Genomic DNA, 116,839 nt, shown 5'->3' with positions numbered 1-116,839 from the left:
GAAGAAGAAGAAGAAGAAGAAGAAGAAGAGATGCGAGGCAGAGGAAGTGAGGGTTTTGTGCGCAGAGGAAAGAGAGAGAAAGAGATAAACAGAAAATGAAAAACTCTAAATGGTACGAGGGGAAAAGAAAAGAAAGGTACACAGGACAGTTTGTCTCTGCCTGCCACAACATTAGATAATCAGATTGACCTTTATCTTTTGTTAATGTCTTATATGAATATATAATATAATATAAAATAATGAGCACTATGAAATAAAAGGAAGTGCCATTAAAGTATACTATTAGATTCCCATGTTCAAAACGATGTTCTGTATATTGTTGGATAATGAAAATAACCTTCATGCTCAACTGCTTCTAACTTAAAGCTTCTAACTAAACTTACACTTATGAAAGCTACAGATAGCCATCATTGACATCTCAAGATTCAAGGCTTTTATTGTCATTCGTACATAGCTATAGTGTAGTTATGTCGATGAAAATCTTAGGTCACAGACTCCTCCAACAGGTGCAACACAATAAAACAGATAAAATAGTGCAAGTAAACAATCAAATAGAATAGAAGTAATGCCATAAGAGTCTATATGCAAGTGATACATCATTTGTAAGTTGCAAACTGGTGAATGTATGAATGTTCTTAGTTCAGGTTGTATACATACATACCTACATACCTGGGTTTTTTAGTCATCACCTATCAAAGCTGACAGTTTTAGAAGTTCCTCATACCAGTCCTTGAACTGGGGGGACAATGGTGTCTTGTACCATATGCACCTTTTGTGATGTTTTTAATAACCGTGTTGACTGAAACAAAGTAGTTACAAACCTGTGAATGTAGAAACATCACTTAAAATATAAGATGAAAGTCAAAGGAAAATCCCAGACGTTGAAACCTGCTGTAATAGATAATCAAGGTCAAAGGTCAGCTTGTTTTAAACGTGTTTGGTCAGCTTTGAGTTTAAGTTGCTTTAAAATTCTGAGATAATTGAGGTTTCTACATTCTTATTTGAAAATGCAGAACTGTTGTAATTGAAATAAAAAACGTTATGTACCGTACGGTCATTGTGCATTTCCCACAAGAGTTAAGCTACAAAAATATTGTTCAAAAATGTAAATAATTCCATCACCAATCTTTTTAGAAACATTACCAATCTTGTCTCTAAAAACGTTCACACCACGACTGTAGCTGCTCTCTTAAACTCTTGCCCTTGGAGAGGACACAACACCAATTTTCGATGTGTAACCGAAAATCGAACATTTCAGGAAGTCATTGTGTCAGCCATTTCCTGCAGCTTCTGCAGATTACAGGGCCCTGAGTGTGTCATCGTGGCTCACGCGCCACATTATCCTGTCGTCACCCTCCAAACATCCACCCAGGTGTTCCTGCACGACCGCTGTCACCTTTTATTGTCTCTCTGACTGATAGGAGGGCGGTGCGGCTCTCTTGTTTGGGGGTGTCATTATGGCTGTGGGTTTGGCAGCCGATGGCATTGATGTCATTGTCTGTCCTCCAGTGATGAACAGAGTGAGAGGAAGAGACACAGAGAAAGGGAGGGTGATAAAAGAGACTCACTGTCTGCCAGTAGGGGAGAGCTGAAGAACAAAAGGATGTTTGAGATGAAGGAACAACAGAATTCCAGTTATGTATCGGAGCATGTGTGTGTGTGTGTGTGTGTGTGTTGTGTGGTGTTGTGTTGTGTGTGTGTGTGTGTGTGGTGTGGTGTGTGTGTGTGTGTGTGTGTGTGTGTGTGTGTTGTGTGTGTGTGTGTGTGTGTGTGTGTGTGTGTGTGTGTGTGGTGTGTGATGTGGGTGTGTGTGCTGTGTGTGTGTGTGTGTGTGGTGGTGTGTGTGTGTGTGTGTGTGTGGTGTGTGGTGTGTGTGTGAGTGTGTTGCTCCAGAGTCAATACAACTCCATATTGAATTACTTGGGCATCTTCAGGTGAGGATCTTAACAAAAGCTTTGCCAGGAGCCGATTTCTTTGCATGTATATTTTTTCTATTTTTAACTCTCTAACAAGTCGATGTGTTGCTGAAGGCTGTCAGTTAGAAGTCGTTGCTGAGGTAAGGATCCTTCTTTCTCAGTTACAGTCAATTTAATTCCTTTGAGAATACGACATTAAATGAAGGACTAGAGCCAATAGGGACTCCCAGATGATGGAAACACACCAGACACTGTGGTTCATGGCAGTGACCTTAACCCCATACCAACAGGGTAGCTTCTCTTTTCTTATTTGGAGAAAGAAAGCAAGTACTAATAAGTCATTAAGAAAACAAAACGAACAAAGTCACAACATTGAGTAAATGAGACCTGATCTTTACTACATTATAGCTTCTTTACAAGGTGTAGTGAAAGCATTATTCCATGTTAATGCTTATCACTGTGCATAATGTGTACAGTTAAATTGTGGAGCCATTTAATGTCAGTGTGTTTTAAACCTTTCATCTCTACTGCCTTTGTCTCAATGTCAGGAAAGGTGGAGGACCAGCGGCAGGTCAGGGTGAGACAGTGGTGGTTCACAGTCATTCATCCTTGCCAGTGTCCTGCCCTTGAGTGCTGAGTCTGCCTGTGATGCAAGTGCGGTGGTAAGAGGTATTGAAATGGGTTGTGTGCCCGCACCTCTTCACAAGATCCAGGTCCAGTCTAAACTGGCTACTGGTTTCTTTCCAGTCGCTGTGCTCCCCAAGGTTCCTGTCGACGGAGTGGATTTCATAATGGGTAATGATATAGCCGTGGGTAAAGTATCCTACTGCTGGGGTTGTAGACGTTTCAATCCCTGGTACTGCAGGTGGTGACCTAGCTCAGACTCATCCGGAGGTGTTTGCAGGTTGTGTTTTGACCAGAGCTCAAGGTCCCAAGAGATTGTGTTTATTTTGTCTTGATCCTGGTCATCTAGTGGCAGAGTGTGTAGCTTGGAATCAGCAGGTGGCAGCTTCCAAGCAGTCTACGGAAAAGCCAAAAGATCAGCACCCGGACTACAATATCGTCATCAAGTACAAGAGGGGAGCGGATAATGTGGTGGCCGATGTACTGTCCTGTGGGTGAGGTCTATCTGGTTATATATATATATTCTTCTTTTTTTCTCCCTTCATTCATACCCAATAATGTGTGTGTTTAATTAATTGTGGCCAAACACTTTTTTATGGAGGGGGGTGTTATGTGCCGTAGTGGGTGCTTGTGTGTGTGTGTGTGTGCGCGTGTGTGTGTGTGTGTGTGTGTGTGTGTGTGTGTGGTGTGGTGTGGTGTGTGTGTGTGTGTGTGTGTGTGTGGTGTGTGTGTGTGTGTGTGTGTGTGTGTTGTGTGTGTGTGTGGTGTGTGTGTGTGTGTGTGTGTGTGTGTGTGTGTGTGTGTGTGTGTGTGTGTTGTGTGTGTGCGTGCGTGCGTGTGTGTCTCTCTCTCTCTCCCTGATTGTCTCCAAGTGCAGCCTCTTCCCCAGGTGCTCCCATTCCCCAATCAGGGCCTCCATAAAGGACCTGAGGAAGGCTGCAGTGGCTCTCTTCTTCTCCTCTGGCTGCATGTGTGCACGAGTACGCTTGCTTGGTAGCACATGTCTTCCGAGTCACTTGCTTCAGAAGCGAGGCAAGAATACTTCCTGGCATTCGGAAAACGAAGAGTGGAACAGGCGAGCAAGTGTGCAGGTGTGCGTCATATGAGAGGCCCCCGCCTTACATTTTCGGGGAAATTGGTCCGTGCGCAAAGCATTGTGGGGATTTTACGACCGCGGAGTCTACACATGTGCAGCCTCGAAATGTCTCCAAACGAAGTACGCCGGGCTCGGTAGAGTTCCAAGTATGCTGGACATTGGAACAGTACTTCGGCGGCACTCGATGACGTAGTATGCTTGAAATAGTGGCTCTGGAGCAGCTTTACTCGACATTGAGAAACACCCTCTGTCTCTGTGTGAGACCTGTGTTTTGTTAATTATTAGGAGATGTGCTCCAGTGTATATTTGTGTTCTAGTTTATCTTAGTTTACTTTGCAAGTTGGCTGGTGAGCTCTTTTTCTTTTGTCCATTAAAAGACCATCTTGTGGCTTCACAGATCAGTTTACTCTCATTTTTCTCTCGCCAGGTCATTTTATATTTTGTTACTTCCCTTTGGTTCCCCTAGCCCAGAGGGAACGTAACAATATGAGACAGCATTTTTTTAGCTGTATCAGTTGTCTGGTGAATCCAAATCAAGGCTGACAATTGCATGTTGACCGGTGTCAGACAAGGTTGCTGCAGATGTAACATTGTTAAATTTGAATGTCTCCGCTATGTAGAACTAAGATAATAACACACTGGATGATAAATGTTGCAAAAAAATGCTGTCTTTCCAGTTGATCAGCATTCAAAAACGGTGTCTTGATGTTCTGATAGACTAGAAGTAAGACCTCAAACAGACCACAGAGCTTGTTATTGTTTAAAATATACTGTCAATGTTGATAAAGGTTTGGATAAAAGTCAGTTTAACCATAAAGCTGAGAATTACTTATGGAAAACCAAATTATAAATATATGAGCATGATGGATCCGTACCGAGAATTCTCTTTCGCAATTCCCCCTGCACACAACATGTATTTCATTCTGCCTGCATGGAAGAGAAGGAGTAGCTTTAATATTCCCCCTGGACTTACTGCTCGTAAAACAACGCCAACTTTCCCTTAATTTGTTTCCTCAAATCCTGGCTACAACTCTGTGTGTGTGTGTGTGTGTGTGTGTGTGTGTGTGTGTGTGTGTGTGTGTGTGTGGTGTGTGTGTGTGTGTGTGTGTGTGTGTGTGTGTGTGTGTGTGTGTGTGTGTGTGTGTGTGTGTGTGTGTGTGGTGTGTGTGTGTGTGTTACATTACATTACATTACATTTAGCTGACGCTTTTATCCAAAGCGACTTACAATAAGTACATTCGACCAGGAAGACACAACCTTGAAGAAAACAGAATCATATAAGTGACTATGAGGTTTCATAGAGCCAAAACATTTCAAGTGCTTCTCAACTGGCTTTAGATAAGCCAGTCCTTTATTAGTATAGAAGTGCTTTGTTAATAATTCTATCGCTCGAAGTGGAGTCGAAAGAGATGAGTTTTCAGTCTGCGCCGGAAGATGTGCAAGCTATCTGCTGTCCTGATGTCAATGGGGAGCTCATTCCACCATTTTGGAGCCAGGATAGCAAACCCACGTGTTTTTGCTGATGGGAACTTGGGTCCCCCCTCGCAGCGAGGGCGCAGCGAGTCGTTTGGCTGATGCAGAGCGTAGTGCACGCGCTGGGGTGTACGGTTTAACCATGTTCTGGATGTACGAAGGGCCAGATCCATTCGCAGCATGGTATGCAAGTACCAGTGTCTTGAAGTGGATTCTAGCAGTTACCGGAAGCCAGTGAAGGGAGCGGAGGAGCGGCGTGGTGTGGGAAAATTTAGGAAGGTTGAAGACCAGACGAGCCGCTGCATTCTGGATGAGCTGCAGAGGTCGGATGGCACATGCAGGTAGACCAGCCAGGAGGGAGTTGCAGTAGTCTAGGCGTGAGATGACGAGAGCCTGGACCAGAACCTGAGTCGCTTTCTGGGTCAGCTGGGGACGTATCCTCCTGATGTTGTAAAGCGTGTATTTGCAGCAACGGGTTGTAGCAGCTATGTTTGCAGTGAAGGACAGGTTGTTATCTAGGGTCACACCCAGATTCCTTGCAGTCTGAACACCTTAGGATTCCTGCCAACAAGCCCAGGTGTGTGTCCTCTGCCCCAGTTCCCAGAAAGCGTGCGTATATTTCAGGACTATGATGTCAGTGAGTGTTAATATCTTATTTTGTGTTGCTTACATTTGCTGTGGCCATGGTAAAAGCAATTGTCTTCTTTTTTAAATTCCAGTAATCAAAAGAAAAATCGTTTTTGGACAACATGGAAAGGTTGGAGGAGTTTCTTCATTAGGAAGCTGGCATTATTGTCCCCTTAAACACATTTGTTTATCACCTCTTTAAGATAACGTTTGGAACAGTTTTTGGACAATCCTAATTGCGATCCAAAACTGCAGGTACATACTTAAATTACAAACCAAATAAAAATCCTGAATAAAAATACATTGCTTTATCCTTGGGATATAGGGGGAATAATAAGAATACTTGCTCTTGTTTTACATATCTGAGGATATTCAAAATATACTTAGCGTAGTTCTGCTTAAAACAGCTCTTTAGTCTCATTTAAAATTATTTAATAAATAGTTTAAATTAGGCTATGTTTACATGAAAGATGTTCATAAACCTGAAGAACATGATTCTTGAGCCAAAGGGCATTTCAACATAAATCAGACACAGAAACAAAGTCAAGTTTCTGCTAAACAACACAGTCATTCTTGTGCAAATTCTGCAAAAAAGAATCTGACTCTTCTTTATTTTGCCAACATTTTTTTCTGCTTTAAATTCCTGTTGAGTCACCCGAGCATCTGTTCCTCCATCTGATTCATGTTTTAATAATGAAGGTGGGAGAGCAGCTCCTCAGTGAGCCAGAGACCCGATGGAGGAATGCGTCAGTCGAATCTGACAGATGTCTCCTCTCGACTAACAGAAAGCTGTCAGATCTGCAGTACAGTGTAGAGAGGAGACATTTCCATTGTGTCTTAAAGTTAACATTAGAGTTCCTGCTGTGTCAAACAGAAGTGATTTAGAGCTGCTTCTATATTTTTCTTAATTTCTATAAAAAATATACCATTTTGCTGTAGTCAACACCTTAGATTTTGAATGCTGGTAGAAAATGGTTGTTTTTGTTGTATCCGGATAAGGTAAATCAGCCAACACTAACTTCTTCACAACCTCTTTCAAGCTCCTATCGGCCACCCAGGAGGGGCTCTCACGGCCTCAGTCCCACCACAGGGGGCTGACAGGTAAGAAACACACACACACACATAAACAGTGTCACACTTATTCATGCTCTTTCTCACACGAACGGTCAAAAGTATCTCTGTTTTCACACACACTCCTGTGTAGATCCGAACCCTCTGTGCCGACCCCCGCCTCGCCCTGAGAAATGTGCCATATCGATGCTGAGAAGCAGGTCAAGCATTCTGTAAGTGCAGTAAAGTGAGATAATTGCAACAGAGACTGCTCTCGGCTTACTATTAAAACACCCCCAACCCCCCAAAATCACCCTGTCTCAACCCCCCATTCTTTAGACGTCATCTCACACAACATGCAAAACAACCTTCTCCTCCAAAGGCAGCGGCCTCTGGTGTAAAAGGCCGAGTGGCGGTGATGGTGAGCTGATCATTTGGAGAATGGACAGGTCGTGAAACGTTGATCGACAGAGCGATTAGTGAAGCCGGCTAACGAGCTGCCTGATTGGTCGGATCTCTCCCTCTTCGCCTTGATGTGGATCTGTGTGATGTTCGATGGGCCTTAGGTCACAGAGCGGGTTTTTAAAACGCACAGGCTCTTAAAGGGAAACTCCCAACCACTGTGCCTCGCCCTCTAAAATATGCCTTTGAGGGGATGAAGAGTTGAGAGTTCAAGGAAGTGTGACCAAGTGAATGTGTGAATGAGTGATCAAGCTCATGTGAATGTATTTTTAGGTATGGTTAAATATCAGAGAGGAAGGGGCGCAGGAGAGAGGGTGACCGAAGGCACAAAGGGTTCACAGACCTATTAATAATAGGTGTGATGTATGATGCTTGGTTTGTTATGGAATTAACTCCACAGACTTTGATGTAAGAACCAGTATAAACAGAAACCTATGTTCACTGTCAAACAAACCAATACAACAGTCCTGATCTAAACACAACCTGTGTAACATTTCAATTTCATGCAAGGTACACAGGTTTTTAGAGACACAACTCTTTGAAAGTCTCAGTGTAGTCAGAAATCTCCCCAATCTTCTAGAGCAGCTTAAATGCTTTAATATCTATGTATCTCTGGAGTTATGAACATCATTCTTCAAACGTCCATACCAATTTTGAGACAATGGATGACCTTCTACTTAACCTAACCAAGTAGTTTTGTTGCATTAAGACGGCCAACTAATCGGTGATGTTTTTGTTTAGTTTCAATTGACATTCTTAACTCCAAGTTTGACAACGTGCGACGGTAACCCAGAATAAATATGTTCCCCTGCAGTCTGATTAAGATGACAGTTGTATGGGGACATAAATATGAATGAGACAGGATTTCCTTCAGAGATCTGTGATTTGTATTCCAATGAATATGTTCGTGTTTGTCAGTGGGAAGCTTGTGAAGGGACGTGTCATTCTTGCACAATTAACAACACCTTGGTAAGTGTTGCTAATTGCTGGCATCACATATGAAAGTAGCATATGTCTCTTTGTAAATATATGTTCAGTAAAGGCTTTTTTATGATTTCTGTAATAAGGGTTACAAGCATTCTATGGAGTCACTTCGATGATCACACATCCTCATTTCACGTAAATGAAAGAATGTAAACACAAGGTACTTAATTGAAAGGAACGATACAGCCTTCTTATGTATGATATGGACTACCATAGCAATGGGCACCATGCAGTATTATTGCAGGACTATTCTACTGAAATGCATTAAAGTGTCACATTTTGGTTGTCACTCAATGTATATTTGTAGAGCCTATAGTGAAGAATATATAGAAATCATTGGCATGTCTAAAAGAGAAGTAAGGGCATTAGGACAGGCTATAGAGAGACCGGGACACAAAAAGGCTGCTGCTTGAAAACAGCCTCGAGCCATAAAAATCGCTCAAGGCTGTAAATTGTAAATCTGCACCCGATGGATATAATGGGTCCATTTTGAGGGTATTGTAAACAAATATGAAACATCCCCCAACCCCAATATCAAGAGCATTGTGCGTCATGTGTAGTAATGTGGTTGGTTCACATAAAAAAAGAGCAGTCCTGTGTGTTTGTGTCAGCTGACCTGGATCTAATTATAACCACTACGCTCAGGCAGATATTCGCCAATCAAAAACACAAAGTTGACATAACAAAAAAGAAATAAATGTGCTTAAAAATGTGTATAAAATTAACTGAATTGATCTGCCTTACAGTCAGATGTAAGACTGATGAAGAAGTAAGAATTATTTATCTTTGTTTGATGGCAGCTCTTTCTTTGAGCAGACAAAGAGAGGAAGGTACAAAGCTAATGTCATTTGCCATCGCCCTTGCTCTTGCTCTCTTCATGATGCAACCAAATGGCCTTGGAGGGAGGGGGGCTACCACTTAAAGCCAATTCTTGAGTCTCCTAGACCTTACATGTCTCTTGACCTTTTTTGTTTTCCTTCTGACGTCACGAAGAGAGAAGATGTTTTTAGCACACCATGCTCACAAAGCTAGTGGGTCAGTGGGGCTTCTTCCATGAGTCAAAGGAAAACGTTCCTCAAACGGACAAATATGTTTCCTTATATATATGTTAGAGGTTTGCTGAAGTAACATCAATGTTAAGGAACTCCTTGGACTTGTTAATATATGTTTGTATTTGACTCTTGAAGTACAGGTGTCAATGTGTTAAATTCAATGTTACACTATAACACTACTTTAGGATCAGTAAGAGGGAAACAAAGGAATAGGAAGAAGGTTGTTATTTAATTTAAGATATTTGTGGTACACACACACAGACGGTTTCCTATAGACTCATCCCGTCACAATAAATGACCATGAACACTTAGTTTGATGACCAATGACGCTTCATTGTCAGAAAATCTGTGAGGTTGCCAAAGTGACATCAATATTAATGGAATATTTTGAAATGGACTTGTTAATGTACCTTGTGTGGTTCATCTGAGAGATCCTAGAAGATATTTGATTGTGAAGCACAGCTGTCATCCACTAAATAAATCATACCCAATACTACTTTGTGACCAGAAGGAGGGAACAAAGGAATAGGAGGGAGGTTGAAAATACATGATGCCTAAAGAGAAGACCAGTGATGCTACCTTTAAAGAAAACCTATGTGGGGGTTTGCTGAAATAACATCAATATTAATAAATGGACTATTAATGTACCTTGTGTTGTTCATCTGAAGGGGTGACCAATCGTGCTTCCTTTGAAGAAAAGCTATATGTTAGAGGTTTGCTGAAGTAACATCAATATTAATGAACTCCTTTCAAATGGACTTGCTAATATCTAGTTATTCTGAAGGTTCCCAGAAGATCCACAGTTCTGAATCACAGCTGTCAATCTGATTAATTCAATATTGCCCTTTACTATACATTGTGAACAGATGGAGGGAAACAAAGGAAACATACAGAGGTTGTTTTCCAATAAGACCTTTGAGGTACACACAAATACACGTCTTCCTATAGACATCCTCCCCTGCCATAAGAGATGACCCACAATAAGTGATTCAGGAAATAACTGGATAATAACAATGAACGGGGCGGATGGTTGCCTGTGAGACATCAGGAGGCAGCTAACGGGATAATGCAGATTCATTAAGAGCATTATTAATGAGAAAGTGCCTGATAAGGGTTTCCGGGGGTGCAGGAGGGTTATTGTTTCTACGGAAACACGAGGGAAATCCACCCGAGGATGCGAAGTGACCCACATTTGGGGAGAAGGAAAGATGGGGAGCGACCCCCATGTCCCCTAACCGGCACCCCACATTCCCCCCCTGGGCGGCCTGCTGATTGGTTTCATTACACATAGTAAACACGTCTACTTACCCTACCCCCCCACCCTGGTGTGTACACACACACACACACACACACACACACACACACACACAACACACACACACACACACCACACTCACACACACACACACAGCCCTGGTAAAGACCGATGGCCAGATTCCTTCCAGTGCCCAGATTCATAATAACTCCACACTCCTTCCATCTGCTGGAATTCAGACAGCAGGAAGGAGAAAATATTATTTTGTTTAACATGGAGTAAATAAAACCTGTTCACAGACGAAGAGAAGGGAATATTTAGTAATATTTCATACATTTAAAACACTTTTACCAATTGTTTTTAATGTTAAAACAATATTTGTGCATGTTGCAAAATGCCCGCCACTTGGGAAATTATTATTATTAACATTATTGTTATTTTAAAATGTAATGTATTTATTTTCTTTTTTCGATTGCAAAGCCCTTCCCAAAATACCTTACGCAAAATATAATTTTTTTCCAGAGTAACAGTGTCTTGGTGATTCTCCTGTTAGAATTTTGTCAAATAAATAAAGTAACTCAGAGTGTACGTTCGTTTTCTTTATTTGTTTATATGCTTTGTGTTATATATGCGAGTTATTGGTAACATCAGTCTGTATCTGTGTTGTTTAAACTTGTGCATTTTATTAACAAAAAAGTGGGTATGTCAGATACATGTATGTTAAACATCCTTGGGCCAATGTGTTAACTGATCTGGGATGTTTTCCTGCCTCCCATTAGCAGACAGGTGTATTTTAAACCTGCAGGCGTTCTGACACCTCACACCAAGGTGGTCTACTTTCTCTCCAGATCAACAACAGGAGCCGTATTTACTGGGACAGCGATGCAGAGGTGGGAGTCGAACTGTTGAAAACACATGTATTCAACTTGTTCTTCAGGGCTGTATCCTGCCAGCCTCATATGGAGAGACCCCTGTGATTGCGTTGCACTTTAATTCCCCCCTCCAGGGATTTGGATGAACGCTCTCTGAAGGTTAAAGTCCTGGCCGTGTTGCATACTACACAATTTACCTTTAGCATCTGATGTCTGTGGCTCTCTGCTCTCTATCGGCTGTCACTTTCCTGTTACTGCTGCTTCATTTGGTGGATGGCCATTGTCCTCCGGCGGTGTGACGCTGGATGGAGGAGAGGAGCGACATGTTGCCGTTAGCTCTGCTGAGGAGCCATGCAATTGGTTCAAAAGCAAACAAAAGAATATATCACACAAAGCAACATAACATAAAATACACCTTTCCTCTCCATGAACATTTTGCACAACAGCTATTTTACACATCTGTAATTGATACTATCATATGCGTATATATGTTTCTGCTTTTGTAATATATATAAATATATGTTATATACTGTGAGTCTATATTTCTGTTGCTGTAGTATGTTGGTCTTGTATAGAACAGTCTAACTTATCTAGACCATTTTATTCTGAGAATGATTTGTGACATGTCCTTTATCGATATGTATATACAGTATATACTTGCTTTTTATTGTTTTTATCTATCTATCTATCTATCTATCTATCTATGTATCCATCTATCTATCTATCTATCTATCTATCCATCTATCTATCTATCTATCTATCCATCTATCTATCTATCCATCTATCTATCTATCTATGTATCCATCTATCTATCTATGTATCTATCTATCTATCTATCCATCTATCTATCTATCTATCTATCTATCCATCTATCTATCTATCTATCTATCTATCTATCTATGTATCCATCTATCTATCTATCTATGTATCCATCTATCTATCTATCTATCTATCTATCTATGTATCCATCTATCTATCTATCTATCTATCTATCTATCTATCTATCTATCCATCTATCTATCTATCTATCTATGTATCCATCTATCTATCTATCTATCTATCTATCTATCCATCTATCTATCCATCTATCTATCTATCTATCTATCTATCTATCTATGTATCCATGTATCCATCTATCTATCTATCCATCTGTCTTTCTGTCTATCTATCTATCTAATCAGATGAGAACTTATTAAAAGTAGAAACACAACATGGTTAAAACGATGTAAGCTTGCACTGTTTATTTACAATTAATCCACATTGGTACAAAAAGAGCTTTCACTTCATGTAAAATAAGCATCTTCCAAAATGTCCATTCACCATCACCTGTAACTCAGAGATCCAAAGACAAAGGGATGAAGTGGAGATCTTCAGTTGGGTGAAATGTGATGCTAGCGAGGCTTACTTACCATTTTCAGGAAAAAGAAAGTGAATATTTGCACATTTGAAGATCTCTAGGCTATAATTTTCCCATCTGGCCTTTGTGAACCCATCACCCCACATATGACCTGTGTGACGTAGGCCTATGCTTTAGTCTTTAGTGCCTCCTAGTGGCCACCGAAAAGAGTACATCATTTGCACTTAGGCCATTGACTTTATTCTTTATTACAGCTGCCAAGGCTGAGATGACATCAATACTTTTCTTCAATCAAAATAGCTGTTTAGCAGATTATGTTTTAGCCTTTTATTTTAAGACAATTTGCTGGTATACTGGTTATTGCCAGCCGAGCTAACTTATAGCTCTTATACAATAGCCTACGTGGTTAAAGACAGTCGATCAAAAAGGGGTCAAAAAATAATGTCACACGAGATTTAAAAGTAACACTGCACATTGATGAAGATTTATATTTGAGCAAAAAACATGTATGGCATTTCAATAGATTAATTAATGTGAATTGTAAAGTGTATTGTATTCAATGTTTATATTTGTGAGTTTGATAGGCTGGACAAGCATAATGTACACTGATGTTTTTTGATTAAAACAAATTATTCTCCATTATTCAAGGTGGGACATTGAACGCACCTGAACCACGTGGGCAGGTGACAACGACGAGCGCACTGAACCACGTGGGCAGGTGACAACGACGACCGCACCTTTCTGGTTTTCAGACGAAAGAAAACCCCTCCACACTTTAAATACAAAATGATGGAAAGAGGCGATAACCCCAGCGCTGAGATGTGCACGCTATGTGGAGAAGCCTTTACTCTGCCCGGTAGGAAGTTTACAGTCCTTTTCTCTTAGTTTAGAGCTCGCATAAATCGTGTTTTACGATAACGTAAGCTAGTTGAAATACCTAAATTCGTCTGCTAGCTAGGAAGCTAGTACTAGCTAGCTAGCAAGACCAGCTAGCTAATAGTTTTTTGGAAATGTTGAAAAGTTTGATAATTTAGCACTATTACGCATATGTGACATTAGCTAAAAAAATGGCATGGCCGAATTGGACAGTTTTGGTGTGATTTATGAGGAATATTAAGGGTGTTGAATCAATTTCCGACATTTTAAGGATACAAAATGGCAGCTTTGAGTCCCTTAAAACGTTAAAACCAACTTCAATCGACTTTAAAATCGAATAAAAAAGTACAAATAAGGCCACTTTCTGGTTAAAACTGACTTCTTTAATCCTACAAATGTCAGAAATTGATTACGCATCCTCAATATACATTTATAAAAACACACCAAAGTTGTCCGAATCGGCCACGCCATTTTGTAGCTCGTGTCTGCATAATACATGCTAATTAATGCAACTAATGCCAATTGTGCAAATTGCAGGTGCTCGAAAGTCTCATAACGAGTATATTTATGTCTTTGAAGCGTGTTAAATGTAACGTATCATATAAAATCTGTCGATTGAAGATTTTGTCCCTTCTGCAAAGCGTGCTCATATGGTGTACAAAAGAGCCTCAACACATGGCCGAAACTCAATAGCTTACATGGTTAGCAATAGCAACGCAACGGACACATTTTTTGTAGGAAACAACCTAAGTATCCAGTGCGACTCGAAACCTGACCTTTGAACTCCGTGTAAAATATTCCCCATTATTATTTGCAAGCAGAAAAAGTTGCTAATACGTTTTTGGTTTAATGTCAGGAATATTCAAAATTGCTTTGCAAAATGACGGGGCTAGGGGCCAATTCAATAAACACACATTAGTAATATCACCTTTTATAAAAATGCATTGCATTTTGCATAAATAGTTTACACTGTAGTTGCATTATTCCTGTTTATCTTTGTGTGTTTTCCTCTTTCAGAGGACGAAGTTGAAGGCAACCTCCCTCGTGTGCTTTTATGTTCCCACATCTACTGCACATCCTGCCTGCTGTCCATTCAAGGTGACGATGTCATCAAATGTCCCGACTGTAAGGTAAAGTGACTCAACCAAATCATCTCATAATTGAACTAAAGTCAGAAAAATCTTTATTTTCTATTTTTGCCTGCATCCTTAAAATGTAGCTATTGTAACTCTACCAAATTGATAGTAAATAATTTGTTTTGTGAGTCTAGCACTTAATCAGAATTCCTTTTATTCATCCCTAAAATGGAAAATGTACATGGTTACCGCAAAGTATAGATAGATAGATAGATCGGTACTTTATTGATCCAACTTTTTTTTCATTTTGTTTTTTTTCATTGCAGTAGCATACAAAACAAGGCAATGTACATAAGAGTAATTAAGACAGAAGAAATAAACAGTCCAAAAATATTTCTGAAATAGAAACAAAATAGCATTTTCTTTTTTTTAAAAACACAATATATGTGGAAAATATACATGTGGAAATACAGATATAGATGTAGGCAGGTAAAAAGAACACTATTATTTATATATATATATATATATATATATATATATATATATATATATATAATAAAATATTACAACTTACAGAAGCACACATTCAGGTGGATAATTATAGCAGCAGTAATTATATCATAAAATAAGTGTAGCATTGTAGAATGAGGTTTGGTATATATTAAAGAAAATTGACAAGCCGAAGAAGCAAATAAATGTCACATATTCCCTCTATAAATAATCATGGCCCGTTGGTTACTTTTGTTCACAATGTAAGTAAGGGTGTAACGTAGGGCTGTGCGATTATGGCAAAAATCATAATCACGATTATTTGGTCAATAATTGATATCACGATTATTTTGACGATTATTCATTGACCATTTATTGAACTTTAAAACAAATAATATTTTACCAATAAACAAGATCAATAAATGTGTTGGAGCGCACTTCCAAAACCATACTAAACATATATTATTAATATGATAAATAAAAATAAATTAGACCCAAATAAATGAAATCAAATATGTTGCAGTGCACTGTCACAACCTACTGAAAACTCCTTAACATATAGCCAACATTTTGGTAAAACATATTCAACATATTCCACTCAGTTAAACGTTGAAGGCTGGCCAACCGTCATGGTCCAGAAGTAACAGGAAATAAATGTTGAACTACAATTTAAGACCAAATAAAATGTTTAGGCCACCATGGCAAATGCTGGTAGGGCTGCTCATGTCATCTCTTAAGATTGTTCGCAAGAAACAACAGCCTGTTTACATGGTCTGGTTTCAGAGATGAGCGCAGGCAGGTGACAATATTGCCACCTGTACTGAAGACCCTCTCTGAAGAGGAACTTGTGGCAGTGCTGCCACATATGACACAGGAAAAAAAGAAAAGACTCTGAAGAACCCTTTCTTTGCCATTATATAAAAATAGTGTTGCTACAAAAGTATAAATTAGGCTTACTAATAAGACAACTCAGATCTGAAGCTACACAGTAATCTGCTGCAGCAACAGTGCAATAAAAAAGACAACATTAATAGAATCAAACCCATTTTTTGTTGCATTTTATAAAAGAAATGCCTTTAAAATAGGATGCAAGCAACACTAGTTTCTGAACTGATAGACTATAATCAATTTAAACAGAACAGATCTTAATGTTTGCATTTTTATACCATTTTGTACAATAATTATAATGAATAAATTCAAACAAACTAAAACTTACAGCAGATTAATAACGGTATCTAAATTGAGTTTTTATTATATCAAAAACCTGTTGAAATGCTGCGGTTATTTTTACTGTCCCACAAAAGCGCGTCGCAGCCTCCAGGAAAGCTTCTTTCATAACTTCGCCGTCTTCGAAAGACTTCATGTGTTTCGCAAGAACGTGACTGACACGATAAGATGCTCTGGTAGCAGCCTTGCTCTTGTTGTTGGGGCCTGGTGAAAATGGACTGCTGTGCATTTAGCTGTCCTTTCAGGCCCCTCCCCTTTTGGAGCGTAGGGCAGAATTAGGAGGGAATTCCGTCTCGTAGCGTTTGTGCACTGTTTTGAAATGCCGCTCCTAAATTACCCTTCTTCGATAAAGCCACGCTCGCATTGCAGATGAGACAGATGGACTTTGAATTGGAATAGATACAAAAATAATGATCCTCCCACTCGGAGTGAAAATTATATATCTTGGGCTTTTTTGCTTCTGCCATAATTGCGGTCTTGTGTGTGTGCGGACTGTCACTCCTGTTGACCATCCATGCTGTTGACACGGACAACGTCAGCGAACTAGTGCACTGCTCACCAGTCACGCCCGGACACATGGGGTGAGGCCGGCCAATCACAAAGCTTTGATGCGTTCAAGTGCATTATTCTGGCACGGGAACATTATGTTACAGGACATTAACGATAAAACAGAATATTGTTGTTCTATTTTTAGACACATCTCGCGATCGACTGGGAATCTCCCCGCGACCCTTCTTTTTAACTAGTTGCTGCTCTTGTTCTGACATCTTCGCTTGCGCTGAACACTCACAACACATGTCACTCCCACGTGGCCGAGTGGGCTTTTAGGGAGGGGCGAAGCGCACCCAGCAAAATAATCGTATTTTGTCAATTATGCTGTTTTCCTAATCGTCGCAAGCCATAATCGTAATCGCGATTAAAATACGATTAATTGCACAGCCCTAGTGTAACGGTATACGTATTCGTACCGAATATTCAGTATGGGCCCTTCGGTTCGGTACACTTGTTAAAAAAAACATGAAAATACAATGACAAGCAAGTCTTAATGTCAAGCTGGCTGCTTAGGTGAGTGCTAGTACAGTACAGTTCAAGTACAGATTATTTCAGTTGGTCTAAATGCTGCACCTTAATGTTTATTTTATTATATTTTGTATTTATTTGAGTGAATATTCACAGTTTACTAATAATTTAAAAACCCAAAATAAATATTTTATGTTTTGTGAGTACTAGTACAGTAAAGTTCAAATACAGATTATTTCAGTTCGTCTAAATGCTGCACCTTAATGTTTATTTTATTATATTTTGTATTTATTTGAGTGAATACATTATTCACAGTTTAATAATTAAAAAAAAAAAAAAAATTCATTTTTTCTGCTTTACCGAAAACGTACCGAACCTTGACCTAAAAACCGAGGTACGTACCGAACCGAAATGTTTGTGTAAAACAGGAGGTGCAACGTGTATTACTGTACAACTCCAGGCTGTGGTACTGTCATAAGGATACTGAAGCATCAGTTCAAGGATGCAAAGCTGGTATGAGATGTCAATAAATACATAAAGTTCACTTTCTGCAGGTGGACTCCACCCTTCCTGAAGGTGGGGTGTTTGGCCTGCAGGGAGATAGCGGAATCATTGGCCTCATCTACACCTCTAAACTTAATCGGAAAAGGTAAAATGCTGTTATACATTTTCAAATTACCTGTAGTATTATAGTTTTTTAAAGATATTAGCTCCTAACCTAACTGTTTTGTTGTCTTATTCTCCTGAACAGCAGCAGATCAAGTTATCGCAAAAAGGACGAATCATCACCATTGAAGGACATTAACACCAATACCGAGGATGTTGAGCAGGTAGATTGATGTGAACCTTTACAGTCTATGGTGTGAACCCAGGAGTTTCTAGGTGGAAATGAAATAAAAAAATATAAAATAACTCCCTGTTTGTGTGCTTTATTTCAGTTAACTGATATTGAGAAGATTAGAACGGCGGTGGATGTGGCGTTGGTCCAGGCTGCAGAAAATCATGCTCTTCTTGACAAAATCAATGAGGTAAACTTCACACACAATGTAGGGCTTGATTTTAGACATTGTTATTGACATTTTGAATCGAATAAGTAATTAACAAAAACTATATTCTTTGACTGTTTCATCTCTGCAGACTCTTAAGACTGGTCTGACAGATCAGGTGAAGAGGGACAGAGCTCGGCTGGAGTCTGAGATCACGCAAGCTGCAGACAAGGCTTCACAAGCTATTCAGAAGTGGTATGGATGTTATCTGTTTTCTTCAGGAAACAATTCATATGAAATCTGTAAACATACACTTTTTTGTCTCTTCAGATTGTTTACTTTATCTTGTTAATCTTACATATCAGATTTGTTCTAAGGATAACAGAAGCATGTGATTTCTCTGTCAACAGGAAGGATGAGCAGATGAGTGAGCTGACGAAATTAAACGCTCGATTCTCCACCGGTAGAGCAGAATTGTGCCGCGTCCAGAAGAAGATGAAGGCCTGGAGATTGCCATGCAAATGGCCAGAGAAGTACGCCGTGTCCCCTTTCTGGAGCAGTACTGCACCCTGGATAAGGTATGAACATGTCAATTAAGCATACAATGTAAGGGCAGATGCCAACGACTACTGTAAATGCACGTTAAGTCTAATGCAGCCTTTACGTTCCCCTTCCCACAATTTCCCCATTAAAGAAATGCATTTAAGCAAATTGATTTGAAAATACAGCTTTTTAATAAGCCGCTTGTTGTGTTTGACAGGTTCTGGAGACATTGCAGGCCCCAGTGGATGAGCAGTCCTTCAATGTTAAATGCATTACTCTGGGCTCTGGATTGAGGTTGGTCATTTTATGCCTGATGTTTGTTTGTTTTATGTTGGACCTAGGGGTGGGCGATATTGAAAAATATAATATCACGATGTTTTTCAAGCAGTATCACGATAGACGATATTTATCACGATATTTTTTCATGTCGGTTATTATGGTTATTTTTCAAGTTACTTAACAGTACAACCACCTACAAGGTAACACAAACTAAAATAAAAAGGAGTAACAGACCAAAATACCATTTCAAGCTGGTTTTAATTCTGCAATGAATCCCTGAATGAACAATTCAACAGGAATTTTGATATGGCTTCCTCAGTGTTCAAGTAGGTACGCCTACACCCTACACAACAAACGTTAACACTGGTTTATTCACCAAGCAAAGTGCACTCTCTTGCTGAATAAAATAAAATATTCAAGGCAGTTTCTCAGTATACAAATTCATCTTCCTATTATACACACATGCATTTCCAAACATTTGGACTACCTATGTTGCAAATGTATTATCTTTTCAATTTACACACGGCATCTATTGCACGTCTGTCCGTCCTGGGAGAGGGATCCCTCCTCTGTTGCTCTCCCTGAGGTTTCTCCCATGTTCCCCTTTAAACTGTGGGTTTTCTCCGGAAGTGTTTCCTTGTACGATGTGAGGGTCTAAGGACAGAGGGTCTAAGGACAGAGGGTCTAAGGACAGAGGGTGTCGTATTGTCATACTGATATTCTGTACAAACTGTGAAGTCCACTGAGACAAATGTAACATTTGTGATATTGGGCTATATAAATAAACATTGATTGATTGACTTTCTGTTTTAGGTAGCACTAGCAGTGACCTTTTCATCAATAAACATGAAAAGGAGAGTAAAACATAACTAAGTAAAACATCAATGAGGAAAAGTCAGTGCCAAACAATTAAAATGTAAACTTTAGACTTGAAGTGCAATCAAAGACTTTAACATAACTGAACATCTGTTTCAAAAGGGAAAAACAATATAAATACCTTATTGATATAATAAAATATAAGCCAACAGAATCAACCAAGACAATAAATGAAGTGCAATACTGTCTGAATCCTGACTAGACAGCTTGGTTTTTACTAACCGGTATCAGTATGTAGTTACTTCGGCATCATTTTGAAACGTGTATTACAATTAAATCACGGTAAAATAGGTTAATTTTGTCATAGTTGGTTTCCACCACCGTATTTACATAGATATAAGCCCCGCCCCCTCTCCAGCGCGTCCTGTTTGAATGACAGGAGTAAACACAGCTGACAGCCGTGGTGAAACTCCAGCGGTTAGGGTGAGAATATTCGCATTTCGTCAGCGTAACGCAGTTCAGAAACAACTGTTCTGACGCTTTTAAAGCAACTTCGAGATTTTAACAGTATCAGGGGTACGCAGGCCATGGTGGCCGTACGACGTACAATTATTTTCGGGGCTTCACAGCCGGTGTGAAAATCCTACCCCTGGTGCACTATCACGATAAATATGATATCTCTGAAAAGGCATATCGTCATATCGCCCACCCCTAGTTGGACCTGATGTGTTATTTCACCATTGCAACAGTATGTACATCAGGGCTATTCAATTGGCGGCCCGCGGGCCAAATCCGGCCCCGTGGTGATATTTACTGGCCCTTTGAGTATAATGTTAAAAAGTAATCTACTTTTATTTTTGCCTTTTTTATTCTAGAGAGGGTGTTACATTGAGAGATAGAGGGGAAGACATTGCCTGAAAACTTCGGCGGGCTTGGGTTTTCGAACCCACGTACTAGCTACTGTAGTGACAAACTGTCATTTATTGCATCTCTGTGTGAATGATTAGATAATTTCACCTAAATTAAATGATGTTGATTGTTAAATTAGCTTCACATGTAGGCCTCCCGAGTTCTGAACTTGCCATTTAGATCTATAAAGGCCTTGGGGCTATGTTGTTTGATTTAATTAAACACAATATAAGCACTCCACTATGCTGTTGTAGTATTTACTGCATCTGAAGCTCTTAATATGATTGCTCATATTTCAAGCCATCTTTTTCCCGGCCCCTTGCTTTGGATCATTTTCATCAACCGGCCCCCGTTCCAAACTAATTGAATAGCCCTGATGTACATGATACAAATAATGCAATAACAATTACAATGTACTGTATAAAACAGTTGTTGTCCTGCTGTATTAGCAAGGTAAAAGGGTAACAACATAGTGTTAAATATCAAAATAAAAGATACATTTGAAATATGGATGTACTTGAAACAGTTTCTGCCCTGCTATTTTCTTATATAAATGAAGCCAAACAAAAATAAGAGACAGGCTTTGACCTATAATGTTTTTATTTATTTATATGTATGTTTGTTTTGTAGCAGTGTTTTCCAGATCGATGGTCTGAAACCGAGTCTGGCTTTGTCTCTGGCGATTGAAGTCGGCGACCCAAAGCTGTGAGTCCCTAAATATCTCGAATGTGTTATTTATTTAAGACTCAGTTAGGGTTCAAAGTCTCTCAAATGCTCTACTTTTTCTAAGAACAGGAAATGTAAACCTCAACAAAGAGCATCATTACACAGCATTTGTTTTTGCCAGTCTGTTGACCATGAGGAGAGTTTCTCTCTTCTATTCAACTTCAGATGTCACCATACATTGTTGTTAAATACATGCTTCTACTGTAGGTTACTGTTGTTGAACTTATTGTTGTAGTTTTTCTATCTTAAAGGGCCCATATTGTTACAAAAACATGAACTCCAGCAAGAAAAGTTTACATTGCTTGTGTTCAATGTGGAGCCCTCTGTGTGGGGGATGCTCTTGGTTCTGTACAATGATGAACAGGAACAAACTACACCAAGCAATACTTAAAATCTTACATCTGCTGCCTGTAGTTTTTGTCAAGTCAATGTGTGTTATGTAGGCCTGTCGCGATAATCAATAAATTGACTTATCGTACGATAAATAAAAATGGACTCGATAACTTTTCTGAGCTCGATAAATTGCCGTTTACATGCGTGTTTGTTTACATAAGGATGTGACCAGCATTTTAGCCCGGCGCGCTGTGAGGGGCGGGGCTCACACACAGCCCATGACACAGCCAGGTCAGGACACTCCGCGTGCAGCAGTGTAGCAGCCAAATTAATAATATAGAGACAAGCAGGAGACAACGTGTGACTTACTCGAGGGAAATTTGAAGTTAAATGAAAGTGGTTGCAAAACCTAACACCAAATCTCCGGTGTGGGAATATTTCAACGAGGCGAACCTACGGACTTGAATGAGCCGGGCGGTGTGTCGCATTTTGTTTTAAAAAGGTAGCGACAAAAGCTAGCAATTAGGGGTGCAACAACTAATCGACTTAATCGATTACCAAATTGCCAACTAATTCAGTCGTCGATTCGTTGGTGACGTCATCACGTGTGTTTTACGCGCCGTTAAGCTCCAACGTTATTGGTCTTTTTATCGGTAATGGAGACATTTAAAAAATATATGTCATGTATTATTGCTACAAAAGCATTATATCGCAGTCTTAGTGTCGCCAACTAGTTTCTAAAATGCAAAAAGACAAACAAATGCCTCTATGATGTATTTTAGATCTTTCCAATCCAGACGCGACCTCTCTCCCCCGTCTGTGTCCGCGGGGGCGGGGCAGTTTACACACACGCGGCTGCTACATGCAGCAACACACTGCGGAGATGGCGGAAAGAACGCGCTCCGAGGTGTGGTTCAACTTTACCCGTCTCGATGCTCGTTGCCAAAAGTGCAGTAAGAGTTTAGCATGTGAGGGCGGTAACACGAGCAGTTTGTCTAAACATTTAGCAAAAGTGCTCCACATTCAGACGGAGGAATGCACCGGGTTCGACTGTCTTTCTAGCAGCTCTGTAGCCCCATCCACGAGTAACGTTTCCACGTCAGGTGTTATGTATGCTAGCAGCAACACACGGAGTTAACTCAATTATACAAACCTGGGTTAATGATTAGAGGAAACTGAGTTACTCTTTATTTGGTTAAAGTTTCAGCTATTATGTTTACAGTTCTGTCATCACATTATTTAATACGATTTGTTAAAACACTGTTGATTCTTTTGATGTGAAATATTATTTATTTAATTTAAATAAAAAGCAATGTTAGTTTTGTTCAAAATGTGTTTAGTTAATTTAATAATATATGTATTTTTGAATCAAGTATTAATCTTGATTGTCTTCATTGCTAGTTTCCACATGCCTAAAACAACCTCAAGCTAAATCTAAAAGTTGATGGCTAAATAAGAGCGTTTGAGAAATTGTGCCAGGCATACAGTAATAGTCCGAATAGTCGATTAATCGTTTCATTAATCGATAGATTAATCGATTATCAAATTAGTCATTTGTTGCAGCCCTACTAGCAATACGACCAACCTTAAACTGCACCTGAAACACAACCACCCCATTCCGTTTTCCCAGCTGGGAGCAAACACGGCAGCTGGAGATGGAGAGCCCCCACCTTCCCTACAGTTTGCGATCAAAGATGCATTTGCCCGACAATGCAAACATGTTGGTGTTCCTAGCTCGAAATCTTTGAAATACAGATTTGAATATGGCCTGTTGAGGCATCTGGGTCTTTGTATGGACAGTGGACTGTACACTTGACTGCTATTTTAAGGAAGGTGTTTTTGCTTGAGACAACGTGTGCTCATATTTATGTATTTATTTATTTATATATATATGAGAGAGAGAGAGCTCTGTTTTCCAGCCTGAGTCTATTTAATTGATTGATTTTGTTTGTGTTTGATTTTAATTAATTTGTTATAATTAAATGTATTTGTTTTATTTATTATATATAATTTATATATTTGAATATTATTTCACATTTAATTTGCAATGTTGAATGTTCAATAAAAAGTTCTGTTTGAAAGGATGTACTTGAATTATTATTATATATCTTTTAGGTTGTCTGAGCCGCCGCCCAAACACCACGAGCCGAGCAGCTTCAACAGGAAGTCCTCACTGCAGCGTGCAGAGGGCAGGGACAGAAACTATAACTTTCCCTCTGGCAACGACCTGCCCACTCATCCAAAACAAAACCAGGAGAGCCCGAAATCTCGCAGTCCGTTATCCCGAGGCTCCTCTCCGATTCCCCTTGGCAGTTCCAACCGTCCTCGCCAGAACGACACGTCACACTCTAGAGATCCAGACGTAATCATCGAGGAGCTGTACAAGGAACAACAACATGGTGTGTTTTTGATTTAATCAATGTCACATCAAATCAAAACATGAAGTTGACTGTATTTGAGGCAGAGGAGAAACCTTAATATGTTTGCCAATGCTTTCTATTTTGCTACAGGTCCCCGAGCCACCGGCTCTGAGCTGGCTAGTGACGCAGGGAGAAGGAAAAAGATAAATCAGTCTTTTGGCAATCAGGCAGATTGTAGGGATAGTCAAGTGTTGTATATTTATTTTAATGTTGTATGTCTGTAACCCAATGACCTGGATTTTAAATGTCTTTTCTCTACCTACCCTCTTGATTCCTCTTCCCCCGTTCCTTCCTTCCTCTCTGGTTCTCCTCTCTCCTAGTCCTCCAGATGGTGATTGTAACCCACATTGTGAATCCAAGTCACTTCTACGTCCGCTACGAGGCGGAGAACAGCGAAAGTGAGAACCTCTCAGAGAAGATAAACATCTTCTGCAGCAGAGACAGTTGCCACTTTACTTCCAGTGACAAAGTGGAGAATGGTGTGTGTTTTGTGTCCTTAACACGGCAGGCAATAACATCGTTTTTCATGCACTGGTCAATTTTGAGATTTTGTGGTATTTTGATTCCATAACATGTTTTCTTTCAGGCTTTTGGAAGGAAAACGTACAAAGTACACATTTAGGTGTTTATTTTACTATAGTTTGTCTATTTGCGTCAGTAGATTTCTCCTAAATTCACCAAAAGTTAGCATTCTAACGTAACATAAAGTACCGCGACCACTGTTTGCACCATGTAAACAGAGATATCGTTCGTTAAGGTCCGTCTCTCCTGCACAATCTCATCTGATCCAAATATGGTCATTTCCTTTATCAGCAACCAATCGTGAAAGCACAAAGGGGTCTTAAACCAAGAAATGAAATCTCATTGGCTGGTGTTAACGTGATTCGTTCAGATGCGTCACGTGGTGTGCTAAAACACAGAGAAGATTAAAACAATTGTCACTTGCACAAAGCAAGGTTATACAAAAAACAAATGACCATGAAATACCTTCACGGAGTGCGTCGATGCGCAAGCTGTCATCCAAAGAACAGAGGGTTTAGCTAGCGCCTCACAGCAATCTTTAAAGGTCGTTTTCTCAAAATGAGTTTTTTCTCCTACTCTGAGTCCGAAATGTCCACTTCAGTAGCACGTACTAGGGATCGACCGATATGGCTTTTTCAAGGCCGATACCGATTATTAGTAATCAAGGAGACCGATAACCGATATTTGGAACCGATATACATTTGCAGTAAAATCAGAAAATATTGGTGTCAAAATGTAGAATAACAAAACTCCAACACAACTTCTTTGAAATGCATTTAAGCATATATTATGTTTAATGAACTTTTAAACATCTTACAACTGGTTTCCTCTCTGTGCCCTTTTCTTTAGTGCAGCCATCTGCAATGAGTTAGAGAGAGACAAGAAGTGGGGCTGCAGGCTTAACTAACAATGCTTAATTTATTATATCAAAACAATGCCTGTCTATCTAGCATAACATCCCAATAAGCTTCTAGCAACTGCAAAACACTAGTGCTAGCTAATGTTTTGCAAAATATTAAAAGTGAGGCTATTACAGTAGACCTAACGTTAGTCTAGTAGCCTCACTTCTAATATTTTGCTAAACATTTGCTAGATACATGTTGGCTAGCTAATGAGCTTCACATATCAACCTGAAAAACTGCGAGGCTCCACTCGCAGCCCCCCCCGCACCACAGTTACTCCGCTGCGAGACGCTGCACGCACCCCCAACTCTGACTAACTTCCCGCGTCCCTGTGTAACTGGGAAACTGATAGAATTGGATCATAAGATCGTGGTGTTTTTGCAACTTCAGCTTAGGGGATTGGGATGTTTTATTGAGCTTCGTTTTAACACTCAGTGCTGCTGCTTGCCTCTGTCTGCGTCTGCGTTCCTCGCACCTGCCTGTAATCTGAGAAGGTCCCGCCTCTGGCTGGCTCCCGCCCGGAAAATCTTCAGTGTTGATTGACACTTCAGTAATAGCCTATCAGATAGCGCTGTGGGCGGGACATTGCTCGTGTATAGAGAGTGGTGACTGCAGCCAGAGAAACGGCCGCATCAGAGCCAAAGTGTTATCGGCAATTTGATAAAATAAAAAAAGGCTGATACCGATAATCGGTCAAATGCGGAATATCGGCCCCGATAATCGGCCAGGCCAAACCATACACCAAACCTTCCAGTTATATTCCTATCAATATTCTGAAGGCTTTTACTGAAGGGTTTGTTCATATATCATCCATAGCCTGAATTATATAACATTTTATACCTAAAAACTAGGGATGCTCCGATCGCCAATTTTGGGGCCGGAATCAGTATCGGCCGATCCGAGTGGGCGGGGCCTAAATGGAAGATTTAAAACTCAGTTAATGGGGCTCATTCACTGGAGCTTCCACAAACAACAATCAACTTAATTATTACATTCAAATTATGTAAATTATTTAAGTTTACATTCACTTTGGATAATAACACGGGAGAAATGAGCGGAAGCACTCCCTCTCTCTCTCCTGACAGCCTGTCAGTATCTCATGCAGCTCACTGATCCAGTAATGAGTGACCCGACAGTGAAGAATAAATATATTTACAACTAGTTTAGCTTGTTCCAGAGGTAGATCAAATAGCTAAGTGCATAAGGTCTAACTCTTAGTGTGTGTGTGTTGCTCCGCTCACCGGTCCGTCACAGCGGGTGGAGCTGCAGGATTTCTGCTTCACTCACGTTGCATGCCGCTATTTTACTGTCCTTTTTGGACACCTTAAAATACTGCCATTTTGGCGAGCTTGTTTTTTTTTTTTCAGAGAAAAGTGTCATGTATTTTAAGTCATGCGATCGGCTCTCGCGATCGGCATGTTTAGAGAGCACCGATCGATCGGTAGAGAGTGAGTATCGGCCGATCTCAATCGGTGACCGATCGATCGGAGCATCCCTACTAAAAACATGGCGAAAATTGATATTTTAGGGCTGTTGACTGTATTTTCTGATTTATGGAGTGATAAAAAGAGATATTCAAAGTCCCTTCTGTAAAAGCCTTGGATTCTAATGTGACTACAAAATGAAACAAGAATTTTGAACCTGGCTTTATCCAATGTTCAGAATTGTGTTCCTGAAATGTGTTAAAATATGCGCATATTTAATGAGATAATGGCTCATTTGCATATTTAAACATGCTATTTCAGAAAACTTGTAATACAAAAAACAATTGTCTTAATGTAAGTAATTAACTGGAGACATTTCTAGCTGATATCTTTAAATTAAAAAAAGTACCTTATTCACCTGTAGTGCCTCGCCTTAAAAAAGATTATGTAAAATAAATATCAAGTTATAATTTCAAGTTTAAGCATTTTCCATGTACCAATGAAGGTGTAAGGTTACAGGCAGTATCTTCACTTAATTATAGTTGAGTAACTCAAACAAAAAGTATACTAGGTACACCCCTTTATGATGATACATTAATAATTGTAACTGTGAGCACTTGATATATTAATATATGACATAATAATAGATATGAGACCCTCGTAATTATCTAGAGCAGTGTTTCTCAAACTTTTTCATACCAAGGACCACTTAACCAATAAAAAAACACTCGCGGACCACCTAACTCCACAAATATCCAAAAACACATCGTTTTTCTAGAACAGATTACAAATCGCCTGAAACTGGTACAAAGAACAACATGTGTGATGAAGGTGTTGCGCTGGGCTATATGATGCAATTGAAAGTTAAACTTAAGCTCGCTCCATTGCGGAAATAGTCGCGCGAGAGTGTGGAAAACTTTAATTAATTTCAAATGTTACCAATATACTCACGGACCACTGGCACTGATGTAGAGAATACATCACACCCCCCCCTCATCCTCTCACAGTGGAGTAAAACTGACAGTGCTTGTGATTCAGCTTTTTGTCTCTCCGCTCCTCTCCAGGCTCCTTGATCTTTGTGAAGTCGAAGGAGGGTCTGTGGTGTCGGGCCTGTGTGGTTTCAGTCCTGCAGATCGGACGTGTTGATGCAGGGAAAGATTGTCCAGTCACTCAACTGGCCAGTGTCCGAGTCTTCTTCCTCGACTCTGGCCTCAACATACGCCTCCCCATACAGAGGTACTACACACACTCATGGTGGACATAAGGCACCTGTGTTTCCTCAGGCAGCGACAGAAGTCATTATATAGTGTAAAAATGTATCTGTTTTGGCTTACACAAAAGTTGTGTTTCTCGTTAAATCATAGTCTAAATTCCATTTACTGCCGCAATCAAGTTTGACCACAACCTCTCTGAAGCACTAGACAGAAAAACTAAGGCCCAATCCCAAACCGCCCCCTACACCCTACCCCTACGCACTACCTCTCCGTTCGCGCGGAGGGTCCGCCATATTAAGTGCTGTTCCAAAACCAACGAGTGTGGAGCGGTGTGGAGGGGGAGTGGGCTATCAAGTATCAAGTCTGCAGCGGTGCTGACTGGAGACCGGTCTCTACCTGACCGGTCTCAACGCTGTGTGTGTCCGTCAGGTAGTTCCAGCAAACATCCACTGATAAACTGCGATGTTAACAACCTCATGATAACCTCATATGTTTTAACTTAGGATCGTACATGTTTTAGTCTAGAAAAAGGTAAATGTGTGCATTTTATTATAAAGTTGTGTATATTTACAGACTGTTGCAAAAACTAAGAAGCTTATAAACATCAGGTTTAAAACTAAAAGAGCTTTACAAAAAAAGTAACACAATTAAAGATGTTTGGAGTTTTATTTGAGTTATTAATTTACACTTTTTGTCTAAGAGATGCTGATTTGAAACCGTTGTTACATTCAGTTACGGCTTTTCCTGTTTCTGCCGGAGAGAGGGGAGGCCGGCCCAAAGCTTGCTGCTGTATTTATACCCTTAATGGAGGGAACTTCATTCAGCTGCGAGTGTGGCTACAGACGGAGGGGTAGGGTCGAGGGGGTGATTTGGGATTGGGCCTAAATGTAGCTTGGCACTCCCTATTTTTCCAGCCCGAATTTTTTTTGTGCCTGGTGGAGTAAGCTCTCAACTCTATTGATTTCACTCGAACCAAACACTAATTATTGCTCCTGGTGTTTCACATGATGATACCCCTGGAAATAATTACTGCACTTTATTCCTTATTCCTAAGTATGTATGCTGCGTGTATTTGTTGTCTTATGTTGTGATGTTTTTTGTTTTGATGGCACCTTTTTGAAAGGGAGAAGCATTTATTTCTCATTGTACATGCATAATGACATTAAACGATTATTTTAGCATTTCTGTTTTGCTTTTATTTATTTAAACTATTCCATCAATTTATTTGGACTGGTTTTTTTTCAATGCCTTTTCTCAGTATTCAAGGTATGTGTTATGCAGTAATTTTCTTTACTAATTCTTCCTCTCGTCTCCGTTTCAGGGAGGAGGGGAGCACTGAGTCTTCCCTGCAGGAGGTGAACACCCAGCTGAGGAAGGTGTATGAGGGGGTGAATCGGGTGCTGAGTAACTTCGCTCCTCAGGCCATCAGATGTTCCCTCAAGGACCTGGTCCCCTATGACCTGGTAAGAACCACTGAGACTTTATTAAATACACAATCTGTTTTTGTAATAATGTCCTTCCCTGGTGAGGACAAGGATAAATGCTTTATCATATGCTGTCCATTTCAGTTTCAAACATTTGAAATAACATTCAAAAAGCAGAGATAATTGATGTATGGACTGTGCTCAAGCGGATTTTGGGATATGAGGTCCCGAACACTTTTGAAGTACTTTTATTTAGGAAACCTCACAAGGAGCATTGTCCAATACGGAGAGCAATATCTTGTTCGTATACTGATGGCATCAACGAAAAAAGCAATCACCAGGAAATGGCTACAGGAGGAACCCCCTACAGCCAATGACTGGTTGGAAGTGGTTAGAGCAATACTCCATATGGAAAGACTCACCCATGTGCTCAGAATGAAACCACCAGAATTCGAAAAGAAACAGTTCAAGTGGACTGCCTCCAAGACCCTTCACTAAGTCACAGCGAACCCTGACCTTAGTTACATTATGTATAGATCATTATTTGATCTCTGACACTACTTTTGTTTGTATTGTCGTTCCTGATAATAATAAAAAGTTTTTAAAAAGTAGAGACAACAACCTCCGAGATAACAGACTGAGCTGAAGAGAACTTGCACATGTTTACTAATGTTTATTTTGACAATTGTGATAATAAGATAATAAAGATTGATACTAATGTTACCAGGGAATTAAGAGTGCTGCAGGATACACTCATGTTACCCAAAGTCACTATTCTGGTTTGTGTTTTCCCTTCAGCTTCATAATGTGTTTATGTTGTTAATATTGTGGGGTTTTACCAAAAAAGCAGCAGTAGGTGTGTTTACACTTTGTCTGTTTTTGTTTGTTCAGACAAAGGGCTGGGGAAAAAATGCTCAGGTGAAATTCAGCCGTATGGTGGGCTCTGCAGCGGTGGATATGAGACATATGGGTCAGGACAGAGACACTCTGCTGGTGGACCTGAATAAAGTTCCCGTCAATCAGTCCAGTGGCAATCCCATCTCCGTCAGAGAGTACCTCGTCCTCAACGAAGTGGCCAGGTACACGTGCTAATTACCACGAAAAAAGTGATTTTCACAAAAGTATTTATTTGATTTGATGCAATATATTAGAGCTCTACCAAATAGTTAAAGCCTGTATTCATAACAGACATTTCAATTCTCACGTGCAAATGTCTGTTCCTCCTCTTCAAACAGTGTTTCCGCCAGACCAGGGCTGAGAGGGCGTCCACCCCAGGGGGGGGACGTCACGTGACTTGAATTTTGAATTGAGCCATCCCATAAGTTATAGATACTATCTCTTTACGTATTAGTGATGGGAATTTGGCTTGGCTCACTAAGAAGAGCCGGCTCTTTCGGGTCCCAAACGGCTCTTCATGTTACCACAGTTTACCACGGAGCCTCAGTTTCGCCGCTGCGAGGCTCCAGCGCTTGCAGGTCACGCGCGTGCTCCACTAGCACCCCCCGCCAAGGCTCGCCGGCAGTACACTTTCCGTCACAGGAACACGCTTTGCTGGCGGCGAAAATAATCCCACCAGACTCCTTTGCCCCTCCAACAGAGGGATGTCCTTGTCCTTTTTCTTTTTCGTCATTTCAAGCGATAAAAACTCTCGATCTTGTCTCGATTTTTGATTTTTTTTTTGGACGCCAAATGACGGCAAGACGCCCCCCTGGCGGAAACGCTGTCTTCAAACACATATTTTTGCAGATTAAGATTAGCCTAAATGTATGAGTATTATAATATTCCAAGAATGAGATTCCAGTGGTGGCTGTGCAGCATTATTTCCAACTCAATAACTTCACTTTTGTTGAGTCCAAAAATCTAAATATATTGAAATTAGGTAAAAATAATTGTTTCCAAAATCCAAGAAATGGACCATACAGCAGGTTTGACTTGGCCTGCGGATCAAGTAGATGTAAATCACTATAATATATATTTCTTGTATTATATTATAGCTAATTTCTCAAATGTCAAAAAAATAAATAATTGTATTTTGTATTTTTCTTCCGTTCTCCATTAGAAGCATTTTCTGATTGTTAGGGTTTTGTTAAAGATGTAAAAAATGTTTTAGGGTGATGGAGGCCTACAAATATTCCTACTTCTATAGATGTTTTTAAATGAAGCATCTTGTAAAAAGAAAATATGGGAAATAAACCCATTGTGTTCGTCCAGGTCCTAACTTTAGCCCTCTCTCCAAAAACTGCCCTCAGGTATTATGCTCCAGTGAATTTGGGCATGAGGACGCTGCTGTTCTACCCTCCTGATTATCCCAAGGTCAACACAGAGGTCAATGCTGTTGTGTCCCACATCAACACCCCCACTGACTTCTACATTCAGGTGGTTGTAAAGACGCTCACATGCACTTTATACCAACAGGGCACAGATGTCAGGGATATCATTCAGATTAACTAGAGAGCAAATGTACTGTGAAGAGCAGTTTTCACGTTCAGCATCTTCCTAAAAATAATTAGATTGTTTCCTTTTTTATTGTCACTATATTTTGTACATTTAATTTTCTCTGTTGTCACACTCTCTCTTTGCCCCCCCCCCCCCCTCCAGGTTGAGAACATGGAGTCTTTGCTGCTCTTTGCAAAGCTTCAGGATTGTTACAATGCGACGATGATGGCTGGAGATGAAGACTTCAACATCTACTGTCCTGTGATGGAGCAGGCCTGCGTCGCCCGGTTCAAGGGCAAGCTGTGGTACAGAGCTCAGATCATAGGTGAGGGTGTGTGTGGGGGGGCGCCTGTCGCGATAATTAATTTAGTTGGACGATACATTTTCCTGGGAATGATTTCGAGCTAGGAACACCAACATGTTTGCATTGTCGGGCAAATGCATCTATGATTGCAAAATGTCGGGAAGGTGGGGGCTCTCGTGCAGTTTAAGATTTGTGGTATTGCTAGCTTTTGTCGCTACCTTTTTTTAAACAAATGCGACATACTGGCTCATTCAAATCCGTAGGTTCGCCTCGTTCATTTGGCCTGAATCCAAAATACTGCCACACCGGAGATGTGTAGTTTTGTAACCAATTCCATTTAACTTTAAATTCCCCTCGAGTAAGTCACACGTTGTCTCCTGCTTGTCGCTATATTATTAATTTGGATGCTACACTGCACGAGTCCATTTTTATTTATCGTACGATAAGTGAATTTATCGATTATCGTGTGTGTGTGTGTACACAAATAAACAACTTTTGAACACAATACAATTAGGTAAAATATGACCATAAAAACAGATTGAACACAAATAAGAAAAGTGAAATACTCATTGAATAATAACTATACTATTAAAGTCAGTCAGTTTGTAGTAGAGCTGCTCGATTATGGCAAAAATCATAATCTCGATTATTGGTCAATAATTGTAATTGCGATTATTAAATGCTATTATTCATTGACTTTGAAAACATCCATTTATTGGAGAAAAAAACATTTGAACAGTTGATTACCTGAACTTTAAGTATAATTCAACTGAAAAACCAAAAAAAAAGTAATAATGATAATCAAAAAATAATCGTTTTATTTAGATTACGTTGTTTTCGTAATAGTTGCAAGCCGTAATCGCGATTAAAATACGATTAATTGAGCAGCCCTTGTTTGTAGCATGCACATATACAGTGGGGCAAAAAAGCATTTAGTCAGCCACCAATTGTGCAAGTTCTCCCACTTAAAAAGATGAGAGGCCTCAAATCGTGTTTGTTTGTAGGTGACCAAATACTTATTTTACCGAGGAATTTACAAATTCATTCATTAAAAATCCTACAATGTGATTTCCTGGATTCTTTCCATTCTGTCTCTCATAGTTGAAGTGTACCTAGGATGGAAATTACAGGCCTCATCTTTTTAAGTGGGAGAACTTACACAATTGGTGACTTGGCTAAATACTTTTTTGCCCCACTGTACATCCGTAAACTCAGCTGCCGAATCAAACATTCTAGTTTCTCTTATGATCCTTGTTTCTTTCAGGCCAAAACTCGTGAGTATTTTTCCTTGAGTGCACAGTCTTTCAATCGGCGATAAAGTAACAGCGATGTTTTGTGTGTGTGTGTGTGTGTGTAGGTAATCCGGCGGGCAAGAAAGTGGAGGTGCAGTATGTCGACTTCGGCATTAAAAAGATTCTGACAGTGAGCGACTTGAGGAAGATCAAGGACGAGTTCTTTGCCCTTCCTTCCATGGTGAGAACAAAGATTTGACTGATCCACTAATACATATTTTTACGCTTTTGTGATAAGAAAACAACATTATCTATGGGTGCTTTAAATATAAGACTTTTTCAGGAAGTGTTTTTTCTGCTTTCCAGGCAATCCACTGCTGTCTGTCAGAAATAATTCCTCTGGATGGAAACACCTGGAGTGAGACCTGCTGCAACAGATTCGTCAGCCTGGCTCTAGATAAACTGGTCATTATCGTGGCTACAGGTACGGTCTGCAAGCCAGAAATCTATTTGCTATCAAATCTTTGACTTTATCAAATGTTTTGGACTTGTTCAGGTTGCCAACAAATAAGACAAAAACCATAATTGAGGAGCTTAATTTATGTTTATTGTGAATCCTCCACTGTGGCCTTCAATTCCACAGGGGGCAAACGCAACATCTTGCGCAAGAAACAGCGTCTGAGGGCTTCTTAACATTTAATAAACTATGAATGTGTCATATCCACTTAACGGGAAGAAACTCAGCTTTCAGATAATATTAACTAAATTAGCTAAACGAAACAAAAGGGTAATAACAAAGGCTCTGGATTAGCCCTGAGCGAAAAAATGCTACCGCACTTAGCACAGAACTCACGGTAAAATACCCTTATTACTTATCGGATCTGCACAGACAAGATATCGATTAGCAAGCTGAGATTCCACACATATTCGTATCATTGAGTGATCAGAACTCGCGACATGGGAAGCAAAACCAGACATCACACCACGTAGCATTACGGAGCAAACACGGGAGAAATGTCTTTCTGATCAAAAGTTGTGTTCAATGGCATTAAAACGATAAAAGTGCTGCTGAAGGTTAATCCAGTGGTTAATCCAGTGGTTTTCAAACTGGGTCGCGGAGGTACTGCAGGGGGGTCGCGGGAAGATTTTATTATTATCTCCTTTTAGCTTTGTGAAGCACCTTGAGAGATGACGTTGTTTTTAAAGTGTGCTATATAAATCAAATGTATTATTCTTATTATTCAATTGTAAACAAACACTGCTCGAAAATATCTCATTGGTCAGAGAGCTGTGGGCATAATGCTGCCTTTTGCAACATCCTACTTGTGTGAGATGGGCTTTTCTTGCTGCCATCAAAACGAGATACAGATCAAAGCTGAACATTGAGAATGAACTGAGAGGCAGTCTCAAAACAACAGCCCCGCTTTGAGAAGATCTGCGAGGGAAAGCAAGCACACACAAGTCATTGATAAGCTAGTGTGGAATAGGAATGGTAAAGTGATGTGTGGTTTGCAACCTGCAGTAGAAATAGTAGTTAATTCATATACTTTCCTTAAAGAAATTTGAATTTAAAAATCTACTACTCAGGGAAGAAGGCCTGCTAGTTTTAATTAGGCCACATTAATTCACAGTATCTTACAAGCACTTTTGTTCATGTGTAATCCATAATAAAATATAAAATTATAGTTGGATCTTTATATCTTATTATCAGCAGAGAAAAATGTAATGTTTTTACAACAATATACAATTAATCCTACCAATATAGATGGGAACCAGGTTGGGGGGGTCCTGAAAATATTTCCAATTACCCAAGGGGGGCCCGACTGAACAATTTTGGGAACCAGTGGGTTAATCCAATGTGTCTGTGTCACTTTGAAATGATTTCTGATAATCCATCATTCAATTTTGATGTCAATAACAGAATTTTCTAAACCTCTCTCAAAAAGTCACTTGTTTTGCATCAATGTTGATACAGGGTACTTGTTATGTTATAGTTTGGATTCCTAAAGCTTTTACATTTTCTTACTATGTTCAATCTGAATTTACTTTAAAATAAAAACATCTATATTGATTCTGACTGTTCTACATCCAACTCACAGAGGTAACTTTGCTTTGAGAAAAAAAGATTATTAATTTAACCCTTTTTAGAAGTTATAGTCATTTGTTCTGGGAATGTCATTTCGATCGGCTTAAGCGTGTGTGTGTGTGTGTGTGTGTGTGTGTGTTTTCTGAAGTTTTGTTTTCCTGTTGCCTTCCAGGGCAACCAGGGTCTCAGCTGCTGCCGGTCAAACTGTTTGAGAGCAATCTGAACGGACCACAAGCCAACATCGCCACACTGCTGGTCAAAGAAGAGCTGGCTTCCTTCAAAGACAGGTGACACTTCAACAACTGACATATCCAGAAGTTATTGAGGAAAAAACTATATATTAAAATGTCGTTTTAAACAACAGTATTTTTATTTATACACATTTGAAAAGGTTAAATATCTACTAATAAAACCTTGAAAAGCACTTTATTTTCTCTTGTCCCTGACTTGCTCTAGATCAGTGGTTCTCAACTGGTCAGGCCTCGGGACCCACTTTTTTCTTTTAGATCGCGTCCCGACATTTTTAACCACTCAAATCTATTCAACAAAAAATCGTGCTGTGATATATACGCTTTTCAGCATACAATATGAATTAAAGTGAAGTACAGTGCATATATCCCTTATATCCCTTCACAGAACTAAAGTATGCTTTAAAAAAGGTTTAATGAGATGAATCAAAGCTGAACTGTGTAACATAAAAAGGCACACATGCTGGAAACCCAACCCCAGAAGGGGATTGTTAGAAATACTAACATATAAACTACGCATTCTGGTACACTCAGAAGAAAATAAATACATCTATTACTACCCGACATATTAATAATATTTTATGCCATTGTTTGTTTGTCACTTTGTTCTGAAGCTGAACTTGCTGCTCCTCACAGAGAGAAGAGCAAAGAGGAGAGAGTCTGTGTGAATTACTTTAAACTGTGGGTGAGGGTAGACAGCCCCCATTGTTCTGTGACCTGTCAGTCATCAAACCGGGGGTCATATTTCATTATGTGTTCATTTTTAACTGAAGTTGTACCCATGGATGTATAAAGAATAGTTCTACCCAGGGGTGCACATAACTTTCTCAGTGAGGTACTCAGATGAGTACCTGGAGTCAGTACTCCAATTTCTGGCTCCACTCAAAGTTATTTGATGAAGCCCTCTGTATCGCGAACGTCAACGGGGGGGGGGGTTTGCTAGTGGACTACTTCAGGAAAGTCGGGGGGCGGGGGGCCTAGTGGAGTACTTCTTGGCCGCAGAGCGGGAACGTTGTAACGCAGTTCTCCAGTGAAGGGGGGGGTCTCCCTCCGCAGCCGGTTGGCGTAGTTTTGGCACAATTCCGTTGTACAGACCGACGTTAACAGCAGCCCTGTCTGTGCCCACGGAGACCGACTCTGTCGTCCGGTGATCTAACCGCCTTCTGGAAAAGCTTCACAAGTACGTCGGTACGCAAATGCGCTTTGTGACACAAGTGACGGTACGCATTTCAAATTGTGCGTACCAGTTATGTGCACCCCTGGTTCTACCGCAAAGTTATTCTCCGTGGGGACTTCGGCAACAATCTTGATTCTGATTGGCCAGAAGACTCGAAAAAACATCAGCAAAGATGTTTTATTGAGAAGATGATCACTACGTGACAGAAGTTTTCAAAACCATTTATGGTGTCCGGTACTTCCAGTCCAACGCCAACTGCATGCACAGCGTTAGAAAATCGGGCCTTCAAAATAAAACTTTGTCTTTTTTCCAAAAAAACAAAAAATATTTTGTATCTTTTTCTTCACTCACTTGAAACGGGTCCGCGACCCACCAGTTGAGAACCACTGCTCTAGATCATAGGCTAGTATACGTTTTGCATGTGAGGATCCTTATCAAGCCATATGTATTATCTTAATAAACACAGCATGATGCATTTCACAGTACAAAAGGACAGTAGAGAACAACAATGGTACTAATTTATATAAAAACTGTAACTGATGTAAAGTGGTAATGTGTAATGAAGTATCAAGCATCACGACTTTAATTTTTTCTCAGTTCATATTTTGTTTTTCTTTATGATTTAATAATTTCAATCCTTATTCTCATTTATCTTTACTTCTTCATTTTGTTCCCTTTAGGTCTGCTCCCTGCAGACCTAAATCCCCGCAGGAGACACTCAGGTCCTCTGCTGAAGACTCAACTGAAGCCATTTGGGACCCTCCACTTGAGCTGGGTTTGGACACAGAGAGCGTTGACACTCCTGAGCAGAAAACCCCTGGAGATAAGACTGAGGAGCAGCCGGAGTTTGATGCTCAGCTGAAGCTCCCCGATCAACTCAAAGACCTGAAAGTCCGAGTCAGCCACGTCAACTCGCCGAGCAGCTTCTACGTTCAGCTCACCCAGAACGACACCCAGCTCAAAAAGTCAGCAGCTAAAAAAACAAAACCACATTCTCAAATATTTTACTACATATTGATAGAGAGATAATTTAGTAAATAGAGTGCCGCAGTGACGCGTCCTAAAACCCGGAAGTAAGTTAGCATGTTACCACTTCCGGTTCCTTCGTCAAAAAGCAACGCAATCTCTCCATAGGATTTAGGAAAGTAGCTGGAACTAAGGTCTGTGGTTGAGACACATTGAAGAGACGGATCACGTTTTGTTCTACGACATCAAACACATCAGCACTGGTGATTTCTGAAGAGTTGACGTGTCTGAAAAACGATGGTTGTTACCAAGTGGCTGAATAGGACTACAGAAGTTGTCGAGGCCGTTGTACGTCATTACGCCGAACACGTGAACACTCTAAGTTTGTTTTCCCCCGTGTTCTGCTTGAAAGCAAGTACCTGCCTCCTGCAAGCTGTTCAAACAAACACTTCAACTCGTACCATTTAGAATCTGTAGTTTTGAATATGGATCTTAAGATGGCGTGACGTTGAAGCAGCGACCCTGCTATAGTTCCTTTATAGCATAACGTTAGCATTTTGCTTCTGGCGACTAGATTTATGATTCTAACATTATAAAAGTAGGGTAGACATGTGGAGATTATCCGGCTGAACAAAACGTGATCCGTCTCTTGAATGTGTTTCAACCACAGACCTTATTTCCAGCTGTTTTCCTAAACCCTATGGAGAAATTGTGTTGCGTTTTTGTCGAAGGAACCGGAAGGAGTTTGCTTCCGGGTTTTAGGACGCGTCACTGCGGCACTCTATAGAGATCAGATTCCTTTATTGTCACTACACAGAGTACAGCGAAATTCCAAGCATTCCCGATGGTGCAATCACACATAACAGACAGTATAAGTATCATGTTGACAATACAAGCTAAAACTTTTCATATATAATATATAAAGTGACTATAAATTGGACCTATGATGTAACGATACACATAAGTTTCTAGTTCGGTAAAGCAGGAATAAAAAAATACAACTATCCTGTTTAATGCTGCATAAACTCCTTCCTAAAAGGCAACGGATCACGAGGCTATAATACTTAAAACCTGCTATGCTATGAAATTGAAAATACTTTAATATATATATATAGTGTAGAGGAAACTTCTGTGTAGCTATGCAGTGGGAGTCACCGACTCAGGAAGGAGACACGGGAAGAGCAGTAGCTTTGATGTCAAACACATGATGGTTTATTTGGAGTTAACGGCCGGAGGATTCACATCACAAGTCCAAGAGTCAGAGGTTTTGACTTCACGGTAGAGTTGCCACGTCAATTCTGAAGAACTCTACCCCAGACCCATGTATTTAGCTAGTTCAGAGAGCATCATCAACATGCTGCATAACAAGATAGAATGATAACACCTCTATCAGCTGACGCCAACAGGCAGGAACAGGGAGACAAAACACTGAGAGCACAGCAGCCAAGGTTACAGGTGCCTGTGCTCAGTCAGGACAGTTTGAACTGATACACTGGGTCAAAGTTATGGGCCTTGGAAAATATTCCACAACATATAGTATAATTAAAAATCAAACTTGAGAATTAGTGATTCAATTACTTCCAACGTGGCTATATTTAAATATTCAGCACCAACACATTTAACATGATTTTGGTGCCATAATGTTATTCATATGATATAGCATATTATACTAGACATCTCTCTGCACTCTACTGCTTCTTTTGCAATTCTTTAATTGTCTTGGTACTTGTGCAATGACAATAAAGTTGAATCTAATCTTAAAACCCTTTTTCAGGATCTGTGAGCTGGTGAAGAAGCAGTGTGCGCGCATGGACGCCGAAGATATAATATGGAAGGCCGACATTTACTGCGCTGCTCAGATCGACGGGGTTTGGGAGAGAGGACAGATCTGCTCCGACGTCGAGTCAGACAACATCGCAGAGGTATAAAAACCTGATCCAAAACATCACTGCTGCATAAGGAATGTGTGATTCAATAAGTCAGAGTTGGGGTATTTGATATACAGTTTAAAGCATTCAGTAAATGTGATTATGATTTAAATGTTATGTGAATTGTTAACATTGACTGACTGTCTCACTGCGTCTCTATTGGCTGGTATCAGGTTCTGCGCTGTGACCATGGCAACAAGGTGAAGATCCACATCGGCGACCTGCGGCCCCTCCGTCCCTCACTGACGGGTGCTCTGGCACTGGAGTGCACTCTCACTGACATCAGGTTACACACACACACACACACACACACACACACACACACACACGTGCACTGAGACAGTATTCATATATTACTGTGAGTTTTCAACCTTTTGCAAGTTGAGTTTTTGAAGTGTTAATGCGATCGCCAGAAGTAGAGAGCTAACGTTAAACTCTATAAGAACTTCGTCACTTTCTCCGTCTTTCGTGGCTTATTTTTTCTCACCTTGATTTCTTCTTCCCCCTAATTTCAGGCCGGCAGGAGGCAGATCCACCTGGACGGCTACAGCCTGCGACCTGATCTCCTTCTACCTGGCTGGAGCCTCGGCTATGGTCACCATCAAGGTCTGAATCTCCAGTCATTTCCTTTTACTCTAGCTCAATTACCTTAATGTCCATACAATATATTTGTGTTTGTTAATTTAGAGACAGGTACAAATCTGCATTTAACCAGTTGAGCCCCGAGCCTGTTTTTCAGGCCTCAGGCTCGAAAATGACATTCCCAGAACAAGTATAATAATCTTTTTTCTCAAAGTAATGATAAACCTGTGAGTTGGATGTAGAAGTGTCGGAATCAATATAGAATTTTTTTTATTTTAAAGTAAATTCAGATTGAACATAGTAAAAGAAAATCAATTATAGTGGCCGTCCAAAATAAAACATTCCTTATAGTGAAAACCACCCTTGAATAGGTAGACTAAAAGCTTTAGGAATCCAAACTATAACATGGAATAAGTACCCTGTATCAAGATTGATGCAAAACAAGTGACATTTTACCTTTTTTAGAGATTTAGAAAAAAAAACCCACTTCTGGGGTCATTTGGGTGCATTTTCCATATCTCTTGCTCCCGTCGGTCGATTTTGATGATTGACACTTCTTTTTAACCGTTACAGCCAATGGAATCGAGGGGAAGTTCCTAAAATCCATCTAAACATTACCCATTGGTGAATGAGAGATGCACAGCCAGAATGCCCAAAACCTGAAGCTGTCATACACTCTCGTAGCAGCTAATATGAAATCACCGTTATTGACATAAATATGAAGATGGATTATCAGAAATCATTCAAAGTGACAGACACATTGGATTAACCTTCAGCAGCGTTATCGTTTTAATGCCATTGAACACAACTTTTGATCAGAACAACAGCATAGGTACGAATTTCTCCCGTGTTGCATTACGGAGCGTACGTGGTGTGATGTCTGGTTTTGCTTCCCATGTTCGGATCGCTCAGTGATGAACATCTGAGGCGTGTGGCGCAGTGGATAGAGCCTTGGTGTTGGGATCAGGGGATCACAGGTTCAAACCCCACTGCAGTCAGCATGTCGTTGTGTCCCTGGGCAAGACACTTCACCCCAAATTGCTCCTGTGGGGATTGTCCACAGAGTATGTTAGTCGCTTTGGATAAAAGCGTCCAACATGTAATGTAATCTAATGATACTAATATGTCTGGAATCTGGAATCTCAGCTTGCTAATCGATTTCTTGTTTGTGCAGATCCGATAAGTAATAAGAGTATTTTACCTTGAGTTCTGTGCTAATTCGTTAGCATTTATTCGCTCAGGGCTAATTCAGAGCCTTTGTTATTACCCTTTTGTTTCGTTTAGCTAAAAATGGTTAATATTGTCTGAAAGCTGAGTTTCTTCCCGTTAAGTGGATATCACACATTCAGTTTATTAAATGTTAAGAAGCCCTCAGACGCTGTTTCTTGCAAGGTTTTGGGCGGGCCCGTGGGGTTTAACTGGTTAAAGGCTGGAAATGGCTATCCGATGTTTCAAAGTGTATCTTCTAAAAAATAATAATTACTCGAAGTCAGTGGCTTTAAATTTGCTCTAATATTATAAGTTACTTTGCTTATTTTATTCTTTGCTCTCCACTATGCAGCTCTTTTCTTAGTGTCCACAGTGACCTAGTTTCTGTCTCTCTCCTCTCTCTTGTTGTTCAGGAGTTGACAGACGAGCATCCGGTTCCCGTCATTCTGTCCTGCTCCAACAAGACGGGACGGTTTGTCAGCATCGCAGACTTTCTCGTGAGCGAAGGCCTCGCCCTCAGGGAGAGGAAACCAAGGTCTGTCAAATGCATGGATGTTTGTGTGATTATATGATACATGCAGTGTTAATTTTGGCAGCTAATTTTTTATTTAGTGAAATGGTTGTTAGTTTTAGTCCTTTTTATCCTTCATAGTTTTAGTCGATGAAAAATCATTACATTTTAGTCAACTTTTAGTCAAGATGTTTCCTCTCTTTAACCTGTTTAGCCCTGAGCCTTTTTTTCAGGTCTCAGGCTCGAAAATGACATTCCCAGAACAAATGACCATATCTTCCCTTCTAAAAGGGTTAAATTAATAATCTTTGTTCTCAAAGTAATGATAAACCTGTGAGTTGGATGTAGAAAAGTCAGAATCAATATAGATGTTTTTTATTTTAAAGAAAATTCAGATTGAACATGGTAAAAAAAACTAAATTATAGTGTCCGTCCAAAAATTCTTTTTTACTTATAGTGAAAACTACCCTTGGATGATGGTAAGGTAGACTTAAAGCTTTAGGAATCCAAAGCACAAGATATAATAAGTACCCTGTATCAAGATTGATGCAAAACAAGTGACATTTGACCTTTTTAGAGAGGTTTAAGGAAAAAAAACTGAGGTGATTTGGGTGGAAATGGCCGTTTTTACCATTTCTCTGGAACCCATTGGTCGATTTTGGTGATTGACATCTCTTTTTGCCCGTTAGAGCCAATAGAATCGAAGGGGAATTTAGGCCATGTTGTCGGTTTTAGCTACCTACAGGGTTCCTGCGGGGTCTTAAAAAGTCTTAAATTTGATCATCTGAATTTAAGGCCTTAAAAAGGTCTTAAATATAATTTAGTTCAGTGATTCTCAAACTTTTTTGAATAATGTACCCCCTTTGAAAAAAAAATTCAGCCACGTACCCCCTGATCAGCGCAAAAACTATTTGTTAAGGAAAAAAGCCTATATAAAGAGGTACAGCACAGTGATGCACCATCAGTGTCTGATTTATTGAAACAACAACATTGTAACTGAGAAACACTTAAATGCTACATTTCAAATGTTTACAATCCATCACTAAATTCATGGCAAACCAATTTTAACATCTTGCAATAACACTAAGATGATATTAGTTGCATTGAACTGATCTTTTTAATAAGTTGTACTTACAATTTAGTGAGAAACATGGGCTCGTGCTTCACTGAGGAACTTTTGTTATTCTCAGTGACAGGAAGGCCACTGCAGTTATTACACTTCGCGTTTTGAAATATGTGTAACTGTTAATATAAAACCCACACTGCTCAAACTTCGTTACTTTTCCTAAAATTGGTATATTTATTTATTTTGGGGCGTGGGGAATGAAGAGAAAAAAATATATGAGCATGGGATTTTGACCCCTCATATAAACATATAATGCTGCGCTATACTTGCCAAGCAACGCTTATTGTTTAGGTGTCCTTTGATAAGCAGGCAGTCATATCATTAGCTAGAACTAGCTAGATCTGATAGATCTGGACATAAACGCGAGTGAAGTAAAACCGGACGCGAGAGAGAGATCAGAGATCAGATCAGCTGCTGCTGACGGAGAACACGCAGCTCTGCATGATCACAGCTCCGCCGCTGTGACGGACCGTTGAGTGGAGCAACATACACTGAGAGTTAGACCTAACACACTTAGCTAGTTTATCTACTCTGGAACTAGCTAAACTAGTTATAAATATACGTATTCTTTACTGTCGGTTCACTCATTACAGGTTCAGCGAGCTGCACGAGACTGACGGGCTGTCAGGAGAGGGAGAGGAAAAGAGAGCACCCCGTTTATTGTTCCCATTTTATTATCCAGAATTACTGTAAACCTTTGAATAAAGTAGTTCATCTACTATTAGTAGTTTGTTTAAATGCATTACTTATGTTGTTTTTTTCATTAACATAAAATAAATCTCACGTACCCCCTGCAGTACTCCAACGTACCCCTAGGGGTCCGCGTATCCCCATTTGAGAACCACTGATTTAGAAGGTCTTAAAAATGATGGGATTTGAAAGGTACTTCTGTGTAGCGATCGCGTCTAAATGTGTTTTGGGGGAAATGTCCGGGCTGCAAAGTAACCTGTACGGTAAGAGCCTTTCAGTTCCCCCCCAACAATTTGTATTGAAATAAATCAACATGGAACCAGTAATCACTAACTTTGTTTCTCCCGGCCCCTTATTGGAAAACACCCAGCTAGTAACCTAGCAACCAAGCTTCAGCTAGCGGCAGTCAGAAACTCATGTATCTTCAAATCTACTTACAAATAAATATGGAGAAGTGTAAGTTAAATTTGGTTGGAAAACATCGAATTTAGTGCTTGGTTGAAACCAGTGGAGGGAACGTGTTTGAAGCCCGCTGCACCCGTTGGTTTTGCTAATGTAGCGTTTGCTAGTGCAGCGTTAGCTAGTGCAGCAGCTCCCGCAACAACACCGGGGGACCTCCGGGCGACGTTTGGGTCTACGTCAACCCTAAAGCGGAGGTGCTGTAGATGCTAAATACCGTAGCTAAACACCAATCATACAACAGCAACGATGAAAGATTGTAGCCAAGGCAGCAGAGCTCTGAATATAGCTCTTGTTACTTTCTCTCTCTCTCTCTCACACACACACACACACACACACACACACACACACACACACACACACTAGGGCTGCTCGATTATGGCAAAAATCATAATTTTCCTTCATACTTTCTTGCAGTGAAATAGGTCTTAAATTCTATTCAAAGTGGTTTTAAAAAGGTCTTAAAAAGTCTTACATTTGAGTTGGCGAACCCTGTACCTAGCGCCACATGTTTTGATGTCTGTTCTTGTTAATAGCTTCGCGAGTTCTAATCATGGAGTGATGATGTATGTACCCTTCTGTGTCATCTCACGATGCGAATCGATGGGTTGGGCGTGCAGCTACGATAAGTAATAAGGGTGTTATGAGTGAGTTTCTGTGCAACACCCCGTTAGCATTTTTCGCTTGTGGCTAATTCATAGACTCAGTGCTAGCTTTGTGTTTTTTTTATTTAAATAATTAAATACAAATGACCAGTTAGCTGAGTTTCTTCTCGTTACATGGATATAAAACATTCATAGTTTATTGAATATTAAGATGCCCTCAGACGCTGTTTCCTGCAGATGATGCGTTTTTCCCCCCGATATCGGGGGTGCGGTGTAGAAGAGGTTAAACCAATTCAGTTAGGCAAATACAGGAATCTGAAATTGGAATCAAGGTGACGGTATCAAGTGTTGAAATTCGTAAAGCAACATTTCACTCTCTTAACACTTTACTTGTGTAATATCTAGGGATGGGTGTCGTTAAGGTTTTTAATGGTACTACTACTCTTAAAAATGTGTCTGCCCGCCGCTGCAGCGTGTCTGTTAGGCCCCGCCCCCGCACACACAGAGAGAGGGAGAGAGTTAGGCCCCGCCCCCCGCACACACAGAGAGTGTTAGGCCCCGCCCCCCGCACACAGAGAGAGACACAGGGAGATCGCTCTTCTGGAGTGAAGAGAGCAGAAATAATGATATTGCAAGTTAGAAACGTAAAATGCATTTTGACAGACAAGATGGACACTTGGGGGGAAATATCCTGCATTTTGAATGTCCGATAGTCCACCATTAACACCTTAGTCCCGTCTCGCCTCGTCAACGAAAACTAAATATACATTCCGTCATAGTTTTTATTATCAAGAATCTATTTTTAGCTCGTCATCGTCTCGTCTTAGTCATGTAAAAAAGGTCGTTGACGAACATTTTTCGTAATAGTTTTCGTAGACGAAATTAACACTGAATACATGGGTCTTATAATGTAAGAAAGACATATATATTTTAAACTCCATATATCTAATTCTGATCTCACCTATCTACTTTTGACCATCATTAAACTCTTTAATTGGACTGCTTCTTTAGTCGGAAGGTCTGATATCTATGAAGCTTTTCATTGTATTTTCTAATATCTACTACTTTGTGAATGAAGGTAGATTCGTCTCGATATTTGTGTGAACAAATCGAGAAAAGATTTTGAAACTTTGAAAAAACACATCTGCAAATACACAAACAAATTCTTAAAATGAAAAACAAATGTATGAAAGCATTTCTTGTGGGTTTTTCATCCATTATTTGTGGATGAAACTTACATTCTGCGCTTGAGGTTTTGCATTTTATACACCCTCCACCAGAGTTGGGTGTAATGCGTCGGTAACGGAGTAGTGTAACACGCTACTTTTATAATTCAGTAATCACACTACAGTTAATAACATTGCCCCGTCATGCGTTACTTCGTCACTTACTAAAATCAGTCGTCATCACACTGACAGACAAGAGGGGTTTATATGTACGTAATCTGTGCGATTTGCGCGTCCACATCTCCACGTGCAGTGCTGCATAAACATGGCTGAGTCAGCGATAACTTTCGAGGGGTGGAGGTATGACCATTACTTTGAGTTCGTCCGAAGAATAGACAGGAATGTGACGGTGAGGTGCAAACTGTGTCCAGGCCAGAAGCTGTTATCCACTGCTGGAAACACCACGTGGTCAAACCTCAACAAGCACCTGCAAAGAACACATGCTAAGGTGAAGCTACCGCACAGCTATTTGTTTGTTTATATCACGGAGTCTGTTCTTCTTCTCTGTCTTCCGGTTGTTGCCTGTTTTGAATGACGAATACACACTACCGCCGCCTGCTGGTAAGGAGAGTTATTGCCACTCACACATGCGCAGTTCGTACGTGCTCGGCTGAAGTCTTTGCGGTGTGCTCCAGTCTGGTTCCAGTGCGACACATGGCCAAGACGCAGGAGAACACGCCGACGCAACAGCGTGAGCAGAGATAGACTGCGTAAAATACAGATATCAGGAGACAGAGGACAGCCATGGTCAGATAGGAAAACATTCAGGAGCTATCTGGATCAGTCTTATGCGATAATGGAAACTGAACTAAAGAGAACATTTGAAACTTTAGCAGTCTGCGTGATCTGCCCGTAGGGAGGGGCGGGCCGGCCCTGCGAGTAAAGTAGCGAGTTACTTTATGTAGATAGTAACGAAGTAGTGTAATATATTACTTTTTTTAGTAACGACCCCATCTCTGCCCTCCACACAAGAATCTACCCTTATCACTCAGCAGAAAATCCTTTCTTATTGGTATTAGTAAGAGACGGATATTTTTATTTTAAAGGTCCCATGTCATGTTATCACCCGTCCCCTTGTGTGTTATGTAGCTTTTTCTGCATGTAAACAGTCTGCAAAGTCACAAACCCTCAAAGTACACAGAAAAGACCTGTCTATGCTGCCCCAGAACGCCTCGTTGGAGATTTCTCTTTTTCCATTGTTTTCTTCCTGGTCACTGTGACGTAACGACAACCCAAATGGACCCATTGGTCCAAATGGAGCCGTCACGTCTGCGGAGCCGTTACGTCACACACACTCAACCTTTTCTCAGCTGGAGCTCCGCCGATTTCTCAGTCTGAGACGGCGGGACGTGGCGAGGCTGCAGGTGTGTGTGCTCGGGCTGGGTCTCGCTGTCTCGCCGACCCCACACAGCAACTAGGAAACCACACCAGTAAGCCAGCTCACACTGTCCGCTCCAGCAGCGAGCCCCGCAACGTCCCGCCAACACGGCACCCAGACCCCACGCAGCATTCTCATCTGTTTGTCATTACTGGTGTCATTTTCTGGTTGCTAACAAACGCCATTGTAAAACATAAACACTGATGTTCCGCTGTAACGGTAGTGGACTCATCAGAACAGAGTGGGCGAGCTGACCAATCAGAGCACAGTGGGCTCACAGGGAGGGGGGCGGCAGGAGCTCCAACAAGCCGCTTAGGACAGAGAGTGAATACATGTAGTTTACAGAGACGCTGTTTGAGAAACCAATGTGAGTTTGGAAAATTGCACAATATAAATCTATTCTAGTAGACCTCAACAATGGAATTATGATCAGTAGAAATTGCCATGACATGGGACCTTTAAATGTAAGCCAATGTCTTTCTAGTGTTTGTGGACACCTTATTTTTTGTGTCTTTCTTCTTGCAGAGATGTTGTTAAAACATCTGAGAAATCTAAGATCAAAGAAACCGAAGCGCCGCCTCCAGTGAGCGAGACCCAGACTAAAGGCTCTGATGTGAAGGGGATAAACACTCCCCCAGCTCTTCCTCCGAGTCCTTTGTTCTTCCCAGCCACCCCTAATCCAAGACCTAACTCTCGCACCATCATGTCTGCTGAGAAGGTGATCACAAACACATAATCACACACACACACACTCCAGCCAATAAATAATTTCTCTCCACCTGGATTTTGTGTTAATGCAAAGATCAATGAAAACATTCTGTGTGCAATTGATAATAGAAATGCCAATACCTTTTATAACGCATGTAAGAAAAAATACATTTTTATTTTATGCCCTAAAGCCTTTTATTTCTATAAGCCTACCTTGCCTTGTACATTTTTCAAAATATAAAACATACATTTAAATATATGTGCACAGGTAGTCAAAAGTGTACACGCTATTTATCCCTGTGTGTGTGTGTGTGTGTGTAGGTGAAGACATCAATGCATAACCCCCCCGAGCTGCCGTGCCTCGGTAACATCCAGATAAATGTTTCTGCCATCGGAGAAGACGGTCTCATTTACACCAGAACACTGAATGCAGGTATGCTCATATTAGGTGCTTTCACACCGGAGTACTTTTCCCAGTATAGTTCCGATAGTTCTTGAAATGTTGCGTTCACACCAAAAAATCCGGAACTAGAACTTAGTTCATGAGAACCGTTTCACCCCCTTTTCAGTCCCTGCTAGAGAGCAGGTACTTTCATGGGAGAAAAAGGTTCCCATTTCTGATTGGCTGGGCGGATTGCAAACCACGCCCCGTAAAACTCCCAAAAGGTTTTGTGAAGCCGCCATTTTATTTGGTCGCATTATTAGCATTAGCCCAGCGCACCGACGGAGAGAGACTAACTTATGGCAACACAAAATAAAAATGTCGTGTCAAAAATAACTAAAAAAATGCATTGGATTTTCTTGAAAGTTTATGCCAGACATGTACTTCCTCTAGTATCAGTGGCACAGTGTCTTTGTTTATAATCTTGACTGCTTTTTCAATACATAAATGCTCTCTGTGTATATAAATGTGTGTGTGTATGTCAGAGTGTCAGCTGGAGCAGCTCAGGGAGAGGATTCAGCAGAGCATGAAGACTTTACCCAGACAGAAGCCGTACACCTGGAAGTCCGTGCTGGGCTGCGCTGTCATCGGGCCGGACATGCTGTGGTACCGAGGACAACTGCTGGAGGTGCTGGGTGGACACGTTAAGGTCAGGGTTAATACGATCGCCAGAAGTAGAGAGCTAACGGTAAACTATATAGGAACTACTGTACGTCATTTTCTCAGTCTTTCATGGCTTATTTTTTCTCACCGTGAGAACACACAAAAATCCTTCCCTAGTAGTGTTTGGAGACTTACATTACACATTTGAACCACATTTAACCACCAATAAAAACAGACAAAGTTATACATCAAGCTTCCGGCAGATCCTTGTAAAGTCTTCGAAGGCGACAAATTCTTAAATCCAAAAGTAAGTCTATGGACCGTTTTAAAATGTCTTAAATTATACTTTTAAAGTTATATTCTGAGTCATTTTTGTCTAAAGATTCATTGTAAATCCTATTGATGTAACCACCCTCAATACGGCACAACGAGGAGATGTTACCTAACACAGGATTTGCGAGACTGTATTTACATAAAGTTTATAAATGCTGTTTATCTTATTTGTGTAACCAGGTACAGTATGTGGACTACGGCCTGGTGGAGAACATCCCAGTGGTTCATGTGTACCCCGTGCTGCTGTGTGAAGATGTTCCTCAGCTCTGTGTGCCCTGCAAGCTGCACAGCATCAACCCTGTAAGTGTGTGTGTATTAGTGAGTTCTCAACAAATCTAACACAAGGTGTATTATATTTGTATTTTGAACCTCTCCGTGTATTCAGGTTGGGGGAATGTGGCAGCGGGATGCAGTGGACTTACTGAAGGAGCTCCTGCTGAACCGCTGTGTGGACATGAGAGTCATGGTGGGATTACACTGAATACCTTGTTATAATAATAAAGCTTTATTTATATAGCACTTTCATACAACTCAAAGTAGGGCTGCACAATTTTAGGAAAAAATCTAATTTTCTGACAAATATTCCGATTTATGATATTTGTTTTTAAGCGACCCAACGGAAGTTTATTGTAAAATGCAGCCATAACTCCGGCTAGGAAGGTCGCATCAACGTACTCTCGTCTCTAGCACCTCCGCAGCCCGAGCTACGAGTGAAAGAACTAAACTTACATGAAACTTCTGTTGGGTTGCTTTAAAGTCAAGCTTCAGTTTAAGATTCACCCTGTAATAGAAACATGTGCTGGAGCATTACTAACCTGACTCAGATGGTTCACTAAACCATCTAGGAAAGCTCCATTGGAAGCCATTTGGAAAAGGGCAGGCACTTTCAAAAATGTGATTGGATCAATCTATCACCTTCTATCATGGGCCACTTCTGATTGGTTAACAATGGCTGGTACATGTGGAGCACAGCACTTCTGATTGGTCTGTGACCTAAGATTTTCATTATCATAACTACACTATAGCTATGTACCCATCACCCATTCTAGCCATGCCTCATATCCCTCTATTTCACTTCCTGTTTGAAAAGTGCTGATTTTTGGGTATAAAGCTTTAAAAAAGCAAAGAAAATGATAACAAAATAAAAAGGAGGGGTCTGAGCTCATGCGGGACCCGGCAGCTACTGTCTAAACTAAATACTGCGGTGATGAAAAGCCATATCATGGATTATCAAGGATTCTCTCTGAAACAGTTTGGAGCTCAAAGGCTTTCTCTCTTGCCGGTTATACCACAAGGTGAGTTCCTTTTTATTTCCTGCTTCTTCACACACATGCTCTCCAGTACAGGTTAGCTCTGAGTGTTAGCAATGCTAATGTAAACACCGACCATATTACGTCCAAAACAGTCGGGCATTGTTTCTGATAGCAACGTTTCTGATTGGGCCACGGGTCCACATTTCAGATATTACGTCATATCGGACGCAAATCTGGATCAGCTCCGTTGTTCCCCGTTTTTAGAGATTTGGGTACGGAGGAAAAGAGAGAGGGTTTTATTTTTTAACGCTGCGTGAGTTCCCCGACACACCGGGGACACATATTTATGTATGAAAGTCATCAAAAAGTGCATTTTGCATGATGGGTCCCCTTTAAATCTTGAATCTCTATTGTGTGTTAGGAGCTGCCCAGCAACCCCAGGGACCCCCTCTCAGTGGAGCTGTTTGTGGACGGACTGAGCCTCAGCAGGATCCTGTGTCACCACGAATACGCCTCCATGGACCGGTCACTCTCTGTTCATAAGGTCTGTGGGTTTGGTTTCTGTGGTTATTTTAGATTCACCTGATACAATTATATAAAATTCAGATTTTCTTTTTTTTCTTCTAAGAAACCATAATTGACAGTAAAAACAAACATTTCTAAATGTTCTCTTTAATGGAAAATGTAAATTAAATTGTTGGCTCATCATAAACATTGACTATACTTAGTTTTATGACCTGTTGTCAAAACATTATTTTAAGGTTGTTCCTACATGGCTTATTTGGACTTGTAGGTTTTACAAGCTGTGTCTTCTCTGTGCGACATTACTGCCAGTGCCATAACTGTGTTAATTTCATTGTAAAACATCAGATATGAGGTAGGTGGTGGCATCTCTAGTCTTCTGGTTTCCAAAAATAAAGCCATGCTGCCACAACACACTCGAGAATAATCTGTTGTGTTTTCTGTGCAGGAATTCGCAGTGATGTCTGCTCGCCTCCTGGATGGCTGGGACATCGACACTGAGGTATTCAAATAAGAATTGGAGATTAGAAAACTAATCAGGGATGCAAACTTGTCACCTTTCGGCAAAATTCGCCGTTTTGAATCCAAAATAGGTCGTTTGTGTGATTCATGTAGATCTGCAATAAAAATATTTGTGGGGTATGTGGGGGGGGGGGGACCCAGAGTAATCTGCGGCCGCGAGCCATTATGTGCCATCATGACACGCATGGTGTTCTTTTTTTATTTATTATAATGAAGCTCGAGTCTTCCTGCCTGTCGGCTCTGCTCATTGATGTATAATAAGGCTCTGCTGCTCCGGTATGAGGGTCTAGCTTCAGCAGCTACATTACCTACGGGTGCGTTCGTTAATATTAACTGTGTGGTCCGGAGTCACTGTGGCACAGACTGGACCGCTGGTGAACAGCTGTTAGAACGGGCCGTTCAGGTGTTCAGAGCAGGGCTCCCTGTCGGAGCGGCAGAGCGTGATGTGAACTGAAAAGTTTTTCTGTCGCAATACTATCGTTGAGCTAGCTAGCTAGCATACATTGTCACTATCTGCTAACGTTAGCTTTAGCCTTCGTTTTCTAATAGTTTTTTTCATAGGCTATAAACAGGTGGTATAAGTATAGATCTTGTACTTGAGTAAAAGTAGAAGTACCAGAATGTAGGAACAATTCTGCATTCAAAATGTTCCTCAAGTTAAAGTAGAAAAGTATTCTCATCAAAATATAGTGAAAGACAGTAAAAGTAGTCATTGTGCAGATTGGTCCATTTCAGAATAATATATATGATATGTTTTATAATGATTGATCATGAAAGTGTTCTCAAAGCTGGTAAAGGTGCAGCTAGTTTGAAGTACTTTGTATACTGCAGGGTAGCTGGTGGATTTACTCCAGGTGGAACTAAAGTCTGATTCAACACTTGATTATATTTACCATCATTCATCCAGATCTGTGAAGTAACTAAAGGTATTAATACACGTAGTGGAGTAAAAGTACACTTTTTACCTCTGAACTGTAGAGGAGGAGAAGAACAAAGTAGCAAAACATTGAAATACTTAAATAAAGTACAAGTATCTCAAAATTGTACCCAAGTAGTATTTGTTGAGTTTATGAACTTAGTTACTTTACACCACTGGCTATAAAGATAGAAAGACTAAGCCTTTCACAGAGGCATGAAAATACATTTTCAAAATGCTCAACAGTGCTGCCAAAGTTATAAACTGACTGCTCCACAATTAAAATAAATGCTTTTATATATTTCTATTAGATGTGACTCTTTGGCGTTTCTGTTATTATTACCTGCTGCTTTAGTTGTTCTGATTGCTAAAATCGGGGGCTTGGTTCCTTGTCACCTTTTTCATACTTGATGAGTTTGCATCCCTGCTAATATTAAAGACAGCCACACGTTGCCTAACTTAAACCATATGAACAGCAATAAGATAAGATAAGATAATCTTTCTCTCTCCATTGACTTCAATACAAACTCTTTCTGAAATAAGGTCCCATGAGTCCCACCGGAAGGGGACGGACTTCGCCTCTCTATTACACGGCCAGATGCTAAACAAAATAACAACTCGACTCCCAATATTAATTGGAATTATTTTTATTGACTTAAAAATTATCGTATTTGTTCCGCTAAGAAAATAAAACTCAGTTCCGCGGCGCACCAACGGCTGGAACTGCGACAAAACAACAACTTTACGGCAAAACACTGTTCACAGTTTCTGATCCACTAACACAGGGGTGGGGAACCTCCGGCCCCCGGGCCGTATACGGCCCGCGAGACCATTTGGTACGGCCCTCGAGGTAATTTATAAACACACGCAAAAAAGAAAAAAATTAAAGAAATCTAGATCGCAAACAAATTAAACAAGCGAGTGCCTGTTTTTCCTGGCCAGGGTCAGGGTCCTTGAACACAACACAAGCCTAACGTGTCATCACGTGGTATATGTCTCGTCTGACAGGGGTGCAGTTCTGATGGAGAGCACCGGAACGTCGCTCCGGCACTTCCAAGCAGTAGGCCTACCCATAAGGAGCCGTACACATGCTGCAGTTTTTGCGTGGCTGTGTCTTAGTTGTAAGCCCAGTGGCGATCAGCTCATCTGTCATACTGATCATACAGTCAATAACTTTGTTGTTATTAGCATCTGGTTAGCTAGCTATGCTAACGAATATAAGAAGCTTTTTCTTCAACCAGTGAGGTAAAGGCACATCTTTATATGATCATTATAGTTATAAAACAAATAAGAGAATAAAGTAAACAGGTATAAAATACTATATGATAGTAAAAAAAAAGTTGTTATTTATAAACAAGAATAGAGTTTGAAAGGGGAGTGATTTGTAAAATATCCATAAAGAAAAAGTAAATCTGCTTCCAGTTCTGTTTCATATGGATGTTGAGAGATGTTTCCATAGATCTCTTAATGTTGCTCTCAAAGTGCACCAGATTGATGCTTTTAACTTCAACATTAGCATGCCCCCCGGACCCCCCTAGAGGAGGTTAGGTCCCCCCCCCCCACTTAAATCATGTTCACATGGATAGGAAACTAAATACATTTGCACACATCTTGTGTCCATATCTTTCTGTTTTGGTGGTCATGCCACACCGTGCACGTGCATGCGTGCGCGAGTCATGGCCAGATATCTGGATCAAGAGGTTGCTTTTTCTTTGCGCAGCATGAAAGAAAGGTGAAATGAATGGGCTGTGATTTTAGTATTTTTAAGCAGAGGTCAATCATTTGTACGGCCCTCGGAGGATATTGAAAAAATTGAAATGGCCCTTGAGAGGAAAAAGGTTCCCCACCCCTGCACTAACAAGTCCTTAAACTCTGCAGAGCCCATACCGTGTTCCTGTTATTGTTCACTTCCTCTCTGTCTTCTTCTGTTCATTTATCTGACGTGCAGCGCGCCGTCTTTTAACCTCTTTTCCTTTCTCTTTCTTGATCCTCCTTAGCAACGGTCATTATAGTCCTTGACAGCGGTCTGTACTACTGTATTAACGTGTCACATGTTCTGAATTGACCAATCGGAATCAAGTATACAACCAAGCCGTGTATTATAAAATGGGTTAACACTACACAGTGACTAAATTAGGATGTTTTCAATTGTGTGTATTCAGGGTCTGAAGGGCCCAGAGGAGCCGCTGCTGGGACCCTTCATCTACCCAAACCTGCCCCAGGAGGGGGAGCGGATTCAGGTCCGGGTCAAGCACCTGTGGACCCCCAACGAGGTGACTATTACCCGTTATATTATACCAACATTATCTATCTTAAAGATGCAGATGTACATGCATTAGACCCGATGAACTAGGTACAGTTTAGTAAATGAATGAAGGAAATGATCCACATACACTGTGCCTTATTGTTTAAAACTCTACATGTATGTACACACTATCTGTTTTCTTTTTTTGTATTACTGCCGAATTGTATTCCATATTTTATTCCATTCTATTTCTATGTAAATACTGCTAAAAAAAATTGTATTTTTTTTAATGTTTATATAGTTTTCTTAAAATAGTTCTGTGTTTTGAATTCTTGTTTTACTTATATGTATGCACAATGACACCAAGTCCTCGTACGTGTCAACCTACCTGGTGATAAACCGGTTTCTGATTCTAATGTAGCTTCTTCTGAGACACTTCTGATTAGGTGTGTGTGTGTGTGTAGCTGTTCCTGTGGCCTCTGGATGGTGCCGATGAGGTGGATGGAGAGACTCTGGATGAAGTTCTGACCCGAATCAATTCAGACCTCAGCAGTGTGCAACGACTCGACAACTTCCGTCAAGGTAACATTTACTGTGTTACGGTCTTGAGCTTCAATAATCAGTATATATGTATTTATTATAATAATATATATATTTCTATAGTGCTTTTCTATAGCGGGGGGGGGGGGGGGCTTATGGATACAGAGTTGAAGAGGTGGGTTTTGAGGCGGGACTGGAACAGGGTGAGGGACTCACGGAGGTCTTGGGGGAGGGAGTTCCAGAGCTTCGGGGCTGCCACAGAGAAGGCTCTATCCCCGAAGCTCCGGAGTTTGGCCTTGGGGATGGAAAGCAAACCGGCTGAGGTGGATCTGAGGGACTGGGGTGGTTGGTAGAGGAGGATGAGGAGGTCAGTGAGGTAGGGGGGGGGGGCGCCAGATGGTGGAGGGCTTTGTAAGTGAGGACCAGGAGTTTGTAGTGGATGCGGTGTGAAACGGGGAGCCAGTGGAGTTCTTTGAGGACCGGGGTGATGTGATGCCATGATTTGGTGTGGGTGAGGAGCCTGGCGGCTGCGTTCTGGACACACTGGAGTCTATTGAGGGATGTAGTGCTGATGCCGTAGAGGAGGGAGTTACAGTAGTCAAGGTGGGAGGAGATGAAGGCGTGAATGAGTCGCTCAGCTGCTGGGCGAGTGAGAGAGGGACGGAGTTTGGCAATATTGCGGAGGTGGAAAAATTAGGTTTTTACAACTTGATGGATGTGGGGCTCGAGGGAGAGGGTGGGGTCAAATATAACGCCAAGGTTGCGTGCCTGGGTGGGGGGGGAAACAGGGGTGCCATCAATGGTGATTGTCAGGTGGGGTTTTTTCTGAGGGTGGATTTGGAGCCGATGAGGAGGAGTTCAGTTTTATTGCTGTTGAGTTTGAGGAAGTTGTGTTGCATCCAGGATTTTATTGTAGTCAGACAGGATTCGATGTGGGTGAGGGGGGCGTTGTGGGGGGATTTGGTGCTTTTATCCTCTTTATTATCCTCTCAAGAATGGAAGTAGTCATCATATACAGAGCATTTGGTACAACTAGTTCCTGAACAGTGTCCTTCACATGCTGATATACAACAGAGGGAGTTACAGTCACAAGATGGAGGAATACCGGTTCAAAGCATGGATGTATAATAAGAACTGGATACAGCGTCGGAGGCGGGGTCTCGTTCTTTCCTATGAGAGCTGCTCATTGGCGCATGAGGACAAAATGGCCCAACTTTTGAGAGAGCGAAACGTCACAGATTACCCATCATGCCTAGCTGTCAGAGCAGAAGAACCCGTATGTGCGCTCACAGAACATGCGCCCCTTAAGCCCCGCCCCCGGAGCTCCCACTCTCGGCTCACTAGAATGAATGGAGACAGAAAATAAATCTAGATTTGGCTTTTAGTGCATTTTACAACTTTAAGGACTTAATGATTATAATAAGGGCTATAAGATAATTCATACTGGGTAGTTTCTTTAGTTTAAAAAAAAATTATCCGCTGATTTACAAACGTCTCTTTCCCCATGTTAGTCAATGGGGAAAAGTTGTTTTGAGCCCAGTGACGTCACGGACTGATACGGAAGTTGCAGTACCGCCGTTTCGACACAACGAATATTGGCACAGAGTCCGGCGCTCTTCCTGGGGACTTGGTTCAAAGCAGTATTCAATGTTTAGTTCAGATTAGCTCCACGTCAGAAAGGATCATGCTTGTCATATGTCCATCTCCATAGAGGCTGAATCATCATGTTAATCACATAGCTATCATATGCCTAAAACAGTCCTGATGCTCTTCTAGGTAATCACACATCCTGTCATGCACACAGCTACAGTTGGGATACCTTTGTTATCATGTGCTACTCTGATATTCAAAGAGTACATTCAGTATTTTCCCAGTAATCCTAAATGAAATATTCCGATGCCAGGTGGGTTTTGGAAGCTCCTACTGTGGTCAAAACCTTCCCAGTTATATAATACTCGCAACCCTCACTGTGCAGGGTTTGTTAAGACGTTATGCTTCTGGTTTCCAGGAGCTCCGTGTCTGGCAGAGTACAGGGATGGGAAATATTACCGGGCCGAACTGATCAAGATCACCAGTGTGGAGCCCGTCATGATCCTGGTGAAGCACGTGGACTTCGGCTCCGACGACACTCTGCCGCCCAGCAAGTACGAACCAAACACTGCAGAGGATCCTTTGTTCAGCTCTGAGTATCATTCAATCCTCTGGAAGTCACTGATCTACAGATGTGTTTGTGAATAGATAGATAGATAGATAGATAGATAGATGGATAGATAGATAGATAGATAGATGGATAGATAGATAGATAGATGGATAGATAGATAGATAGATGGATAGATAGATGGATAGATAGATAGATAGATAGATAGATGGATAGATAGATAGATAGATAGATAGATGGATAGATAGATAGATAGATGGATGGATAGATAGATAGATGGATAGATAGATGGATAGATAGATAGATAGATAGATAGATGGATAGATAGATAGATAGATGGATAGATAGATAGATGGATAGATAGATAGATAGATAGATAGATAGAGATACTTTATTGATCCCAATTTGGGAATATTTTGCATGCAGCCAATGTACATAAGAGAAATTAAGACACTAGAAAAAAAAACAGTACAAAATATTTTAGAATAGAAATAAAATAGCATTACAAATGTACAAAATATATACATGTGGAAAATACACATGTCCAGTAACAAATATAATGCAGGATATTATTGTGCAAGAAATTACAAGGATTATTCAATATTAAATTGAATATAAATGTAAAATGTTTGCTGGGAGTTTAATGCTCTGATGTCTCCACTTCCTGTCAGGCTGCGTCAGATGTGTGCTGAGCTCATGAGTTTTCCGTCCCAGGCGCTCAAAGTGAAAGTGGCCGGCTTCAAGCCTCCGAGTAAGAGCTGGCAGCAGCAGCAGGATGTTCTGCCCTACAGCCCGGCCTGGAGCGTGAAGGCCGCCATGGACATGATCGACATGCTGCACGGGAACATCACCGCCTCTGTGGTGGTGAGACACTCGGCATGACTGTTTCATAAATAGAGCTGTCATTATGTTTCACTTCCCGGGAACGATAGTTAACTAAAAGCACCATGTAATGTACAAATGAGTTATATTGTGTGATAGAGATTATGCAATGTTTTTATTGTTTGTTTTTTTCACTTAGATTTTATTGACTTCTTTCAGACAAACAACACATACACAAGCAACAGTAACAGAGTACATTAAAACAGGCAGCGAGTATTCTACCGTTTGGAGGAAGTACATTTATGTATGATGGACATGATGGTTTTTAGTATTATGTACCTACCTAAGGACTGCATATGAAAATGAACTATTAGCTCCCTATCAGAAACGTTGCTATCAGAAACAATGCCCGACTGTTTTGGACGTAATATGGTCGGTGTTTACATTAGCATCGCTAACACTCAGAGCTAACCTGTACTGGAGAGCATGTGTGTGAAGAAGCAGGAAATAAAAAGGAACTCACCTTGTGGTATAACCGGCAAGAGAGAAAGCCTTTGAGCTCCATACTGTTTCAGAAAGAATCCTTGATAATCCATGATATGGATCCATATCAGCACTTTTGAAACAGGAAGTGAAATAGAGGGATATGAGGCATGGCTACAATGGGTGATCTGTTTGATATTTTGAGCAAAACACTTCATAGACATGTTTTTAATATATCTGAGACCTATGCTATTGCCTAAAAATATCATGATAGGTCCACTTTAATGTATTTGTATGCATGGTCCTTGTTGAGATAAATACATAATAATGATATTTAGTCAGTCTTAAATACTAAAACATGTTTTTTGTTGTCGCTTTAATAATTGAATATATGCATTTCATTCCTCAAAAAACGTTTGCAACGCAGATTTTCCTAAAGTTTGAACCCACATTTTTTAATGTAATGATGTAATACCTTGTTGTCTTCAGAATCAGAATACCTTTATTTACCCATATTAGTCCCATAGAGGGGGCATGTACATTGTTACAGCAGAAAAGAGCCAAAGACGGCTTAATGTTACCTAAGAAGCATGCATGCATACAAAAGTATTAAAGACTTTACTCAACACAAACTAAACGGGGTCACATGGGAATAAAAAAACCTGGTCATTATGGTTCGGTTGTGTTTGTTCAGATGATTCAGTGTCAGCCTTCTTGCTCTACTTGTGTGCAGGCGCGGGAGCCAGAGCTCACGGTGCTGCTGTACAACGAGGATGAGGAGCTGGTGCATCTTCCTCTGGTGAGCAACGGCCTCGCTGAGTTTGAGTGAAGCGAGGGAGCAGCTCAGGTGAGTCGGCAGATTTAGTTCAAATATGCTATTCACACATTTAGATAGGAGCCTCTGAACTTTTGGTGTTTTTGTTTAACCCAGATTTAAATATCACGTTACAATCTCCTGATTTTTGCATATGGTTTGCATTGTATTGGATGCTTCAAGATTATACTGTATATAGTAACTTAGAAATATCTAGAATAAAAAGGCAGTTTGTAGACATCACAATGGATTCTGGGGTTTCTTTTATCAGTTTATCAAAAATAGGCAAAGGTTGAAACTCTTATACTGAATGTTGCCGTAGAAAAGGATTGAGCTTTGAGTCTTGTATCTCAAGGACATCAAACCTGAAGCTGCTGTTAATAAATTCTCCATCTCTTCTTCCTCCAGGCTCGCCCGCGGACCTCCTGTTTTTGTTTTACTGCTTTGAGTTTTAACATGTTGCAGGAAGTTTGATCCTGCAGAGATTTATTTTCAGTGTGTTGTGTTTCAGTGAGCTGCGTTGTATCAGCACTTTATTTTCTCGTTATTTAAATCACACGAGACTGACTACGAGACTGACTTGTCTGTAGGAATGTGCAGATTAAAGTCTTTAATGCTGTCTAAACTTTGTACAGTGTTTTCTTTATAAGGGTATATGCAGGAGTCCTGAAGTCAATGTAAAACCTTTTAAGACCCTTTCCACACATTTTAAGACCTCATCGCCACTTTGAGTTCTAACCGGTTACCATGGCGACACACTTTACCTCACATTGACTATATACAGTATTGATTGTCCTTCCTCCTTATCTTCCAACCATTTGGACGCAGACTTGCATTTCCCCATAACGATGTTGTTTAACAACCGGCGTAAACGGAGCTTCGCGCTATCAAGCAGTGAGCGTGCGATGTCCTGTTCAGATGACGTCAAACCCAACGGGATGCCATCAATAAACTACACTAGGGCTGCAACAAACGACTAATTTGATAATCAATTAATCGGCTATTCGGACTATTATGCCTTGCACAATTTCTCAAACGCTCTTATTTAGCCATCAACTTTTAGATTTAGCTTGAGGTTGTTTTAGGCATGTGGAAACTAACAGTGAAGACAATAAAGATGAATACTTGATTCAAAAATACATATATTAAATTAAAGGTGGGGTGGGTAAGTTTGAGAAACCGGCTCGAGATACACTTGTTGTTATATTCCATGGAATGCTCTTAGCATCCCGATAGCAATGAATATCTGAAATGCTTTGACAAAAAATCCATAACAAAACGTCATCTCTGGAAGCCGTGGCGCTGTAAAAAGCACGACCAATCATTTGAGCCGGCCCGGCTAAAGTAACTGGATGGCCTACCTGCCTGTCAGCCTTCCATCTGTGCACAAACTTATCTCGTGTCCTCATTGGTCATGTGCGCGTTCGTGTACTGTGTTGGAGGAGGGGCTCTGTGAGGAAGTGGCAGATTTTTTCCGGCTGTGTATTTTCAAATTCTAGCTCACTCGAGCTGGTTTCTCCAACATTACCTACCCCACCTTTAAGTAAACAAATTGTGAACAAAATTAACATTGCTTTTTATTTAAAAAAAGAAACAACAATGTTTTAACAAATCGTATTAAATAATCTGATAACTGTAAACAGAATAGCTGAAACTTTAACAAAATAAATAACTCAGTTACCTCTAATCATTAGATGATTAAAACAGGGATTCATGGCTGTAAAAACAAAGATAACATTTATTTGTACAGAAATATACAATAAGCTAGGAAAATAAATACATATTCACAAATTAAAATGGTTGTAAACTCACACTGAATCTGAACATTATTCCCAGGCCTTCACTGGAAATGTAAACGATGTAAGTTTTTGTAAAAACTGGATGACTGGGGTTTCGGGACCCCCTTGAAAACGAGATGGTGCATCTCAAGGGGTTTATCCCAATCAATAAAAATGTCTATATATGAAGCCAAAAGATGGCACAAACAAAAGAACAGATTTAGTTGCAATTGTATTTTTGACCTTTTCAGACAGAAAACAAAGGCAGAGTTTCTGTTTCTTGTCGAATGTATCCTTGAGGTAAATGAAAATAAATAATTTAAATGCTATTAAAAAGGCTTATTGCTTCCTCCATATTAACTGTGTATCAGCTGTCGTGTTGCCTCTGACTACGGCAGAGCGCGTTGAAATGACATTTTAAAAAGCACTAGATCCAGCTGACCTCCTCCTGGAGATTTGAGACGCAGCGTTGCTACGCACGGTTGTCCAGGGTGACGTTCCCGTGCTTGTCTTTGATCCGGATGCGTCCCGTGGGGTAGTGTGTTTCCTGCCGGCCGTCTGTGAACACCGTCTTCACCGTGCCGTCGGGGTACTCCCTCCTCTTGTAGTCCGCCGTGTGGATCTCCTTCTGGCCCGTGTTGAAGAGGATCTCCTTAGTGCCGTCCCTGAGGGGCAGAATGCACACACAGCGTCAATTGAAGGTGTAGGACACTTTAAAGGTCCCCTATTATACTGTTTTCATCAATATATTACAGGTCTCAGATATAAACAAAACATGTCTCTGAAGTGTTTGGCTCCAAACGCCAAACAGATCATTGCAGCATTACCCATAATCCCCTCTGTTTCAGCCCTGATTCTCTGTCTGTTACTTTAGATGAAAATAAGGAGCCCCTCCCCACGCCCCTCTGCGAGATATTTGGTTAAAAAGAACACAATGGTGCTCTAGGAGGAGATTCAGGTGATAAGGTGGGGGGGGGTTACCTTGGTTGCTGATTGGCTAATGGCTACACAAGCCAAAACATCGTTATGACATCAAGTGGCCAAAATCTGATCAGCTCATTTTCAGACAGGTTTTTATAGAAATGGATCAGGACAAAAAGTGACAGAATATTTGTTCCTGAAACTTTCAGAATCTCTTTAGGGGACACATGTTGATGTATAAAAGACGTAAAAAATTGGATTTTGCATAATAGGTGACCTTTAAATACTCCCATTCGGTGGAAAGCAATGTTCCTTAGTAGTAAAAACAGACGCAGTAATGACAGCTCTGAACTTACGAGTTGACCTGAATGACGGTCCCGTCCGTCAGAACGCTCTCCTCCCGACCGTTGGGAAACAGGTTCTTCACCGTCTGGTCTGGGAACGTGATTTCTTTACGGCCGTCTGGGAAAAGTTTTTCTGAGGGTGAAATAAAATAAAGTATTAATGTGTGGAACAGAGTAATCATCAATTACCTGCGTTTTACTTTTATTTTGCCAATACAAACTAAGCCACTACGAACATACATGATTTTTTTCATTTAATGCCGAATATATAAAAGTTTTAACCATCAGATAAACTTCTCTTTTTTGAATAAATCGGGACCCCCTTGAAAACGAGATGGTGTATCTCAAGGGGTTTATCCTAATAAATACATTTCTATATATAAAATCCATTGGTGGAAGTTACCTTAGAATATCTACATCTGAAGTTATGGAAGTTCATACTTCCTCTGAACTACATTTCAGAGGAACATATTGTTTCTTTTTCTCACTTACTACATTTATTCGGCAGCTTACCTTACTGATGCATCAATAAGTATCATCTAATAACTAGAGAATGCAATTCCTGCAGAAATTGCTAGTGGGAATGCTTTATGCTGAAAAGCTGCCGCTAAACTGCTATGCTGAAATGTAATGTGTAAGAAGAAAGTGAAGAATTTAGATTGAGATGATACATGAACACTGGGGGCTTGGATGTGTGATGAGAGAAGAAAGTAAAAAGGCTTGGAAAAGCAGCAGAATATTCGAACTGCAAACTTCTGAACTAACTTGATGGCGAATGATCTGTCACCATGGCAACGGAATTTGATGACACCCCATAATACGCTTAGATGCGTTGATGGCTGCATCGTTACCAAACCTGGGAAGTTTTGGGCTGTTTGGAGTACGTTCACTGAAGTTTGAGCACTTGTGAAGTTTGAGCACTTTTTGAACATTTTCATAGGAGTTATAGCGACATCATATTTTATGGCGAGGGATGTGTTTCCATGGAAACGGCATATGGTGAGATCTGAGATTTGGCATAGAGCTGTTGAGGCATGGACCGATGATATACAAGTGAAGATTGGGGGACGATTGGACCGTGTTGATTGGACTTACAGCGACATCATGTTTCATGGCGAGTGGTCCGTCTCCATGGCAACGGCATTTGATGACACCCCATAATACGCTTAGATGCGTTGATGGCTGCATCGTTACCAAACCTGTGAAGTTTTGGGGCGTTTGGAGTATTTTCACTGAAGTTATGAGAAAACCGTGTTTCAAGGCGAGCATTGTGTTGCCATGGCAACGGCATTTGAAGAAATCTCAAAACTGTCCCGTAGATGTCTTCACGGCTGGACTGTTAGCACACTGCTATCTGAAGTCTGCTGCTCTGAGCATGGCAGTTGGAGCGATGACATCATCGTGTTCCATTACACAGGTGTTTATATTTGAACTAACGAGGTGTGCAGAGATCACAGGTTTGCATTGTTCTGAATGAGAGATAAACCTCCTACATGTGAACGTTTTGTGGAAGAACCGTAACAGATATCTGTGAAATTTCAAAACGTGAAGCATGTCAAGGAAGTTGAGTATCTGAAGTGTGCTTTTTGTGTACTTTAATGGAGGCATGTTGAACGTTTTTGTCACTTCATGCCCTCAAGAGGCATTTTGTTTAATTGTTTTTTGCTTAATTATTTGTCATTTCTCAAGCTACTAGATGTTTTCCTACGTTTGTCATGATAAATGATGTCTCAGGAATGTAGGGTTTGGGAATTATGGCAGTTTTTAAAAAAATATATGAAGGCAAATTTCAAGATTTCCTCCTAGCTGTGACATCACGCACTCTAGTTAATGTTAAAATGTGAAGAAAACCTCTAAAACAAGGTCTGAACAATGTTTGATATCTCTAAAAGTAAGAATCAGATTTAAAAGTTGTTTTACACGAATAATGTCAGAAAGATGTGTAACATTTTAAAGTTGGAATGAGGTTTCTGAGTGAAAGTATGAATGAACAGTTAGCAGTTGAATCGCATGAAGATTTGTTGAAGTTGAAGAATTTCTCCATTGACTTCAATGTTAAAAATGTGATGAATTATGGGATGTATCTCTGGAATTATGAAAGTTATGAATGAGAAAAGTAATAGCCATCGATTCCCGACCGAGCTGAACGTTTTGATGTTTGAACTGAGTTTCTGCGATGTTCAATGCGGGAGAAGAAGTGCGGCAAAATAAGTCTGCGGAATAATAATTAACTTTTCGTCCGTAGAATAACATATAGTTGGAATTCTGTATCAGCATTCCCACTAAATAAGGTAAACATTATTTTACAGAGCGGCAACTACTTTACTGGTTTCCTCATGGACTCACCAGTCTGGTTGTTGGGGAAGTGCAGCACCTCAATACCATCTGGGTATGTGATGTGTGTCGTCTGAGCCTCGGCGTAGTAATAGATCTGTGAGGAGAGAACGGTTTTATACATTTAGAATAAGGTCGCATTCACACTTATAGTCCGTTCTCTGGTGCGCACCAGACGACAGTTTGTTTCATTTTTCAGAAGGTTCGGTTTGCGTTCACACCAGCAAAATTCAAACAGACTATAAACTTTAAAACACAAGTCATGTGCACGGAAATGCTGTTCAACCATTGGTCAGACATTAAGAGGGTAAAACCGAAAATCCCGGCAATTTCTACCGCAGCCTCCGCCATGGAGCATCGGCACCTTCGGCAGGTTACTTTCATGCTGCTGTTAATCTGGAGATCAACAGACTCTAGCGGCCCGCGCATATGATTATATAATCAGACAACGTCCGTTAAAAAACATTATAACACATATAATGAGAGACGTTCAGCAGTAAGGAGGGGCGTTTCTCCGACGACAGGTGGCTCTGGCTTTATTGTATAGTTGACGGAGCATTTTTACTTTACACGACACCGTTCAACACTTAATTCTTTCACTAAACAACAGCGGATGTGTTCAAAATCTTTAGTGAAAGAGTCTTTCACTAAAGATTTTGAACACATCCGCGTTCTTGTGACGCGTAAATACTACGCTTCCTGTGTTTTGGTGCGGACTGCGTTCGCACCAGCGATTAAACCGCTCCAGAGTTCACTTGCAAGCGGTCCGAGACCACCTCTTTTAGGCGGACCAGAGTCCGGTTGTTTAGTTCACTTGGGAGGCCTCGGACTGCGTTCACATAAACGCAAACGAAACGCACCAAGCAGTGAAACGCACCAGGGTTCGATTCAACCGGACTAGTGTAAATGCGACCTAAGTCAAAGTCCTCACCACTTTCTGGTCGGCTGTGACCGCCTTGGTGTCTCCGTTGAAGAACGTGACTTTGACCGTCAGTCCGTCCGCTGAGACCTCCTTCTTCGTCCCGTTGGGGAAGACGAAGAGACGATCGCCTCCAGCCAGAACCGTCTCTGTCTGAGATGAGAAGCATCACACTCCATTCAGGAACTCATAACCAACAAATCACTGCAGAACAACTTCATATTTAAGTCTTCTATCAATGTTACATCCAGCTGTTTCCAGATTGATGCAAACAAAGACACCATAAGAACAAACTACACATCTTATGTTACTGAGGAAAGCTGCATATCCCTGTTGTGCTATGTCCTCCTTAATGTTGTGAACATATCCAGACGTTTTCACTTTCAAGATATATTCTGTGATGTGGAAAATGACATATTTCCACTTCCTCACCTTCCCATCGGGGTATGTAATGACTTCCTGATCAGATTCTGGCTCGTTGGCCTCGCTGCACTCTGGCTCTTGAGGTAGGGATTGCCTTGTCTACGATAAGAGGATAGGAAACAGAAATATGAAACCGTGACTGAGCCCTGGTTTACAGCAGCGTGCTTCAACAGCCCCACGACCCCAAACAAGGACAAGATCATAAAGAGAATGAGAGGATCTATTTGTGTCGGGCTGACCACCTCTAAGGTCAGAGATAGATAGATGGATAGAGAGAGAGAGATAGATAGATGTATATAAGAGAAATTAAGACGAGAAATAAAGTCCAAAATATTTCAGAAATACAAATAAAATATCATTAAAAAAGATGAAGAGAGAGCAGCACTCACCACGTCTCTCATGGGAGAGCTGCTGCTGCTGGAGGATTCTTGATTTGGGGACGTGTCCTGACTCGAGCTGGCAGGAGTCGACCTCTCCTCCGTCTTTCTGACAGGCAGCAAGGAGGAGGAAGAGGAGGGTCCGCAGCCTGATGGCCTCCTCAGGCTGCTCTTCATCGCTGCTGACAAACCAAACAAAAAACAAATCTGTAATCCATCACAATGTTGAGGGTTTTAGCGTGGAGACAAGTATTTGGGAAGTATATCAGTAATTACTCTCAATATTAGTTTCGTGTCAAACCAACTCCTGAGGGAAATATCTGGTTCTTTAGTGGCTAAACACTCAAACACTAGTAATCAGCAGGGAACCGCTTCAACACGTGTATTTCGGTGTATTCACGGCATTCATTTTGTTATTCTACAGTATTGTTGTTTTATAGTTATTTGTTAATGTAACCCAATTTGTGTTCTTTGAAATTGAAAAGGATATCGCATTGTGTTTGTTACTTTCGTTGCAGTGGTATATGTCTTAAGTGTAATTTGGCTTGGCTTTCTATTTATGGACATGCTTTTATTTTGAAGGAGAGTTAGCGCAGTTGACAGGAAGTTGTTGTTGCTATGGAAACAACGTGACGGAGATTAACGGAGAAAAGTAATATCTACATATAAAGACGGAGAAAGTAAACGATAACGTGTATGGTTAAGTGTTAGCACCCCCCGAAGAGGCACAAGCTCTTACGTTGATATTGGAGATTTCAATAAATTCAATTTGAAAACAAACAAAACGAATATCCGAATAACGAAATTGAAACCCAAATAGTACTCCAACGAACGGATATTCGGGTACAGCCCTAACGTCCATAATACAGTTTATTTTCATCAATACTTCATTTAAGTCTTAATCAAAGCAACCTTATTAAAGGTGGGGTATACCCCACCTTTAATAAGGTTTCTGAAACTTACCTATAGGTAAGTTTCAGAAACCGGCTCGAGTGCACTAAAATGTGAAAGTACGCAGCCGAAAAGAATCCGCCCCTTCCTTCAGACTTCCTTACAGAGCACCTCCTCCAACACACATGAACGCGCACATGACGTCAGCAGACTGGTGAAAGTGGCCGCCTGTTGCTGGCGAGTCATTGAAGTACTGCTGCAATGCACGCCCAATGACGGCACGCCCAATGAGGGCACGAGATACATTTGTGCGTGCACGAGATGGAAGGCTGACAGACAGGGCGGCAATCCAATCCGTTTAGCCGGCCCGGCTAAACGGATTGGATTGTACTTTTTACAGTACTACTTCCACAGATGACTTTTTTTAATGGATTTTTTGTCAAAGCACTTTTCATTGCTATCGGGATGTTAAGAGCATTCCATGGAATATAACAAAAAGTGTATCTCGAGCCGGTTTCTGAAACTTACCTACCCCACCTTTAAGTTAGGGGACTGCAAAAACCTGTAGTTACAAAACCAATGCGCCAGATATCTTAGTCCTCAAAAATGTGATGATAGTGTCTGTGTTGTGTTCCTGTGAATGGACTGAAGCTCCTGAGCATACCTGTAGCTCCCTGAGTGTCTCTGAAGCCTCGGCTGATGGCTGCTGCACAGCTGCTTCTTCTGGAGTCCAGAGGGAGCTGAAAACACAGAGGGTTCAATGGCATGCCATAAACAAAAGACACTGATGCTGTAATAATGCTAACAAACAACATAAATCACAGATCATTTCTCCCATTCACATTGTAGATCGATAGATAGACACATACATAGATAGATAGATGGATAGACACATACATAGATAGGTAGATAGATAGACACATAAATAGATAGGTAGATAGATAGATAGACACATACATAGATAGATAGATGGATAGACACATACATAGATAGGTAGATAGATAGACACATAAATAGATAGGTAGATAGATAGATAGACACATACATAGATAGATAGATAGATAGATAGACACATACATAGATAGATAGATGGATAGATAGACACATACATAGATAGATAGATGGATAGACACATACATAGATAGATAGATAGATAGACACATACATAGATAGGTAGGTAGATAGATAGACACATACATAGATAGATAGATGGATAGACACATACATAGATAGGTAGATAGATAGACACATACATAGATAGGTAGATAGATAGATAGACACATACATAGATAGGTAGATAGATAGACACATACATAGATAGATGGATAGATAGACACATACATAGATAGATAGATAGATAGACACATACATAGATAGATAGATAGATAGACACATACATAGATAGGTAGGTAGATAGATAGACACATACATAGATAGATAGATGGATAGACACATACATAGATAGGTAGATAGATAGACACATACATAGATAGGTAGATAGATAGATAGACACATACATAGATAGGTAGATAGATAGACACATACATAGATAGATGGATAGATAGACACATACATAGATAGATAGATGGATAGACACATACATAGATAGGTAGATAGATAGACACATACATAGATAGGTAGATAGATAGATAGACACATACATAGATAGGTAGATAGATAGACACATACATAGATAGGTAGATAGATAGACACATACATAGATAGGTAGATAGATAGACACATACATAGATAGATAGATGGATAGACACATACATAGATAGGTAGATAGATAGACACATACATAGATAGGTAGGTAGATAGACACATACATAGATAGATAGATGGATAGACACATACATAGATAGGTAGATAGATAGACACATACATAGATAGGTAGGTAGATAGATAGACACATACATAGATAGGTAGATAGATAGATAGACACATACATAGATAGATAGATAGATAGATAGACACATACATAGATAGATAGATGGATAGACACATACATAGATAGATAGATAGATAGATAGACACATACATAGATAGATAGATGGATAGACACATACATAGATAGACACATACATAGATAGGTAGATGGATAGACACATACATAGATAGATAGACACATACATAGATAGATAGATGGATAGACACATACATAGATAGGTAGATGGATAGACACATACATAGATAGGTAGATAGATAGACACATACATAGATAGGTAGATAGATAGACACATACATAGATAGGTAGATAGATAGACACATACATAGATAGGTAGATAGATAGACACATACATAGATAGGTAGGTAGATAGATAGACACATACATAGATAGATAGATAGATAGATAGACACATACATAGATAGATAGATGGATAGACACATACATAGATAGGTAGATGGATAGACACATACATAGATAGGTAGATAGATAGACACATACATAGATAGATAGATAGATAGATAGACACATACATAGATAGATAGATAGACACATACATAGATAGATAGATGGATAGATAGACACATACATAGATAGATAGATAGATAGATAGACACATACATAGATAGATAGATAGATAGACACATACATAGATAGATAGATAGACACATACATAGATAGATAGATAGATGGATAGATAGACACATACATAGATAGATAGATAGACACATACATAGATAGATAGATAGACACATACATAGATAGATAGATAGATAGATAGATAGACACATACATAGATAGATAGATAGATAGATAGACACATACATAGATAGGTAGGTAGATAGATAGACACATACATAGATAGGTAGATAGATAGACACATACATAGATAGATAGATAGATAGACACATACATAGATAGATAGATAGATAGATAGACACATACATAGATAGGTAGGTAGATAGATAGACACATACATAGATAGGTAGATAGATAGACACATACATAGATAGGTAGGTAGATAGATAGACACATACATAGATAGATAGATGGATAGACACATACATAGATAGGTAGATAGATAGATAGACACATACATAGATAGGTAGGTAGATAGATAGACACATACATAGATAGGTAGATAGATAGATAGACACATACATAGATAGATAGATAGATAGATTGACACATACATAGATAGATAGATAGATAGATAGATAGATATACACATACATAGATAGATAGATAGATAGATAGACACATACATAGATAGATAGATGGATAGACACATACATAGATAGGTAGATGGATAGATAGATAGACACATACATAGATAGGTAGATAGATAGACACATACATAGATAGATAGATGGATAGACACATACATAGATAGATAGATAGATAGACACATACATAGATAGGTAGATAGATAGACACATACATAGATAGATGGATAGATAGACACATACATAGATAGATAGATAGACACATACATAGATAGATAGATAGATAGACACATACATAGATAGGTAGATAGATAGACACATACATTGATAGGTAGATAGATAGACACATACATAGATAGATAGATAGATAGACACATACATAGATAGGTAGATAGATAGACACATACATAGATAGATAGATGGATAGACACATACATAGATAGATAGATAGATAGACACATACATAGATAGGTAGATAGATAGACACATACATAGATAGATGGATAGATAGACACATACATAGATAGATAGATAGATAGATAGACACATACATAGATAGATAGATAGATAGACACATACATAGATAGATAGATAGATAGATAGACACATACATAGATAGATAGATGGATAGACACATACATAGATAGGTAGATGGATAGACACATACATAGATAGGTAGATAGATAGACACATACATAGATAGGTAGATAGATAGACACATACATTGATAGGTAGATAGATAGACACATACATAGATGGATAGACACATACATAGATAGATAGATAGATAGACACATACATAGATAGGTAGATAGATAGACACATACATAGATAGATAGATGGATAGACACATACATAGATAGATGGATAGATAGACACATACATAGATAGATGGATAGATAGACACATACATAGCTGTAATAATGCTAACAAACAACATAAATCACCGATCATTCCTCCCCTTCACATTGTACTAGTGTCACAGATACATATTTTATTTAATTAAAGGCTCATCGAGAAATGAAAGTCAGAGAGAAGTCCAATATTGTTTTTTGTGTTGAAAAATGTTGATCTTAACCAAAGAAAGATTTATTATTATTTACACGACATGAAATATTACAAATCATTGAAATGTGCTTACAGCGAATTTCACTCCTTTGGTCACAGATGGCACATTGTTCTCACACATTTTGGGGGCGTCTCTCGCTTCTTTCTCCTTCTCTTCAGCACTGACTGAGGTTTTCTTCCAGGCACTCAGGCGGAGCTTTTCCAACATAAGGATCTTAAATTAAAAGAGAAAGTATGCTTACACATTTTCAAATAAAGACAAAAAAAACAAAAAGTTGGCTGCTATAATCATACACATAACAGGCAAGTTGTATTACTCAAAGAATATGTGTCAAACTCAAACACACAGTGGGCCAAAATAAAAAAATGGGTACTAGTCGAGGGCCGGACTGGTTCAATGTTTATTGCAAAACGTATTGAAATGAACTTATTGCACATATTAAACCTGGAACTAACAAAGCTTCAATTATTGCCTATAAAAACAACATTAAACATTAAATAATCAGCTGCATTCATTTCTTATGGCTCTATCTGCAGCTTTTACGGAGTCAGTTCATCAATGTTTGGGCTCAGGCTCTGAGCTGAGGAAACCCTCAGGATGGAGTGAAGGTGTGAGAGCAATATACCGGCGGGACAGATCTAATAGTATTTAGAAATTATCCTGGGGGCCGAAATTAAATCCACCAAGGGCCTGATTTGGCCCCCGGGCCTTGAGTTTGACACATGTGAATTAAACTATTCAGGACAACCACTTAAGCGTATTTCTCGATTATACACAAAGGCTCCATTTACACGTGTATTATTATGTGATCAGGATTTGTTGTTACAATGCATTTTGGTTATCTTGATTGTTAAGGGAATGCAACGTACAGACAATCATTTTCTAAGATCTGGGGTCCATCACAATGCGTGCCTCATCACCTCCAGCTTAGTTCAGATCATTCACTTCTCCTACACAGATATGGTATCCAGACACATATCCCATTTTAAGCGCCTGGGTGTAAGAGAGTCAGAGGTGAGGGGGGGTACCTCGTCCTTCAGAGCGCTCTTCTCCTGGTTCAGGGAGTCGATGGTCTGCCGCAGCCGGCTGCTGGTGGAGGTCCAGCGGCTCTCCCTGCCGCTCAGCTCCTCCTGCAGAGAGCTCAGCTGCTGCTTCAATGCCTGGCAGGGAGCAAGGGGACAGATTAAAGGTCACCTATTATGCAAAATCCACTTGTTCATGTCTCTTCTACATCAACATGTGTCCCCTCTTCTTCATGTCTCTTCTACATCAACATGTGTCCCCTCTTCTTCATGTCTCTTCTACATCAACATGTGTCCCCTCTTCTTCATGTCTCTTCTACATCAACATGTGTCCCCTCTTCTTCATGTCTCTTCTACATCAACATGTGTCCCCTCTTCTTCATGTCTCCTCTACATCAACATGTGTCCCCTCTTCTTCATGTCTCTTCTACATCAACATGTGTCCCCTCTTCTTCATGTCTCTTCTACATCAACATGTGTCCCCTCTTCTTCATGTCTCCTCTACATCAACATGTGTCCCCTCTTCTTCATGTCTCTTCTACATCAACATGTGTCCCCTCTTCTTCATGTCTCTTCTACATCAACATGTGTCCCCTCTTCTTCATGTCTCTTCTACATCAACATGTGTCCCCTCTTCTTCATGTCTCTTCTACATCAACATGTGTCCCCTCTTCTTCATGTCTCTTCTACATCAACATGTGTCCCCTCTTCTTCATGTCTCTTCTACATCAACATGTGTCCCTCTCTTCATGTCTCTTCTACAATCAACATGTGTCCCCTCTTCTTCATGTCTCTTCTACATCAACATGTGTCCCCTCTTCTTCATGTCTCTTCTACATCAACATGTGTCCCCTCTTCTTCATGTCTCCTCTACATCAACATGTGTCCCCTCTTCTTCATGTCTCTTCTACATCAACATGTGTCCCCTCTTCTTCATGTCTCTTCTACATCAACATGTGTCCCCTCTTCTTCATGTCTCCTCTACATCAACATGTGTCCCCTCTTCTTCATGTCTCCTCTACATCAACATGTGTCCCCTCTTCTTCATGTCTTCTTCTACAATCAACATGTGTCCCCTCTTCTTCATGTCTCTTCTACAATCAACATGTGTCCCCTCTTCTTCATGTCTCCTCTACATCAACATGTGTCCCCTCTTCTTCATGTCTCTTCTACATCAACATGTGTCCCCTCTTCTTCATGTCTCTTCTACATCAACATGTGTCCCCTCTTCTTCATGTCTCTTCTACATCAACATGTGTCCCCTCTTCTTCATGTCTCTTCTACATCAACAGGTGTCCCCCTCTTCTTCATGTCTCTTCTACATCAACATGTGTTCCCCTCTTCTTCATGTCCTCCTCTACATCACATGTGTCCCCTCTTCTTCATGTCTCTTCTACATCACATGTGTCCCCTCTTCTTCATGTCCTCTTCTACATCAACGTGTGTCCCCTCTTCTTCAATGTCTCTTCTAACATCAACATGTGTCCCCTCTTCTTCATGTCTCTTCTACATCAACACGTGTCCCCTCTTCTTCATGTCTCCTCTACATCAACAGGTGTCCCCTCTTCTTCATGTCTCTTCTACATCAACACGTGTTCCCCTCTTCTTCATGTCTCCTCTACATCAACATGTGTCCCCCTCTTCTTCATGTCTCTTCTACATCAAACATGTGTCCCCTCTTCTTCATGTCCTCTTCTACATCAACATGTGTCCCCTCTTCTTCATGTCTCTTCTACATCAACATGTGTCCCCTCTTCTTCATGTCTCATCTACATCAACATGTGTCCCCTCTTCTTCATGTCTCTTCTACATCAACATGTGTCCCCTCTTCTTCATGTCTCTTCTACATCAACATGTGTCCCCTCTTCTTCATGTCTCTTCTACATCAACATGTGTCCCCTCTTCTTCATGTCTCTTCTACATCAACATGTGTCCCCTCTTCTTCATGTCTCTTCTACATCAACATGTGTCCCCTCTTCTTCATGTCTCTTCTACATCAACATGTGTCCCCTCTTCTTCATGTCTCTTCTACATCAACATGTGTCCCCTCTTCTCCATGTCTCTTCTACATCACCATGTGTCCCCTCTTCTTCATGTCTCTTCTACATCAACATGTGTCCCCTCTTCTTCATGTCTCTTCTACATCAACATGTGTCCCCTCTTCTTCATGTCTCTTCTACATCAACATGTGTCCCCTCTTCTTCATGTCTCTTCTACATCAACATGTGTCCCCTCTTCTTCATGTCTCTTCTACATCAACATGTGTCCCCTCTTCTTCATGTCTCTCTACATCAACATGTGTCCCCTCTTCTTCATGTCTCTTCTACATCAACATGTGTCCCCTCTTCTTCATGTCTCTTCTACATCAACATGTGTCCCCTCTTCTTCATGTCTCTTCTACATCAACATGTGTCCCCTCTTCTTCATGTCTCTTCTACATCAACATGTGTCCCCTCTTCTTCATGTCTCTTCTACATCAACATGTGTCCCCTCTTCTTCATGTCTCTTCTACATCAACATGTGTCCCCTCTTCTTCATGTCTCTTCTACATCAAACATGTGTCCCCTCTTCTTCATGTCTCTTCTACATCAACATGTGTCCCCTCTTCTTCATGTCTCCTTCTACATCAACATGTGTATCCCTCTTCTTCATGTCCTTCCCTACATCAACATGTGTCCCATTTCTTCTTCATGTCTCCTCTACCATCAACATTGGTCCCCTCTTCTTCATGTTCTCTCTACATCAACATGTGTCCCCTCTTCTTCATGTCTTCCTCTCTACATTCAACATGTGTCCCCTCGTTTTTGCTTTCATGTCTCTTCTACCTCAACATGTGTCCCCTCTTCTTCATGTCTCTTCTTACATCAACTATCGTGTCCCCTCCTTCTTCATGTCTCTTCTACATCAACATGTGTCCCCTCTTCTTTCATGTCCTCTTCACATACAACTATGTTGTCCCCTCTTCTTCATGTCTCTTCTACAATCAACATGTGTACCCTCTTCTTCTTCATGTCTCTCTACATCAACATGTGTCCCCTCTTCTTCATGTCTCTTCTACATCAACATGTGTCCCCTCTTCTTCATGTCTCTGCTACATCAACATGTGTCCCCTCTTCTTCATGTCTCTTCTACATCAACATGTGTCCCCTCTTCTCCATGTCTCTTCTACATCAACATGTGTCTCTCTCTTCACTGTCTCTTCTACATCAACATGTGTCCCCTCTTCTCCATGTTCTTCTACATCAACATGTGCCCTCTTCTTCACGTCTCTTCTACATCAACATGTGTCCCCTCTTCTCCATGTTTCTTCTACATCAACATGTGTCCTCTCTTCTTCACGTCTCTTCTACATCAACATGTGTCCTCTCTTCTTCACGTCTCTTCTACATCAACATGTGTCCCCTCTTCTTCATGTCTCTTCTACATCAACATGTGTCCTCTCTTCTTCACGTCTCTTCTACATCAACATGTGTCCCCTCTTCTTCATGTCTCTTCTACATCAACATGTGTCCCCTCTTCTCCATGTCTCTCCTACATCAACATGTGTCCCCTCTTCTTCACGTCTCTTCTACATCAACATGTGTCCCCTCTTCTTCATGTCTCTTCTACATCAACATGTGTCCCCTCTTCTCCATGTCTCTTCTACATCAACATGTGTCCCCTCTTCTTCACGTCTCTTCTACATCAACATGTGTCCCCTCTTCTTCATGTCTCTTCTTCATCAACATGTGTCCCCTCTTCTTCATGTCTCTTCTACATCAACATGTGTCCCCTCTGTGGAAAGAGACTCTGAAAGTTTCAGGAACAAAGATTCTCTCTCTTTTTGATCCATTTCTATAAAAACCTGTCTGAAAATGAGCTGATCAGATTTTGGCCACTTTATGATGTCATTACGATGTTTTGTCTTGTGTAACCATTAGCCAATCACCAACCAATGTAACCCCCCCTCCCCCCCCCCCCCCCCCTTATCACCTGAATCTCCTCCTAGAGCACCATTGTGTTCTTTCTAACCAAATCTCTCTCAGTGGGGCGTGGGGAGGGGCTCCTTATTTTCATCTAAAGTAACAGACAGAGAATCAGCACTTTGGAAGCAGGGCTGAAACAGAGGGGGTTATGGGTAATGCTGCAATGACCTGTTTGGTGTTTGGAGCCAAACACTTCAGAGACATGTTTTGTATATATCTGAGACCTATAATAGATTGATGAAAACAGTATAATAGGGGACCTTTAAGTTGTTAGCAAAAAGTCGCTTCATTCACATCCAGCAGATGCATCTTCATTAGTATTTAAGTTTTAATGAATGTGTATGTAAAGCAGACATAAGCCAACTCCACTGTACTGAGACTGTAAATGTATAACGTGTGAATTCACCTGGATTTCCTCTCTCTCCTTCTTGTCTGGTATGGCTCTGGCGGCTGACGCATGCTTCTCAAACAGTTTACGATCCTTCTGCAGCTTCCTGTTCTCCTCCTTCTTAGACTCCTCTAACTTAGCCAGCTCCTCTGCCTTCAGCTGCTCAAACTCCACACGCTCTTTCCTACAAACACAGCCACAAAGTAAGCATAACAAACAAGGAGAGACATGGACAAAGTTACATCAAACAAATATATACAGCATTAGAGAAACAGCTAAACTACCTAAACACATGAAGTCATAAGAGTAACTCAGAGTAGGAACCTCTCATGTCTTGGAAGGTCATTTGAAAGGTAACGTGATATTTCACCTGAGGTCCTCCTGGTTTTTCTCGTTCTCCTGTCTGAGTTTGGCGAGTGCAGCGTTCTCCTTCTTAAATCTCTCTATCTCAATCTCCAGCTCCACCAGTCTCTCTCTCAGCTGTCGGGACTGGACCTGCGGGACTGGAGACGAACACACACACACACTTATATTGATCGGCCAATAATATATATTTTGCATTAAAAAGGTACATGACACAATGAAGTGACAACCAGACAGCTTCTGTTCATGCCTGTGTGCCGTTTTAAAAAAAGGTACTGAACATGTAGTTGAGGTTTGGTAAGTGTACACCACAATGTTAGAGACAGAAAGAAGGCAGGAGGGAATTGTAGACATTTTGATTATTAAATATAAGGATGATAATAATGACATTTATGGGCCTATGGGAAATAAACATCGGGTGAATTGCCCTAATGTGGGACTCCTAAGCTCCAATGGGTGTAGGTCTTCCGCAAACAAATGAAACTATGGGTTAACACTAACACAAGCTGTGATGTCATGCGATCAAAATCACATGACTTCTCAAATGTCCAATCACAGATGAGGGTGGGGGCAAAAGCACCCTTCAAACTAATGTCCCACATTAGGCTAACTCACCCTCCTTGAAAATCTGCTCCCTGTATTTGAGAATACAAATACAGGTTATTGACATGTATATATTGATACATGTCAATAAGGAAACAAAAGTGTTTTCTCACCTGTCTCCTCCTCTGGCCTTTTGTACTCAGATGCAACAGAAGGAACAGGGAGAGGTGCATTCTGGGTCTTTGGCTTCAGCGCGGGGAACAACCTGGTCATGAGCTGAGAGGCAGGAGGAAGCTCGGTTTCTATTTCCAGCTCCACAACTTTACTCGCTGCCACCTTCCTCGAGAGGATCTGCGTCGGGGGCGGGATCCCATTGGCTATTGCCTTGGAAACCGGACTAACTCCTCTACTCTCATTGGCTGGGGCGACTGCGGTGTCCTCCAGATCGTTCCACGTGTCGTCGTCGTCAAACACAACCCCCCCCTGCTGCCTATCCTCTATCAGAGTGGACTCGTCGGCGTTGCTCAGGACGCTGTCACTCTCCTCCTCAGTTTGTGTCACATCTGAGGCCGAGTCCCTGCAGCTGTCCTCGTCCTGATACGACCGCTTGTCATACGGCAGGTTGGACTGTGGGGGAAAGCAAAGGCTGCTGGGAAACGCAGGTGGTTTGACCGCTACTTCCTGGTCTTCAAATTCAGAGTCGCAGGATGAAACATCGGAGATCTCGTGCTTCTCTCCTCTCACATTGTTCAGTTCCGTCTTATTCTTAACGCCGTTTTTAAGCGCATCTTCATTGCACTTCATAGAGTTCGTAGGACTGTTTCTAGATGCCACATCACTCCCACTAGCAGCACCACCGCTCCCCTGACCTGCAGCTTTTGGTGGTGACTTGATGGGGGTGGAGGAGAGCCGTCGAGGGTGGAGCCCCCTGTGCTGTAGGTCCAACTGAAGGACCTGCAAGTACAGAACAGAACAGAGCCTTTAAAATAACACCGCTTTATAGTGAAGATTAAATAAGAATACAAATCCACACGCTCAAGATTGCAACTACTGGAATATTTTAAATACTGGCGGGATTCATTCTTGCCGCTTTCTTTACACTACCCTCATCCGAGCTGTTCTGCCATACCCGGCAGTGGCTCAGTCAGTAGGGGCTTGGACTGGGAGACTCCGGTTCAAGTCCCCGACCAGACCTAAATATGGAGTGTGGACTTCTACTTGGAGAGGTCCCAGTTCACCTCCTGCCCTGCCGTGGTGCCCTTGAGCAAGGCACCGGACACCCCCCTTCCCCCCCCACTCCCCGGGCGCTGTACAATAGCTGCCCACTGCTCCTAGCACTAGACTCCTGGTGCTAGGATGGGTTAAAAGCAGAGAACACATTTCACTGTGTGCTCTGCATGTGTGACCGTTACAGAGGGTTTCATCCCTCCCATTCTATTCTATTCTATTCTATTCTATTCTATTCTATTCTATTCTATTCTATTCTATTGCTACTTATGTTTGTTTGTAGCCTTTATTTAACCAGGTGAAGCCACTTGAGATCAAAAGATCTCTTTTTCAAGGGTGACCTGCAGGACATTAGTTACACATGTAACATAAAAACAACAGAACAACAATAAGGATGACATACAACATAATGTACAGGGTGCAGTTTACAAACTCTATTTACAGAGACAGGTACCATGAGTATCAAACAGCATGTCACCCAGCTGAGTTTTAAAATGATGCAGGGGAACCAAAGTGCTCAGTTTGAAACATGTTTGCAGACTGTTCCAATTTAGTGGAGCTGCACAACTAAAAGCTTTCTTCCCTAAGACAGTCCTAGCACTTGGCACATTTAATAAAACAACATCATGAGATCTCAGGCAATATGTACTTTCAATTCGTCGAGAGATCAGAGAGCAGATATAAAAAGGTAGTTTACCCAACATGGCTTTGTAAATGAACATGTGCCAGTGACTGAGCCTCCGTACAGTTAGTGAAGGCAAACCTGCCTTGGCATACAGGGCACAGTGATGAGTAAGTGCTTTACAGTTAGTAACAAATCTCAGGGCGCTGTGATAGGCGGCATCTAACTTTTCCAGGCAATGGGCAGGTGCATTCATATTGATCAAATCACCATAGTCCAGCACAGGTCAAAGGTCACAGAGCCTTTTCCTGGCTTCAAAAGAGAAACAGGACTTGTTTCTGAAAAAGAAACCTAGTCTAACCCTCAGCTTTTTAAGCAGGTTATTGACATGAAGTTTCAAAGTAAGACAATCATCAAGCCAGATACCTAGGTATTTATAACTGGTCACCACTTCATGGCGCATTTCCACTGCAGGGCCTCGCACGGCTTAGTACGGTATCGTTAGGCCTTGGTAGGCCAGGCTCACTTTCCATTACTAACCATAACCGGTATTACATGACATTACATCACATGTTACTTGTTAGACGCTTTTATCCAAAGCGACTTACATACTCAATACTGTGGGAAATCCCCACAGGAGCAATTTGGGGTGAAGTGTCTCAGGGACACAACGACATGCTGACTGCAGTGGGGTTTGAACCCTGATCCGAACACCAACTCACAACCCACCGCACCACACGACTCGGTATCAGTATGTTGTTACTTCGGCATCATTTTGAAACGTGTATTACAATTAAATCACGGTAAAATATGTTCATGTTGTTGTAGGTGCCAGCGATTCTCTCACTAGTTTAGCAGACTCAGCCCGGTTGTTGGCCCGGAAAGAACCTCGATTTTGGAGAACCAGAAAACTGTGAAAAAGTACCCGCTAGCCGGAACTACGCCAAGTGGAAACGCAACCAAAAACAGGCCGGGCACGGCACGGCACGGCATGCTTAAACCGCGCTGTAGTGGAAATGCGCCATAAGAGAGTATAATTCTACTATTTACCGTCATTTTTTTATTTTTTTTATGCCTGTAGTATAAAACCAACAGTAAAGAAATGACAGGAAATGAGGGTGGGGAATGACAAAGAATGACATGCAACAAAGTTCCCAGCCAGGCAATAACCCGGCACCCCACCATCGATTACTGAAAATGTAAAGGGTTTAACTAGAAACAGCTGCCTGCTGCTTTGAGCCTCAGCCGATGAGCTGGTGATACAAATAAAAGCATTACAGTTGCAGGCGGGAAAACCAAAAAGGAGCAGCTGCAATACCTAATTAAACTCTGTATCAAAATATTGATTATGTCTGCTTAAAAAGACCATTGCATACTATTTAAAGAAATCACTATGGTAGAAGAAACTAAAGTGTAAACAACTAGAGAGTATGCTTTTGACTTTATGAAGTACCTTCATGACAAAGGAGGAGTTGGAGGAGAAGGACAGCTCCTCGGCCGCCTGCTCCAGCAGCTCAAACTCTCCCAGCTCCATGTTTTCGATCTGCAGGTCACAATCCCAGCGGTGGAGCTTCTCCTGGAACGACAACTCAAACGAATCCTGTGGAACTCTGTCTCCTCTTTCTGCCGATTCCACTCTTTCCTCTCTAGCGGCAACACTTCCAACTTTCTCTGGCGCTCTGAACATGCCCACCTGTTTGGTCACAGGGTTTGGCTGCATGTTCCTGGCAGCCTGAGCTGACAGACCCACCTTTCTATTGTTCTGATCCTTTACTTGCCCGAGTTGATGTTGTTTACTTTGTCTACTCTCTGGGTTAGCTTGGATTGCCTCTGTGTTTTGTCTTTGATGACTACCCAACACCTTCATCCGTGCTGCCTTGCTCTCAACTCTTAAATCCTGAGGTGCTGAACCGAAACCCCTCGGTCGGTTTTCCTTGTTGAGCGTGGCAGTTTTACGATGAACAGGAAGCCGCTGGACTCCATTTGTGACACCTATCTGGATGGATGAAGGCTCCGAGTTGCTGCGGGAGATTACTCTGGACTTGAGTTGTGATTTAGGATCCTTCTTTAACTCCATTTCCGGTAAGGAGGCTTTGCGAGTGTTGGTGAATCTTGAGAGACCCTCGCCCCGCTTCAGAAAGGCCTTCTTGGGAGGAGCTTGTACAGCATCCGTATGGCTCTGTGTAAGTGAGAAGACACAATGAGAATTTGGATGTTGTTGCACCCGTATGGAGAGGCTTACAACTCCGTTACCCTCAGTGGGCTGTAAATACAATGGCTCATAAGGAAAAGATTAGTGATATTACATTTAAGGGGATAAATAGTACTAACTGATGATTGACTTTGTTACTGTTTGTAATGGGAACCGTGTTATATTCTCTGACCTGCTGAGACTTCAGTTTCTGCTCCTCCAGCCTGAGTTGCTCCTCCAACAACTCCTCAAACGTCTTCTTCTGACCCCCGATACCTGACTTTATAGGTCTGGATAGGGGCACGGACACACACAGGCAGACGTATGCATACAGAAAATGTAGTCAGCAAAAATAAAAGCAGTCGTATTAACAGTAACAGTAATATATTGGAGCATAGGCTTTACCTGTCATGAAAGACTTCATCGTTTTCCCTGTTGTTGTCGTCAGTCAAATCCACACCATTACTTGGCATTAAAGTGTCCTTGTGCTCATGAGAATGGTTAGTATGGAAACTCTGTTCACGATCATCCTCTCTGGGGTTCCACGTGCCTGTAGGAAACACACAGTCAAATCATGTTGAAAGTACTCACAACATAAAGCAATTCTGTACAAATGCTGTTGTCCCCTTAAGCTTAAAAAAACCTTTCCCTCCTCACCCTCTTCCTCATCGTCCACCTCCAGATAATCTTGACCTCTGGGTAGCCGCTGCTGGATTTGTGCAGGTGAGGACTCTTGTCCCTGTAGGGGGCCCCTGGACGATCCCTGTGGGACTCCATGGGAGTTTTGGGAGGGGCTGTAAGACGTCTTGTCCTGCCAGTCTGATTCTGACAGTTCTGAAAGTTCTGTGTCATCTGTAAAATAAATAACAGAAGGCATGGGAAGATATTTTTTTTTTTAATGTCACAGTTATTTTGGCCAAGTAATGCTAATATATTATGTTATCTTGTTAATCATCAAAACATGCTTATATATATATATATATATATGTAATGGCACTGGAACATACTGGAAAGAAAAACATATTGTTATTGCATCAAAGATAGATTTTTCGTATACACATCCTTTCAAATAAAAACAAAAAATCAATCTTAAATAAGGTAGTGATAAATCAAGTACTTTGCTGTACTTAGTTCCCAGCTCTTAGTTCCCCCATGGAACTAAGAGCAGATCGCGTTCACACCGGAATAAGTCCCTGAGGGAAGATTACGCAAATGAAGCCGCTGACGATACTTCTTCTTTTTCTGCTTTGGGTTTACTGGTGTCACTACCCGATCTGCCTCCCTACCCGATCTGCCTCCCTGCCCGATCTGCCTCCCTACCCGATCTGCCTCCCTACCCGATCTGCCTCCCTGCCCGATCTGCCTCCCTACCCGATCTGCCTCCCTGCCCGATCTGCCTCCCTGCCCGATCTGCCTCCCTACCCGATCTGCCTCCCTGCCCGATCTGCCTCCCTGCCCGATCTGCCTCCCTACCCGATCTACCTCCCTACCCGATCTGCCTCCCTGCCCGATCTGCCTCCCTACCCGATCTGCCTCCCTACCCGATCTGCCTCCCTGCCTGATCTGCCTCCCTACCCCGATCTGCCTCCCTGCCCGATCTGCCTCCCTACCCGATCTGCCTCCCTACCCGATCTGCCTCCCTACCCGATCTGCCTCCCTACACCGATCTGCCTCCCTACCCGATCTGCCTCCCTACCCGATCTGCCTCCCTACCCGATCTGCCTCCCTGCCCGATCTGCCTCCCTACCCGATCTGCCTCCCTGCCCGATCTGCCTCCCTGCCCGATCTGCCTCTCTACCCGATCTGCCTCCCTGCCCGATCTGCCTCCCTGCCCGATCTGCCTCCCTACCCGATCTACCTCCCTACCCGATCTGCCTCCCTGCCCGATCTGCCTCCCTACCCGATCTGCCTCCCTACCCGATCTGCCTCCCTGCCGATCTGCCTCCCTACGCTGCTGATCTGCCTCCCTACCCGATCTGCCTCCCTACCCGATCTGCCTCCCTACCCGATCTGCCTCCCTACCCGATCTGCCTCCCTACCCGATCTGCCTCCGTACCCGATCTGCCCTATCTGCCTCCCTACCCGATCTGCCTCCCTACCCGATCTGCCTCCCTGCCCGATCTGCAGTGCGCATGTGCGAGATGGTCCGAATATTTGACAACTACATACGGCAACTCTAATAGGACACTTGACACAGTGGCGTTTGGCAAAGCAGAAAAAGAACACTCAAAAAAGAGAGAGAGATGAGTTATTGTTTATTACAACGTGGCTTCACTATTATTTAACAACTCTTTTTATTGGGTTCTTTTATTTGGGGTTAAGTACATTGTCAGAATAAGTGAGAAATGGATTTAACTTCTGTTAGACAGCCATATGCCATACATTGTTGCACACATTCACAGTAAATATTTATTCAGTATGATAGCTGTCTAACAGAAGTTAAATTCATTTGTCACTTATTCTGACAATGTACTTAACCCCAAATAAAAGAACCCAATAAAAAGAGTTGTTAAATAATAGAGAAGTCACGTTGTAACAACAATAACTCATCTCTCTCGCTTTTTTTTGTTTTCTTTTTGAGCTTTGCCAAACGCCACTGTGTCAAGTGTCCTAGTTGAGTTGCCGTACGGAGTTGTCCAATATGGCGGACCATCTCGCACATGCGCACTGCAGATCGGGCAGAGCTGCAGATCGGGTAGTGACACCAGTTGTCTCTACCCGATCTGCATCCCTGCCCGATCTTCAAACATGTTCATACAATACTGAACACATTACCATGTCAATGCATTTCTGTTTTTGTAGTGTATTTGTCTTTTGTAGAGATGTTTCATTTATTCTTTATATATAAAATCTCGCCTAGGGCAGCAAATTGTCCAGAACCAGCCCTGGTACTAGGCCTCAAGAGCCTTTCTTGTGCTGGCAGACACAGAAACAAATTGGCGGGGCGCACTTCGCACGCAAACACACAAAAAAATTCCACGCGCTCCGCGCTCACATTCTGCTGGGCCCACGTGCCTTAGCACCGCTGCTATGACTCCATCCTAGGGGAAACACTGTACTGTATGTATTTCTTAAATGAAGCAAACTGTCACATGTGCAGTTTTTCTGGTTGTTTCTCTTTCTTACCTCCTGCACAGTGCTGAGATCCATCCATCATTCCCAGCAGCCTCTGCTGCTCCTCCTGGAGGCGAAGCAGCTCCCCCAGCTGATTGGCTTTCAGCTGCTCCTGCATCTGCTGCTGCCATTTCCTCAACTGCACAATAACACACACAACGATATCTAAATGTTACACTCTTATCCACAGCAACTCACAGTGTTTTCAGTAGGCTTAAATATATGTTGACTAGACATGGCTTCATATTAAGTGGAATGTAGTGAACCTGTGACTTCATACTGACACGAATTCCACCTCACCACTCTAACTTGTAAATGTATTTGTTGCTGTCCATCACAGTTGCACACTGCACATTTAGAGAGTGAATATGTTAAAAGTGCTGATTGACTTGCATGCACGCACTTCCAAGTATTTTCTGATAAGGGTAGCTTTCGGGGAAACACTATTAATAGCAAGTAGAGGCGAAGGTTGTGTGAGATGGGGTCGGTAGATGTTAAGTACACAGGAAGCAGTGGTGTAATCACCATTTAAATCCACACAAAGAGCCGGAAATTCACACGTTCAGGACCCAACAACAGATTAGCCAACATAATGGGACGGGTGGCGCAGTGGTCTGTGCGTTTGATCATCAGATCAAGGGGGTGTTGGGGAACTCCAGTTCGAAACTCGCTCCCGCCCCACTGCGTCAGGCCGTTGTGTCCTTGGGCAAGACACTTCACCCGAATTTGCTCCTGTGGGTATTGTCCACAGTAGATGACCATTACATATCTGTATGTGTAATGTGTATTTGTAAAGCGCTTTGAGAGTCTTTGATAAAGCGCTGTAATACATATAAGGATTATTATTATTATAATGCATGTGCTGCTGCACGGCTATTTTAAGTGTGTAGAGTAAAGGTTACTAAATGAAGATGTCCACTGATCAGATTGCATGATGGAGGGAAGAGATGTCATGTTCATTTGGCTTCCAGGTAATATTCTGAGTCACATTAATTAAATCTCTTCAGTGTTCATTCTGACAACCAGATTGTGCATTCTGCTTTAGAATATCAAACAAAACTCATGTTGTTATTACAATGACAGTCAGGCAATTAACCTGTGTTGAAGCCTTGGGAGACAAAACATTATTTGTATGAGACACCAGATTCTAAAACAGAATGTCCTAACCTGTTCAAGCTTCATCCTTAGGGGCAGATCCTGTGATTTGCTTGCCATCTCGTCCAAACTGCCCAACTCTCCATCTAAATGTCTCCCAGAGGACAGACCGTTCACTGGCATGTCCGTCCCAGCTCTCGCTCCTCCAGGTGACCGAGTAAATCCATCCACACCCAGGCAACTGCTGTCTGCTGAGCCGGGCAGAGGGGCGAAATTGGATGCAAAGGAGTCGTCTGGCTCCAGGGAGGAGGGTCCCATGGCAGAGGTGTGTCTCAAGGAGCCTGCCAAATCCGGGCAGGGGCTGAGGATGACCCCGGCTCTGGTGCTACTTGGCATCCACCGGGCCACAAAGTCTGCCTGGGAGAAGTGAAGCCCGGCTGGAGATGACATGAGGATGACGGCGCTGTCTCAGGCAGGGCTCGCTAATCCAGGATTTGGAGACAGATTATGGTGACAGGTTAATAAAGGTTAATCTCAACCTGATTAAATACCGTACAGCACGCTCAAATGGTGCCAAGATCCAAGAAAACTATATATAAATTAGTAACCCCTTTACGTAGAAATAACAATTAGCTTTTTTAATAAGTGTCTGGCTTTCACCGGTCAGACCAAAGTGTCCCAACTGCGGCCCGTGGTCCATTTTTTATTGGACCGCAGGGAATTCTCAAAGTATAATGAAATATGACCCATGTCTTATATTCTACTTTTTAAATATGTAAAAATGTATTTTTCATGTGTTAATAAGAGCACACAAAAAAATCAGTCAATTAAACTTGAAAACATTTTCTAACAAATCTTAGTTGATCGAAAAAGCCCAATAACTTATTTGCATAACAAGATTGAAATATACCCTTCCTATTTTGTTTTATCCCCCCACCCCCCAATCTGAGGCTTCTGTTTTAAGGAGTGAGCTGCAGACACTAGTTGTAACAAAATGAATGAAACCCTATTAGTTGAAAGCTTTGAGGTAGGCTGTTTGTAATAATTTACCTATATTTGATTGCATTTTCTGATTTACAAGGCAATATACCTTACCTCTAGTGAGTGGCCCAGCCCTTTGTATATCTTTCTGTAGGTGACCCTCAGTCAAAATAAATGGACAACTCTGGTTTAGACGGTTAAACGGCAGTTTGTTTGGTTAGCAACGATAAACCACAGCTGCTTATGAAATCTAGCGTCCTAATCATTGACAAAGTGACAACATTTATGAAATGTAATAGATAGTGGAATGGTGCTCGGAGTACAATGTAGTTAATTTCATTTAAAAGGCGTCCCTGGTGATATTTGCTGTTAGCAGGCTCTTTGAAGATACACAAAGCTATGTTGACAGTTGTTACACTGTAGTGACGAGGCAGAAACATTAGCAACATTTTTAAAAGTGTTTAAAACATGGGATTTACCTTCAACATGGGCGATAAATGGTGTCACTGGAGTGTAAAAGTGCAAAATAGAAACATAACATACAGAACTTTCGAAGCCTGCCGCCATACCAAAACAAAACCCGCGAGAGTAAAAAAAGATGACGAATAAAATGTTGCATTGTGGGTATGTAGTTCAACTGTCTTGAAAAAATCCGTTTCGCTAATTTTGTTTTAAATAAGCCTTTGTGTTTACAATAAACGACCATAACAGTTGTTTGTTATCAACGGTGAGTTTTTATCAATATAAAGTCATATTTACACAGAATATATATATATATATATATGTATATTGTTTTTAATAGTTTTTAATTATATCCGGTTTAACGGCTCGCTTGCAAAAAGTATTTCACAGTAAAAGTCACTGAGATAATTCAATCTGGCGTACTGTTTACTTTTCACTTTGTATACTTAAATCCTGGTGTATTCTACATTTTGATATATTCGCATTGTCATATATTTACTTTTATGGCTATCCAAAGTTAGTTGTATCCATATGGCGCTGGTTGTATCCAAACATGTGTACGTCGACATTTATTCTGGTATGTATATACCGGATGTGTTTTCTGACTGATGCGATTGGTTCATACGAACATTTTAACTTTCATGTCCAAGCAACAGCAACTGAAGTGAATGTGCCAGTACAATGGAGAAGATTTTATGTAATGTCCACGGTAAGTCACAATTGGTTAAGTGTTTCTTATAAAAAATATAAAGCTACATATTGTGTTTAGTTTCCAAAAGTCATATTTATGCTAGAAATGCGCATGACAAGGCATGTTCTGTTGAAGGTCTGAATGAACGAAACCGAATGTGTCCACGCATTTTCGTTTCTGTCTTGCACTGTAAAGAAAGTTTAGCTAAATGATTAAGTCAACATCTCTTTCTCAACGTCCCCCATGCAGGCAGCATATGTATGCTAAAAACGGGCGTTAAAGATGGACCAAGTAAAGGCAAAAGCTACTTCGTCTGCGTTGACAAGCAAGGCTGTGATTTCTGTCATGTGTCCAGGTAATCTCACATGTCACATCACCTACATTACATTTCATCTAGCTGACACTTTGTATCCAAATCCACCTATAATACGTGGAATCAACCAGCATTATTCAAATACTGCAAATGCACTAGCTTTATAGCATTTAAAGTGCTACTACATGAGTTTCTAACACAGTTTCTCACAATACATTACAACAGAGACACTTCTTAAAAGCAAATATACTCAGTCCATCCATTGCAGTCTGGAATTCAGATCTGTCTAAAAAGTTTTTTAAAAATCCTAACTGATCCCTGATACCAATTAAGAGAGGATATCGAAAGTGAAGGGTGGATCCAAGCAACTCCACATGCAGTGTCATCAATTGAAATCCTTGTAATTGCGGGGGAAAAGCTATATGTCCCTCAATAGTGTCCTTACTTTTCCTATATCGAAACCTCAATTATTTTCATACACAAAGTGATATGGTTGTACCATTCATATTGGTATCCAATTATATTCCACTGATATAAGCCATATACATTCTGGTTGTGAGTCATGTCATTGTCAAATATCACTGGCATAAAAGTAGACTTGTTTGGCAAATTCTAGATTTTACTTCCTTCATTTTGTTGTTAGGAGAGATAAATAGGGGTGTTTGTGCATAGATGTATGGCCCTGTTTTTAAACTTTATTCTCCTATAGCATCTCTCCATCCCACTGCCTCCAACATGAAGATTCAATGGTGGAGCTCCAGGCCCTCACCTACAGTCTACAACAGCAGAGCCACAGGTGGGTGCATTGTTTAATGGTCCAAAACAGGAAGTAACAAAACAAAATGAAAAGTAACACCAGTTGCAGTTTTACATTTACATTAGGCAGTTTGAACTAAGGGACTTCTTTTTTTCCAGGTTGTTCTACAGGTGCATTGACGGCAAAAAGGCAGGCCATAAGTGGTGTGGAAATGTGCCTTGGACTGCAGTAAGATTACACCATACACACCATTGACACACTTATGTTCAAAATGTATGTTGTATTGATTTCATGATTTCCAAAGAGACCACATATGCTAGAGCAAGGAGATATAACTGGACATGGGGAAAATTAAATCACCGACTATACAATCATGTTATTACCAATCTTTTTTTTCCGTTGTGTGTCCACTACCAGTTAAAAAAAAATATATATTTTGTCTTCCATCATTGCAGCCAGAGAAAGATAAGAGAAACCCTCTATCTTACACCCAGCTTCAGCCCTCTTGTCTGCCACCCGTCCTAAACCCCTTTAAAGCCGGTGGCAAGACGAACAAGGACTCTGAGTGGAGAAGGATGCATCGGGGGGGAGATGAAGAGAAAAGAAGAGAGGAGAAAGACGGCAAGCCAAGTCACAAGGCTGAGGGAAGAGAGGGCTATCAGAAAGAAAATGTGGAGGTGGCTGGAGAAAAGGTGAATCAAGAGGATTCTTACCGAGGTAAACCACTCCCACCGGGGATGAAGGTAAAGAAGAGAGTTTCCGACGAGGAGAGAAACAGTTCGGAAGCAAACGGTCTGGAAAATAATACAGATAATGTGCAAGACAAGACTAAAGAGCGCCACCCAAAGCAAGGAGAAACAGAAGAAACAGTTTCTACCTCCAATGTTAAGGGTGCTCACCCCCAGAAGGTACATACAACATTACAAGATCCTCTTAAGGAGTCACCCCAGCATCCAAACAAGGGTAAAGCCTCTCTGGTGGAACAAACCAAGCCTACTGTAAAAGAGACCGTTTCTAAACCTATATCTAGTCAAATCACCCCGGTGTCCAGTGACTCTGATAACACCAGGAACCCCACATCTACCAGACCAACACAACCAGATGATGAAGATGATGATGATGATGTCGTGGTGGTGTCAGTGAAACCTGCGACTCAGAAATCTCTTCCTGTTGCTGCAGTTCAAAAGACCCTGACCACCTTCGCTGGCTTCCAACCTAAGGTCAAAGGTCAACAGGAAGTTCCTAAAGGGCTTCACAGCCTGCTCACTGCTCAACTCCAACAGAAAAAGGTAAGCCATACTAGATGCACCCTCCCTAGGAAAGACTTAGAGATGGTTTTGATTGAGGCTATTTTGTTTTGTATTCACATTTTACTGCTCGTAACATCCTTGGTTTTGTAAACCACCTGCAATTGGGTTAATATTAAGTGCTGCATAACCAGGGGTGCACATAACTTTTTTGCCCTGGTTCTCAAAGGAGCACCTGGAGATGTTGCTTGGTGCTCATCCTTAAAATGAAATAAACCGTAACTTTTGAGGGGGTCTTGACTTTATTTGCCAGACACACGGCACTGAACACACATGCAGAGGTGAACACAGAACACACATGCAGAGGTGAACACAAGACAACACGAGCAGTAATCCTACAAGCTGTCATCACTACCCTCCTGACTGTTCTCCTCACTGTCTTCCTCTCTGTCAGACATGGTAGCTGATGATGTAGGCCTACTACTTCCTCTCTGGTTGAGTCTGTGATTAGCTGCTTGCATCCACAAGTCAACAGCTGGTTTTGGGTCGAAAGTCTCTGTTGTCATCTTAGAAAAGTGGATGTAATCAAATAAGTATGTCAACATAACCAATAACCTACCATAGCCAATAACAAATTCATGTAACTTATTTTATTTATGTTGTTCATTCATATCTTATTTTACCTTAACATTTATTTATGCATTTTTTTTTTTATCTCTCCAGTTTTAAAGGATATTTTTGGTTACTGTCCTATAGTATACATTGGAATGATTTCAAACCTGTTTATCCCAATAATTATAAAGGAGTGCCTTGGAAATATGTGTTTACATAAATTGTGATCAAAACGTTTGAGACCCACTGAGACAACTTAGACTAAAGTGAACTATCTAAACACTCAGAGTCCTTTACCTCACTGAGCTGTAGTTATCAGCCTCTCAGTCTGACTGGAGAGGACTCTACCTCCACATTATTGTAGAAACATCTTCTTCTTATATCCGTTAGAGCAGCTAGCACCAGATGCTAATAACAACAGCGCCGGAACCGGTGCACCGTCCCTCGATCCCACGCTCACTCGCACTTTCGCTGTGAGCTGCGGGTGCCAGATAAGCCAACATCCCCCATTTTCATCACTTACAGCGCCCATCGTACAGGGCAAATGAAACGTGTAACCGGGGTGAAGAGGGTGTTACATTTACTTAATTATGAATGTTGTTACATCAAGGCCGAAAATTAGGATGAGCCCCAACGGTCAAAAAATTGTTTTCCCCTCCCAGAGCTGCCAGCGCAGCGCCTCCCCGGATCTGGCGCCCTAGGCGAACATCTATAACGCCAGTGCTACGGGGCCGACCCTGAGTTCATATGCAACTCGCAAATATCTTTCTTTCCCTCTCTCCTCTCTCCTCTCTCCTCTCTCCTCTCATCCTCTCTCCTCTCTCCTCTCTCCTCTCCTCTCGTCCTCTCATCCTCTCTCCTCTCATCCTCTCATCCTCTCCTCTCTCTCCTCTCTCCTCTCTCCTCTCTCCTCTCTCCTCTCTCCTCTCTCCTCTTTCTCAATGTTGGTACGCAAATGCGCCTTTTTTCAAATGACCCGGGCTGCTTCTCAGGTCGACTATTTTCATTTCCTCGCTCCTCGGTCCTCGGTCTCACCGGAAGTTGATTTGCCTGCGCCATCTTGAGTACCGTCCCATGGCTCTTATTTCTGCCGGAGGACCGAGGAGCGAGGAGCGAGGAGCGATCATGGAGGAGCGATAACCGAGGAACCACCAGACCATCCTCCGATGAAATCCTCAGACACTAGCCCCGCCCCCTTACTGTGTATCGCTCACTGATTGGACGAGGCAGTGCATGCACTGATCTGATGCTTCTTGAGAGCAATACCCCAGCGGAGTGAAGAAAATACATGAACCTCACGGGACTCACTCCTCAGTTTATACTGTGTTTTGTTTCAATTCCTGTATCATTTAGTTACAAATATGTGATATATCTGAACAACAAAGTGGTCAAACATTTTTTTATTCATTTATTGGAAACATTTTCATGATCGCTTTTTTCGTTTATACATTTTAAGAATGGCGTTTATCTTTTTTGAGAATGACTTTCATTTAATCGACCTGAGAAACAGCCCGGGGCTGCTTCTCAGGTCGATTAAATTAAATCCTTGCTTCCCTCACTTGCGTCGTTTCCCTGCGTTTAGTCCCTCCCACCAGGGAAGCATGGCGGGACGAAAGGAAACCAGGGCTGCTTCTCAGGTCGACTATTTTCATTTCCTCGCTCCTCGGTCCTCGGTCTCACCGGAAGTTGATTTGCCTGCGCCATCTTGAGTACCGTCCCATGGCTCTTATTTCTGCCGGAGGACCGAGGATCGAGGAGCGAGGAGCGATAATGGAGGAGCGATAATCGAGGAACCACCAGACCATCCTCAGATGAAATCCTCAGATACTCACCCCGCCCCCTTACTGTGTATCGCTCACTGATTGGACGATGCAGTGCATGCACTGATCTCATGCTTCTTGACATGAGAGCAGAGTGAAGAAAATACATGAACCTCACGGGACTCACTCCTCAGTTTATACCGTGTTTTGTTTCAATTCATGTTTCATTTAGTTACAAATATGTGATATATCTGAACAACAAAGTGGTCAAAAATCATTTTATTCATTTGTTGGAAACATTTTCATGATCGCTTTTTTCGTTTTACATTTTCATTTATTGTCATTTCCATTCAGTCAGTCATTAAGTGCTATTAAAATGTTAATGTGCTACATATCCAAACAAACAAACAAACAAACAAAGTGTGCAATCCAATGAATGTTAATCTAACTGGGTTTTGATAGATAACATATCTCTTTTTCTTCTCTCAATTATTTTATTTCTTTTGTGCACTCTAATCAATATTAATCAAACTATTGTTCGTTTATACATTTTAAGAATGGCGTTTATCTTTTTTGAGAATGAGTTCTTATTTTATTTTATTTATTGGGATCTACAACAGATGATACAAATGTTTGTGTCAGTAAATGTGTACTAACAGAGGCGGGGGTGTGTGTGGAAATAACGGGGACAGAGCTGGCTGCTGTCAGACGATCAGCTGTGCAGCGTCATCACAAACGGACGTCGCTTCACGTGACGCTCCGGAGGAAAGGACGTCCCATTGCTCTTAAAACTCATTTCCCTGCTTCGCGTGGTTTCCTTGCGTCCCTCCATGCTTCCCTGGTGGGAGGGACTAAACGCAGGGAAACGACGCAAGTGAGGGAAGCAAGGATTTAATTTAATCGACCTGAGAAGCAGCCCACGAGAAGCAGGGAAATGAGTTTTAAGAGCAATGGGACGTCCTTTCCTCCGGAGCGTCACGTGAAGCGACGTCCGTTTGTGATGACGCTGCACAGCTGTTCGTCTGGCAGCAGCCAGCTCTGTACCCGTTATTTCCACAAACACCCCCGCCTCTGTTAGTACACATTTACTGACATAAACATTAGTATCATCTGTTGTAGATCCAAATACATGAAATAAAATAAGAAGTCATTCTCAAAAAAGATAAACACCATTCTTAAAATGTATAAACGAAAAAAGCGATCATGAAAATGTTTCCAATAAATGAATAAAAAAATGTTTGACCACTTTGTTGTTTAGATATATCACATATTTGTAACTAAATGATACAGGAATTGAAACAAAACACAGTATAAACTGAGGAGTGAGTCCCGTGAGGTTCATGTATTTTCTTCACTCCGCTGGGGTATTGCTCTCATGTCAAGAAGCATCAGATCAGTGCATGCACTGCCTCGTCCAATCAGTGAGCGATACACAGTAAGGGGGCGGGGTGAGTATCTGAGGATTTCATCGGAGGATGGTCTGGTGGTTCCTCGGTTATCGCTCCTCCATGATCGCTCCTCGATCCTCGGTCCTCCGGCAGAAATAAGAGCCATGGGACGGTACTCAAGATGGCGCAGGCAAATCAACTTCCGGTGAGACCGAGGACCGAGGAGCGAGGAAATGAAAATAGTCGACCTGAGAAGCAGCCCGGTGCTCATTTTTTGGCGGAGGTGCGCATGCGCACCAGTTATGTGCAGCCCTGTGCATAACATTACATTACATGTCATTTGTTAGACGCTTTTATCCAAAGCGACTTACATACATTCAGTACTGTGGACAATCCCCACAGGAACACTTTAGGGGTGAAGTGTCTTGCCCAGGGACACAACGACATGCTGACTGCAGTGGGACTTGAACTTGCTACCCCCTGATTCGAAGTCCAGCACCCCACTGAGCCACAGCCGCGCACAAATAATGTTATATTTTGTTGGTGTGATTGAAGGAACAGTATCTCTGACTCTGTAGACAGGGAAACATTCTTTTAATCACCTATAACCTAGACCAGGAAATACTGATTTATAGTGGTCACAGTCTTCAGTATTTATTTAGTACTACAGATAACTGCAAAACCTCAAAAATAGGGGACAACAGTTGACTTTTAAACAAATGAATCACAGTTTTTGTCCTAGGGTTGCAACTTTTATATGTATCACATTTTGTCCGTCTGTCCTCTGACCCATCATCTTCCTCCTAAGGCGACTCTGTCTGTGGTGAATCTGGCGGCTCTGCCTGATAAAGGAGAGAGGCTGATGACTCAGGTGAAAGAGCTGGAGGACGCCCTGGAGTCCATGAGCCTCGCTGCTGCTTCTCAGCCTGGTAACTCACTCCCTGTACACTAGGAATAATATAAATATATATAATGTTTATAAAAATACCGCTTTTTTTTACCAAACAATACACTTTTTTCTGATAAATATGGTTTTATAGTTTCTAACCCCTGGAACTGAAATGTATTTGTTCAGAGGCCGAGGCTGGACATAAAAGTGCAGATGCTTGTCCAATTAGCAGCCAGGTGAACCCATTCGCCCGGCAGGGGGGCACCATCCTGCTCCCCGCCCCGGGCCTGTCCCAACACGGGGCCTCCGGCAGCTCCCTGGGGCTCCAGCTGGGCCAGGGTCACCCCCAGATGCATGGAGGTAGGTTGACTTTTTGTCCTGATCCATTTATATAAAAACCTGTCTGAAAATGAGCTGATCTGATTTTAGCCACTTTATGATGTCATAACGATGTTTTGGCTTGTGTAGCCATTAGCCAATCAGCAACCAAGGTAACCCCCCCCACCTTATCACCTGAATCTCCTCCTAGAGCACCATTGAGATCTTTCTAACCAGATATCTGTCAGAGGGGCGTGGGGAGGGGCTCCTTATTTTCATCTAAAGCAGTGGTCCCCAAACTAAGGCCCGCCTCCACATTTGGCCCGGCCCCCTGAACAATACCAGAGACGCATTATGATTTATTTAAAAAAAAAACATTTTCAGTCTGGCCACGCGAATCCTAGACTAGCCCCTGTCAAAATGTTGTGACCTGCTCTATCAAAATCAGTCGCATTGACCCGAAGACACCTTTTTAGTTGTATACACTGTTGGGAAGAGGAGATTCCTAGCTTTCTAATGATATCAGGATTGTTTTTGTACTTCAAATATTAAGCAACATATGTCACATTATACAATGACTGTCACCGAGTCATCATTTTGAGAAAAAGGCCTTCAAAGTTGTCTCTTCTCTGGAATCCATCGATCTGATTGATTATTAGCAAATGATCAAAATACTACCGAAGGAAGATATTTTCGTTTGGAAGGGAAGCTCGCGAGTGTGTGTGTATACGTGTGTGTGTGTGTGTGAGTGTGTGTGCTTGTGTAATTTTGCGTTTGTGTGTATTGTGTTTGTTTCCCGGGGGAAACACTCACGAGAAACACCGGCTGTTGTTATGCCTGCTGTGACGTCAAGTTACTCCGTTCTCCGCTTGTAATTATGCCGAAGCTTCAAAGTTGTATTTATCATCTGAATTTGCCGAAACAAGTTTAATATTCTGAAAGCCAAGACTTTGTTTAATTGAAATCAGATGAAAACAAACTGTAACGGACCCTGTAGTGTTATCTATGATTACTATACTCTTACATTCATAATTTCAGCGGAGTGAGGGGGGGGCGGCGCTGCGGAAGAGCAGATTGCGAGTGAGAAATAAATAAATTGGAAATAAAAGTTTCATATTCTGAAAGCCAAGACTTTGTTTGTTTAAAATCAAACAAAACACCCGAACCCCGAAAAAATTGTTTTTTTTACGTAAATCCACGTTTATTTTGAGAGATTCTGCTCTGACAACTAAGCTAAACTTTTACCTGTTAAGATTGTGCACGGCACAACAGAAAGTTACAGTAATTTTCAATGGACTTTTTTTCTGTGAAGAACCCAGAGAGGGTTATTTGGTTATTATTTATTTCATTAATAGTGATATTATTTATTTCCTGACTTTTTTTCTGTGAAGATCCCGGAAAGGGTTATTAATATTTGGTTATGTGTGGCTTTCTAAAAAACAATAAATGTTTACGTTTAGACACCCATGCGATCGTCACACTTTTTCTGTTACAAACTGACCCGGCCCCCATCAGAGAAGGGAAAAGTGATGTGGCCCTCACAGGAAAAAGTTTGGGGACCCCTGATCTAAAGTAACAGACAGAGAATCAGCACTTTGGAAACAGGGCTGAAACAGAGGGGATTATGGGTAATGCTGCAATGATCTGTTTGGTGTTTGGAGCCAAACGCTTCAGAGACATGTTCTGTATATATCTGAGACCTATTATATATTGATGAAAAACAGTATAATAGGAGACCTTTAAAGTATCTACCTTGTGTATTCTGAAAATCTGGCTCCTTTTCTCTACATGTATTTCCTCCCACACAGTTGTTCTGTATCTCTCATGCAAACACCTTGTCTCTGTCATCTTTGTCTCCAGGGATGTCAGAGGTTCAGTCCTTTTACGGTGGCAGGATGACTAACAACCGTCTACTAGCGGTAAAAAATGCGACCTGCGAGGCCACCGACCATCTCCACAAATCCCTGGAGTCCTGCCCCGACCCTGAGGCCGAGGTCCCTGACCCCAAGGGCATCAAGGTGACACACTCTCAGTTGTTCATCAGCCCTTCACTCAGAAAATCTCATACCAACAATGAGACTTAGGGATTTATGTATTTATTATATAATTTGGACAGTTTTTTCAATAGACAATGCTCTATAAAGTATGTGGACCCACACCCAGACAATGCACTTCTCATTTTACTTTTATAACATTGTTTCATTGTGATTGGTTATTCAGGTGACTCTCCTGGCCCATCAGAGGAGCGCTTTGGCCTGGCTGCTCTGGAGAGAAACACAAAATCCATGTGGAGGAATTCTGGGTTTGTTTTTTTACAGCATCTTTATTAAAAGTATACAATGAAGACTGATGCAAATGTTTTGATCAAGGATGTAAGATACAGGCCAGGGGGTCCGCGGGGTCTTAAAAAGTATTAAAAGTTGATAAATCCATTTAGCGAAAATTAAGCCTATTAAACGGCATTTCCCAAGGTATTACATTTTGTAGCTTGTTTCCAATAAGTATATAAATGGTCCAAAGAGGTTATATTCTACAGTCTGCCTGAATGTAATCATGGCGTAGGTGTGTAGTGTGATTCTGTGTAGTTTATTGATGGCATCCCGTTGGGTTTGACGTCATCTGAACATCACATCGCACGCTCACTGCTTGATAGCGCGAAGGTCCGTTTACACGGTTGTTAAACAACATCGTTATGGGGAAATGCAAGTCTGCGTCCAAATGGTTGGAAGATAAGGAGGAAGGACCATCAATACTGTATATAGTCAATGTGAGGTAAAGTGTGTCGCCAAGGTAACCGGTTAGAACTCAAAGTGGCGATGAGGTCTTAAAATGTATGGAAAGGGTCTTAAAGAAGGTCTTACATCTGACTTCAGGACTCCTGCAGATACCCTGCAGGTGAAATAATCATTTTCAAGAAGTGAAAGCAAGTCAGTGAGATGTATAAGTTCTCCAAACTTGTGAAATATCTGCAAATTGATACCATTTCTTCCCTCGAGAAAATGAAGTCAAGCTGTTTGGTTAGACAGGAGATTGAATGGAAATAATGTATTGAAGATATTTTTTTGATTTTCTTATGTATTGTAACAAGAATCTGACAAACCATTTACATCCAGTGAACAGAGAATGTTGTTTACGAGGCTTCAAATCCTAATTGTCTCCTTATTTTTTCCATCTCCTGCTCTTTTTGGATTCAGCGGATGACATGGGTCTGGGGAAAACCCTCACAATTATTGCTCTCATACTGGCCAAGAAAAGCAAAGCAAAAGGGGAAGTTGAAGAGAAGCCGGCCGAGGGCTGGATCTCCAAAACTGGTGATGAAAAATGTTCTCAGTCTTTGCATTGTAATGATAGAATAGAGCAATATAAGCAATACTGCTGATCATATTTAAATAAGTGAATACTTCTTTGTTTTGTGTGTATTCTGAAGGTAAAATGTGAGGCTAAGTATTCAGAGTTTGATAGTTCTGATCAGTGTGTTTGATGATCCTGTAGACTCCAGCCTGGTGGTGTCTAAAGGCACTCTGATCATCTGTCCCGCCTCCTTGGTCCACCACTGGAAGATGGAGATTGACAGACGTTTGAAGGCAGGCAAGCTGTCGGTGTGCCTGTACCATGGACCCAACCGCGAGAGAAGTGCCAAAGTGTGAGGGAACCACGCTCACACTTACACACAACCAGAGTTCCCGTTAGAATATCTTTTCGCCGGTCAACATGTCCGTTAAAGTTTAAATCTTCCGGACAAAATGAGTAAAGTGCCGGTCAAAGGTCTTCTTTGTTATTTATTGAGTTTTAAAACAAAGTGATATGATTCGATATTGAACAAACTAACTATAGTAGATTAACTATTCAAAAGTGAACAGTAACTTACAATAACACGGGAATAATACACGGAGCGCTCTCTCTCTCCTGACAGCCCGTCAGTCTCATGCAGCTCGCGGATCCAGTAATGAGTGACCCGACAGTAAAACTAAACATATCTATAACTAGTTACGGTAGTTAGAGAGGTAATTAAAATAGCTACGTGTGATATTCTAACCTGAAGTGTGTGTAGCTCCGCTCACCGCTGCAGGTGATCATGCAGAGCTGCGTGTCGACTCGGATCAACGCACAATCAACCCATACAGGACATCTCTTTCTCCACATTAAGTGTTAGACATTAGAATTGACTCTTCTTGTCTGTCACACACTCTTCTTGTCCGTCACACACTCTTCTTGTCTGTCACACACTCTTCTTGTCTGTCACACACTCTTCTTGTCCATCACACACTCTTCTTGTCTGTCACATAAGTGGCGCAACTGATGCGGTATTGCACTAAGTGGAAATTATTTTGACCGGAGAGATTTAGATGTGCCAGTCTTCAGCATATTTTACTGCTCATAGTCCGGTAATTACCGGCTAACGGAAACTCTGCACACAACACTGTTTTCTTTTTGCTCTCTCTACTACCCTATTTCTTCTTGAAAATTTGCTTTGAAATCACTCGTGTATATCAGTTGCAGAATATTGTAGTACACAATTCAGATTGATATATTAATTATTATGTTAAAGGCTTCAACACTTAATCAGAAACGTTCATTCCAGTTTAAAGGAGTGTTGAAGTAGACCCAATTGAATGAAGTGTTCTCTGTCCTCCATCAGGCTGGCAGGTTATGATGTGGTGGTGACCACTTACAGTTTGGTCTCTAAGGAGGCCCCCGTCCTGAAGGAGGACGCTGAGAAACCCAGCAAAGATACTGATCATGTGGTAAGTCATTTATGGTGTATATATTATATATGTATATGAAAGCAGCACTTCTGAACATACATGGTACATAGCTCACATGGTACAGCATACAGAAAGAGGAAGGTCAGGCTACAAAACATGGTAGTTAAAGGTGGGGTAGGTAATTCACTTCAGAAACACTTTTTGTTATATTCCATGGAATGCTCTTAACATCCCGATAGCAATGAATAAATGAAATGCTTTGACAATAAATACATACAAAAACGTCATCTGTGGAAGCTGTGGCGCTGTAAAAAGCACGACCAATCATCTGAGCCGGCCCGGCTAAAGTAACTGGATGGCCTACCTGCCTGTCAGCCTTCCATCTGTGCACAAACTTAGCTCGTGCCCTCATTGGTCATGTGCGCGTTCGTGTGTGTTGGAGGAGGGGCTCTGTAAGGAAGTCTGAAGGAAGGGGCAGATTATTTTCGGCTGCGTACTTTCAAATTCTAGCGCACTCGAGCTGCTTTCTCCATTCTTACCTACCCTACCTTTAAGTGTTCCTGGTTAAAAGAAAACAGAAAAATACAAAGTTGTAAGATTACCAATCAGACACTACAGCGATCATAAAATAAAAATAATAACAACAAATGATGCTTGATTAGAATAATTGTACAAAGGCCCTTTTGTGAGAGTCCTACAGTCAGGCTACTAGTTAGAAGTCAGGTATTCCCAACTTCCTAGAACCACAGGTCCTCAACCCCTCATTCTTGCCAACATAACCTCATATGGTGCTGTTTCACTCATCAGAGCCTTCCATTCGTTAAATGTTGGGATTGTGGGTGCTTTCTGTGGGGGAAACTTCTGTAGCAATGGAGAGTCAGGAGTCAGAGAGACACGAGGAGAGCTGGAGCTTTGATGGCAAACACTGGTGGTTTATTTGGAGTTGCGGCCGGAGAATTGACAAGACTAACACTTTCCAGTGTCTCAATATAATTCTGGCAGCTGAGGTTATGCCAACCATTAAAACTGAATGAGCACTTTTTGTCAGTTTTGGAATGTCTGTTGTATCGCCCAATAGGCATAAATGTGGGGACAAGGATATTCCTACCCATGCCTCTAAGAAATCCAACACTCTTAAGCATTGATCAGCTTTAAAGCTTCATATTCAGCCTGTCAGATGTGAATAAGACATAGTTACAGTACACTAAAGGCGCTGGCAGATGCTTCATCCCTTTGTGGTTTTCCCCAGCCGTCAAACTCAGGTCCTCTCCTGCGAGTGACCTGGGCCCGGGTGGTCCTGGACGAAGGCCACAGCATCAAAAACCCAAAGGTGCAGACCTCCATGGCCGTCTGTCAGCTGAGAGCCCGTGCACGCTGGGCCGTCACCGGGACCCCCATCCAGAACAACCTGCTGGACATGTACTCGCTGCTCAAGTGAGAAAACAATGAATACGTTTGAAATCTAACCTGGCAGGAATGCTTCCTCCTATCAATGGGAGGCACTATTACCAGTAAGACAAGTGTGTCTAGCATTGTGTTGAGCAACTCACGAGTGTTATTAAGCTTTTTAAAGTATGTGAAGAAGGCATGAACAAATTCATAAAGGTTTGGATTTTGTTTATTAAATGGCAGATATTGTTCAGGTAAAGTGCTCTGTACATTAAAGTAAATTGGAACACGTTAAACCTAGAATACAAGTGAATAAAAACAGCTGTCCAAGGAGATTAAATCTATTGAAATTAAGGAACTACGAAAGTCTTAAACTGATTAATTGATTTTCTGAGACTGCAGTATTAATGTCCACGAGGTGGCGCTATAGATCCAACTTTACAGGTTGAAATCTATTAAATACTATTTGAGATACTATCTGAAATATTAGACAAACATACATTCATTGGAAATCATCGCCTCGACCGTGTTAACAAAATGATCAGATGGAGAAAGAAGGACTCAACCTTAAAAATGTGTATTTATTAACCAGCCTGGAAAACAGCCTTCTTCAACGTTTTCTTTGTAAAATCATGCTTTTCTTCAGAAATGATTTAGACCCTGAATTTTGTTTATTGTAATGAGGTTATTGTTATTCACTTTGTCTCTCTTCAGGTTTCTGCGCTGTTCTCCGTTTGATGAGTTCAAACTGTGGAAAGCTCAGGTAGATAACGGCTCTAACCGAGGCAGAGAGAGACTCAACATCCTGACCAGGACTCTGCTGCTGCGACGGACCAAAACCCAGCTGGACTCCTCCGGAAAGCCTCTGGTAGGACAGACAAACCTTCCACTTTGACTTGTCTTTAGATGAAGGCAGAGAATCTGGTCAAGCCTAACTCTAGGTTTGTTCAGAGTAACAGACCTGACTCCCTGCAGGCTGCAGCTTAGGTGTTAAATGGTTCATGTAAACACACTCTCTCTTGATGCTGGCTGAACTGTTGAATGTTTCAGGTGTCTCTTCCTGATCGTACCTGCGAGGTGCACCAACTCAAACTGTCAAAGGACGAACAGGCTGTGTATGATGTGGTCTTTGCCAAATCCAAGTAAAACAACTTAACTTTAATTTAACAAAAGATTTATGCAAAAACAGATCCCATCGTCGCTTAGATGGATGAAGAAAAAGCTTGAATTTAAACTAGAATGGTGATTTGCTCTTTCCCTCCAGATCGACTCTGCAGAACTACCTGAAGAGACATGAAGGGACTGATGCGACAAAAGGAAAGGCTTCCAGTTCCAATCCCTTTGACAAAGGTGAGATCATTGGTGTATGATAACTCTTAAGGGCCCTACACACCCATCTGACACCAAAGAACACGTCCCGACGGACCCGACTGTTGTGTCGCCTCACGTCTCCTGCGTCTTGGCCATGTGTCGCACTGGAACACACCGCAAAGACTTCAGCCGACGGCCAAGTAGCACGTACGAACTGCGCATGCGTGAGTGGCAATAACTGTGTGTGTGTGTGTGTGTGTGTGTCTTTCCTCCCCAGTGGCCCAGGAGTTCGGTATTTCCCAGTCTGACCCGGCTGCCTCCAGTTCCCAGCAGCCTCAGCAGGCGTCCAGCACCGTGCACATCCTATCCCTGCTGCTGCGCCTCCGCCAGTGCTGCTGTCACCTGTCACTACTGAAGAAGGTACACACACACACACACACACACACACACACACACACACATACACACACACACACACACACTTTAACCATAGACTGTATATATAAAACACAGTTGAACCATTTTCTCTTCAATCAAAAAACCCCCCTTTAGTTATTATTATTTTTTAAATGTATTTTGTATTAAAAGAAATTGTGTTTAATTTATTTTTTGCTCTTTATCATGTGAAATGTATCAGGATAGGTAAGCGATACAATGCTGTGACCAATTTTCCAGTTCTTGTGAGGGTGGGGGGATTCTGTTTGTTTTCTTATATGTAACAAATGAACAAATGTAATAATTAGGGCTGTGCAATTAATCGTATTTTAATCGCGATTACGATTATGGCTTGCGACGATTATGAAAACAGCATAATTGACAAAATACGATTATTTTGCTGGGTGCGCTTTCGCCCCTCCCTAAAAGCCCACTCGGCCACGTGGGAGTGACATGTGTTGTGAGTGTTCAGCGCGAGCGAAGATGTCAGAACAAGAGCAGCAACTCGTTAAAAAGAAGGGTACAACTATTTCCACTATTTGCAAGTACTTTGCCATTACATTCCACATCGCTAAAGATATGTGCCCAGTTAGCACTGTTAGCAACCAGGGCTTTAAGCAACTTGTCAACACGTTGGACAAGCGTTACGATGCCGTCTCGGTATTATTTCAGCAGGTCTGCGCTGCCTGCGCTATGTGACAAATGCCGTGGGGAAGTTGAGAGAGATGTGGCTTCAGCTGACTACTTTGCCACCACAACGGACCTATGGTCTAGCCCAGGGGTGCCCAACCAGTCGATCGCGAGATGTGTCTAAAAATAGAACAACAATATTCTGTTTTATCGTTAATGTCCTGTAACATAATCTTCCTGTGCCAGAATAATGCACTTGAACGCATCAAAGCTTTGTGATTGGCCGGCGTCACCCCTGTGTCGGGGCGTGGCTGAGGGTCTTCAGTACAGGTGGCAATATTGTCACCTGCCTGCGCTCATCTCTGAAACCAGACCATGTAAACAGCCTGGTGTTTCTTGCAAAAAATCTTTAAGAGATGACACGAGCAGCCCTACCAGCATTTGCCATGGTGGCCAAAACATTTTTATTTGGTCTTAAATTGTAGTTCAACATTTATTTCCTGTTACTTCTGGACCATGACGGTTGGCCAGCCTTCAACGTTTAACTGAGTGGAATAATGAATATGTTTTACCAAAATGTTGGCTATATGTTAAGGAGTTTTCAGTAGGTTGTGACAGTGCACTGCAACATATTTGATTTCATTTATTTTGGTCTAATTTATTTTTATTTATCATATTAATAATATATGTTTGGTATTGTTTTGGAAGTGCGCTCCAACATATTTGTTGATCTTGTTTATTGGTAAAATATTATTTGTTTTAAAGTTCAATAAATGGTCAATGAATAATCGTCAAAATAATCGTGATATCAATTATTGACCCAAATAATCGTGATTATGATTTTTGCCATAATCGCACAGCCCTAGTAATAATGTAATAATGAACCAGGAAATGTGGGGAAAAAAATGGTTGTATTGTCTGTTAAATCTGCGCTCCTTAATAAAGAAAAAAAAAAAAGCCTACACACAAACGGCTGCCTACTTACTACACACAGTCCCTGATGTCCTGGTCTCTCTCTGCTCAGACTCTGGACACGTCGGAGCTGCAGGGTGACGGGATCGTCCTGTCTCTGGAGGAGCAGCTGAACGCTCTGTGCCTCTCCTCCAGCCCCTCCCCATCAGACCCTCAACACACTGACACTGTGGCCCTGAACGGCACTCGCTTCCCCTCAAAGCTGTTTGAAAACACCAGTGAGAGCACCAAGGTGGGCGTCCTTTGTGCAAAGCAGCCTAACTCTGCAATTAACCCACCGAATGTGAGAATGTGTCTGATGTCTGCTGGATGGCTATTGTTTCACTCACAGAAGGCCACCATGGTTGAGGAGTTTTGATGTGCTCTCTGTTTAGTAAAGGTTGCACGTTATTTTTTTTATTTGAGCCCTTCTGTAACCCCCTGTAACTACTACATCATTTTCAAAAGTCTATATAAATTATCAGAAGAAGCTATTGCTTGATAGTGGATGAAGTCATTTTTTATGAAGATCTGACTGACTTATCATAGCTTAAAGGCTACATGTACAAAGTGAGTGCATATTGGTACAGAATATCACACATCTTCCTGTGTCAGTGGTGTTGTTTCGTTAAGATTTGATCAACAAATGAACTAACTATTCTTTCAGATTGCTGCTATTGTCTCGGAATTGCATGCAATCAGAGAGAAGGGTGATGATCAGAAAAGGTAAAAAACTAATTTATATTTTTATTTGATTGCAACTACCATATGAACAACTCTAAGACACCAATACATGTTACCGTCATGTGTGTAATCTACTTGTTGTTCCTGTCCTCTGGTCATGTGTAGCGTCATCGTGTCCCAGTGGACCAGCATGCTGAAAATCGTAGCCGTTCACCTGAGTCAGATGGGCCTGAGGTACGCTGTCATCGACGGGACGGTCAACCCCAAACGCCGCATGGATCTGGTGGAAGAATTCAACACGAACCCAGACGGACCCCAGGTACAACACCACCAAAACTCTCTGCACTCTCTGTCACACAAATGTAAATACCTAGTGGGCGAAAGTTTCTAAAGTTTTGCTTTGAATCAGTTTTCCTAACTGGACTTCGACCAGTATAACAATTAACATATTGAGATTTTCTATAACATTATTGCGGCTTTCACACCAGCGCTTTTCCCTTTCTAGCTCCGAGCGGGAGCTTTTCTGGTTCAGCTCCGGTTTCCCTTTTCTGCTCCCGCTCTGTTCACACCGCCCAGCACCCGACTGGTGCTGCCGCTGCTGCGTCATGACGTCATCGTTTACATCGCTGATTTGCTCCCCAACGGCGTTACGGCGCTCACAACAACAACAACGGGGAACTGCGTCGGGTCGATGATCGTGTTGCTTTTAATCACACGAAGCCAGATTAAATTGAATAACGACTTCTCCAACCTTATACTTTGCTCCAGAGTGCCGTGGTTCATTGTTTATTAATGTGTTTCTGCGGCATTTACCGACCGCTGCAGTGTTGGCTGCTCTTCCACGGGAGTTTATTCTCCTCCGTTAGCTCCCGGTTAGCTCACACTGCAGCGGCCGCTCTAAAGTATTCACTGTCCGACTCACACAAGCAGCTGATACATATCCCCAGTTCCCCTTAAGTGAATGTGTGTCAGTCTGAATTGACGCTGTTTGGGATCACAACGCTGTTATGAAAGTTTCTCTGGTATAAAATGGGTGATGTTAGCATAGCAACCGAAGCTAAACTGACTACTTGCTATTGCTATCCTATTGTGGCATAAACCGTTTTCGACAGGCACATTTTACCGGCGTATTTTTATTATGATTCTACTTGTGATAGTCGGACACGACAACCTGTGCAGCCCATGTATTGATTCCATCCGATAGCTGCTATAATACAAAACAACACGTCTGCCTCTCTCCACAATGATCAATAACAGTGAACGGATGGTCAAAGTAAGGTACAAATAAACAGAATCACACGAAGCCTGGTTAGTGTTGCCTGACTTTATAAAGTGTGTTTATAAGCACTACTGCTTGTAGGCAGGCATGACAGTGGACCCATGTTCAGGGGAGGAGGGTTTAGTTTCCTGCACGCCTCGACGTAAGAGAGACGTAAGCGACGCCACCTCTTAGCTCCGAAGCTCTTGCCTCTAGACCGACAATTTTTTGGAGCTGGAAGTGAACCCAATTCCGGAGCTAAGAGCCGGCGCCGCTGCGGTGTGAAAGGGGCATATGTCCCTAATTTCAGAACTGCTATTATAATCAATGCACTCAAATACATGCTGCTTTAACTGAGTTTTTTTTAAAGTATATCAGGTTATATTAATGTTTTTTTACACATAATAATCTGTTTTTTTTTGGGAAACTCGGATGCAAAACTGGTTACTTGAATAATCCTTGGGAGTTTTTTTTTTATTATATACATTTCATAATTGAAAGTAATCGAGTGCCACAGTGACGCATCCTAAGACCCGGAAGTAAGTTAGCATTTTACCACTTCCGGTTCCTTTGACAAAAACCACAGACCTTATTTCGAGCTATTTTCCAAAATCCTATGGAGAAATTGCATTGGTTTTTGTCAGAGGGAGTTTACTTCCGGGTGTTAGGACGCGTCACTGTGGCACTCTATAGTGAATACCTTAACTGATGTTTTAGAATATTTTTAGGTAAATCAATAAATTAAAGTTTAATAAGACAACGGGTATGAAAGCAGAATACAACACTAAACCAGATGGACCACAGGTACAGCTCGACCAAAACTCTAGTCTACACTCACATTCATGTTGTCTCATAAATGTAAATACCTAGTTGAATAAAGTTTCTAAAGTTTAGCTTAGGATCAGTTTTCCTAACTGGACTTCTACCAGTATTAACATATTGAGATTAAATGCAAAAAAAACTGATTAATATTTCTGTTTTTGTCCAAAAGGTGATGCTGGTGTCTCTTTGTGCTGGAGGGGTCGGACTTAATCTTATTGGTGGAAATCACCTCTTCCTCATTGACATGCACTGGTGAGACACACACAAACCCAAAAGAGTAGATTAAAAACCGTCTCTTCTGTAGTGAATTTCACACAAACGGATGAATGTGTAATGCTACTAATGAAGTGAGCTTTTTTTGGACATGTTCAGGTTGAGAAAGGTTGATGTTTTAACCTCTGAATACTTTTGAACTTTGATAGGAACCCAGCCTTGGAGGATCAGGCCTGTGACCGGATCTACAGAGTTGGACAAGTTAAAGATGTCACAATCCACAGGTAACAATAATCAGAATTACTATTGCATCATGTTGCATAAGTGCAAGAGGGCAGTATCTAAATTGACAGAACACAAAACACCAATACAGTTCAATGGCCTAAAGCAGAGTAGTACTTTAAAAGTACCTTATTAAATGAATGCATCGAAATGTTTAATATAGAATAGTATATTTAACATTGTAAGTAAGTACAAAATAAAAACATACCAGATTTGCAAAATGCATGGAAACTACAGGAACATTGCTTTATGGTGTTTGGCAGTGCAGAAAGTGTTTTGTAAATACAGAAGCTTATAATCGATATTTCAGCACAAACTAACTGGACTTTAAGCTTTATCTGTCTGGCTTGTTTCATCATTAGTGTAAAAAAGATCAAGCATTTATAGACTTTATTGGCTAAAAGGTTGTTTGTGCAAATGCAGCATTAATATGTTGTGTTTAATCTCATACATTATGAATTTAAAAGGTTGTATTTTATGGTATTAAATCCAACATAATAATATTGTGGAAGGAAGTTTCCAAAAGCAGAGATCAAATTAAATTGTTTTGTCATATAGGAAGCAACCCACAGATTCATGGGAAATTAGTATCCTAACATTATTTCTAAATTGGACCCTAATCATTTTCTAATCGATAGATTTATGATTCGAACATTTTGAAAGTAGTGTAGACCAGGGTTTCCGTTAGCCGGTAATTACCGGTTTTTAGCTGGTAAAATGTATTAAAAACCGGTAAATTCAAAACCTGCCGGTCAAAATGTCTGGTAATAATTAGGGAGGCTCCGATAGATCGGCCACCGGTCATTATCGGCCGATATTCACTGTTAATAGTTTGATCGGTGCTCTCTATAAAGCCCGATCAGGAGAGCTGGATCTGATCGATATGGACATAAACGCGAGTGAAGTATAACCGGACACGCGAGAGAGAGATCAGATCAGCTGCTGAGTCTGACCGAGACACGCAGCTCTGCATAATCACCTGAAGCCCCGCCCACTGTTTAGCGAGCTGCAGGAGCTGCATGAGAAACTGACGGGCTGTCAGGAGAGAGAGGGAGGGAGAGGGGAAAAGAGAGCATCCGTTTCTCCCGTGTGATTATTCAAAGTTAATGTAAACTTTTGAATAATGTACTTCATCTACTACAAGTAGTTTGTTTGAATGTATTAATTATGTTGTTGTTTGTGGAATCATTTATTGAAAAATGAATCTGAACTTTTTGATCTGTTACGATTATAAACTGAAGCAATATAAAAATGAGCCCCGTGAACTGAGTTTTAAACATCAGCATATCTGCTCATAGTCCGGTGATTACCTGCTAACGGAAACTCTGCTACACAACTCTTATTATTATTATTGAAATATGACCGGTAAGTTTCAAATTTATCCGGTAAAATAAATTCTGCCCGGACATTTGACCGGCGAGAAAAAATCCTAGCGGAAACCCTGGTGTAGACATGTGGAGATTATCCGGCTGAACAAAACCTGATCCGTCTCTTAAATGCGTGTCGACCACAGACCTTATTTCCAGCTATTTTCCAAAATCCTATGGAGAAATTGCATTGGTTTTTGTCGAAGGAACCGAAGGAGTTTACTTCCGGGTTTTAGGACGTGTCACTGTGGCACTCTATTGAATCTTCCTCATTGTTGGTGGTCTGTTTGTCATAAGTATGTAATAGTTTGGTATATTTGTGTGTAATCAAATAGTTTTTTGTGTCTCCAGGTTTGTGTGTGACGGCACGGTGGAGGATAAGATCTCCGTACTGCAGGGGAAGAAGAAGGAGCTGGCCCAGAACGTGCTCTCCGGGAAGGGAAGCACCGCCACCAAACTCTCCCTGGCCGACATCAGGATCATCTTTGGTGTCTGAGAGAGGGAGAGGTCCGATCCACCGCTACAACACCAAACAGCTGTTCGAACATGTCATAGAAATTCAGGGTATGAGTCTGAAAAATCTTGAAATCACATATTTAGACTGAAAAAGTATGTATATCTAAAATTCTACTGCTTGAAATGGGTTTTATCTGCATCTTAACTGCTTCACAAAATTGTATTAGACTCAATGTGCCTTTAACATTTTGATTTTTAGCTTTCCTTTTCAATAACATTGTGTCCTTGATTTCGGAACTGCTATTATAATCAATGCACTTAAATACATGCTGAGTGAGTTATTTCAAAGTATATCAGTTTATATTATAGGTTTTTTACACATAATAATCCGTTTTTTTGGGGGGGGAACTCGGATGCAAAACTGGTTACTTGAATAATCCTTGCTGTTTTTTTTATTTTATACATTTTCATCATAGAAAGGAAATTGTGAATACCCTGATTGATTAATTTCAGCATGTTTTAGAATATATTAAGCTGAAAGCAGATACTGTTACATTTGGATAGAAAATAATTTCCTCAGCTTCATATATTACTTTATATCCGCTAATATGTATTATGCTGCTGCTGCATTCACTACTACACATTTAAATGGCAGCAGAGTACAAAATATATAGCTGACACACAGATGAGAAACTCTTTGGTCCAGTATGATGCTTCAAATCACCTTTTTCTTATTTATGGCATATGCTATAGTAAGTGTGGCAAATAATTTGTTTATATTTAGATGTTATGTGGTTATGTCTTCCTAGCTCTTATATTTTTATTATTTTAAACCACAGGCCGATTCATTATTGGAGTGAAGAAAATATTAACTATGTGTGGCTTTTCACGTTTATTTACTTTTCAAACCTGTTTTCAAATGTAATTATTTTTGTTGTTTGTGTTTTTATGATGATTTTCAAATAAATCCGGTGATAAGAATTATGGAAGTTAATATGACTGCTTATTGTCATTGTAATAGTTACCTCATTGGGATTAATCATTTTAAATGTTTAGAAATTAGGTCAAGATGTACTGTAAGTGGTTCAGGCTTCTAAAAGAATAAACTTGAATTGGCACGAAACATTGCTGCAAAAATAGATGTTGCTTGTTCTGCACTTTTTAACTAATAGTATGTATATGTTTTTTAATGTGCAATTCCTGATATGTAAATATGAAGTTGTTTTTTGGTATAATTGATTTTGGAGCCTGGAAATAGACTGTGCTGTGTGGATATAATCTCTCTCTAACGGTTTCAACATAAACTGTACCAAAATAAATACCTCACGATGTCTATCTAATTAGTGCGAATGCTGTTTACAGCATTCCACTATAGTTCTTCAAATCTTTATTCTTCCCCTTAAACTTATTTCAGCCAATATTTTGGCACTCCATAACTTCAGCTTATTTTCAGCTACAGAAACCATTCAAATATTAAACTATTCAGCATGTTCAGGAATCGATGGGAAACCTTCAATTTCTTCAAAATATTTCATACTTTTTGAAATATTCATCTTTTTAAACTCTTTTTTTAACATTGAAGCCAATGGGAGATGCCTTCAAATCCACTTTTCCTACACTTTGCACCAAATGCTACTCCTTCCACATACTTTCAGCCAGACACTTCATTCCAACTTTCAAATGATCACAAGACCTTCAGCTATAAAACTTGTATAAAAGATTTTTGATATCTTTTAAACTTTTTGAGATATTGAATTTAGTTTGGAGCTTAGCAGAGAGGCCTTTTTCAGATTTTAACATTAGAGTGGATGGAGCAGCTCGTTAACTCAAGAGTGCTTTGATCTCAAAACAGAGTGCAGGACAGCTCGAAATTCTCCCCCAAATTTTTTTTAAACTTGCCATAATTCCCAAACCCTACACTCCTCAGACATATTTTTTCATGGAAAACGTAGGAAAACCTCTCCTAGGTTGAAAAGATATTAAACAAAATGCCTCTTGAGGGCATGAAGTGACAAAAACGTTCAACATGCCTCCATTAAAGCCCATTGTAATTTCAGGCAGATATTTCCTCACGGTAGCAGCCGCACACCTTTAGTTAAACTGCCAAAAAGGCCACATTATTAACCCGAAAGTACACAAAAATTACACTTCAGATACTCAACTTCCTTGACATGCTTCACGTTTTGAAATTTCACAGATATCTGTTACGGTTCTTCCACAAAACGTTCACATGTAAGAGGTTCATCTCTCATTCAGAACAATGGAAACCTGTGATCTCTACACACCTCGTTAGCTCAACTATAAACACCTGTGTAATGGAACACGATAATGTCATCACTCCAGCGGACATGCAGCAGACTTCAACAGTCCAGCTGTGAAGACATCTTCGGGACAGTCTTGAGATTTCTTCAAATGCCGTTGCCATGGCAACACAATGCTCGCCTTGAAACACGGTTTTCTCATAGCTTCAGTGAAAATACTCCAAACAGCCCAGAACTTCACAGGTTTGATAACGATGCAGCCATCAATGCATCAAAGCGTAGTATGGGGTGTCATCAAATGTCGTTGCCATGGCGACAGACCACTCGCCATGAAACACGATGAGCCTGTAAGTCCAATCGACACTGTCCAATCGTCCCCCAATCTTCACTTGTATATCACCGGTCCATGCCTGAAGAGCTCTACGCCAAATCTGAGATCTCACCATATGCCGTTTCCATGGAAACGCATCCCTCGCCATAAAACATGATGTCGCTATAAGTCCAATGGACACGGTCCAATCGTCCCCCAATCTTCACTTGTATATCACCGGTCCATGCCTCAACAGCTTTACGCCAAATCTGAGATCTCACCATATGCCGTTTCCATGGAAACGTATCCCTCGCCATAAAATATGATGTCACTATAACGCCTATGCAAATGTTCAAAGAGTGCTCAAACTTCACGTGTGCTAACAGTCCAGCCGTGAAGACATCTACGGGACAGTTTTGAGATTTCTTCAAATGCCGTTGCCATGGCAACACAATGCTCACCATGAAACATGGTTTTCTCATAACTTCAGTGAAAATACTCGAAATGGCCCAAAACGTCACTGGTTTGGTAACGATGCAGCCATCAACACATCTAAGCGTATTATGGGGTGTCATCAAATGCTATTGCCATGGCGACAGATAATTCACCATCAAGTTAGTTCAAAAGTTTACAGTTCAAATATTCTGCTGCTTTCCCAAGCCTTTTTACTTTCTTTTCTCATCTTAATACAAATTCATTCACTACTACTTACATCTGATATTTAACTCCTTCAGCCTATTTTCAGCTGCAGAACCCATTCAACTATTACATTATTCAGCTATTTCAGGACATCAAGGCATGTTGTTGTTTATACCTTTTTTTAAACCTTTTCTTTGAAATATTAAGCTTTTTCTGCATTTTTGTAGCTAAAAGCAGCTACCATTCAGCTAATAACATATTCAGCTTTTTCTGCATTTTCAGCTAAATTCAGTGCTTGAATTGGAATGAAAAATTCCAATTCCAATTCCAGCACTGGCTAAATTCAGCCATAAATGTTCACAGTTTACAGCATTCGCACGCATTTTCTGCAAGAAATGCATTTTCTAGTTATGAACTTGCTTTACTTTCACGGAACACATTTTTGGTGATAACAAACAAATGTAACAAAGTAACATATTTACCAACACATGTTTACCAACACACATCGGTTCAGCAATTCTCCGCAAGGGTTTTTGAAATTGGTCCGTGCGCAAAGCATTGTGGGGATTTTAAGGACGCGAAGTCTACCCATGTGCAGCCTCGAAATTTCCCCCAAACCAAGGACGCGGCCTCGGTGGAATTCCAAGTATGCTGGAGATTGGAACAGTCCTTCGGCGGCACTCGATGACGTAGCATCCTTGAAATATTGGCTTGGAAGCCAGAATCCTCGAAATTGAGAAACGGCCAGTGGCTCTGGAGCAGCCTTCCTCGACATTGAGAAACACCCTCTTTCTGAGTCTGCACACCAACGAGAGAGAGCCAAAGTCTAAACTAAGGTTACTCTCCATTTCAGGGCCGTCCCTCCCTACAGGCAGATCATGCAGACTGCGTGGGGCCTCACATCACCGTAAATAAACCAACCCACTGCTATAATCACACTCTCGACCTTGTTCTGACTTATGATATTGAAATTGAGCAACTATTAGTCGAACCACATAATCCTGCTTTATCTTTGCAGCCAATCTTATTTGTTACAGTGTACCGTGCACCAGGTCCTTATTCAGAATTCTTAGTTGTTATCAACTTTGGTACTTAAAACAGATAAAGTAATTATCGTAAGTGACTTTAATATTCATGTTGACGATGATAAAAATAGCCTTACTGTTGCATTTAACTCTATATTAGATTCTGTTGGTTTCTGTCAGAGTGTAAATAAACCAACCCACTGCTATAATCACACTCTCAACCTTGTTCCGACTTATGGTATTGAAATCGAGCAACTATTAGTCGAACCGCATAATCCTGCTTTATCCGACCATTTCTTAGTAACTTTTGAAGTACTGTTACTAGACTACAAAGCATTAGTCAAAAGCTCCTGCAACAGAAACCTATCTGTTAGTGCTACAGTATAGCCAAATTTAAGGAAGAGATTCCACCAATACTTAACTCGATAGCATGTCTGCGGGAGGAAACGTATACAAAATGTACACCACCCCAAATTGATCATGTTGTTGATAGTGCTACAGATGCGCTGCGAATAAAATTAGACTCTGTTGCTCCTTTGAAAAAGAAGAAAATAAAACAACATAGATTAGCTCCATGGCATAATGCCGAAACCCGCAAAATAAAGCAAAAGTCGAGACAACTTGAAAGGATATGGCGTTCCACTAAACTTGAAGAATCTCGTTTAATTTGGCATATTACTCTCAATGAATATAAGAAAGCACTGCGTAAAGCGAGAGCAGCCTACTACTCTTCATTAATAGATGAGAATAAGAATAATGCAAGATTTCTTTTCAGCACTGTAGCCAGGCTGACGGAGAGCCACAGCTCGATTGAGCCTTCTATTCCCATAGCACTCAGTAGTAATGATTTTATGTGCTTTTTTAACGATAAAATTGTTACTCTTAGAAACAAAATTAATGACCTCTTGCCTTTGACCAGTATAGTGTTATCAACAGCTCCCGGAAACGTAAGTTCTAATATTACACTAGATAGTAAACTAGAATGCTTTTCAGCCATAAACCTTGAACAATTAAATTCAATGATTCTCTCTTCTAAACCATCAACGTGTATGTTAGACCCAATTCCAACTAAGCTGTTGAAGGAAGTTTTTTCATTAATTAGCACTTCTTTATTAAATATTATGAATATGTCTTTATTATCAGGCTATGTTCCACAATCATTCAAAGTAGCAGTGATAAAACCGCTTCTTAAAAGCACAACCTCGATCCAGAGGTTTTAGCCAACTATAGACCTATTTCTAATCTTCCGTTCCTCTCAAAAATTCTTGAGAAAGCAGTCGCAAAACAGTTGTGTGATTACTTAAAAAACAATGATTTATTTGAAGATTTTCAGTCTGGCTTTAGAACACATCATAGCACAGAGACAGCTCTGGTTAAAGTCACAAATGACATTCTAATAGCCTCAGACAAGGGACTTGTCTCTATTCTTGTTTTGCTCGATCTC

The 116,839-nt window shown here is 41.1% G+C and overlaps 3 protein-coding genes across 4 annotated transcripts; 2 read left to right on the top strand and 1 right to left on the bottom strand.

The window, feature by feature from the left end:
* The first annotated feature begins 13,432 nt into the window (after positions 1-13,432).
* LOC117536539 (RING finger protein 17-like) lies at positions 13,433-61,103 on the top strand. The gene is given in 39 exon segments (XM_034201444.1): positions 13,433-13,624; positions 14,662-14,774; positions 18,011-18,105; positions 18,208-18,286; positions 18,395-18,484; positions 18,594-18,697; positions 18,853-18,941; positions 18,944-19,020; positions 19,203-19,279; positions 21,620-21,694; positions 24,164-24,447; positions 24,559-24,642; positions 24,789-24,947; positions 28,381-28,552; positions 29,852-29,993; positions 30,846-31,033; positions 32,204-32,330; positions 32,553-32,715; positions 34,052-34,167; positions 34,293-34,410; positions 36,185-36,299; positions 38,133-38,402; positions 40,178-40,325; positions 40,505-40,617; positions 40,847-40,937; positions 42,536-42,657; positions 48,643-48,835; positions 49,147-49,258; positions 49,753-49,916; positions 50,384-50,503; positions 50,589-50,669; positions 51,878-52,000; positions 52,427-52,480; positions 55,579-55,689; positions 56,126-56,243; positions 58,210-58,345; positions 59,031-59,223; positions 60,398-60,511; positions 60,887-61,103. Coding segments are annotated over 38 exon segments (4,782 nt in total). The 5' UTR covers positions 13,433-13,554; the 3' UTR covers positions 60,494-60,511; positions 60,887-61,103.
* A 1,093-nt stretch (positions 61,104-62,196) lies between these two features.
* Positions 62,197-88,803, bottom strand: cenpj (centromere protein J). Of its 2 annotated transcripts, none has more exons than XM_034201440.1 (19): positions 88,699-88,803; positions 87,311-87,720; positions 86,156-86,282; positions 83,687-83,881; positions 83,435-83,579; positions 83,223-83,319; positions 82,292-83,017; positions 79,163-79,943; positions 78,454-78,586; positions 78,102-78,267; positions 73,737-73,868; positions 72,781-72,921; positions 69,130-69,205; positions 67,587-67,756; positions 67,207-67,296; positions 66,787-66,927; positions 65,868-65,952; positions 63,534-63,654; positions 62,197-62,921 (listed from the first exon to the last, which is right to left on the bottom strand). In XM_034201440.1, exons 2-19 carry the CDS (start codon positions 87,686-87,688, stop codon positions 62,729-62,731), a joined length of 3,897 nt encoding a protein of 1,298 aa, XP_034057331.1. In that variant the 5' UTR covers positions 87,689-87,720; positions 88,699-88,803; the 3' UTR covers positions 62,197-62,728. The 2 variants fall into 2 exon arrangements, with proteins under 2 accessions (XP_034057331.1, XP_034057332.1); XM_034201441.1 differs by having other exon boundaries at positions 67,587-67,753.
* A 488-nt stretch (positions 88,804-89,291) lies between these two features.
* ttf2 (transcription termination factor, RNA polymerase II) lies at positions 89,292-112,299 on the top strand. The gene is made up of 23 exons (XM_034201501.1): positions 89,292-89,390; positions 89,622-89,727; positions 90,395-90,481; positions 90,601-90,670; positions 90,898-91,731; positions 96,258-96,378; positions 96,525-96,698; positions 98,517-98,674; positions 98,877-98,958; positions 99,851-99,967; positions 100,149-100,299; positions 101,296-101,401; positions 102,612-102,796; positions 103,466-103,619; positions 103,802-103,893; positions 104,016-104,101; positions 104,340-104,482; positions 106,152-106,331; positions 106,746-106,804; positions 106,928-107,081; positions 109,012-109,094; positions 109,265-109,339; positions 111,056-112,299. Exons 1-23 carry the CDS (start codon positions 89,363-89,365, stop codon positions 111,198-111,200), a joined length of 3,390 nt encoding a protein of 1,129 aa, XP_034057392.1. The 5' UTR covers positions 89,292-89,362; the 3' UTR covers positions 111,201-112,299.
* The last annotated feature ends 4,540 nt before the right edge of the window (positions 112,300-116,839 follow it).

The sequence above is a fragment of the Gymnodraco acuticeps genome, unplaced genomic scaffold (assembly GCF_902827175.1).
Source record: "Gymnodraco acuticeps unplaced genomic scaffold, fGymAcu1.1, whole genome shotgun sequence".
Lineage (NCBI taxonomy): Eukaryota > Metazoa > Chordata > Actinopteri > Perciformes > Bathydraconidae > Gymnodraco > Gymnodraco acuticeps.
Note: the sequence above shows the minus strand (reverse complement) of the source record. Positions and strands in the feature narration are given on the sequence as shown.

Bases quoted from the DNA above. Each gene is read 5' to 3' on its own strand.
- ttf2 (XM_034201501.1), top strand. From the start codon at position 89,363: ATGGAGAAGATTTTATGTAATGTCCACG. The intron at 104,102-104,339 runs GTGAGATCATTG...TTTCCTCCCCAG, and splicing joins TTCCAATCCCTTTGACAAAG to TGGCCCAGGAGTTCGGTATT. The intron at 109,340-111,055 runs GTAACAATAATC...TTGTGTCTCCAG, and splicing joins AAAGATGTCACAATCCACAG to GTTTGTGTGTGACGGCACGG.
- cenpj (XM_034201440.1), bottom strand. From the start codon at position 87,688: ATGTCATCTCCAGCCGGGCTTCACTTCTCCCAGGCAGACTTTGTGGCC. The intron at 78,268-78,453 runs GTGAAATATCAC...CTGTGTTTGTAG, and splicing joins AAAAACCAGGAGGACCTCAG to GAAAGAGCGTGTGGAGTTTG. The intron at 65,953-66,786 runs GTGAGGACTTTG...CTCTCCTCACAG, and splicing joins TCACAGCCGACCAGAAAGTG to ATCTATTACTACGCCGAGGC.